Source organism: Chiloscyllium punctatum, chromosome 14 (genome assembly GCF_047496795.1).
Source record: "Chiloscyllium punctatum isolate Juve2018m chromosome 14, sChiPun1.3, whole genome shotgun sequence".
Lineage (NCBI taxonomy): Eukaryota > Metazoa > Chordata > Chondrichthyes > Orectolobiformes > Hemiscylliidae > Chiloscyllium > Chiloscyllium punctatum.
The window spans coordinates 13,038,914-13,167,756 of NC_092752.1; the positions used below are offsets into that span (position 1 = coordinate 13,038,914).

General features: G+C 42.7%; 1 protein-coding gene across 1 annotated transcript; it reads left to right on the plus strand.

Annotated features, from left to right (window-relative positions):
• The first annotated feature begins 42,029 nt into the window (after positions 1 to 42,029).
• Positions 42,030 to 119,316, plus strand: sgms2a (sphingomyelin synthase 2a). The gene is made up of 8 exons (XM_072583907.1): positions 42,030 to 42,101; positions 42,632 to 42,758; positions 53,169 to 53,285; positions 85,774 to 86,493; positions 101,241 to 101,358; positions 102,786 to 102,939; positions 109,450 to 109,616; positions 116,391 to 119,316. Exons 4-8 carry the CDS (start codon positions 86,051 to 86,053, stop codon positions 116,568 to 116,570), a joined length of 1,062 nt encoding a protein of 353 aa, XP_072440008.1. The 5' UTR covers positions 42,030 to 42,101; positions 42,632 to 42,758; positions 53,169 to 53,285; positions 85,774 to 86,050; the 3' UTR covers positions 116,571 to 119,316.
• Positions 119,317 to 128,843: the final 9,527 nt, after the last annotated feature.

Genomic DNA, 128,843 nt, shown 5'->3' on the forward strand with positions numbered 1-128,843 from the left:
GCGCAGGATATGGGGCGGAGGGGGGTATGGAGGGCGCAGGATATGGGGCGGAGGGGGGTATGGAGGGCGCAGGATATGGGGCGGAGGGGGGTATGGAGGGCGCAGGATATGGGGCGGAGGGGGGTATGGAGGGCGCAGGATATGGGGCGGAGGGGGGTATGGAGGGCGCAGGATATGGGGCGGAGGGGGGTATGGAGGGCGCAGGATATGGGGCGGAGGGGGGTATGGAGGGCGCAGGATATGGGGCGGAGGGGGGTATGGAGGGCGCAGGATATGGGGCGGAGGGGGGTATGGAGGGCGCAGGATATGGGGCGGAGGGGGGTATGGAGGGCGCAGGATATGGGGCGGAGGGGGGTATGGAGGGCGCAGGATATGGGGCGGAGGGGGGTATGGAGGGCGCAGGATATGGGGCGGAGGGGGGTATGGAGGGCGCAGGATATGGGGCGGAGGGGGGTATGGAGGGCGCAGGATATGGGGCGGAGGGGGGTATGGAGGGCGCAGGATATGGGGCGGAGGGGGGTATGGAGGGCGCAGGATATGGGGCGGAGGGGGGTATGGAGGGCGCAGGATATGGGGCGGAGGGGGGTATGGAGGGCGCAGGATATGGGGCGGAGGGGGGTATGGAGGGCGCAGGATATGGGGCGGAGGGGGGTATGGAGGGCGCAGGATATGGGGCGGAGGGGGGTATGGAGGGCGCAGGATATGGGGCGGAGGGGGGTATGGAGGGCGCAGGATATGGGGCGGAGGGGGGTATGGAGGGCGCAGGATATGGGGCGGAGGGGGGTATGGAGGGCGCAGGATATGGGGCGGAGGGGGGTATGGAGGGCGCAGGATATGGGGCGGAGGGGGGTATGGAGGGCGCAGGATATGGGGCGGAGGGGGGTATGGAGGGCGCAGGATATGGGGCGGAGGGGGGTATGGAGGGCGCAGGATATGGGGCGGAGGGGGGTATGGAGGGCGCAGGATATGGGGCGGAGGGGGGTATGGAGGGCGCAGGATATGGGGCGGAGGGGGGTATGGAGGGCGCAGGATATGGGGCGGAGGGGGGTATGGAGGGCGCAGGATATGGGGCGGAGGGGGGTATGGAGGGCGCAGGATATGGGGCGGAGGGGGGTATGGAGGGCGCAGGATATGGGGCGGAGGGGGGTATGGAGGGCGCAGGATATGGGGCGGAGGGGGGTATGGAGGGCGCAGGATATGGGGCGGAGGGGGGTATGGAGGGCGCAGGATATGGGGCGGAGGGGGGTATGGAGGGCGCAGGATATGGGGCGGAGGGGGGTATGGAGGGCGCAGGATATGGGGCGGAGGGGGGTATGGAGGGCGCAGGATATGGGGCGGAGGGGGGTATGGAGGGCGCAGGATATGGGGCGGAGGGGGGTATGGAGGGCGCAGGATATGGGGCGGAGGGGGGTATGGAGGGCGCAGGATATGGGGCGGAGGGGGGTATGGAGGGCGCAGGATATGGGGCGGAGGGGGGTATGGAGGGCGCAGGATATGGGGCGGAGGGGGGTATGGAGGGCGCAGGATATGGGGCGGAGGGGGGTATGGAGGGCGCAGGATATGGGGCGGAGGGGGGTATGGAGGGCGCAGGATATGGGGCGGAGGGGGGTATGGAGGGCGCAGGATATGGGGCGGAGGGGGGTATGGAGGGCGCAGGATATGGGGCGGAGGGGGGTATGGAGGGCGCAGGATATGGGGCGGAGGGGGGTATGGAGGGCGCAGGATATGGGGCGGAGGGGGGTATGGAGGGCGCAGGATATGGGGCGGAGGGGGGTATGGAGGGCGCAGGATATGGGGCGGAGGGGGGTATGGAGGGCGCAGGATATGGGGCGGAGGGGGGTATGGAGGGCGCAGGATATGGGGCGGAGGGGGGTATGGAGGGCGCAGGATATGGGGCGGAGGGGGGTATGGAGGGCGCAGGATATGGGGCGGAGGGGGGTATGGAGGGCGCAGGATATGGGGAGGGGGAGGTATGGAGGGCGCAGGATATGTGGGGGGGGGGTATGGAGGGCGCAGGGGCGCAAGGAGGGAAGAACGGGTGAAATAACTACACGCAGGCCAGTATCCCATCACCAAGTCACTCTTTATTTACACACACATAGTATATTACACTGACACAGCTAGCTCCAAGAGTGAATAGAGCTCCTGCCGCTCTTTTTTGTTTTATTAAAAAATTACAAATGTTTACAAAAAAAGTTAACATTTACAGCTGTACACAAGAGACAGCAATTTACAGGGAAATGAGGACAAACCTCAAATCCCAGTTTCAAATAAGACAGCGACAATGACATTTGTACATGAGACAATCCTTGTTACAAAAATGTGCAGACAATACAGACTCAGCAAGCCCCCATCCATCCCACCTTCCGACCACTCTAAGGCAGCCTGCCCCTACGTGCCTTCCGGCTCTCGGTCCACCCCATGCCCCTTCTAATTCTTGTTCCAACCACGGTGGCAGTGGGCGGCACGGTGGCACAGTGGTTAGCACTGCTGCCTCACAGCGCCGGAGACCCGGGTTCAATTCCCGCCTCAGGCGACTGACTGTGTGGAGTTTGCACGTTCTCCCCCGTGTCTGCGTGGGTTTTCTCCGGGTGCTCCGGTTTCCTCCCACAATCCAAAGATGTGCCGGCCAGGTGAATTGGTCATGCTAAATTGCCCGTAGTGTTAGGTAAGGGGTAGATGTAGATGTAGATGTAGATTTAGGGGTATGGGTGGGTTACGCTTCGGCGGGGCGGTGTGGACTTGTTGGGCCGAAGGGCCTGTTTCCACACTGTAAGTAATCTAATCTAAACCTCTAGGACAGCCCGCCCTGGTACCTACCCGGGGTGGCAGCACCGAGGACAGCTACCCACCTTCTGGCTCTCTGTCTGCCTCTGCGTACCGTTGGGCTCTCACCCACCCTGACACATCTTCCAGCCACCTCTAGGACAGCCTGTCCCCTTCCCTGGGACAACAGCATGCAAGGTAGCCCACAAGCCTTCCAGATCTCAGCCTGCCTCCACGCACCTTCTGGCTCTTGGCTGCTCTGACACACCAGACCACCTCTAGGACAGTCCGTCCCGATTACCCCCCTCTTGGGACGACAGCGCTCAGAACAGCCTACCCATCCTCCGGCTTTCAGGACAGCCTACCAGCCTTCAGGTTCACAGGATGGCCTACCCACCCTCGGGCTCTTGGGGTGACAGCTTTCAGGACGACCCATGAGCCTCCCAGCTCACAGTAAGGCCTGCCAGGCCCAGGGACACAGGGACAGTGCAGGTGATAGACCCAACAAACTGAAAAACAGAGACCTTTCTGGTACACAGTTCAAATATAGAGTCTTCAAAATATAGAGTCCATTCCCAGGAACGGAGTCCACTCCAGTTTACAAGGTACATTGTCCAAAACAGAGTCCACTCCAAACTGCAGAGTCCACCAGTAAAAAAACAGGGTCCACAACCAAGGACAGAGTCCACTCCTGAAGGCAACAAATGCACACCCCATAGGTGTGCAGTCTCCATGGAGTCCTGGCCCAGCCTTGGAAAACCAGGCCCAATCACAGAAACACAGTACATTTTAAAGGTGCAGTTAACTCACAGGGGTTTGATCCACTCTTGAAGGCAAGGTCTTCTCCAAAACTCCAGGATACAGCAAGTGCTCACCTCCCAGCACACACACACAGGTGTTCAATCTTCAGAGGCCCAGTCCCTGGGCTAGGCCTCCTCTGGTAAAACATGTGTCTTCCACAAGGGCTCAGTCCAAACACCAAAAACAGTGAAGACACATACAAAAAACAAAGAAAACTTAAATCAAAGGGCTAAGCCCTACCACAAAATTAACATTTGTCTTTTCTCAAAAAGACAAAGAAAAGTGTAACACACAGACTGTAACCAGCCAGTGAAACAACAATCCCCTAACAAGAATTGAGTTACACCTGAAACACATTCTGTGCATCAGGAGTTTAGAAATCAGTCCTCACTAAAGGAATGCCAATTAACAAACTGGCTAAATAATTCAGCCAGTTCAGGAGTCAGGTTTTTCCCCCTCCAAAAAAAGGGGAATAAGACACTGACTGTAGCACCAGCCAGCACAGAGTCAGTCCCCTAAACCAAGAAGGCTCTGAATCTCCTGTTTTTATCTATTAGCCAGGGCTTTCCTGATTGTCCCAGGTTATCAGTAACACACTGATTAACAGCCTCAGTCAGGGAACTTACATTCTACAAGATCCACTTGGCTGACTTCATTCCAATCACTACCAATGGGGACAGGTATTGAGGCAGGATAGAGAGAGATCAGTGGGGAAAAAAATAAGCACTACCGCACTTAGGCGGTAGTGTGGGGGTTATAAAAAAAAAGAAGAAAAAAAAAGAAAAAAAATATAACCAGGAGAATCAGTGGGTCTTTGAGGGGGTCATTATGGCTGATTGTTTGTCTACCCTTCTTCTGTGGCTGTGGCCTCTGCCTCCCTCCAATTCTATTTTGATTTAAAAAAATAGAGAGAGATCAGGAAATAGAGAATATTGAAAAGGGAGAGAAATGAGGAGGAGAGGAATGTGGAAGGAGGGGCTTGGAGGGGGTGAGGAATGAAGGCAGCATAATGGAGGATGTGGGGAATGAGGAGGGTATAAAGGAGAATGAGGAATAAGGATTGTGGGGAGGAAGAGAAACGAGTGGAAGGAGAATGGGGGAAGAAGGGTACAATGTGGGCAGGGTTTGGGGGAATGAGAGGGGTAGTGATGGGGAGGCATATGGGGGAAATGAGGAGATGGGTATGGAGGAAAGAAGGAAGGGTTATGAGAATGAAGGGTATAGGGTAAATGAACAGGGAGGAGTATGGAGAGAGAATCAGGACAAATTCAAGAATGCCGAATTTTAAAGAATCATAATTTATCAAAGTGGAAATAGAGCAATGTAGTACTGGTTAGTTCTGATTGGCTGGTATGTTGCTATTGGGAATGCAACCAAATAGCACCCTTATTTTGCTTAATTGTCCTTTGGTGTGCAAGCCTTGGGAAGATGTTTAAGCTGCTCTCACAAGGTAGGAAGCATTGACTTAAAACAGTGGCTGCCTTTCATTCAGCAGCTATTGAGTTCACCTTTTCAAACCTATTCACTGTTTCAATATGACCATTCCTGGCTGATAAAAGTTAACATTTCTTGTGCCAAATGGTTCATTTTGTTTTAATTTTATTTTCCTCAGGTACAGTCTCTGACCACATCTGTAGTTGGAAATGCTGGCGGCTGTCATTAAAGAAGAAATAGTGAGACATCTGGGTGGAAAGGGTTCCATCAGACAAACCCAGCATGGATGTAGGAATGGAAGGTCATGTTTGACAAACTTACTTGAATTCTTTGAGGATGTAACAAACATGGTGGATAGAGGGGAACAGGTGGATGTTGTATACTTGGATTTCCAGAAGGCGTTTGATAAGGTGTTGCATAAAAGACTCATCCATAAGATAAGAATGCATGGAGTTGTAGAGAATGTACTAGCATGGGATAGAGGACTGGTTAACCAATAGAAAGCAGAGAGTTGGAATAAATGAGTGTTTCTCTGGTTGGAGATCAGTGGTGAGTGGGATGCCATAGGGATCAGTGTTGGGCTTGCAAGGATGCTGCCTAGCCTGCTGTGTTTTTCCAGCACCACATTTTTTAACCATAGAGTGTAACAAATCCAAGTTTGCTGATGACACTAAATTGAGTGGAAAGACAAACTGTGCAAAGGATGTGGAGGGCCTGCAGAGAGACTTAGATAGGTTAAATGAGTGGGCAAGGATTTGGCAGATAGAGTATGCATATTATTTAAATGGTGAGAGATTGCATCATACTGTTGTGCAGTGTGGTCATACATGAATCGCTAAAAGTTGATTTGCAGGTGTAACAGGTAATGAGGAAGGCAAATGAAATATTGAATTGCTGGAGAGATTGCATTTAAGAGCAGGGAGGTTCTGCTGCAATTGTACAAGGTGTTGGTGTGGCTGCACCTGGAATATTGTGCACTGTTCTGGTCTCCTTACTTGAAGGATATACTGGCTTTGGGGCAGTGCAGAGGAAGTTCACCAGGTTGATTCTGGAGATGAGGAGGTTATCCTGTGAGGAGAAGTTGATCTGCCTGGGACTGTACTCGCTAGAATTTAGAAGGAGGAGAGGGGAATCTTATAGAAACATAAAATTATGAAAGAGGTAGATAAGATACAGGCAGGCAAGTGGTTTTTGCTGATGGGTGAGACTAGGACTAGGGGACACGTCCTCAAGGTTAGAGGGAGTAGATTTAGGACAGAGATGAGGCTTTTCCCAGAGAGTAGTGAATCTATGGAATTCTCTGGCCAAGGAAGCAGTAGAGGCAGCTTTGTTAAATATATTCAAGACACAGTGGGATGGGTTTTTGCATGGTAGGGAGATTAAGGGTTATGGGGATAATGCAGCTAGGAGGATTTGAGACGATGGATAGATCAGCCAGGATCTTAATGAATGGCAGAGGAGGCTGGATAGGCCCAATAGCCTACTCCTGCTTTTATTACGATGAAGCTATGAAATCACACATGATAATGGGGTGACTTTTCCAGTAAATATATTACTTTATTGAAAATAATTATATATAGTGTCCTATATGCTTAAAATCTTTCATGAAAAACTCAAGGCTCAGTAAAATGTCAACAGAATTTCCTATCTTGTTTTTTTTTATCATCTCCTCCCAGTGGCCACAACAGTTACATACCCACGCCCCTCTCCCACAAAAAAACTACCTCACTTTTTGATATAATATCCCTCTTGCTCAGCTCAGAAGCATTGCTCCATCTTGCTCTGTCCCCTCATACACAACCTGTTGAAAATGTAGACGAATAGTCCAATGAACAAATGGGCATTGGTTAGCTTGGTTGGCTGAATGGTTGGTTTGCAATACAGACCGCTAGCAGGAGCATGCGTTCAATTTCCACATCAGCTGAGGTTACCATGAAGGATTCTTCTCCATCTCCTTTCTTTTGAGGTGTGGTGACCGTCGGGTTAAGCCACCACAAGTTGTCTCTCTCTCTAATGGGAAAGCAGCCCTATGGTCTGATAAGACAATGGTAACTTTACATTTCTTTAGCTTTGACAAAGGGTCAGTTAGACTTGAAATGTCAGCTCTTTTCTCTTCTTACAGATGCTGCCAGACGTGCTGAGATTTTCCAGATTTTCTCTTTTGGTTTCAGATTCCAGCATCCGCAGTAATTTGCTTTTATTGTGTAACTTTACATTTACTGTTGCAGTGCTAATAGTTTGCTGAAGGCCGTGTTTCTTGGATGAGATATTAAACCAGGACACTATCAGCACTCTCAGATAGGCACAATAGAACAGGGGAATTATCCTTGGTAGAAGCAAATTATTGAAGATACTGGAATCTGAACTGAAAACAACAAGAGAGTAATCTGAACTATCAACATCCTTTTTCTCCCAGCACTCTAACCTCCCCCCACCCCAGACTATAGCACAAATGCTGTCCCCTTCACACTTCACTTCTGATGAAGAGTCATCCAGACTTGAAATGTTAGCTTGCTTTCTCTCCATGGATGCTGGCTGACCTGCTATGATCTCCAACATTTATTGTTTTATCATTCTTGTTTGGCCAATATTTCTCTTAATCAGCAGCATAAAAACAGCCTAACCGTCACTCTCGCAATGCCGTTTGTGGGAGTTTATCTGGCTTTTGTGTTTCCTTTTTGACCGTACTTCAAAAAGTAGTTCGTTGGCTGTAAAAGATTTTGAAATGTCCAGTGGTTATGAAAAGCACAATTTAAATGCAAGTCATTTCTCCCCTTCCCTAGGTGTGAAGCAATTGTGGTTTCATGAAAGTCTGATAGCTTCATGGCTACTTTTGCTGACATCAGATTCTTCACTAATTTTCAAATGTTTTATAACTGATTTGTCCAGTAACACAACCCAAGTTCACTGCCATACCCAGTTACAGGAGAAATGAAAGAATATCAAACTGCACAAAAGAATCCTGGCTAGATGTAGTGAGATAGTCCAGCCAGCAGAGTGCAGCAGGACAGCACTTTACCAGGAGAGAGAGAGAGAGTCAGCACTGACGGTTCTGCTTTCCTAATTACTGGCTTTGCTACTGGATCTGTGACTTCTTGCTCATTTGACTAGCCTAGCATTTGGTCTCATTGAATTTACACCCAGCAATTATTCCTACACACAATGACATTCTGCCTCAGGTTTCAGTTAGCTTAAGGTGAAGGGGTTTTGACACAAAGTTCCAAATCATGGTAGTAAGAATTTTGAATCAGTAACATGGAACAGAAGGACTTGTATTTGCATAACACTGGTCATGACCTCAGGACCTCAAAGTACTGAAGGGCCGAAATGTCGATTTCGAAGCTACTTGGAGTGCAGTCTCAATCAATGGGTGGGAATCAGATAGTTTCCCTGTAAGATCTGGAGTCAGGCAGGGATGCCCCCTCTCACCCGCCTTGTTTGTGTGTTGCATAGAGCCATTTGCCGAATCCATCAGGAAGGATGCGAGCCTGAGAGGGGTGACTATTCCTGGCAGCGGGGGCCTGCAGGTTAAGGCCTCCCTGTACATGTATGACGTCGCTGTTTTCTGCTCGGATCCGCTGTCCGTGCACAGACTCGTGTGCATCTTCGACCAGTTCGAACGGGCCTCGGGGGCCAAGGTAAACCGAGGCAAGAGCGAGGCCATGCTCTTCGGGAACTAGGCCGACCAATCCTCTATCCCCTTCACCGTCAGGACTGACCACCTGAAGGTGCTGGGTATTTGGTTCGGGGGGGCTGGGGCGTGCGCCAAGACCTGGGAGGAGCGGATCAGGAAGATGAGACAGAAACTAGGCAGATGGGGGCAACGGTCGCTCTCCATCGCGGGAAAAAACCTGGTCATCAGGTGTGAGGTCCTCTCAGTATTGCTATATGTGGCACAGGTCTGGCCTATCCCCAGGACCTGTGCCGCCGCAGTCACCCGGGCCATCTTCCAATTCATTTGGAGATCAAAGATGGACCGGGTCCGAAGAGACTCTATGTACAAAGACCGGTGCAATGGGGGAAAAAACACGCCCAATGCCACCCTCACCCTGATGGCCACCTTTGTGTGTGGCTGCATCAAGCTGTGCGTGGATCCCCGGTACGCAAACACCAAGTGTCACTACGTACTGAGGTTCTACCTGTCCCCGGTGTTGCGAAGGATGGGCCTGGCCTCGCTGCCGCGGAACGCTCCGAGTAGTTGGACCGTTCCGTATCACCTGTCCTTCGTGGAGAAATTTATGAGGAAAAACACCTTAGACCACAATTCCATCAGGAAGTGGTCAGCACGTAGCGTCCTTGAGACCCTTCGGGAAAAGGAGAGGGCGGATCCTGTCGAGCGGTTCCCTGAGCAGACTGTCAAAGCCATTTGGCAGAATGCCTCATCGCCAGAACTTTCCAACAAGCACCAAGACATGGCTTGGCTGGTGGTGAGAAGGGCTCTGCCTGTGAGATCCTTTATGCACGCCTGGACTCTCTGCCGCACCGCACGCTGCCCTCGAAGTGGCTGCGGGGGGGACGAGACTGTCACACACCTCCTTCTGGAATGTGCCTATGCAGAGGAAGTCTGGAGAGGAATGCAGTGGTGCTTGTCGAGGTTCGTCCCGAGCAGCGCCGTGACGCGGGACTCCGTGCTCTACGGCCTGTTCCCCGGGACTCACACCGAGACGAACATTAACTGCGCCTGGAGGATCATCAACTCGGTGAAGGACGCTCTCTGGGCGGTCCGAAACCTGTTGATCTTCCAGCTGAAGGAGTTGACTCCGACCGAGTGTTGCAGACTGGCACATTCCAAGGTCCAAGACTACGTGTTGAGGGACGCGCTGAAGCTTGGGGCAGCTGCCGCCAAGGCGCGGTGGGGAAAGACCACCGTGTAACATCAGCCTGCCTAAAGAAGAACAGGGGGCCCATGCGGACGTTTTTTTGGGCTCTGCTGATGCCTCAGCCAAATATATGTCCAAGATTGAAAAATGCACACGCCTGTATATGACAAGGATAAATTCGAATCTGTGTTTGTAAATGTGGACATATGTATGGCATGATCAAATGTACAGAACCATCAAATCATTTTATGAATAAAGTATATTTTTGAAATAAAAAAAAATACTTGGATGCTGCCTGAACTGCTGTGCTCTTCCAGCACCACTAATCCAGAATCTGGTTTACAGCATCTGCAGTCATTGTTTTTACCTGTGCTCACAGTAACCTACCCTTTGACAGGGTATGTCACACGTATATGAGAGATGTTCTCTCCAAAATGGGCTTTGGAGAGGGAATCTGCAATTGGATCAGACTGCTCTATACCAACATTGTCAGTGCGGTCTCAATCAACGGGTGGGAATCAGAAAGCTTCCCAGTCAGATCTGGAGTCAGGCAGGGCTGCCCTCTCTTTCCTTCCTTGTTTGTGTGCAGCATAGAGCCATTTGCTGAGTCCATCAGGAGGGATGCGAGCCTGAGAGGGGTGACTATTCCTGGCAGCGGAGGCCTACAGGTTAAGACCTCCCTGTACATGGATGATGTCGCCGTTTTCTGCTTGGATCCGCGGTCCGTGTATAGACTCCTGTGCATGTGACCAGTTCGAATGGGCCTCGGGGGCCAAGTTAAACTGAGGCAAGAGCGAGGCCATGCTCTTCGGGCTGACCAATCCTCGATCCCCTTCACTGTTAGGACCGACCACCTGAAGGTGTTGGGTATTTGGTTCGGGGGGACTGGGGCGTGCACCAAGTCTTGGGAGGAGCATATCAGCAAAGTAAGGCAGAAACTGGGCAGATCGAAGCTACAGTCTCTCTCCATCGCGGGGACAAAACCTGGTAATCAGGTGTGAGGCACCGTCATTGCTGTTATACGTGGCACAGGTCTGGCTTATTTCCAGAACTTGTGCCGCTGCAGTCACCCGGGCCATCTTCCAATTTATATGGAGATCAAAGATGGACCAGGTCCAAAGGGACTTGATGTATAAAGATCTGGGCAACGGGGGAAAAAAATACACCCAATGCCACCATCACGCTGATGGCCACCTTTCTGTGTGGCTGCATCAAGCTGTGCGTGGATCCCCAGTACGCAAACACCCAAGTGTCACTACGTACTGAGGTTCTACCTGTCCCCGGTGTTACGAAGGATGGGCCTGGCCTCGCTGCCGCGGAACGCTCGGAGTAGTTGGACTGTTCCATATCACCCGTCCTTCGTGGAGAAGTTTATGAAGAAAAACACCTTTGACCACAAGTCCATCAGGAAGTGGTCAGCACGTAGTGTCCTTGAGACCCTTCGGGAAAAGGAGAGGGCGGATCCTGTCGAGCGGTTCCCTGAGCAGACTGTCAAAGTAATTTGGCAGAATGCCTCATCGCCAGAACTTTCCAACAAGCACCAAGACGTGGCTTGGCTGGTGGTGAGAAGGGCCCTGCCTGTGAGATCCTTTATGCACGCCCAGACTCTCTGCCGCACTGCACGCTGCCGGGGGGGAACGAAACTGTCACACACCTCCTTCTGGAATGTGCCTATGCAGAAGAAGTCTGGAGAGGAATGTAGTGGTGTTTGTCGAGGTTCGTCCCGAGCAGCGCCGTGACGCGGGACTCCGTACTCTACGGTCTGTTCCCCAGGACGTACACCGAGATGAACATCAACTGTGCCTGGAGGATCATCAGCTCAGTGAAGGACGCTCTTTGGTCTGTCCAAAACCTGTTGATCTTCCAGCTGAAGGAGTTGATCCCGACTGAGTGTTGCAGACTGGCACATTTCAAGGTCCAGGACTACGTGTTGAGGGACGTGCTGAAGCTTGGGGCAGCTGCCGCCAAGGCGAGGTGGGGAAAAACCACCGTGTAACATCTGCCTACCTAAGAAGAACAGGGGGCTCACCAGTCATTTGGGCTCTGCTGACGCCTCAGCAGAAGAGCTGGTTAGTAAATGTATAGACTTGTATATAGGAAAAATAAATTTCGATGTCTGTATGTAAAGCACAAAAATGGCATAACCAATTGTATAGAGATCCAAATAATTTTATGAATGAAGTATATTTTTGAAATAATAAAAAAGTGTGTAGAGAGGTGTGCGCCAAGTCTTGGGGGGAGCGTATCAAGAAGGTGAGGCAGAAACTGGGCAGATCGAAGCTACAGTCTCTCGCCATCGCGGGTAAAAACCTGGTCATTAGGTGTGAGGCACTGTCATTGCTGTTATACATGGCACAGGTCTAGCTTATTCCCAGAACCTGTGCCACTGCAGTCACCTGGGCCATCTTCCAATTTATATGGAGATCAAAGATGGACCAGGTCCAAAGGGACTCAATGTACAAAGCTCTGGGCAACGGGGGAAAAAAGACACACCCAATGCCACCCTCACCCTGATGGCCACCTTTGTGTATGGCTGCATCAAGCTGTCTGTGGATCCCTGGTACGCAAACACCCAAGTGTCACTACGTACTGAGGTTCTACCTGTCCCCGGTGTTGCGAAGGATGGGCCTGGCCTCGCTGCCGGGGAACGCTCCGAGTAGTTGGACCGTTTGTATCACCTGTCCTTCTTGGAGAAATTTATGAAGAAAAACACCTTTGACCACAAGTCCATCAGGAAGTGGTCAGCACGTAGTGTCCTTGAAACCCTTCGGAAAAAGGAGAAGGCGGATCCTGTCAAGCAGTTCCCTGAGCAGACTGTCAAAGCCATTTGGCAGAATACCTCATCGCCAGAACTTTCCAACAAGCACCAAGACATGGCTTGGCTGGTGGTGAGAAGGGCTCTGCCTGTGAGATCCTTTATGCACGCCCAGACTCTCAGCTGCACCGCACGCTGCCCTCGAAGCAGCTGCGGGGGGACGAGACTGTCACACACCTCCTTCTAGAATGTGCCTACGCAAAGGGAGTCTGGAGAGGAATGCAGTGGTGTTTGTTAAGGTTTTTCCCGAGCAGCTCTGTGACGCTGTGCTCTACGGTTTGTTCCCCGGGTCATACACCGAGATGAACATCAACGGTGCCTGGAGGATCAGCAACTTGGTGAAGGATGCTCTTTGGTCTGTCCAAAACCTGTTGATCTTCCAGCTGAAGGAGTTGACCCCGACTGAATGTTGCAGACTGGCACATTCCAAGGTCCAGAACTACGTGTTGAGGGACGTGCTGAAGCTTGGGGCAGCTGCCGCCAAGGTGCGGTGGGGAAAGACTACCGTGTAAGGTCTGCCTGCCTAAGTAGAACAGGGGGCCCACTCAGAAATTGGGTCCCGCTGACATCTCAGCAAATTATCTGGATGGTCAATGTACAGACTTGTACATACGAATGATTAATTTTGATCTCTGTATGTAAAGAAATGCAATGTGTGCATAAGAATGGCATGACCAATTGTATAGGTATCAAAATAATTTTATGAATAAAGTATATTTTTGAAATATAAAAAAAACCTATATTGGATCTTTGGACCTCCCGACACCTCAATTTTCATCGTTGTTTTTATGTCCTTGCACTCATCCATTTCCAATCTTTGTAACTTTCTCCAGCTTTGTAGTCCTGAAATATCTGGTCGGCTGCAAATCTGACTTCTTCTGGATCTCCAGCTTCCATTGTTGCACTGTTGTTATCTGTGCATCTACCTGTCTATCACAGAATGGTTACAGAACAGAAGGAGGCCATTTTGTTCATCATGTTCATGGTGGCTGTCTGCAAGAGCAATCCAGGTAGTCCTATTCCCTTGCCTCTTCCCCCATAACGTTGCATACTTATTTCACTTTTGAAGGTTTTGATTGAATCTGCCTCCATCATATACAGCCAGCACACTTCAGATCACAAGCACTGGTTTCATTAAAACAATAGTCATGTTGCCATTCCATCCTTTGCCAAGCAACTTAAATCTGTGCCCGCTGGTTCTCAATACTTCTGCCAGCATAAACAATTTCTTCTTATCTAATCAGAACCAATAAACTTCTATCAAATCTCTTCTTCATAACCTCTTCTCCAAGGAGAACAACTCCAGCTTCTACAATCAAATTTCTCTTTCACGAAACCATTCTCACAAACTCTTTTTCCTACACCCTCTCTGATGTTCAATCATCCTTCCTAATTGAAGCTAAACTATTGTTTTATCCACACTGAAAACTGGAATTTCCTCCCTAAACGTCCCCGTCCCCACCCCTTACCTCTACCTCCTCCTCAAAATCTCTCATTATAATATTTTTATCTTTAACTTTGTGTCAATTCCTTTGACTGGTTAAGATCAGAAGCTTCTTGGGTTTTCTTTTTATAAGAAACAGTGCTGCCCAGTAGGACCTCATTCTGAACCTCAAATGTATTTACCCACTTTTGCCTTGACATCATTTCCCACCTTTAGATGAGGTGAAATTGTGCCACTAAATTGATTTTAAATCAACTTAACCCTGCAAGTCATCTCCCATCCCAAGGGGCTGCCTAAGAAGAAGAACAAAAATCAGATAAGCTAATCACTAAAATGTGTGATATACTACGTGTCAGTCCACGTTTGGAGTATTGTGTGCAGTTTTGGATCCCACAGCTCACTGACCCTGGAGCGGGTTCAAAGGAGATTCACAAGAATGGTCTCAGGAATGAGAAGCTTAACATATGAGGAACGTTTGAGGACTCTGGATTTTTACTCGATGGAGTTTAAAAGGATGAGGGGAGATCGAATTGAAACTTACAAAAAACTTAATGGCCTGGACAGAGTGGATGTTGGGAAGATGCTTCCATTGGTAGGAGAGACTAGAACCCGAGGCACAACCTTAGAGTAAAGGGAAGGCCTTTTACATCAGCGATAAAGAGAAACTTCTTCAGCTAGGGAATGGGGAATCTGTGGAATTCGATGCCATAGAATGCTGTTGTGGTCAGGTCATTGAATACATTTAAAATTGAGATAGATAGGTTCTTGATCATCAAGGGTTACAGGGAGAAAGCAGGAAAAGAGGGGGGGGGGGGATGAGAAACTTATCCTCCATGATCGAATGGTGGAGCAGACCTGATAGGCAGCGTAACCTAATTTCTGCTCCTGTGTGGGATGGATCTGAAATGCAAACAGAGTGGTGGAGAAACGTAGCGGCTCTCACATCCTCTGGCAAGAGAAACAGAGGTAATGTTTCTAGTCCAATAGGGCTCTTCCAAAGAATTAAATGAGTCATTTCCCACAGATGACAAACCAGCTGAGGTTTTCCAGCATTTTCCACTTTTGTTTTAAACTGTCAATGACGAATGTTAGAAATTGACCATAAACCTGCCAAGTTGCGAGTTGGACAATCAGAGTGTGAGCTTGGATAAGACACTGATGCTTAATTGGAAATACATGCAGAATCCAACAAAAATGGGATCTTTTGGAACTATGAAGGCTCGGGACTTAAATTGAAATGTCGGAGAGCACAAAACACATTTTTAAGGACCCGACTGCTTCTCATAAATATAAGCAACAATAGACAGATAAAGTGTCTGATAGTTCTACTTTATAAATATTATCTCTGCATGCTGCTTGGTTGGATTGAAGAGTCTGTTTCCATGCTCTATGACTCAAATGTTTCTAATTCCAGTTCAAGGGGTATCATAGCTAGTTTAAATATTCATATAAAACAGCAAGTGAGAATTATTCAAAGTTTGGTAGAAGATTTGTAGCTCGGGTGCTCGTTGTTGTGGTTCTGTTCGCCGAGCTGGGAATTTGTCTTGCAAACGTTTCGTCCCCTGGCACTCAACCACAGACTCTATCAACAAACACATCGACCTGGACCCAATATACCGGCCACTACAGCGGACAGCTCGAATTGACAACCGGAAGCGGCAGAGACAGGCCACTATAAATGCCGGAGGAAACAGCACAGAAGCGCTTCACAGGAGGCTCCCAAGCACTGACGATGTCACCTAGACAGGGGACGAAACGTTTGCAAGACAAATTCCCAGCTCGGCGAACAGAACCACAACAGTGAGAATTATTATTAATACTCTACATCATATTTACAACAATATGCAGAAAATAATATAAACTCAGTGTGCTTCAATATTGCCATTCCTGACGGTAATAAGCTGAAGTGGTATTACTGTTTCCTGTCATCAATCAATCAATTTAATTAGTGGTTCTGGTAGATGCAGCACGATAACACTTACCGAGTGTAATTTCCAAATAATTACTAACAGGGTTTTCCCAGGCACAGTTTTTGTATACCACCTGAACTCATCAGAGGGACAAGAGCAGCTATTTACTCCACCTGTACTCCCATCTGCTCAATTCCACCTATTTGAACGGCTACTAAAGTAGCAATTAGCTCAACCACTCAATGTGATTCCATGTTCCATCATAGCATATTTGAAATTTTGAAATCCATTTGAAGAATCTGGAGATTAAAAGCTGGAATCAGCAAAGGTGACCATGGAGATGCTCCAATGTCTTATAACCAAAGTGATTCACCAGCACCTTTAAAAGAAAAAAAGCTTGCTGTCCATACCTGATTTGGTCTATGTACAGCTTCAACCTTATGTGCAATACCAATGTTGCTGACTTTCATTTACACTCTGAAATGGTTGATCAAGTCATTCACCTGCATCAAACAGATTTGCCATTGCTGGATCAAAATCCTGAACTCCAGTCCTAATAACACTTCACCTCACAGTTCAGGAGAAGAGCACTGAGCACCTTTTCAAGGGAATAATCCATGGACAGTAAATGCCAGCTTGATTCACAAAATCCACATCCCAAATCTGAAGGAAAAAACCTCTACAAAGGGTGAACTGATAACATTTAAAACACACATATGTGAACTAACATTGATAGTTTACAATAATTCAGTAATTCTAACTGGTAGATGTGCTGGGACATAAGCAGAACTGGGCTATGGATATCTGTAGAAGACTAACATTTGTGACTGTAGGTATGGGTCAAGACATCATCCGAAGGTCAAGAGGTTAATAGTAAAACAGGGAGAAGAGATAAGCACTTAGTCATTACACATACAAGTATGAAAAAAAACAAAAATGCAACAACTAGAATAACATTCAGGCACTAATCTCTTGTCAACTTGCTCAACAAACATGACAAAATTCATTGTTGAGTCAATTGCACAAGTCAAAAAGGATTCTTCCCTTAATAAAGATTATTGTTCAAATTTACACTGCCAGCTTGTCAAATTCTGATCTTTGCAACAATATAGATACATTTTAAAAATTTAGAGACAAGATTTAAAGAGGGGAGTTCTGCTCGCCACCATTTATTCTTCACTGAATTGTTCATTTACTTGATTTTTGTTTGTGGCACATTACTGTTGCAATTTGCCTGTCGGATTAATATATCATCTTAGCACAAAAAGATGGCCTAGGAAACAGTGATCATAACATGGTAGAATTTAGCATTCAGTTGGAGAGTGAGAATCATAGGCCAGAAACAACTGAGCTAAATTTAAATAAGGGTATTTACAACGGATTGAGGACAAAGTTGCATGGAATGGACTTGGAAAGGGGTTTAGCAGAAAATTCGATTGATGAACAATGGCAGATGTTTAAGAAAATAATTCATGACTCACAACAAAGATATATATGAGGTTGTTGACTGCTTGCTGAGCTGGTAAGTTTGTTGGCAGATATTTCATCACCATTCTAGGTAACATCATCAATGTGCCTCCAGTGAAACATTGTCTTTTGTCTGCTTGCTATTTAAGTGTCCCGGTTTGCTGAGGTGGGTGGTATCATTTTCAGTTTTGTTTCTTAGTGGTTGTTATATGGGTCTAACTCTACATGCTTGTTAATGAGGTTCAGAATTGAGTGCCAGGCCTCCAGAAATTTATTAATTTCCATATCCACCATTTGCTGTGGCATGATTTGAACGCACATTCCCAGAACATCATCTGGATCTCTGCATTAATAGGCCAGCAGTAATATCATTAGGCCATTGCCTCCCCCCTCTCTTTGAATTTCCTGAAAAGCTAAAAATGTATCCTGGGGTGTGGATCACTTTGTACACTGGAATGGAGTAAGCCTCATATCGATGTGGAAGAGATTTCATAAATGAAGCATTTGTATCACTTGGTCTGTATGGGACTCAGTTGGTTTTGAATATTCTTTGGAGCATACAGGTTAAAATCTGATCTTAGCAGATGTTTCCCCAGATAAGAGTATTAACAGATATGTAAGTAAAAGATGATATAATTAAATAGCAGAAGAAGAGGGAGAGACAGTGTGATGAAAATGCACTCAACTTTTGTTAGAGACCAGACCAAACCCCCTCAAGATATTCAGAAGATAGGATTAGGATCTAGACTTTCTTATTTTAAAGATAAATGTAAGTTGTCGCATTCCAGATGTGATTCAAGTGGTCAAACTACTGGATTTTAAGCAAAACACGCTTTATTCATCCACAAAGTTAAAATACAACGAAAGAAAGAAGGAATAACTTAACTCTGTTGGAAAACTTAACAGAATAATAGATATTACTATTACTAACTAATTGTTTCAATATAGTAACATACCATAAAGATACCCTTGGCAAAAGGCAAATTCAGGAAACAGATTGTCTCACATGAAACCACCATAGCAGGCAGGGAACCCCCAGCTTTTGGCTTTAACCAAGAAAGGGGCAAAAATAATGGCTTCCACTTCTTCACAACTCCACTGGCAACTGCTGAAAGGGAACTAAAACTCCTGGTTCTTTGAGAGCTTAACCACATCCAGTCAGGCTGCTTTTATTGTTCCAACTTTTTAAAAAAAAGCACCCAAGGTTTCACAAGTTGTTAATCTTCTCATAGACTGCTCGCTACATCGGCCTTAAAATGTCTCCAAATAAAAGGTAAAATAACTTCAAAGCCACAGCTTCATTACACTTTATTGCTGCAATGGTTTATCCTGAGTTCCAAATATAGTCTCCAGAGCCCATTTTCCATGCAATGAACCAGTGAAAAGTCGCAAATAGATTACAACAAACTTAAAGATGTCTCACCAGTTTGTAAGACAGACTAGCTTAGTCGTTTCAATTTGCAACTGTAGAAAATTAACTTAAGGCTATGCCAATTTAATCAAAAGCGACACAAAAATCATTCAGACCTATGATATCATATAAATGTCAGAAGCAAATTGCAGCATATGACTCAAGTCACAATACTCCATAACTTTATTTCCATTACCATTACATGTCCTTAATATTTACATCTGTAGCCAAAATTGTGGTTAAGGATCAAGAGTCTTTCAAACTTAATCATTTAATAAAAGAGACATAAGAAAGCTTGTTATTATCTTCTTTCCTTAGGGTTTCAATGACCTTCTATTGAAATTACACTGAAATGTTGGGAGAATATCAAGGAAAACTAAGCTCCTTCTGTCTCAGTCCACGGAAGTTTGTATAAAGTAGCATTGTAATGATGTTATTATACCAATAATCCAGCAGGTTTGAATTTATGATCTGTGAAAGTGGGTCAAAACTCACCAAGGAAGCAGCAAAATGTAAAAAAAACATAATTAAGTGAACCCTGATTTATTTTAAAGTAGCATCAGTAGTCATCATGAACCTATTGGATTGTTTTAGCATACCCTTTGTCAAAACAAACCTGCTATTTTTTACCTGTCTGGCGGATAATGAGATTTCAGACCCACGCCAATAAGGTTAACTCTTAATTGCCCCCTCCCCCCCAAAAGAAATGGCCCGGCAAGTCACTTGGATGTATTGAAGAAAGCAAACACCAGCACCTTCAAAGGATGATTAAGAACGGGCAAATTTTCCATTGACATCCACATTCTCTGAGAAAGCAAGAGGGCTGTTGGCTTCTGTGGATATCGTCGTGGCACAAATGAGCAGGAGACGGAGAGAAAAAATAAAGTTGCTCCAACATAATGTTAGTTAAGTCAATCTTGCCACCACCCAGTTCGACTTTTCCAAAGACAGTTCACTTTTTTGGCAGACTGCCATCTGCCTAAGAAGTTATCTTTTTGGGAAATGTAATAATTGGTTTTTGGAATAGCCCTGATGCAATGATATAAAAACTACTTTTCCAAATTCAATTTGGTGGAGTTAAATAAGGCACTCAGATGATAATTATTTCTAAACTGTGGCTCAGAATAATTTTTTAGTCAGCGACTAGACACCGCTGTTTTCGGAAGGATAGTTTGGCCCTGGGAGGAGTTCAACTCACGTTTATAAGGATGATACCTGGGCTTCAAAGGGTATGTTTTGAGGACAGACTAGACAAATTAGGCCTTTATTCTTACGAATTTAGAAGTTTAAGCAATGATTTAATTGAGGCCTTCATGATTAACAAGGAAAGACAGGGTAGATAAAGATAAACAATTAACGCTGGTTGAAGATTCCAAAATCCAGGTGCATAGTCTAAGAATTAGATCCAGACAAGGTATAGTATCAAATGGTATGGACCCAAGGTAGGAAAATGGAGTGAAGCCACAGATCAGCCATGTCAGCCATGATCTTATTGAATGATGGAGCTGGCTGGAGAGTAGGACCACAGAATGAGTCAATAGAGTAAACTGAAGTCAGTATGGTGGGATGAAATATATTAGATTCTACCTTTATACAAGGCTGATAAGTGAATGGCTCAATTTATTTTGGAAAATAACCGATGTAACACAGATATTTTATATTTGTTATGTTATATTTTCAATCCTGCATTGTTGTATTTCTATTATGCAGCAGTTTCAAAACTTTGCTTTATGACTTTCTTTGCTGGCCACCAGATCTTTTACAGTGTGGGGTTTGTTTTGCATTGCTCAAGCAAAGAACTGGCACCACCCAATGCAGCGCACCGTCCTGGGACTGAAGCATCAATATTGGGTAACTTCCTGTCGGTCTGTGATCAGAATGCTTAGCTTACTTGGATCCAAACCAAAAACAAACAAATTGTTTTCCAGTTCTTGCTGCCTCTGAAGTAACTTACTGAAAACCTATTCCTGAAATGGGTCTTGGTTACTTAGGAGGCAATAATATCTTGTGCTGTGTACCTTACTGAATTGTTACTGATGTGTTATTAATGGCTACATATAAAGGACAGAACCTACAGACCCTGCTGCTGCTCCTACCCTGAGCACAGTGGACCACCTAGAGACCAGAAGCTCTGATTATTGGGCCCCTGATGTATCCCTCATCCTGTGCCCTGACTGCAGGGGCCACTGGTTAATTGAGCCACCTGGTCAGTTAACATGTGATTCAGAATAAGGCTAAAAGTGCAAGGTGTGACTCCAATTCTGGTAGGGTATTTTTGGGGCCTATTTCCTCACCCTGGCACGGTGGCACAGTGGTTAGCACTGCTGCCTCGCAGCACCAGAGACCCAGGTTCGATTCCCGCTTCAGGCAACTGTCTATGTGGAGTTTGCACATTCTCCCCATGTCTGCGTGGGTTTCCTCCAGTTTCCTCCCACATTCTAAAAATGTGCAGGTTAGGTGAATTGGCCATGCTCAATTGTGTGTTAGGTTAGTGTTAGGTGAAGGGGTAAATGTAGGGCAATGGGGCTGGGTGGGTTGCTCTTCAGAGGGTCGATGTGGACTTGTTGGGCCGAAGGGCCTGTTTCCACACTGTAAGTAATCTAATCTAAAAGTGCAAAGTGTGACTCCAATTCTGGTATTTTTGGGGCCTGCTTCCTCACCCCGGCCCTTATCGAAATCATTCCCTCGGCTATAGTTCAGCTGCCCTTGAATAATTCAGGACGCTACTGGAGAACAGAAAATGTAACTTCACCACAAACCCTGCTCCCCAACACTGACCTCTTCAGTGTTCTGGCCCACTTGTTTCTGGTATGCTCTTTACTGTTAAAGTCATCACCCCTCCAAACCCCACCTCTACCATCCTGAAGCAAGCATATACAAACAGCATCATTTCCCAATAACCTTCCATGTTGCACACCATTCGGACATTTCCTTTTGAGAATGTCAGTTCACCCTTCAAAGGTTAGTGTGCACTTCTGAAAGGCTGGTAGCAGGAGTATCAAAAGTAACTTTCCAAAGGCAGTTACATAAATAGTTGAAAAGGAGAAATCTGGAGTGTGTGGGTAAAGAGCAGTGGAGAGGAAAATAGGGCTAATTAAATAACTTTTTTTGCAATGGGCCATATGTCTTCGTCAATAGATGTGAAGCTGGGCAAGCACAGCAGTTCAAACAGCATCTGAGAAGCAGAAAAGTCAATGTTTCAGACTGAAACCCTTCATCAAACCAGATGTCTTCCTTCTGTTAGACGGTATTTAGTTTCCTGATGAAGGGCTTTTGCCCGAAATGTCGATTTCGAAGCTCCTCGGATGCTGCCTGAACTGCTGTACTTTTCCAGCACCACTAATCCAGAATCTGGTTTCCAGCATCTGCAGTCATTGTTTTTACCTCGGTATTTAGTTTCTGTTGGTACAGTTAACTAGCTAATCTTTCAGAGTTTGAGTGGGCAATATTCAAGCAAACCTTTTGGCTACAGGAATGGATGCACAAACACAACAAAATTGCCAAATGCAAACACTTGCCATGGAGAAGTTTTAATCAAACAATCTTGGGATAGTGCATGTTTGTGCTATAAACACCATGGTGTACTTGAATGGACTGCAGCATGCCATGTGACCCAACTTGTAGCCAAGCCAATAAAACATTTAGACAGTAATAATGTGGGTTACAGTTCACCCCAATCTAGTGAGGAGAGAAAGTATTCTGTCAAAGTGGGGTAAGAAAGGCCTTTTTTACACTGAGTTGTAAAGCTGTGGATTTCACTAGCTTCAGGGTGAATGACTTTGGAGAAAACTATGTCAGCAATCAAGATTAGATTGGAACGGGGTGGATGAAGGAAAAGAGGTTGAAGGGATATGGAAACAGGGTGGAGAAATGTGATTAGAAATGTGAAGGATAAACATGGGCCAGCTGGTCCAAATGACAAGTTTCCTCACTTAAAGGTTACTCATGCTGTATTTACCTTCCAAGACTGTTTGTCAAAGCCAAAGCTATTAATGCAAGTCAGCTACTCCTTAACTCCATGGAGTTTAACACGACTTCATAGAATGCTTACCTCAGTGCTCAGGGCTGTAGAGTGCATGAGCAGTGCTGGAGACCATGTAAGCAGTATTCCGAGAGATTGCTGCCTGGTTCAGATTTCAACAATCAGCCGTAGAGTCTCATGTTTCAAATGGCATGTCCTCATGCTGCACAGCTCAAATCTTCAAAGCCAACAAATCCAACTGCTTTTCTAACTTCCACCCCTAAAAAGACTCAGTCACACTGGTTGTTGAAAACAAATGGTGCTATACCTCAATATAACCTGGTGTAGCATCTTGCAGTACACACTTGCCAGTGTATCTTTACGTGTTTCTCATTATTTCCACTATTAGTGACAAGCAAACCATGACGAGTTCTTAATGTCTTGAACACTAGGCTGTCTGACTCCTGAATTGACCATTTTTTTTTAAAAAAATCATTCATGGGATGTGAGTGTCACAGGCTAGGCCAAAATTTATTGCCCCGCCCCTAATCGCCCAGAGAGCAGTTAAGAGTCAATCCCCTTACTGTAAGGAAGGATGGCAGTTTTCTTCCCTAAAGGGCGTTAGTGAACCAGATGGGCTTTTCTGACAATTGGCAATAAATTTATTGTCATCATTAGGCTCTTAATTCCAGATTTTTTTCTATTGAATTCAAATTCCACCACCGCCCCACCCCCAACCCCTGTCGGGAAGCTCCCACTATACAGATGGTTCACATCTACTGCATAGTTGAGGAGAAAACAGTGAGACTTGGCATGGTAAGTGATTCAAGGCATTATCTAGAAGCGTAGCAAATTCAAACATCCAAGACTTCATGCCTACTAATGGTTGTATTGCTGAGGGATAGTCTGGTACTGCTGAAGATTCCATTCTTCCAGTAAGCATGGGGCAAATCCTCCTGATGACGGTGGAGCCTTTGGGCATTACACAATTATGAGAAGAATTGTCAGAGGGTTTTACAGCTTTGAAACTCTCTTCCATGATGGTAGTGGAAGTGGAACCATTCAATATCTTTAAGGTGGAGGTGGTAAAAAAACTTGTCAGGCCAGAGAATCAAGGTTATTGGGAATGGAGAGGAATGTAGAATTCAAAATGTAAATAAAATTGGCCAAGATCTTATAAATGGCTGGAGAGGGTGAATGGTCTAGTTCTGTTTCTATTTGGATGCTTGCCTGAGTTCCCAGAGCCCAATGTCTAACCGCTGACAGCTCACCCACACATTTGCTGATCTATTTGCTGCCAACTCATTACTTTTAATGTATTTTTTGAGCTCAGACATTTTTCATTGGAAAAAAGAAGAGAGGGGACCTAATTGAGGTGTACAAGATAATGAGAGGCATAGATAGAGTTGATAGCCAGAGACCTTTTCCCAGGGCAGAAATTGTTAACATAAGGGGCCATAGTTTTAAGCTGTTTGGCGGAAAGTATAGAGGGGATGTCAGAGGTGGGTTCTTTACGCAGAGAGTTGTGAGAGCGTGGAATGCGTTGCCAGCAGCAGTTGTGGAAGTGAGGTCATTGGGGATATTTAAGATGGAGAAAGTGAGGACTGCAAATGCTGGAGATCAGAGCTGAAAAATGTGTTGCTGGAAAAGCGCAGCAGGTCAGGCAGCATCCAAGGAGCAGGAGAATCAACATTTCGGGCATGAGCCCTTCTTCAGGAATGAGGAAGGTGTGCCCAGCAGGAGCAATTCCACTCCAGAATATCCGAGATGACCTCCTATGTCAAGGACCACAATTACTCCTCCCATGTCGTCGATGCCCTCCAGCACATCTCCTCCACTTTCCACATCTTTGCCTTTGAACCCCACCCCTCCAACCACAACAAGGATAGAACTCCTTGGTCCTCACGTTCCACCCCACTAATCTCCAGATGCAGCACATTATCATCCGCCATTTCTGCCACCTACAATCAGATCCCACCACCAGAGATATATTTCCTCCCCACCCCCATCAACATTCCACAGAGACCATTCCCTCTGCGTCTCACCCGTTAAGTCCACACACCCCACCAACTCACCTTCCACTCCAGGCACCTTCCCTTGCCAAAACAAGAGTTTTAAAACCTGCGCCCACACCTCTCCACTCACCTCCATCTAAGGCCCTGAAGAATCCTTCACATTCAGAGATTTTCCTGCGCATCCAAACACCTCAACTACTGTGTCCGTTACTCTTGATGTGGTCTCCTCTACATTGGGGAGACGGGATACCAATGCGGAGTGTTTCAGGGAACATCTCTGGGACACACGCACTAAACAACCCCACTGCCCTATGGCCAACTACTTCAACTCCCCCTCCCATTCCGCCAAGGACATGCAAGTCCTGGGCCTCCTCCACCGCCAAATCCAATCCATCCAACACCTGGAGGAAGAATGCCTCAGCTTCTGCCTTGGGACCCTCCAACCTCATGGCATCAACAATTTGACCAGTTTCCTCATCTCTCCTCCCCACACCTCATCCCAGATCCAACCCTCCAAATTGGCATTGCCCTCTTGACCTGTCCATCTTCTCCACACTCTCCTCCGACCGGTCATCATCATCCCCACCCACACACCCCCCCCCCCCCCCGACCTGCATCTACCCATTGCCTTCACAGCTTCCTTTACCCCACCCCACCCTATTATTTATTTCTTAGCTCCCTTCCCCCCACCACATTCCTCATAAAGGGCTTATGCCAAAAAAGTTGATTCTCCTGCTCCTCAGATGCTACTTGACCTGCAGTGCTTTTCCAGTGCCACACTCTAACTGATCTCCAGCATCTGCAGTCCTCACTTTCTCCTGGGCCTGAATTCACTTGAGTTTACAAGGATGAAGGAATATCTAATTGAAACAAATAATTCTAACAGAGCTGGGCAGGCTAGAAGCAGAGAGAGTGTTCTCCCTGGTCAGTGAGTCCAGAACCAGAGGGTTCACAGTCTCAGGATTGGCCTTTGAGAATGGAGATGAGGAAAGATTTCTTTACTCAAAGGGTAGCGAACCCATGAAGTTCTCAATCACTGAAGGCCGAGTCACTGAATATATTCAAGAAAGAGATAGATGTATTTTTAGATTTTAAGGGCATCAAGGGGCACAGGGAGAAAGCGGGAATAGGGGATGAGATACAGCATCAACATATTGAATGGTGGAACAGACTCAAAGGGCCAAATGGCCTGCTCATGCTCCTAGTTTCTAAGTATCTTCAAGGCTGCTATGTGGCCATACACTTTGAAGGGACATTGATCCTAAACCATAGCTATAACTCCATTTAAATGTACTGGAATGAAATATTTTCATGCAACCTTTGTGTTCACTTAAGATAGGCCCAGAGTTAACAACTCAATAGATAGATGGTCTCTCTGAAAATGTAGTGCTCCTTGAATATTGCATTGGAATGTCAGCCTAAAATTACCTATCAGGGACTTAAACCCACAGACCTCTGACTCTGAGGGAAGAGCTCTATTACTGAGCTAACACTGACAGACCAAGCCAGGGCCTTGATTCATTAGCTAAGTAGCTGTGTTGCAATGACGGAGCTAGTCTGTGAAGGTTGTCAGTACCTGAAAAGTGATCTCAAAGCCATTGCATCACAATGGCTGCATTGACAGTATCCTCAGCCTATGACCTGTCATCATTACTTTTAGCTTTTATTTGCACCCTTCTTCATCCAGGTGAAGAGATGTGCTGCATGTCATATTGGTGACTGAAACAAAAAAATACAAAAATCAAGCTTGATGTAAGAAGAGCATGGAGCTTCAGGTCTTCCGTACCTTCTCAGGAATCAATGCAGTAGAAGCCAGGAAGGCATTCATTAAGGACGATTCATTTGAATAATCCCATCATCCTTCAGACCATGGCCGGCATCCTGGTTAGAAAGTACATTGGTTGAAGAGCTAGGAACAGTTTTTACATTGACGATTTGTAAAGATCCTCAGTTTATTGCTGCACTTGCTTTCCAGGGAAGGTACCATGCAAGGGGAGAAACACCATTGTCCAATACCAGATCCTTTTCCCTTTCTACTGTGACAGCTGCAGCCTGAATAACAGCCGATGGATGATGCTGGCCTTAACCTTTCAGTTTTACTTGGAAGAAGAAACAGAACTCATTTTGGGCAAAGTCACGTACAGAACTGAAAGCTGTGGGGATGAACATGTCAACAGAAAGTGTGTGTTTGAAGTACCTAAATGGCAGCAGGTGTAAACGTCCCACATGAAGTAATTCCAAGGCCAGAGGATCCCTGCACTGTTTTGATTTATTGAGCTCTCTGATAAAATCCCAAGGCAGCACTTTGAGCACCACAGTTGGCTTTGCAGGATTCCAAGGTTATGGGAAAAACATTCCACCCAAGTTCCCCTCAGTCCACCTCTCTCCATTATAAATGAGCTGACTCCTACTCAGAGGTTTCAGCCCCTCGAGGAAGATAGTTTCGGAATGGAAGGAACCAGCTGGACTTTGGTTATTCAGCTTGGCACATGTAGAATGCCCACTTGGGTAAGACAGTGGAGGGTTCCCCTTTGCTGTGAAACCCTACTTCCATATGAGTCAGTGCTAGCTGAAGAGCAGGGTTACAACTGAGGAAGGTAAAGGCAGATCAGAATAGTCAAATATGCCTGCGTCCATGAATGCCCATTTGGTTCCTTGGTGCTGGGAAGAAATGTCATGTGACTTACTTAGAGACTTCACTAGGCAAAGACACACAAAATTCTACAATTCCGGTACATGGACGATGGGGCACAACTTCCGACCGATCTAGCACAGAAAACTCTACTGCAGACAGGCTACTTTGTACTTGGGATGGTCTGGAGGTATCTGTAAAAGTGAATGAATGGGCACCACCATGGAAGAAAACTGAGTGGTGCCAACATTGGGAAAAAGCCTGACATGTTAGTTCATCCTTCTCAGTTCACAGTGAAGCCAGAGCTGCTCCTGATCAAGGTAGTCCCATTGCAATTGCTCACCAATAGCCTCCTCAGAGGAACTCAGGAACAACCATTGACACCACCTTCCCCACTCACTCTGCATTCAATCATTAATCATTTTCCTCTTCCTTCACCACCATGTCTGCAGCATCCCTCCTCCCATCCATCCGCAGGGTCCACTGAACCACCTCATCTGTGCTCTTGTATTCAGCTTCCCAAGTCCCATGTTTGGGAGTTCTCTTTCGAAATGCCTCTGCCTTCCTTTCTTCCATTCAGACCTTCCTGAAAACCACCAGGAGCCTATGAGAGTCAGGGAATGGGCTGGTAAGGTTTAGTACGAGTTAAGATGTCACAGGAGGAAGAGTTCCAGATAATTTGAAATGCACAGAGAATAGAATGTTAGAGTTCATTCAGGTTTTACTGGACACAGAGTGTGGCAACAAAGATGTGAGTGAGGGTTTCAGCAGCAGCTGAAGTCTTCATCATTTGGATCTTTGGGGGAAACAAGGCATGGGGTGTTCTGGCAAGTTGATTTACAAATGCACTGAAGGGTCTTTGGACACTTGATACAGAGTGAATGTGGGTGAGGTACATGGGTCAAGGATTAGGGTTTGAGGTAAGTGTGAAAGAGAGGATGGAAGTTTCTGAGGAGCCAGGGGAGTTCGATGCCAAGTAGGTAGGGTGCAAGATGAGCAGAGTTGGTCATGGGTAGGGTGCCAGGTGGGTATATGAGTCAGGTAGGAGTTGGGTAGTGGGCAGGTGAATGGGTATGTGGCTCAGGCTGGGACAAGTCAGGTGGCAAGGGTGGGGAGTTGGGCAGTCGATCAGATGTCTGAGGGGGAAATTGGCAGCAGGGTAGTCAGTTGTATAATTACTCAAGAGTTAGATATGGGGTTAATCTGTCCAGCACTTCTTGGGTAACTATCCAAGTAAGTATGTCAGATCTGTCTGTATTTAAGGACTTTGTCTTCAAGTATGGAGATGTTTCTGGAGGTTCCAAAGCAGAGAGGAGTTGCTGATCATACTTCACTGGCAGGTGTGTTAGGCCCTACCTGTGGTTCAATCATAAGTACAGCCTCCAATCATCCAGAAATAGGAGGTTCAGGGTCAGGAAGTCTCAGTGATGGCACGGATATGTAGTTGAAAGCTTACCTTGGGGTTACATGTAACAAACCAAATTAATTAAGTGATGGGTTTAATCTGAGTCAGGGAATGGGAATGGAGTTTGGAGCTAGAATGGAAAACATTGGCTGCCTAAAATGAAGTGGGAGAAGATTTCTGCTCATCCAGTACCAAATGTGGCAAAGACAGCGGGATCATTCAGTCCCTGGAGGGACTGAGGGAGCTGCTGTCGAGGTTAAACTGGGTGATGTAAAAGGATAGCAAATAGAGGAGGGAATAAAATGAGCCAAGGAAACATCAGAGATCATCAGTGTGAGAACAGGAAGAGAAGCCATAAAATGATCCTTATCACAACTAGGGAATTATCTCGCAATATTCTGCTTTATATAGATTTATCTATTCCAAAAGAACGTAGCCTCACTGTTGAGAAATTGCAGGGAAGTAAAGTATCCATCCATATTGTGATTAAACAACAACGAAAGGACAACATTAAGTAATGATATTTACAATCCCCGTTCATGAATATGCTGAAACCTAAAAGGAAAATAAATAGATATGATTACTGAAGTGTTTGTATATAAGTTGAGCTTGAGCTTAAATGAACGTTTAATTAATTTTACCATCAAAAAAGGAACACTTGTGGATCAAAGTGCAAAGGAATCTCCAAATCCCAGAACTATGCATGAGAAACAAACAGTCATGTTCCCTGTATTGTTCCTTTTTTTTAAAAAAATGAATCATGCAGTTCATTTTATGGTCCCATACAGCACATTACTTACTGTAATGTTTAATACAATCAGTATTGATCAGTTGGACTTTGAATAAGTGTTCCCTTTATTGCTTTGATCTGTTGTAGTTGCGACATTTTCCTTCATGCTCGGAGCCTTTTTCAATTTGATCTGCCTGAAAACACGAAAGTCCATTTATTAAGACTTTTCATCCTGTAGACATGCTTCCAAGCATAGCTAGTAGAACCCATATTTCCTCTAAATCAGAGCTGTTTTACATTTTAACCAGAAGATCAGAGAGGAAGAAAAACACCAGATGCTCAAACCAACCTGTCCCCACATCACAAATGGTTAGACTCTTGTGAACTTCCGACTTGCACCCATTCCCTATTGCCCACTTTGACCTGCCACAATTCTGTTGAATGGAGGAACAGGCCCAATGGGCTGAATGGCCCACTTCTGCTCTTATGCCTTACAGTCTTACTCAGCACTGTCCTGCTTGCCAACGTTTTGCTTAGCTTCCACAAGGGCCACTCAACCTTGATCCAAACATGGAAAAAAAAATTGAGATCCAGATATGAGTGTCTGCCCTTGACATCAGGGCATCATTTAACCAAGGGAGAAAATGAGGACTGCAGATGTTGGAGATCAGAGTCGGGAGCATGGTGCTGGAAGAGCACAGCAGGTCAGGCAGCTTCAGAGGAGCAGGTGAATTGATTTTTTACGGCATAACTCCTGATGAAGGGCTTATGCCCGAAATGTTGATTATTCTGCTTCTCAGATGCTGCCTGACCTGCTGTACTCTTTCAGCATCACACTGTCATCATTTAACCAAGTATGAAAACAAGGAACCCTGACAAAATAGAAATCAATGGGAATCAGGAAAATTATCCATTATTTATAGACATACTTAGCAGAAAGTTGGATGCAATGTTTGTGAAGGTTTGTAGCTCAGGTTGAGGTTTAGGGTGTAGGTTTGCTCGCTGAGCTGTAGGTTTGATATCCAGACGTTTCATTACCTGGCTAGGTAACATCATCAGTGGTGACCTCCAAGTGAAGCGAAGCTGTTGTCTCCTGCTTTCTATTTATATCTTTCTCCTGGATGGGGTTCCTGGGGTTTGTGGTGATGTCATTTCCTGTTCGTTTTCTGAGGGGTTGATAGATGGTATCTAGATCTATGTGTTTGTTTATGGCGTTGTGATTGGAGTGCCAGGCCTCTACGAATTCTCTGGCATGTCTTTGCTTAGCCTGTCCCAGGATAGATGTGTTGTCCCAGTCGAAATGGTGGTTTTTTTCATCCGTGTGTAGAGCTACGAGAGAGAGAGGGTTGTGTCTTTTTGTGGCTAGCTGGTGTTTGTGTATCCTGGTGACTAACTTTCTTCCTGTTTGTCCTATGTAGTGTTTGTGTCAGTCTTTGCATGGAATTTTGTAGATGACGTTGGTTTTGTCCATGGGTTGTACTTAGAAAGCAGGAGACAACAGCTTCGCTTCACTTGGAGGTCACCACTGATGATGTTACCTAGTCAGGTAATGAAACGTCTGGATATCAAACCTACAGCTCAGCGAGCAAACCTACACCCTAGAAGGTTGGATGGTTTTGGTCAGTGGAGGTCAGTCATTTCAGTCACAGGACAGCTCTGCAGGAGTTCCTCAGGGGAGTGTGCTATGCCCAAACGTTTTCAGCTGTTTTATCAATGACCTTTTCCCTATCATAGAATGAGAAATGAGAATGTTCACTGATGATTGCACAACATTCAGTAGCTTTCCAGATCCATATGCCACCTTGTCACCCCATCCACCTGAAACATCCAACTTCACAGAGCACCGCCTCCCTACACCAATTAGAAAGCAAACAGACTTTTCTTTACCTGATTGACAGTCAGAGCCTTTTCTTCACTGACAGCCAACTTTTCTCCTGAATAGCCCACTACAATATTGTGGAGATTGGGACTCTGGGACAATGGCAGGCTTACACCCTGTTATCAGACTAAGTCCACATTGTCATTCTGAGGAAGGGTTATCTCTGATCTCTCGCCACAGATGCTGCCAGACCTGCTGAGCTTATCCAGCAATTTGTTTTGGTTGCTATCAGGCCTGCTTCTCTTCCATGCTCACATTCAAGCCAAGCACATTTCTATCAGGAAGTCACCGGATCCTTAAAAGATTTCATTTTTCCATTCTCTATTCCAAGAACGCTGATGTAAACTGTGATTCTTCTTGTTTAGAAACAGTTCACTTGTCAGAAACGATCAGGGATAGAAGGTGGCTCCTTCTCTAATAAGAATGTGTATAACAGTTAATCATCCCGTTGCGTTTCCATGGCAGCGTGACTAAACTAAATTTAGATCATCAGGAGGTAACAGGAAGGGGACCAAAGATTTTCTGAAAGAGTAAGATTAGAGGGGAGAGCTACAGAAAGGAAAAGACTTTGAAGGCTTGGGAATTTCTGCTTGTAGAAACTAGACAACTGAAAGCGTAACCACTAAAGGCTGGACAAAGGCCCATAAAATGCCAGAATTAGAGAAGCACAGAGATATCAAAGTGCTGCAAGGATGGAGGAGGTTACAGAGATAAAGAGGGCACTTAATTTCACACACCCTAATAAGCCTGAACTATGAAAAGAGCTCAGCTCGCCTGTTTTAAACTATTGCTTTATTTCCTGTAGACTGAAAAGTTGCTGCATATTTCAGCAATTGCTTGTTTCCATCGCCCAAAGCATTTTTTTCCTGTAAATTACTCAGTCCTCAATGAATCAGCTGACTTCCTCATTTGACACTCCTCCAGCCCAACTCTTTGAACAAGGTTTTAGGCACCTTTGCAGTATCTCCTCATGGAGAATTTAGTCCAAATAATGAGGGGGCAGTTGTTCCTTAATTTATCTTATCCTGTTCTCCCCTCTTTCTGTCACTGAGTGAAAGATAATAACTACCATTGACAATGTTATCATTAAAAAAAAGCTTAAAATAGTCAGATCATAGGAACATAGGTGACCATAGATAAATCCATTGAATGCCTTAAGCCTGTCCTGCTATCCAAATATATCACTGCTGATATTTAACTTAGCTTCACCGAAATGTTCTGTATTTTTTAATACCACTATAGAACAATAATCTGTCATCCCTGTTTTTGGAAAAATGCCTCAACAACATTTTATTGAGGTGGATGTTATATCTGCTAATTTTCATAGGAGTACCTTGTTGTTTAAGTAATGGTTTTAAAAAGTTAATTGTTAAGCTAAGTTGAGCTCCACCCAGTCCAACAATGCCACGCAATCGGTGAGTGAAGAATCTATTGCACTTTGACACAGTTTCCTAATGGATCAGTCTTTGTCTTCTCTACCTCTCGTTTGTAAATAGTTAATATTTCTATGAGGTTGAGATGTAATAAATTACATTGAAGGCAAAAGTCTCTTCTAACCTGAAACTGAGCTGTGGTCCATCCTCCCACACATACTACAGACTGAACAGCCCCTTAGACTAGCTAAGGGAGAAGGCTTGGTGGCAAATCTGTACTCCATCAGTCACCAGTGATTGGTACTAAGGTGTCACATTATTTTATTACAAAAATGACCTTTTGATATCACCCCAGGGAAAGACCTTGTCTTTTAACCCTATCCATGCCCCTCTTGAATTTATAAACCTATATAAGGTCATCCCTCAGCCTCCGACCCTGAAGGGAAAACAGCTCCAGCATATTCAGCCTCTCCCTGTAGCTCAAATCCTCCAAGCCTGGCAACATCCTTGTAAATCCTTTCTGATCCCTTTCAATATTCACAACATCCTTCCTATACCAGGGAGACCAGAATTGCACGCAATATTCCAAAAGTGGCCTAACCAATGTCCTGTATAGCCACAACTTGTCCTCCCAACTCCTACACTCAATGCTCTGACCAATAAAGGAAAGTATACCTTCTTCACTATGCCTTTTGGGATAGTATGCCTTCTTCACTATCCTTTCAAGAAACTATGAACCTGCACGCCAAGGTTTCTTTGTTCAGCAACTCTCCCTAGGACCTTACCATTGAATGTATAATTCCTGCCCTGATTTGTTTTTCCAAAATGCAGCATCTCACATTTATCTAAATTAAATTCCATCTGGCACTCCTCAGCCCATTGGCACATCTTATCAAGATCCAGCTGTACTCTGAGGTAACCTTCTTCGCTGTCCACTACAGCGAAGTGGACATCTGCAAACTTACTAACTATACCTTCTATGTTCACATCCAAGTCATTTATATATGTGACAAAAAGCAGTGGACCCAATACCGATCCCTGTGGCACTCCACTGGTCACAGGCCTCCAGTATGAAAAACAACCCTCCACTACCACCCTCTGTCTTCTACCTTTGAGCCAGTTCTGTATTCAAATGGCTAGTTCTCCCTGTATTCCATGAGATCTAACCTTGCTAATCAGTCTCCCATGGAGAATCTTGTTGAATGCCTTACTGAAATCCATATAGATCACACCCACCACATTTCCCTCAATCCTCTGTTACTTCTTCAAAAAGCTCAATCAAATTAGTGAGACATGATTTCCCATGCACAAAGCCATGTTGACTATCCTGAATTAGTCCTTGCCTTTCCAAATACATCTAAATCCTGTCTCTCAGGATTCCCTCTAACAACTTGCCCACCACTGACATCAGGCTCACTGGTCTATAGTTCCCTGGCTTGTCCTTACCACCCTTCTTAAACAGTGGCATCACGTTTGCCAACCTCCAGTCTTCCGCACCTCACCTGTGACTATCGATGATACAAATATCTCAGCAAGGGGCCCAGCAATCACTTCTCTAGCTTCCCACAGAGTTCGAGGGTACACCTGATCAGGTCCTGGGGGGCTTATCCAACTTTATGCATTTTAAGACATCCAGCACCACCTCCTCTGTAATATGGACATTGTTTAAGATGTCACCATCTACTTCCCCACATTCTATATCTTCCAGGTCCTTCTCCACTGTAAATGCTGATGCAAAATACACATTTAGTATCTCACCCATCTCCTGCAGTTCCACACATCGGGTGCTTTGCTGATCTTTGACGGGTCCTATTTTCACCCTGGTTACCTTTGGATTCTCCTTAACCCTATAAAGCTATCTCATGTCACCTTTTTACCCTCCTGATTTCCCTCTCAAGTGTACAACTACTGCCTTTGCACTCTAAGGATACACTCGATCTCTGCTCTCTATACCGGTGTAACCCCTCTGCTAATTTAAACCTGACACACACAAAAGATCCACCCTGTGCTTTAAACTGTGAAAATTCAAGAGGCAAAAGAACTATCCCAAAAGTCATTATTCAAAGTAAAAATTAACAACTTTAATTTTTTTTAAGTCTAACAGAGAATAATTAATTAACAACTATTTACAACTCCTTTCTCCAACCTATCTTCTACCTCCCCCTCTACAATACTAGCTGATTTAAACCCCCAACTAAGATTTACTGAAGAATACAAACTTCAAAACCAGCCAGCTGTTGAGTCTTCTCTTTGTATCTTCCTCTGTAGATTTGCTCTCCAGGTTATTTCCGCTGTGCAAACTCCTTCACTGGATAGGTACCTCTCAGAGAGTTCTTACTAGCAGTCTACATCTGTTGGTAGTTCTCCTCCAACTGTTCAATTTTGTTTCGGTTTTATACCCCAAAGCATTGGATCGTTTCATTGGTGTAAATATTAGATTAGATTACTTACAATGTGGAAACAGGCCCTTCGGCCCAACAAGTCCACACCGCCCCATACCCCTACATCTACCCCTTACCTAACACAATGGGCAATTTAGCATGGCCAATTCACCTGACCTGCACATCTTTGGAGTGTGGGAGGAAACCGGAGCACCCGGAGGAAACCCACGCAGACACGGGGAGAATGTGCAAACTCCACACAGAGAGTCGCCTGAGGCGGGAATTGAACCCGGGTCTCTGGCGCTGTGAGGCAGCAGTGCTAACCACTGTGCCACCGTGCTGCCCATTGTCGAAATACTAAATTCAAAATTGATTGGAGTTTGGTATTTTGGGCCATAATTTCAACTGATTGACCAAATTTGAAATTTTTTGTCTCCAAGCAACCCAGCTCCTCTAGTTGTTCAACCAAATGTTACATTGTTACCTTGTTCAGAACACTTGGTGCTGTGTCTGGTGGTTCTGCTGGCTTTTAACTCTCTTAAAGGTACAGTACCCCTTATACCTTCATAACATCTGATATACGCTTCCTTCTTTTCCTTGATCAAAACCTCAATTCCTCCAGTCATCCAGCATTCCCCACACCTACCAGCTTTGCCCTTTGCCCTTTGCCCTTTACCCTTACAGGAACATACTGTCTCTGGACTCTTGTTATCTCATTTTCGAAGGCTTCTTGAACACATAATCCAGTCTGAAACTCTTGTCACCTTGAGAGTGTACTGGAGTTTTGGAGGTCATGTCAAACATTGGCTCTATTTGTCATCTCAGAGTGATTTAAGTATCACATGTCACTACTTGTTAAACAGTAAACAACATCATCAAATAAATTGAGTACTGGGCACCTGACAATGATTGGTTAAGGCTTTCTTATCCCACAGAATTAGAGCTGTGGGAACTTAGTTACAGTTAACTTTTTCCTGACCTTGATGAAGAAGGATGTCCGATAAGAATAAGCCTAATAATAATTCTAGTGTAAGGCATCCATTGTAAATGTAAGAGATGTCAGGAGAGGCCAGCCGAGAGGATTGTGTGGAGTGCTGGAAGCTGCCAGTTGATCTCCAGATGACCGCTTGTGCAAGAAGTTAGTGAAAGTCTTTTTCCTAAGATGATGACATCAGTTTGTACGAGGGCGCGTAACTACAAATTGAGGGGTGATAGATTTAAGACAGATGTCAGAGGCAGGTTCTTTACTCAGAGAGTGGTAAGGGTGTGGAATGCCCTACCTGTCAATGTAGTTAACTCAGCCACATTAGGGAGATTTAAACAATCTTGGATAAGGAGAAATTGAGGACTGCAGATGCTGGGGATCAGAGCTGAAAATGTGTTGCTGGAAAAGTGCAGCAGGTCAGGCAGCATCCAAGGAGCAGGAGAATCGACGTCGATTCTCCTGCTCCTTGGATGCTGCGCTTTTCCAGCAACACATTTTCAGCTCAATCCTTGGATAAGCACATGGATGATGATGGGATAGTGTAGGAGGACAAGGGAGCATCGAGGGCCAAAGGGCCTGTTCTGCGTTGTATTGTTCTATGTTTAAAAGGCTCCCAGCTACAGAAGCTGAAGCTCCGGGTCTCAGAGCTTGACCAATGGTTGGGGACACTGTGGCACATCGAGAGGCTGAGAGTGACATGGATAGCACGTAACGGAAGTGGTCACACCACAGCTCCAGAGTTGAGAGGAAAGAGGGTAATGGGTGACCATCAGACAGTCCAGAAAGATCAGGCAAATAGTGCAGAATAGTGTGGATTGACACTTGGAAACAGGATATTGTTGCCTTTAGAGAAACATAGTTGAGTGAAGGGCAGGACTGCAATTCAACATTCTGGGTTATTGAATCTTTAGGCGAGACAGAGGAAAGTGTACAATGGGTGGTTGTGTTGCACTATTAATTAAGGAGTCAATTACTGCAGGAAGGAGAGATGATATAGAATCCCAACAATGCGGAAGCAGGCCATTCAGTCAATTGAGCACACACCAACCTTCTGAAGACCATCCCACTCAGACCCACGCCCCTATCCTTTCCGTGTCGCCCTGCGTTTTCATTCATACCCAAGGAAATGAAAGCCTAGTTTATGCAATCTCTCTTCATAATTTAACTCTTTCAGGCCTTGACTCATCCTGACCAATCTTCACTGTTCCCTGTTCAAGATCAGTGTACCCTTCCTGAGGTGCAGTGCCCAACACGAAATAAGATTAGAAGAATTAGGAGCTATTTAGACCCTCAAGGATGCTCCATCATTTGAGAAAGTCATGGCTGAACTGGTAATGGCTTTTGTTCAACTTAATTTCATAGACCCTTAGAATTCCCCTTTATTTATATACACCCTGTAGCAGAACTTCTTGTCCCTCATAACTCTTGACTCTTTAGTCAATGAAAAATTTGTCAACTCTGTCCTGAATATATTCAATGACCCAGGACCCACTTCTCCCTAGGGAAGAGAATTCCGAAGACTAAGCACTTTCTCAGGTGCTAAATAGGAGACTTGTTATTTTACAATTCTGCTCCCTAGCTCTAGATTCTTCTTAAGAAGAAATGTTCGCTCAGTTTATCTCTGTCCAACCCCTCAAAATCTTATATGTTTCCGTAAGATCCCTTCCCACACTTCTTTTTCCAGTTTGTATAAGACCAACTTGCTCAAACTTTCATCAAAAGATATTCCTTCATCCCAGGGACAAGTAAACCTTCTCTGAACTGCTTCCAATGGCAGTCTATCACTCCTTAACCAAGGAGACTAAAACTGTGTGTAGTACTCTCAGTGTGATCTTAGCAATGCTTTGTACATCTACTCAATTTAACCACTCCATTCCATTAAACATCAACTTTCCTTCCTAATTACTTGTTTTGTCTGCAAGATAATATTTTGCCATTTCTATACAAAGACACCCAGATCTCCTTGTACTATATAAGAATCCCTACAGTGTGGAAACAGGCACTTTGGCTCAACAAGTCCACACCGACTCTCCAAAGAGTAACCCACCCAGACATTTGTCCCAGACTAATACACCTCACCTACACATCCCTGAACACTATGGGTGATTTAGCATAGCCAATTCACCTGACCTGCATACCTCTGGATCGTGGGAGGGAACCCACACAGACACAAGGAAAATGTGCAAACTCCACACAGACAGTCTCCCAAGGCAGGAATCAAACACGGGTCCCTGGTGCTATGAGGCCACCGTACCACCCCAACCATACTACAGCCTACTGTAGCCTCACTCCAGTTGAATAATAGTGTGTTTTTCTAGTCTTCCTGGAAAAGTAGTCAAGCTCATATTTTCAGCTATGAGTGCACGTTCCTTGAATTCACAAGAGCAGAGGAAACCTCTAATAATTTCACTGCCTGCTCACTTCTGTTATGTATCTTACCACATCACTTCAGCAGTTTAATCAGGCTGAACATGGTTGAGAAATTGCTACTTCACAAAGTTGCAATTTACAAAACTCTGTGTATTTGTTGTGCAAAGACCTTCTTACATGCTACCTTTACAGTTCCTGGCTAAGGACAATGGTGTAAACACAGATTGCTGTGATAGCCACACGACTATACTAAAACCAATTCTCTATATATTTTCCCTCTTTCAATTTTAGTGAAATCTAGATGAAAACATGTATAATCAATTGTGCACCGAATCTCATTCGGGCTTTCAAGAAAGATTTAAGTGCATCCTGATGAAGAGTTGTTACTGAAGCTTTTCTTATTTCATGCATCAGGACGAGCACAAGAATGCCAAACTTCCAAAGGAGCATACCAATTTATATTGCAGGAGGAAAGGGTGCTGATTTGAGGGTAATTTCATTCTGAGTGATTTGGAGTTGCCATGGAGAAATCATGAGGAACTGTGGACTCCCAAGCTCAGCTGGTTGGTTGAATGTACTCTATTTTTGTGTCATTTTTGCAAGGTCCAAGCCCTATTTACAAGATTTCTGATAAGGCCAGTATTATTGTTCCTAGAGTTCTATGAACCCTGGTGAGTATATTTACAAGTGAAAGTAGCTTGTAGACAGGAAGGAAGAACTCTCAACTAATGCTTCAAGGAAAGAAAATGCAAGCGATTGCTCCATTTTTAGCAAGCATTTGTAGACAGAATGACCTTTCATGACTTTTGGATATACCAAAGCATTTTGTAATCAATCAAGCGCTTTGAGTGTGGTCAATGTGGGTAATGCAATTTGCTTACAGCAAATTCTCAAAGTCAGCCAAGTGATAGTGACCAATTCATTCCTTTGACAGTGTCAATTCCAGGCTATTGGGAGAAATCAGAGAGAAATCTATCAGAGGCATAGATAGAGTCGATAGCCAGAGACTATTTCCCAGGGCAGAAATGACTAACACGAGGGGTCATCGTTTTAAGCTGTTGGAGGAAAGTATAGAGGGGATGTCAGAGGCGGGTTCTTTACACAGAGAGTTGTGAGAGCATGGAATGCGTTGCCAGCAGCAGTTGTGGAAGCAAGATCACTGGGGACATTTAAGAGACTACTGGACATGCATATGGTCACAGAAATTTGAGGGTGCATACATGAGGATCAGTGGTCGGCACAACATCGTGGGCTGAAGGGCCTGTTCTATGTTCTATGTTCTATGAAGTCACTCAGTTATTCTTTGACTAATGCTGTGGGATGTTTTATAATACCAGAGAAACCAGATTGGTTCTCCATTTTGTGTGATAGAAGGCACTCTCCAACAATGCAATCCCTCAATACTGCACTGCATGGTCAACTTCAGTTATGAGCTCAAATCTCTGAATCCTTGAACCTCTGATTTAGAGGCAAGTCTGAACTGTGACCAGTACCCATTCAGTACTGTACACCAAGTGTTTTCATAAAATCATTGACCACTTACAGAAGGCCATTCAATCCATTGTGTCAGTAGTAGCCCCATATTACTGCCTTTTCCCCATTGACCTGCAAAACCTTCCCTTCAGATAATTTCCCAGTTGTGTTTAGAAGGCCCTGATTGAATCTTCTTCTACAGCACTGTGAAGCATGCAACATGTAAAAAAGAGTTTCTGCCAATCACTTTATAGAATCATAGATTCCCCACTGTGTGGAAGACATTGGGTCTATATACTCCAAAGAGCATCCCACCCAGACCCATCCCATCCCCACAACCCTGTATTTCCCATATTTAATCCTCTAACCTGCAAATCCCTGGGCACTATGGGTAATTTAGCATGGTCAACCTATGCAACTTGAATACCTTTGGACTGCAGGAGGAAACCAGAGCACCTGGAGGAAATCCATGCGGAACATGGCCCATACCTTCTGGTTCTGTACTTTTCTGCTAATGGAAACAGTTTCTCCCCATCTATTCTGAACAGATTCCTCACAGTTATGAACACCGTCAAGCCTCCTGTTAATCTTCTCTTCTCCAAGGTGCACAGTCCCAGCAATTCCAACCAATGCTCAATCTTATCCACACCCTTCCTCATGCCTTTAAATTCATCCTGAAGTGAACTGGCCAGAACTGGATATAGCACCAGTTGAGGCTGAACCTATGTTTTACAGATATTTTATCAACTTTGGTTGTTAAATGCACTGTTGAACTGAATCTTTCAGACAAACACCCCTTCCTGATAAAAGTTCCTACTTTGCGATGAACAATTGGAATTTATCTGCATTTGGTAGTTGTTGATCTGGCATAACTATGGGCCGAGGAGGGTTGAAAGCTGATGTCCAGTAACCTGTGAGTATCTATGGGGAACAGGACACCATGAGGCTGTGATGCTCCCTATTGTCAACACCTGCTGACACTCATTGGCCAGCCTCCCAGTATAAGGTGTCAGCAGTTGGCTGCATCAGCTGGGCAGCTAAGGCAAAGAGAGGCAGAAAGTACTTGCAAGTAAATGCTTGCTTTTAGGAACATACTTACATTGGAGCCAAATCTGAGAGGTTTTCCTTTTGTGTTTGTGGTAACTGGTGAAACTTTGTCGCCTCAAGATGCGTTAAGGTAAATACAGAATATCAATTTTAAATTTGATTTGCATGGGTTGGAAAAGAAGACAGATTTAGACAGACCAAATCCTACTAGGAAATGGGGAACGGATGCAGAAATAGGACAGTTGCACAAATTGACTCAGCTACAAAAGCACTCCCTGACTGAGGAGAGTTTCTGGATTTTCATGAATCATGGAAGATGGGATATAAATGCATGCCAAATGGAGGCAAACTCCCCTGGAACATTGCATGCTGAAATGGGGAGTAGAGTCTGGAGTACAGTATTCTGAGGGACTAAATAGTCTTTTTAATCTTTGTCTTTTGTGGTAAAACTGATCGCCCCCAATCCACTTAAAGGCACTCTCACAGTGTCCAGAGAGTAACATAGCTTCAGATCTAAATTTTATACTTTTATAAGAAATGTCAACAGCTCCTCACAATACAACAATCGATTTATAGTGATTTGGGTTACACATCTGACCTCACAACCGGAATTGTATACCAACCGCAGAAGTCAGATAATTTGTTGTGAATCGAAACTCACTTTAAATTCTGGGGAGGTAAACCAGTTTTCTTTATCATTTCTGCATTATGTGTACAAGATTAAAATGTTTTAGTTTAAAACACACACACAAGAGGAGCAGAGAGTTCGTGAGGTGGAAAGGAAAATAAAACCAGTTCTGAAGTGTGTATTTTAATCGTGAAGAGTGTTTGTGGGAGGGGTTCCTATGTAGACTGGGCTGAAGGTGGAGCCTCTACACCGGGTTTAATCCGGAGCTGCGCTGTTCACCATAAACAGACCTATCCCAGCACAGCACATAGAGGAGGGGGACTCAGTCCCGGGGCATGAGTGGTCCTAGCTGTGGTAAGGGGCTTTTCAGCATTTCCTCACACCACCTTCCGAAGTTTTGTGGGAATTATAACGACTCTGTTCCAGCGGGGAATGGGACACTGTCTGGATAATAATGGCACAGCTTTTGTGTCTTAACACCGGACATAAGTGAGAAGCAGCTCTAAAGATCTGGTCTACCTGGGAGTATGATTCAGAGGGACTCTGACCGAGCTGTTTTGGATAAAGTTGGTATGGAAGGGGATTGTTTATAGGAGAGAGGAGCCGTTGAAAGGCGACTCGCTGCAAAGTTGTGTGTTGAGTTCAGACACTGGGAGACCCTGACAGTGGGCGTGGGGTGCAGAAATGCAGATTATCAAAGTTAGAATTAAGTTTTCTGTTGGATGTACAGTTGGTTCTTACTCTCAGCGGCTGCTTCCCTGATCAAAGCTGGCAGTGCGTTTATTTCCATGCTGGAGTTTATTTTTAGTGACAGAATGTAATTACTCTATTTTCCTCAATACTGGTGTGTTTATTCCTGTGTTTGTTCCCCTCTGGCTCCATAGGCATTCCCCTGTGACTCCTGAATGATACCGGTTGTGATACCCTTTTCGTACAAACCCAGTTAGTCACTGGCAGGAGCAACTGATGTTGGTGTTAACGGTGAACAGGTCATCGGGTTTGAGGTACTAGGTAAGAACACAACCTTTCTTGTGCCTACGTGCTGAGTTCCAACTAACCTTTGCCCCCACCCCCCTCATTATTGATCAGGTTTACTGCTGAGTCCAACGTGGATTTGGGAGTGGCGATTGGTTCAATTTCCGAATAGGGGGCTGTACACATTCTGGATTAGATTAAATCTGAGCCAGGAACTGGGAACCGACAGGGCAAGCAGTTGAAAGAGTTGATAAAGCTAATTGAATGTTTTTTGTTAAAAATTAAGGTTCTAATTCTTGGCAAGATAAGAATAAGGCCAACGATGTTTTACTCTTGATAATTAGCAGCAGCAGCACAATGTGTATTTTATTTATCTGGATTAGGTGGTTCATTCGATAGACTGGAGCGTGTGGTATGGGCTGACACACTGAAGGAGTGTAGCACTGCCTGAAGTGTTACCTCTTCCACAAGATGTTTATTCAAAATTCTCAAGGCCCTATTGCTCTTTTTTTTAAAAAAAAAATTCACTCATAGATTATGGGCATCTCTGGCTAGGTCAGCATTTATTGCCCATCCCTAGTTGTCCAGAGGATAGTTAAGAGTCAACCACATTGCTATGGGTCTGGAGTCACATGTGGGCCAGACCAGGTAAGGATGGCAGATCACCTTCCCTAAAAGAGGTTTGTGAACTGGCTGGATTTTCCCTGAAAATTGACAATGGTTTCATGGTCATCATTAGGTCCTTTTTAAATCCAGATTTTTAAATTTAATTTAAATTCCACTATCTGCCACAGTGGTCTCCAAAACATTAGTTGAGTTTCTGGATTAATTGCCTAATCATGATGTCACTAGGCTTTCGCCTATGGTTGTCTTTTATAGACACATGTCCCAGGTCTCTATGAGAGAAGGGATAATGTCCAGGTACGTACATAATTGCTCATGAAATTTCACTGAGTGTGCTTGCTGTGGGACTGTGTGCAAAATTCCCTTCAGCACCTTCCAAACCAATAAGCACTTCCATCGAGAAGAGCAGGAGCAGCAGATACATTGGAACACCACCACCCATAAGTTCCCCTCCAAGCCACTCACTATTCTGACTCTGAAATATATTGCTATTCCTTCAGTGTCAGAGTCAGAATCCTAGAACATCCTCTGTAAGGGCATTATGGTACTACCTACATCAGAGAGATTTCAGTGGAAGGAAGAAGGAAGCTCACGCTACATCTCAAGGACAACTAGGGACAGGCAATAAATGCTGGCTCAGCCAGTGATGCCCATGATCCACAAGAGAATAATTAAAATTTTGACCAGTTGGGATTGTCTCCATTGCAACAGTAACCACATTTCAAAACTTGTTCACTGACTGTGAATTGTTTAGGGTTGTGGAGGTCATGCAAGATGCTGAATTATTGCTCGTTCTTCACTCTTCTACACCACATTGGGAATTGTAGGTTTAATGGAGTTAAATGGAAGGAGCAGGGAGTAACTTGCCACTGGGAGATTTTTGATCAAATACATGAACTGGGCTAGAAATTACTTTATTGTTGAAGTCAAGCAAGTAATCTTTGAAACAGAAGTGTGTTAGATATTGGCCATTTTAGTACTAGTGTGGGTTTGAAGTTTTTGGAAACGGATGAATCACTTAATAGCTGTCCAGAAGAGATCCTTTAAAAAAAGTGAGTGCACTCGGGAAGATATTGTAAGTAACACTGTGGCCTAAATTTCACAAGACTGGAATAACAACAAATCTGGTCTGTCCAGTTGCTTACCTGTTAGGCTTCTCCATGATTCAATTCCAGATTATTGTACCACCGACCCCTCTTCCACCCCCCGCCCCCCGTGTTCAGAAATACCTGGTCAGAAGCTGTCCCTCACTAGTTTTCAGGTGAGCTTACTGCTCATTGTGCTGGTGCAGTTGCAAGATATCTTTAGGGTTTTCTACAGCTGTGGCTGAGGTGCAACCCACAAATATTCATTGCAACATGCATGGCTGGAACTGCTCCAAATTGGCTAGTGAGCCAGGTGGCTCATGAAACTGATCTCTGTCAGTTAGCCATTTTGTCCATTGTTTCTTTATGCCTCATTTATTAAAGTTCTTAATGTATTGTGACTCATTTTTGTGTGACTGGCCGCCCAGGTTAGCAAATGTGATGGTGCAAGTTTAAACAAATCACTTCCTCACCAGTTTAATTTGCAGATATTTTTCAAATGCTACGTTGTGACCAAACAAACTAAACAGGAGTACAATTTAAAAACATTGTGCACTTTGGAAATCTCACTTGACTTGAGAGCTGACTGACAATATGATTCAGCATTGACTCTCAACTGCAATGTCTGAAAGTGGAGTGCAACTTTTGGTTTCTGCCATAACTATGAGCCATAATTATAAGTAAAGGGTTAATACTCAAATAGCGATGTAAGGGATCACATAATAAACTCTGCAAAGAACTGTGTTGAGCCTTGTGTTAAGCCTAAGAGTTTAAATAGTAGAATTTTAAAGAAAAGATAATTTTTACCAAATTCTTAGAATCTAACAGTCTGTGCTAAGAATACCAGAAATCTGACCTCCAATCAGCCACCCTCCATTACAAAATAATCAAGTTCCTTAAAGTGAGTGAGAAAACGATGAATTATACTCCATCACTGGTGACTGTGCCTTTAGCTCCTTGGGTCCATGGAGATCTGGCATTCCTTTCTTAAACTTCTCTTTCTTTCTAGTCCTGCCAGATGATCTTTAAAACCGACCTATTTTTCCAAGGTTTATCCTTCAAAAATCATCTTATATGGCTCAGAGTCAAATTCTGATGTTACACTTTTATGAAGTAGCTTATGATATATTCCCTTGAAGGAACAAGGTAAATGTACATTTGTACATGGAGTTGGCTGATGGAGGAATATTGGCCGAGATACTGAAAGAATTAATCTCCTTCTCTTTTTAAAGTGAAGGGAGAAGAGTGGGTCTAGGATTGGTACTTTAAACATAAATAAGGGCCATGTTGTGGACATGTAAACTGAGCTAGCTGAAGTGAATGGGAATATAAGGCTAGGAGAAAGATCAGGAAAGTATTGGTAGGGGATATTTCAGAATAATCATGACAGGTGCATAAGGAAAACTTCCAAGGCAATGGTTACCATCCATGGTTAACTAAAGAAGTTAAGGAAAACGTCAAATTTAAGAAAAATGCATATAATTAGAGCCACAGAGACGTACAACATGGAAACAGACCCTTCAGTCCAACTCATCTGTGCTGACCAGATATCCCAACCCAATCTGTCCCATCTGCCAGCACCCAGCCCATATTCCCTCCAAACCCTTCCTATTCATATACCTATCCAGGTGCCTTTTAAATGTTGCAATCGTACTAACCTCCAGTACTTCCTCTGGCAGCTCATTCCATGCACGTACCACCCTCTGTGTGAAAAAGTTGCCCCGTAGGCCTCTTTTATATCTTTCCCCTCACCCTAAACCTTTGCCCTCTAGTTCTGGACTCCCTGACCCCAGGGAAAAGACTTTGTCTATTTATCCTATCCATGCCCCTCATAATTTTGTAAACCTCTATAAGGTCACCCCTCAGCCTCCGACGCTCGAGGGAAAACAGCCCCATTCTGTTCACCCTCTCCCATTTAGCTCAAATTCTCCAACCATGGCAACATCCTTGTAAATCTTTTTTGAACCTTTTTCAAGTTTCACAACATCTTTCCGATAGGACGGAGACCAGAATTGCATGCAACATTCCAAAAGTGGCCTAACAATGTCCTGTACTGCTGCAACATAACCTCCCAACCCCTGTACTCAATGCTCTGACCGATAAAGCAAAGCATACCAAACGCTGCCTTCACTATCCTATCTACCTGTGACTCTACTTTCAAGGAGCTATGAATCTGCACTCAAGGTCTCTTTGTTGAGCAACACTCCCTAGGACCTTACCAATAAGTGTATAAGTCCTGCTAAGATTTGCTTTCCCAAAATGCAGCCCCTCACATTTATCTGAATTAAACTCTATTTGCCACTTCTCAGCCCATTGGCCCATCTGATCAAGATCCTGTTGTAATCGGAGGTAACCTTCTTTGCTGTTCACTATATCTCCAATTTTGGTGTCATCTGCAAACTTGCTAAAAGATGAGTGACAAATCAGATGACTAGTCAGAATATAAAAGAATGACAGAGTATGACTCAAATGAATTAGAATATGAAAGGAAGCTACCTAAAAATGTAAAAACTGATAGCAAGAGTTACTATTTGATTTTCTGATAGCTATAGTAAGTAAAGTGAGTGTTGGTGAGAATGGGGAGTTAAGAATATATAATAATAAAGAAATGGCTAATCTAATGAATACTTTGCTTCTTTCATCTTGTACCGGGAAGATTGAAACCTCTCAGTAAATCAGGGGGTTGAACGAAGGAGAGGAATTTGTTGAAATTATAATCACTAGGGAAGCATTCCTGAACGATTTAGTGGAGTTGTGGGGTGACAAATCTCTAGGTGCAAAGGTGTTGGTGGTAGGCTCATTGTGTTTTTTAAATCGGAAGTAGATAACCTTCAATCACCTTGCCTGATGAGAATCTCCGGGTGGATGGGACTGTCAATCCGAAGACAAGTAAATCAGCCGTAATCTTATTGAATGGTGCAGCAGACAGGAGGGGCCGAATTGCCTGCTTCTGCTCTGACGTTATATGTATGAATAATGTGTGTAATGATCCTTTCAGTCTACTTTAATGGGCAGAACGGACTCTAGTTTAACATTGCCAGATACACCACCTCTGAAATGCTATTGTCACTAGTGCCTTGCTCAAGAATGTAACATCAGAACTATTGCAAATGAAATCTATCTTTGCCAGTAATTCCATAAGTATGAAATACTAAAAATATCCCTGACAGATTTCCGTAGGTGTAGGAACATTTGGAACAAACCACCTTTTGATTATTACTGCTTGAACAAAGAACTTTTGACCCAATTTGGAATTGTACCAGTTAGCTGTAGAGCACAATGATATTAGAACATAGAAAATTACAGTGCAGTACAGGCCCCTCGGCCCTCTGTTGCACTGACCTGTGGAATCAATCTGAAGCCCATCTAACATAGACTATTCCATTCTCGTTCATATGCCTATACAATGACCATTTAAATCCCCTTAATGTTGGCGAGTCTAGCACTGTTGAAGGCAGTGCATTCCATGGCCTCACTACTATGAGTAAAGAAACTACCTCTGACATCTGTCCTATATCTATCATGCCTCAATTTAAAGCTATGTCCCCTCGTGCTAGCCATCGCCATCCAAGGGGGAAAAGGCTGTCACCATCCACCCTATCTAACCCTCTGATTATCTTATGTCTCAATTAAGTCACCTCTCAACCACCTTCTCTAATGAAAACAGCCTCCAGTCCCTCAGCCTTTCCTCATAACACCTTCCCTCCATACCAGGCAACATCCTAGTAAATCTCCTTTGCACCCTTTCCAAAGCTTCCATATCCTTCCTATAATGCGGTGACCAGATCTGTACACAATACTCCAAATGCGGCCGTACCAGAGTTTTGTACAGCTGCAGCATAACCTCCTGGTTCCAAAACTCCATCCCCGTACCAATAAAAGCTAACACATTGTATGCCGCCTTCACAACCCTATCAACCTGGGTGGCAACTTTCAAGGATCTGTGTACCTGGACAATGAGATCTCTCTGCTCATCTGCACTACCAAGAATCTTACCATTAGCCCAGTACTCTACATTCCTGTTACTCCTTCTAAAGTGAATCCCCTCACGCTTTTCCGCATTAAACTCTATTTGTCACCTCATAGCCCAGCTTTGCAGCTTATCTATGTCTCTCTAACCTACAACATCCTTCGTCACTATCCACAATTCTACTGACTCTAGTGTCATCAGCAAGTTTACTAACCCATCCTTCTGCCCTCGTCTAGGTCATTTATAAAAATAACGAAAAACAGTGGACCCAAAACAGGTCCTTGCGGTGCACCAGTAGTAACTGAACTCCAGGATGAATATTTCCCATCAGCCGCCACCCTCTTTCGGCTAGCCAATTTCTGATCCAAACCACTAAATCGTCCTCAAACAATGCATCCGTATTTTGTAATATTGTGATACTTTCCTCTTGTCTCCCAACTTCCCCCACTGCTCTGTATTTGATTAGATAATAATTCTAGATCGTATGTTGACTCCGGATGATGGATGACTTGTAACTGACTTAGAATAAATAAATGATGGTTGTGGCAGCTATACTTTGAGAATCTCCTTTTAATTGCTTCTCCCCTCCCTGCCTTCTTCCTGGACTTGGACAGGAGATTTATTAAAATGAAATATTAACTGGGATAGAGGGTATTCTGCTCAAACATTTTAAGGTGTCAAACATTCGGTTGCAAAAACTCTTGCCTTCAATTGAGTCTCAGTCCAGGCTCGTGTATAATCTAAATTGATACTTCATTGACATACTGGGGGAGAGATGATCTGTTAGAAATGTGGTTGTTTGGATTAAATGTTTCACTATTTGACCTTTTGGGGATTCTAACTATCACATGGTGCTATTAGAACAGGGGAGTTCTCCCTGTGCACTGACCAACAGTTAACCTTAAATCAGCATCTACAAAGATTATTATCACATTGTGGTTTGAGTTTATTGTATGCAAATTGCTAAATTTCCTGTGTAGAAGGAATAATTTATAGTCCTAAAGTACTTGGCTGTTAAATGTTTACATTTAACCCTGAGGTTATTAATAGACCATAAAAAAAGGAACAGGAGTAGGCCATTCAGCCCCTTGTGCCATTCATTAGGATCATGACTGATCTGGCATTCCGCACGTCCACTTGCTTGCCATTTTCCTGGAAGTCTTGATTTCCCCCACTGTCCAAGAAACTACCTGTCTCAGCCTTAAAAATACACAAGGGTTCTACCCTCGCCGCTCTCTGTGGCAAGGAGCTCCGACAATTCTCTTCTCCCTGAGAGAAGAAATTCTTCCTCCTCCCAAACTTCATTTGGTGCTCCTTCACTCTGAAACTGTACCCTCTGATGTTCTATAATGCCATGAATTGTATAAATGATGCAAGGACTGTGCATGCACAAAGGTAAAATGACAAAAGCACATACCCCATTTGGGTAATTTGGGACCAGTGGTTTCTTGTTCACAGCTCGAAGCAGACATTACCATCTCTACTAGTCAACAACTGATCAAGACTCCTCACTCCCTGAGGGACAATGTCAGCATTGCTGTAACAGCAGCACCACACACTAGCCACACCATCTGTGTTCCAGCCGTAAGCCACTACACTCTAGGAATGGTTCAAATTCTGTTCCCTGGTGAATGCTGGATAAGAGTCCTGCCATTAATGATCAATGCAACACCAGGCAGTGGTGTGTATGTGGAATTGGTCGGTGTTATTTAAAAGTGAATTGGAGGTGGGACAGTCTACGTGTGTGTGCTGATGTCACAGTGTGCAGAACTGAATGATGTTGGCTCCATGATCATTCTGGACCAGTTTGGGCTGAAGGATGTGCAGGCAAGGTGGATTAACCATGGTAAATGTAGGGTTACAGGAATAGGGTAGGGTGCGGAGTCTAGATGGGATGCTCTTCAGAGAGTCAGGGCAGACCTGACGGTCTAAATGGCATCTTTCCACACTGTAGGCATTTTGTGATTGATCATCCAGAATCTGATTTAAACCAAATAGAATGGGAGTAATGGGTGAACGGGAGTAGAACAGTAAAATTCTGAACGTGTCCAAGATACTGTGGGGGAAATTGAGGACTGCAGATGCTGGAGATCAAAGTCAAAAAGTGTGTTGCTGGAAAAGCACAGCCGGTCAGGCAGCATCCAAGGAGCAGGAAAATTGACGTTTCCTGATGAAGAGCTTGTGCTCGAAACTTCGATTCTACTGCTCCCTGGATACTGCCTGACTGGCTGTGCTTTTCCAGTGCCACGTGTTTTGACTCCAGATACTGTTTTGGGGGCGGGGGGATGGGGGAAGCTGAGCTGGAGACTGTTCAAGTCCAGCAGCAGCAAGAACCTGGATGGGCTTTTCGTCAGCAGCTGAGCTGAAGCAGGAGCAGAGCTGGACAATGTTGTAGAGATGGAAATCTGTGATCCCAGTGGATATGTGACCAGGGTATTATCTCAGGATCAGCTGTTTCTTAAAAACAATTGGCTTGTGTAGGAGATGGATATTGCTGACAAGGCCAGAATCCTTAAATTGAGTGGCTCTCTTGGCCGTTTCAGAGGGAAGTTAAAGGTCAGCTGTGTTTCATTGGCTCTGGAGTTACATGTAGGCCTGACCAGGAAAAGGTGGCAAATTTTCTTCCCCACGAGTTGGGAAGTCATGTTGTGGCTGTACAGGACATTGGTTAGGCCACTGGAATATTGTGTGCAATTCCGGTTTCTCACCTATTGGAAGGATGTTGTGAAACTTGAAAGGGTTAAGAAAAGATTTCCAAGGATGTTGCCAGGATTGGTGGGTTTGACCTATAGGGGGATGCCGAATAGGCTGGGGTTGTTTTCCCTGCAGCGTTGGTGGCTGCGGGGTGACCTTATAGAGGTTTATAAAATCATGTGTGGATAGGTTTAATAAACAAAGTCTTTTTCCTGGGCTGGGGTTTAGAGTGAGGGGAAAAATTTAAAAGGGACCTAAGGGGAAACTTTTTCATGCAGAGGGTGGTGCGTGTATGGAATGAGCTGCCAGAGGAAGCGGTGGAGTATGGTACAATTACAGCATTTCAAAGGCATCTGGATGGGTATATGAATAGAAAGGGTTTAGAGGGATATGGGCTAAGTGCTGGCAAATGGGACTAGATTAGGTTAGGATATCTGGTCGGCATGGATGTGTTGGACCGAAGGGCCTGTTTCTGTTCTGTACTTCTCTGACTAAGACAACCCCATCAAGCACATGCCTGATAATGACTGAAAGAAGCAGTTTGGACACCTCGCTCTACCTGATCATTGGAATTTGATGGCCTTTTAACAAAGTGAGTGGGTGTTTATGGGGCAGTGGTAATTTCCCTACCTCTGGGCCATGTGGCCTGGGTTCAAATCCCACCTGCTCCTCAGAGGTGTGTAATAACCTTTTTGAACAGGTTGTTTAAAAATACCTAAAACAAACCGTGCAGGAAACAGCTGTACTGCAGTGAACCTGGAGTTATGTTGTTGTCTTAGAGGCAGTTTACAGTAAAGCTTGTAATATATCACTACTGCATCAGCGTGTGACCTGAGGGTATAAAGGTCTCAGTTTCTGTCTTAAGTTGTGCCGTTTGAGTATGTTGGAAAAATAGTTAGTTACTAACCCAGACACTTTAAAAAGTCCGCAATTGTAATATGTGTATAGACCAGGAGATGTAATAAATATTTAGTTAATCTTTCAGCACTATGGTGCCCATATCTGGTTCCTGCATTGCATGAACGAAGATAAATATTATCGGATCAGGTGCAGGTACCATGCTGGAGGTAGGAGTGGGAGATCGCCTTCCAAAGCATCTGTACTTTGGAAAGATGGACAGGATTGTAATGCATTTCTGGTGTTGGCACTACGCACACAAGATTCCCACAATTAGGGCAAATATGCTGCCAGAGTTAGTGTATTGCAGAGCACTGACAACCTTGCCAGAGCCCCTGTTCAATGAGATTATACTGTATTGGTGTGATCAGCAATGGGCTGATCCCCGCAGCTGGGTGCAGTAGTAAGACGGGAGGATTTGATTTTAACAATCCATGTTCCTTGCCGGTTTCTCTTCTATTTGAAGAAAAGAACAGTTTTGACAGTGAACTTTGCAACCACAGTCTTGCAGTAATAAAATCTAACACTTCAAATGCATTTGAGGCCTGCTTCCCCACACCATCTGAAAAAGAGCATATCCAGTCGTGCATGCAGCTTTACACCTGAACTGGCCAGTTGAATGCAGCATGAAGCTGGAGTTAGTTGTGGAGGCATTAGAGAGAGTACAGAGGAGGTTTATGACTGTGGTTCCAGGGATGAAGAACTTCAAGTCACGAAGATACAGTGGACTGTTCTCCCATGAGAGGAAATCTGATCTTGTACAGTCAAATCAGAGGGGGTGGACATAGCAAGTAAGGAGAAAGTGTTCCCACTTGCGATTGAGAATAAGAGGGCATAGATTAAAGGAATTGGTGAAAGAAGTTCAAGGAGAAGCTGCTTCACACAGCACGCGGTTGAGTGTCCGGACAGTAGCATGAGAGCGTGATGGAGGCAGCTGTTATTTCAGAAAGGAATTAGTTGGTGATTTGAAAAGGAATGACCGTCTGAGATAGGGTCAGAAGGCAGGAGAATGGCACTAGGTAAAATGCTTGTTCAGCAACTCTCCGACATGATGGGCCGATCGAACACATTCTGTGATTCTGTTAGTTTGTCTACTTTGTTCTTGGCTGCTGTTTCATGTAACACTCATCCCAACCTGTCTGTCTCTCTACACTTCACGTTTGTTTTCTTTTCAAGGTTTTAATTATTGAATGTTGTCTAACGTTGGTTGTTTGGAGTGCTGAAGTATACCTGACGGGAATGGAAGAAAGGTCCATGTACGCTGAGATCTTGTAAGTTCATCACGGAGTAAAGGTGAGCAACACAGTGGAGATACATTAGTTATATTGCGGACACAATGCCACTTGTGTGAAACAGCCAATATTTGGTAAACATTGGAGTTATATCTGGGAGGTCTTCCACCATTCTGCATCAGGCAAGCACGGTGGCTCAGTGGTTAGCAATACTGCCTCACCGGGCCAGAGGCCCGGGTTCGATTCCGGCCTCTGGCGATTGTGCAAACTTCACACAGACGTTCTCCGTGTCTGCGTGGATTTCCCCTGGGTGCTCTGGTTTTCTCCCACAATCCAAAGGTGTGCAGGTTAGGTGAATTGGCCATGCTAAATAGCCAGTGTTCAGGGATGTGTAGATTAGGTGCATTAGTCAGGGGGAATGGGTCTGGGTGGAATACTCTTCAGAGGTTTGGTGTGGACATGTTGGGCAAAATGGCCTGTTTCCACACTGTAAGGATTCTATAAGTCAATGATAAGTCATTGCTGGAGATTTGAGGAATCCTCAAGCCCAAATTTCACCCCTATTTCCTCGTAGCACATGCCAGCAAAATATCAGTGGTAGTGACATCATGGCAATGTCACTGAACAGGCAATCTTAAGGCTCAGGTTCTGGGGGTCATGGGTTCAAATCCCACTTTGGCACTTGGCAGAATTTAACTTAATGATTCTAGATTTATGGATTTAAGATCACGTCAGTCATGGTGATCATCTCAACTGTCATTGTTGTAAAAAATATCTGGTTCACTCATACCCTTTAGGGGCAGAAACTGCTGCCCTTACCTGGTCTGGCCTCCATGTGACTCCAGACCCACAGCAATGTGATTAATGTCTAAGCACCCTCTGAAATGGGAAAAAAAAAGCCACTCACTTTGAGGACATTTAGGGACGAGTGGCAAATGTTGGCCTTGACATCCCATGGAAGAACTAAAAGCATTTGAAATTTGCCTTCATTTCGCTTTTAACAAACCTGTTCATAGATGTGATGACACACTAGTGCAGGTTGGACTTAAACCCAAACCTCCTGACTCAGGTAGGATCACTACCATTACATCACAAGAACCAGTGAAAGCTGCATTGATAAAATGGAGGTTAATAAACATCAGGTGATCAAAACACAGTAAGTGCTGGAGATTTTTGAAGAAACAGTGAACCTTTTCAGTTGGACTGGTGCCAAAAGCAACTTGTTGACTGTCAAAGTTAAACAAAATTTCGTTGAAGCAGAAATACCGTCCTGGAATAGATTGGTTGGTTATAGTTTGTCTGTTTTTTCCCTCCTCTGATAAAGATGTCAAGTGCTGCTGTTCTGTCGGTACCGCAGCCACCTGACCATTGTTCAAACAAAGAAGTGATGTAGAAAATAGGAGCAGGAGTAGACCATTTGGCCCTTCGAGCCTGCATCACCAGTCAATATGATCACAGCTGATCATGCTATCTCAGTATCCCACTCCCACTTTCTCTCCATATCCCTTGATTCCTTTAACAGCAAGGACCACCTGCTATTGAGTATTCAAATATGACAGGCATTAGGCCAGAGACTACTGCTCCCATTGCAACTCTTTTGAAGAGACTACTGCTGTCTTCCAGCTCTGAATCTCTATTTATCCTAGTAGATTGGAGATACTTGAATGATATCAAACGCAGAATCAGTCTGGATCTCTTCTCGCCACACACCACCAAATGTTCAGCTTTTTAAACAACAGGCATTGGACAGTAAATTGTAGGCCTTTTTTTTTGTTTGTACATAGATACAACTACATTCAGCTGGAGTTGCCATTCCTAACATAGCCAGCAGCTTGAGGCCATGTCATTGGGCATTGTGCAGATTTGAGTGGTCAGCCGAGATTCCTGGGATGATTGGAATGTCCAAGGAGAGAGGATTGTTCCTCTGTTCTCCAGAGATTAGAATGAGCAGTAAACTCAAGATTCTTAGAGGGTTCAACAGGGAGATTAGTAATTTGATTTTGCTGTTGGGTAGGTCGTCGTGTGAGGGGTTAGCATTTGCTTGGTTGTGAATCTGTAGATGTTTTTACTCTTAAAAGCTGTGGAAACCTAGACGATTAGTATTTCCGATAGTTTAATCAGGCACTAACAGAATCCAGAATATAGTGATGGAGCTGTGTAACTTAATGGTCAGATTGTATCTTAATGTAAGATTATGGCAAGGTATGGGTTGGAGGGTTAATCAGCTATTGGAGCTGTTCCAGCATTCAGTTAGATCATGGCTGATATCATAACTCCATTTTAACATTCTTCACTGATATCCTTCCACTTCCTTGTCACCAGTCTTATTTTTTTTACATCTGTGCCCTTGAGCTGAAATCTCACATCAGTTTTTTTTTTGAATTTGAAACACCGATTAGCCCATCCCTTTTACCCTCTAACATCCAAGTTAAAAGAACCTGCTGCAGTTTAAGGCCTTCAGTCCAAGGTAGTTTTCACATCTATTGTGAGACCCTTGTAAACAGTTGAAAGTCCATCACAGAAAGGCACCAACGTTAGAACTGAATGGGGACACAGAACACAGCTCAAACTCTGTCCTTGTGATATGGGAATGTATTAATCAGCTGCTTAGCAAAATACTGCTCACTCCATTAATCTCTTTTAGATTGTGGTTTGATCTTGCCTGGATGACAGCGATACGATTTGTAGATTTTTTTTCTGGCAGAGGGTAAACTGGGTGGAGCAGATTGTGGTTAGATCGTTTTAATAATTTGTTTAGTGAGTGACAGATCAATTCCTTCCTGTCTCTTGACAACTCATCCCTTATGTTCTTTTTGCACCCTTCGTTTGCCCTCTAATGTTCATTTTACTGTGCACATCCTGCTAAATAGTTCATTGTTCAGAGCTGAAACTCTTGAGTGCACTTTTGGGACCATAATAGGGTGGGGAGGATGTGACTAGAATCTCCTGTCAGATATCGGTGTCAACTCTGTATTTAAACCCGTGAGCTCTCTTCTGTTCCATTGATGAGGAAATCATGTCATTGAAAGCAAATTACAGCAGGTCTGGAATAATGAAACAAAGTACTGGAGAAACCTATCAGGTTATTTGTAAACTTGTTATTGCCCAAAGGGCAGATAAGTCAACCACATTGCTGTGGATGTGGAGTCACATGTATACCAGACTGGGTAAAGATGGCAGATTTCCTTCCCGAAAGGACATTTGTGAACCAGATAGGTTTTCCAACAATTGGCAGTGGTTGCCATTAGGCTAGCTTTCTTCATTTACAGGTTATTTAACAAAAAGCTTAAATTGAACTTTCACTGTCTTCCATGGTGGGATTTGAACTCCCATCCCATGGACACCTGGGGTTCTGGATTACTGGTCTAGTGATATGACCACTATGCCATCACCTGCCGTTGTATCTGTGGAGAGAGAAACGGTGAATGTTTTGAGTGTGAGGACACTTCTTCAGAACTGAGAGTTCTCCACTGGTTATCAACCATGTTAGGCCCAGAGGTCTGGGCTCCTTCTAGGATCCTAGAACAGTACAACACAGAAGAAGATCATTGAATCCATTGAGTCTATACAAGCTTTTTCAAAAACAAATTCAGTTCACCCTTGGTTTCCCATATCCCTGAAAGCTTTTTTTGTTAGATATGCATCTGGTTCCGCTAGCGTTATCATACTTTTCAACTGTGCGTTCCAGGCATTAAAAAAGTTTTGTCTAAACTACTGTCTAGTTACTCTATAGGTATTAGAGTATATCAGCTCGGTACCTGATCTGTATTGCATTCACTCATCATCCAGACCTTGAACCTCTGTCACAAAATCAGCAATTGCTGGAGAAACTCAGCAGGTCATGCAGGATCTGTGGAGAGAAAATGCCGTTAACTTTTTGAATGCAGTGAACTTGTTAATATTCTGAGTCACCAGACTCCAAACTTTAAATCTGATTTCTACTCTCTGATGCTGTCAGACCTGCTGAGTTTCCCCAGCAATTTCTGATTTTTGTTAACTTTTCCACTGCTAAATCTGATATTGGGTAGTTGTTCTAACTGCAGGAGAGTCCTCCAGATATTCATTTATGCAAACAGAGCAAACTTGAATTAGATTGCCATATACCATCCATCATTATAATTCACCCGACCAGAATAAGCCTATCATTTTATCATTCCTGCGCTCGGTTACATTTTAAATTCGAGTTTTTGCCTCCATTTCTCCCTCTGGGAGTCTTTTTCCAAGTATTGTTTGCCCTCTCCGGGTGAGAGATCTGAGGTCAGTCTTGAATTTGCCTTTGTAGAGCAGGTAGGTGATTCTTTTTGTTCTGTTCTCTCAACTTAATCAAAAACCATTTGTTTAATTGTAAATTCCTACCATATCATGTTAAACTTCTCTAAATTTATTGAGTACAGAAAGTAACTGTCTAATCAGGTATAACAATCATAATCCAACCTTTTTTAAGAGTTGTAATGTCTGGTACGTGTTGGAACTTGTTGGTTTACTTGTGAAGGCCTTCACATTTGTCATGATAATTGAACCAGTGTTGACAACTATAGTTTCTAGGGTGTTCAAGTGTGATTGTTGAACTGTACTTCAATAAGAAAATAATTGCACAGAAATCTGGAGCTTCCTCAGTGTATCAATCAGTGGAGGCTAAGTTTAACCATTGTTTTCATGGTTATAAATTTCTCTCTCCTGCTCTTTGCTACTGTTCCTTTTCCTTTTTAACCTGACCCAAACCCACCAGACTGGGCCATATTCCAACCATAAAAAAAGTAATGATGCATCTTAAAAATCATTTTTTCCAAAGAATGCTCTGAAGAATGTAGAACACCCTCCTGAAGAAATAGCAAAATAGAGAGGAGTCCAAAATAACTTGGAGGTGAATCAGATTCTATTTTAGTAGAAACCAGAAATAGAAATTGGTAAGCAATAATGTTTTGAGGAAACAGAAGGGTATATTTGATTAGATATATTTTAAAAATCATAAAAGGATAAAAAGCTTGCATTTGTATAGCACCTTTCATGACCTTGTAACAGTCAGTGCTCCAGATGACCAGTGTTGGAAACTGAACACATCAAGTATTCTCAAGCAAAATTGAAGTAAATGATCAGATAATAGTCACAGAGTTGGACAGCATGGAAACAGAACCTTCAGTCCAACTCATCCATGCTGACCAGGTATCCTAAATAAACCTAGTCCCATTTGCCAGCGTTTGGCCCATATCCCTCTAAACCCTTCCTATTCATGTACCATCCAGATGCCTTTTCAAATGTTGTAATTGTATCAGCCTCCTCCACTTCCTCTAGCAGCTCATTCCATACACACAACACCCTCTGCATGCAAAAGTTACCCTTGAGATGCCTTTTAAATCTTTCCCCTCTCACCTTAAACCTATGCCCTCTAGTTTTGGCTCCCCCATCTTGCCGATTTACCCTATCCATACCCCTCATGATTTTACAAACCTATGTAAAGTCACCCCTCAGCCTCCGATGTTCCAGGGAAAACAGCCCCAGCCTCTTCAGCCTCTCCTTGTAGCTCAAGCCCTCCAATCCTAGCAACATCTTTATAAATCTTTTCTGCACCCTTTCAAGTTAACAACAACTTTCCTATGGCAGGGAGCCCAGACATGAACACAGTATTCTAAAAACAAACTAATCCATATCCTGTACAGCCTTAACACAATGTCCCAACTTCTATATTAAGTCCACTGACAGTAAAGGCAAGTGTGCCAACTGCCTCCTTCACTACCTGGTTTGTCTGTGATTCCACCTCTAAGTAATCTTGATTGTTGTGGGAAAGATATTAAGCAGGAGACTGGGGTAACACACTTCCTCTTTAAATAATGTTATCGGATTTTTTTTTGTGTCTAACTTGTTCACCGGGTGTGGACATCACTGGCTAGAATAACACTTATTGTCCATCCCCAGTTGCCCTTCAGAAGGTGCTGGAAAACTGCTGGGTTCCATGGAAAATGGATATGCGCGTGGAGCTGTTCAGCAATGAGTTCCAGGATTTTGACCCAGTGACAGAACAGTGATATATTTCTAAGTCAGTTTGGTGACAGGAGTTTAAGGTGCATCTTCGAAATCCTTTCTCTTTCATAGTATGTTTCATGGTAATGTGTATCATGTGGGCCTTGTATCTAGGTAAAAATGGCAGTGAGATGAGCCATCAGCCCTATTCAGTGTTCAAATGAAATTGACAGTTTAAACTTGTCTTTTACACTTGCTGCAAATTTTGGAGACTAACAGCCTAATTGCTGTAAGGACAAATGCTGCTGCATTGGTTCCAAATATGAACACCTTGCACTTTCTTCCCAACAAAACTTTCAGAACTTTCCTTTAATCTTTGACAGCCATGTCATCCTGACTTGTTGTTTGGAGGACTTCAGGACAGGTTACATGACCCCCTTCATTTTACCCCAAACTTAGAGCATCCCAAAACATCCTAATCCAATCTCATTTGAAAAGCCTTGAACCTCCATTTGTTTTGCTGTAGATTTGAAGTACTGGTAGTAAACCTAAAGATTCATGTCTTTTTTCATAGCTAGATATTCGCCTTGCATCCATAATTCAGGATGCTGTACACATGCTTGGCTTTAGCCCAACCTTTATGTAGATAAATACCCTGTTATACTTTAAACAAACTCTGCCAGGCATAAAACCTTTCTCTCATTGCATATAATCTGCTGTAATCCATTTTTTTATTTATTTCTATCATCTGTTCAAATCGTTACTGTCTGCAAGTTTGTAGATAATGTACAACTCCAGTCCTTGGCAGACTCCATCCAGAAAAGTGTTCCCCAGGCAGAATTGCTACCATTAACAGCAAACTTCTGTGAACAGGAATGCTACAAATTCCTTCTGCAACTCAAAATCTGCATTTCCTGGGTAGGGGAAGTCCCAAACTAGAGTGCATAGGCTTAAGGTGAGATGGGAAGGATTTAAAATGGACCTGTCATGTGGGAATCTCTTACTGCTGTGTAATTGCTCAGTAAGTATTTCTGGATACCAAGTTTCTTGAAACACACTTTGAAGAAGTTGATAGTTGCCTTAATGAGGAATGACTCAGTCACTTAGAATCTCTATTAACCTTGGGAGTAAAACTCCGTGTCCTCAACAATGCATTAGTCAGCCTATGCAGTGTGAAATAGCTCTTTTGGTTCCCAATAATAGAAAAATTAGCTGCTGGTTACCTCCCCAACTACCCACTATTCTTATCCATAGCCCTTCTAGTTGGTCTGGTAGTTTTAGTAGTTGTTTGCTGAGTTGTCTGCCTGACTTTGTACACATGAAGACAGCTTTATAAACTTAAAGAAAGTAATCTTTGCTTGATATAGATTTGTCGCTGGACATGACCCAGTAGTCAGTTAGGCTTTGTTTTAGTATCTGCCTGTCATTCATTTGTAGATAATAATGTGAATTCCTTTTGTAATTTCATGTTATTTTGAAGGTAATGATTTTATTTTCCGTGTTGGGTGTGCTGTGCCACTAGTCACCCGGTTTCATATCCTTTATCATTTCTACAATTGTAGCCGCCTTTGGTATCTGGTACTCTTCTAAAAAGTTCAATAACAATCAAACCAATGTTGCCTTAGTAATTCTCCCTCATAGATGTCCAAAACTACATCAAGGTTTCTACTTTTAAAAATTAATAATATTGATTATATCAATTTACATGGGTGACATGTTTGGTTTAATTAAGTACTAAGAGTCCTGATAGGGATCTGTATTGCACCATGAGAGTATCCCTGCCACTGTGCCAGGAGGCCTGAGTTTAAGACTCGCTTGCTCCAGAGGTGTACAATAACATTTCTAAACCCATTGACTAGAAAATATCTAATAGACCATCAATACACCTTTTAAGGGACTTCCACCTTTGTTGCACTATCTTGATGAATCAGTTTTAATAATGACCGCTTCAGACCTTCCGTGACTAGTGGGCACCACAAGGAATGGAGCACATTTAAATCCCCTCTGTCAGTTAAAACACAACGTACAACCGAGACCACCTGACTTCATTAGTTTTTAACTGTTGCTGTCTCCATATCTTCAATTTTACATTACTGTTGTACTTTTGAGCCATTCAACAATGTGTGACAGTTTAGAATGTCAGGGAGTGAGAATAACTTGTTTGGAATCGCACATAATGCACAAAGCATTTATAGACCTTGTGCGTCACTATACACCAGGGTCATAGCAATAGGCTACTTTTAACCTTAGAAGCATTGCTCTCAAAATTTGATGTTTTACTTGAAGTACAGATTGTATGCATTGTTAATATAGAGACCTCCAACGAGGTAGATTTAATTGTAAATGAATGGTGCTCATTCATTATTTTTCTACTGACACTCTGAGGGGCTGTGTTCTTAAAGTGATGAATGATGATGAGTGATGGCACACTCTACAGAGGATTTGTGATGGTTAGGCTAAGCAACTGTATACCAATATTCTTCGCTTAGCAGTGTGAAAGATTGTTACTGGGTGTCTGACCCAGGAATTATCAGTTTGAAAACTTCATTCAAAGCCAAATCTCAAAGGGAAAGAAGGATAACATTGAGAGAGACTAACTGACGACAAGAATGAAGAAATACATCCCATTTTTCAGCTTTGTAAATGTACCACAATTATTAAACATTTGAATGAGACCCAAACTTAAAAGAACTAATTTTTTGTCAAGGAGTGAAATACTATATAAAAGCTGAAAGAACTGTGGGTGCTGTGTATCGGGAACAAAATAACAAAAATTGCTTGAAACACTCAGCAGGTTTGGCAGCATCTGTGGTGGGAAAACAATTTATGTTTCTGGTCCAGTGATCCTCCCTCCGATGTCTTGATGCTGCTCTTGTTTCACTTTTAGCCAAATCCTATTGACAACGCTGAGAGTTGAGCACAATTCCAAAAGTAGAACTGCTCAACAAGCAGGTTATTTCCAGATAGAATGTTTTGGAAGGTTACGATGCGGTTTACACTTTTTGCACCCATGGCTTGACTCTGGTATGTATGAGACTCTGGGTGGGTAAATGTGTGTACCTTTTTCATAGAACGTTCCTGAAGAGTGCTTCAGTTTGACTTTTGTCTGACTGTCCATACCTCTGTTGTTGTATCTCTGTTCTTGACAGAATTACTCTGCCGTGGGTGTGTTAGCAAAGCCAGGCTGAAGCTGTATGAGCTAGTATGATTCAGAACTCTGTAATTTGCTACACTCCTTTTACAATCGTCACCTTGCTTGATAAAATCTCTCCAGTGGAAATCCAGATAAAGTGGCTGCTTTACTTGCTCCCTCAGGTTCACGATTGCCAGAATGATCAGCAATGAGCAGGAAGGTTAAAGCTAGAGCTGAAACTTTTATTGATGTTTTCCCCATTGCAATTACAAGTATTGGCAGGAAATGTGATGAGTCTGACATGGCTTGGCATGTTGCCAGCTACAGGTGAGAAAAGAAATGAAGTAATGTTCACACCATCATTCCTGTGTTTTTTTTTTTTACTGTGCTATATTTGCAGCCCGTTAAGCAATGTCACAACTGTTCCAATGTTAATACCTGGCCTGATCCTAACTTTGAAAGTGAGAAATCAGCTGGTGAGTTTTGAGAAGATTTGTAGCTCAGGTTGAGGTTTTGGATGTAGGTTTGCTCGCTGAGCTGCAAGGTGACATCACCAACCCAAACACATAAATAGAAAGCGGGAATTTTCAGTATTGCTTCGCCTGAGGCCCACTGAAGATGTTACCCAGTAGAGTAATGAAACGTCTGGAAATGAACCTTGCAGCTCAGCGAACAAACCTACATCCAAAACTGCTGGTATTTATTTGGTGTCATTCACATATTTGGGACATTCCAAAGCACTTCAATTAAGTGCATGTAAAGTGAAGTCACTGTGAAGTGGGAAACACTCAGTCACTTATACAAGGCAGGATCCCATGGAGGAGGAGGATAAGTTAACTAACTGGTCAGTCTGTTTTAAACAATGGTGGAGGGATAAATGTTGTCCACAGCATTCGAAAAACAGTTCGTGAACCAGTGTCTTTGGATCGTTTGTCTATTTAATTCCACTCATTACTGTCAGTGAGTACAGGAAAGAATTCTAATCTTTTGTTTCAATATGTATTGAAGCATAGCTCAGAGGTACCTTGCAGAAATAGAAGGATTGTGGTTTAAAGCCTGAATTTCCTAGGCTGAAGAAGTGCAGCACTCTCAGAAGTACCTCTGGTATGGTGTATTCAATAATTGCCAGATGCATGTCAATTTTTGTTTCTCAGTGGAATGTTGAATCAAAGGAATATCAAATGATAGATATTTAACAGCCCTTCTAGATGGGAAAGGCAAATGTTACTGTGCATTTACTAAATAATCCACCGTTCTCAAAATCATTCCTACATTTGTAACCCTTACAAATATCAATGCACGCTGCAGACCTCTGGAAAATACTGTCATACTCCAGCTCCAAGTATCATTAGGCCCCCACTTTCAAAGAACCAAGTCAGTTTGGCTAATTTAGCAGGATTTTGTTTTTTGAAATTGGCATGCATCAACAATAGTAACATGTTTGTGTGTTTCAACAGGTGTAAGATGCCAAAATGTGCTTCTGTCGCTTTATCACAAGGATGTCATTTTGATTGCATGTCTTCTGTTAATTCAGCGAGGTGATCACTTTTTTAAATATCAGGGACTGAACATTTGTAGTATTTGATCATTTTTTAAAATGTTGCCATACATCATTGCTGATTGTACATTGAGTGTTTAATTGAATTGAGAACAGAAAAGTAGAGTTGAGGCCAAAATGAATTTAGAATTAGAATTAAGCTTCACTAGCTCAATACTCAACTAAAGGGATACTGGAGTTCAGTGAAAAGTTTAAATTGTGCCATCTTGAGATTAGCCAAGATTGTATCAAATGGCAGAACAGGCTTGAGGGACTGAATTTGCTTACTATTGCTCCTAGTTTTGATCTTATTTTCTTATGATCCCACAGGCAGTTGCCATTCATGCATCAAGTAAAGATTCACATGTGCTTCATGTTCCGGTTGTGAGGTTTATAAAGTTGTTTTTAACTTTCTGACACTGAAAAAGCTCTGAAATCTGACTGGCGGTAAGCTTGGGCTAGTTCGTTGAAAATGGGCTGGGTATGAGATGGAAAGGAGGAAATAATTATTTTCTTTAACTTTATAGTAAACATTTTGATAATTGAACTTTTCCTTTTAAGAGTTCAACATTTCATGCTGCAGCATTGTGACGCTGTTGCTTGTACCTGTAAATATGATTATAAGTGCTTATGCACCTTAGAATTTAGGAAGGCTTAGATTATGTTCTTCCTGGGAAGATGATGCAGGGTTTTTATATTTGGAGACAATGGCTGCTGTCTGAGTTTATAATGGGTATACTCTGAGTCTCTCAAAGTCTCCAATGTTGAAGACAGCGGGTTGTAAATAATTATGCTGCAGGCCCTCTATTTTTCTTAAATAAGAGGAAAGGGATTTGGGATCGAGAATAGCTCAGTTCATATCTGGTTAATGTGTTGCACATTGTTATGGGAATGAAAACCGACAGTCATAATGAGATCAGATTACAGACTTCCCTCCAAACACTGACTATCATAGACGGCAGTTCTGTGCGGTCAACAAAGAAACTGAATTCCTTAGATTTGTGACCATTTCAAAATGATGGTTCTCTTCCGAGCCACTCACCATCTTGACTTGGAAATATGTTGCCATTCCTTTACTTCTGCTGGGTCAAAATCCTGGAATTTCCTCCTCAGTGGCATTGTGGGTCAACCCACAGCTGGTGGACTGCAGCTGTTCAAGAAGGCAGCTCACCACTGCCTACTCAAGGGCAACTCAAGGGGTGGGCAATAAATACTGGCCCAGCCAGCGATGCTTGTATCCCCCAAATGAATTTTAAAAAGATGAACCTGCAGCCATCTAAAAGCTGAGAGATTGCTGTCGCATAACATAGAGAAGAGAAACAAGCTTTCCTGCTGGTAGTGGATTTAAGGAGCTCTCAGTCATACAATGTTACTCCTCAGTGAAATTAAGATTAAAGGAGTCCACTTAAAGCTAAGAGTAACTGTTTATTGTAAAGATGATAATTCTGTGGAAAGTGTAATGTCTGATAAATATAAAAGGGAATGATCCTTTCTGTGGTTTAAAGCATAAAGTGCTTAAGACAAAACAGTAATTCATCAAGTTTTTTTATCTTTTGTTCCAGTAATAGTTTTAAAATGTCAATGTGTTGGGTCATTCTTTCATCCATCAATTCAAAATTCAAATCTCTTGAACAATGTTTGTTGCCATGGAGTTTGTAATACAGTGTAAGAACAGAATGAAAGTAAGTTGGTTTTGATTTGGAATCACGTGCTTGTGTGTCATTCTGAAGGAAAACTTCCTGGCGTGTAAAAATGTGGTTTCAGTGCTTCCTGTCATTGCCTGACTATTAAAATAGTTCAGTGATGATCAGCAATTGTACAAAATAAGGCAATAATTAAAGCTAGAACAGCTATTGCTGCACATTTCTCTAACTGCAATATTAGGAGCAATAATGTTGTTTCAGTAGAAATTTGTTTTCTTGCCTTTTTTTCTAGTTATGTTCTAGCAACAAAAGTTGGATATTGCTTTGAACAAGAAAACTGAATTTGTGCTCTCCTTAACCTTGACTGTGTTTTGAACCTGTGATAGAGTTGAGTTGTTGCAAAACATACTGAGGCTGGGGTAATAGCCTAGGAACAGAGATAAAAATCACACAACACCAGGTTATAGTCCAACAGGCTTATTTGGAAGCACTAGCTTTCACAGCGCTGCTCCTTCATCAGGTGGTTGTGCAGTATAAGATCATAGGACACAGAATTCATAGCAAAAGCTTACAGTGGGATGTAACTGAAATTATATATTGAAAAAGATCTGGATTGTTTAAGTCTCAACTTTTAGAATGACCATGTTGGTTTGAGTTCTTTCACATGTAAGTGAAATTTTTTTAAAAGTTACATTCTCAAATGAACTTAACAATTGGTGTCATGTTGGCCCAGATAATGTATTGAAGGTGTGAGATGCCCTGTGTGAGGCTGTCTGTGCCACATTGTTCAGGCTGATTCTAATCTAAAAAACTGATTTACAGAAGCTTACATGGATTCGTGCTGTTTTTGAGCAAAATAACAACATATAATTCTGCAAGTAAAAACTCCCCCCACAAACTCGTGTGTGTTTTGGGGGGGGGGGTGTTATGAGTGTCTGTGAGAAAGTGAGTGCAAAGGGGTATAACAGAGAGGGTGCGTATGTGCTTTAGTGTGGGAGTGTATGAGACAGTGTAGTGGGGTCACCTGTAGTGTAACGTGAACCCAGGGTCCTGGTTGAGGCCATCCCCATGGGTACCGAACTTGGCTATCAGCCACTTTGCATTGTTGGCTGTCCCAAAGTCTGCCTTGGAGGATGGTCACCTGAAGGTCCAAGGTCAAATGTCCCAGACCGCTGAAGTGCCCTCTGACTGGAAGGTAACACTGCTGTCTGTTGATTGTCCTGAGGTGTACATTCATCCATTGCCGTAGCCTCTGCTTGGTCTTGCCAATGTATTGTGCCTTAGTCCAACACTGGCATCTCCAAATCATAGAAACAGAGATGGTTGGTTAGAGAGAGACCAACTTGAGGGAGCAACATTCTGCATCAAACATGGGGCAAGGCAAAGAGACAGGCCTCTATGATCTACCACTACAACTGAAATGGAAGTGAAGTTTGACATTGGTGCCATTATGCAACATGTTCTAGCCATCGAGCTGCCTCAGCCAGCTGACTCATGTTTGAATGAAAGTCTCTTAAAATGATAAAGGGAGTTGGTTGAGTTGATGCAGAGAAACCAGATGGGAAAATCTAAAACAGGGATCACTGAACTTAAAGTTCAAGCCAAGCCATCTAAGGAGGAAAACCAAGAGATTAACCCAAAGTAATGAGGCGCTCTCTCAATGTGGAGGAGGAAGGTCAATTAGAAGGTGAGGCTGAACATTGCTTCAGATCTTCACTTGACGAAGTTTAAATTGAGATATAGATTTGTTGAGATTTAGACCTATTGAGCAGTGAGTAAACTGGTGATCAATGCCCTGCAGAATTTGGTGAGACACATTTGAGATTGCATCCGGTGAGGTAGAAAATTTAAAATGGACTGGACATGAGATGAGAGGAAAATTAATTATTTTCTTTAAAATATATGGTAAGTGTTTTGATAACGATTGAACATTTTCCTCTTAAGAGTTCAACACTTCATATTGCTGCATGGTGGAGACCCTTCTCATCGCTACAAATCTCATTCTTGGTGCCTGTGTACCTGAGAATCTAGGTACAATGCAATAGACAGCACCAGAACCGATACCCCTCCTCTATATCCATGTATTCAGAGGAAGCAGGTGCTTTGACCTTCTAAGTACAGCTAGTTTTGTGGTGGTGGTGACTTATTAGAACAAAAGGTTTAAAAAGCTACAGATTCTTGGGAGGGGTCTTTTGTAGGAGAAAGTGAGGACTGAAGACGCTGGAGATCAGAGTCAAAAAGTGTGCTGCTGGAAAAGCACAATAAGTCAGGCAGCATCTGAAGAGCAGGAGAGTCAATGTTTTGGGCATAAGCCCTTCATTGGTCTTTTGTAGAATTGTAAAAATGATGGTTACAGCACAACAAAAAGGCCATTTGATCCATCATGTCAGGTGTCAGCTCTCCATAAGAACAATAGCTCAACAATACAGTTCCAGTAAGGCAGTGTCCTAATATTGAGCCCAGGTGAACCCTATGTCCCTTACATGAGTCAGAAAAACAATCATTCATCACCAAGCATTCTGAAGAAGCGTCTCCAGAGGCACTGCATGACCTGTTAAGTGCACATTCTCTCTATATTTCAGATTTCCAGCATTTCACAGTATTTTGTGTTTATTGTATAACCATTCATTACTACTCTTTCCTGTCACTCGACCAACTGCATGATCCTGCTGCCGTTGTCCATTTTATTCCTTCAGCTTCACCTTTGCTGATTGGCTTGTCCTCTGTCAACACCCTATATCTAAGGAGAATTTGAAGATTATGGCCTGTGCTTTCTTAAAGTCTCAGTCCATTTTGCTCCTTACCCTTGGCGTGAGTGAGTGGTGAGTCATAAAGTTTCTAAATACTTAAAGAGGTGTGGTCAGTAGCTAGCATTTAACTGGTTTTTACTGGACTAAGAACTAAGGTAACATAAGTATGTTTCTCCTGGCCTAGACAGGGTAAACAGGCTCCACTGGCAAGTAGTTTGAGATATTTACTTAAACTAGTTCAGTCTAGCTTTTGTTGTACAGCTTCAAAGAATATAAAAAAGCCGAGACCAGATTTCGAGCAGAGTAGGTTTGGTGAACGAGGAGTTAGGTGAAGTCAGGAGGAGGTGTTCCTTTCTCTCTCTCTATCATCTTAATTTACTTTCTCTTCACCAACCATTATTCGGCTCCTAGTTTGGCACAGCCAAACTAACTGTTGGTGAGTAACTGGTGAGCTATAACAGACAGTAGTTAGAGTATGAGAGGCAGCTCAGGTGAATGGAATGTGGTGTGTCATGGAAACACTGTCCCAGACCAATGCATCTGCAGGAGATGTTATTGTCTGCATAAGCTTGAGCTCTGAACTTTGGATCTTGAGCAGTGGCTGGAGATGGTTCTGTGTTTACACTGCATACTAGGGGTGTTCAAGCAGGTATGGAATAGATGGTACTGGAATCCCTGAGACACTCTTATGTGCAAATCAATATTCCACTTTGGATACAGGCGAAGGTGATGGACCCTCCAGAGAGTACAGTCAGAGCCACATTGTCTCAGTTGTATGGGAGAGGGGGATGGAGAGTGGAAGGGCAGTGCTGATTGGGGATGATTTAGTTCAGAGAATAGACCAGTATTTCTGGAGCTGGAAACCTGACTTCAGGATGTTGTGTTGCCTTTCTGATGCCAGCATCCAGGGTGGTCACAGAATAGTTGCATGATATTTTTCTGGGGAAAGGTGAACAGTGAGAGGTCATGGTCCACATTGGCATCAAGAAGTGCAAAGCAGTAAACTGAGGATAATCCCCCTTAGTCCATTGTGTGTGTTTGTGAACATAGAAACAGGAGAATTGAATGATTAGAAATATGTCTGGGAAACTATACTAGGAGAGAGAGCTTCAGATTTCTAAGGCTTTGGGACCACTTCCAAGGAAGGTGAGATCTGTACAAAATAGACCGGTTGCATCTTGATATGATTGGAACGAACATCTTGGCAAGAAGGTTTGCCACTCTTGTTTGGGAGGGTTTAAACTAGATTGGCAGGGACTGAGTACAGAGCTCAGATTCAACGAGTGTGAAAATAGTAGAAGGAATAGAAGTAGTAAGTAAAAATAAAGACAAAGTAACACAGTGCATCAAATGGGGTTAAAATGGAGAACATTGTTAAAAAGACTGGATTCAAAGCATTCTACCTGAATGTGCACAACATTTGCATTCAAAATTAAACCTTTTTGCAAAAGTTAATGTAAACTTATGTTTTAACTGCCATTAGAGACAAGGTTAGAGTGACAGATTGGGAAATGACTATTCAAGGATATTCTACAGTTAGAGATGTACAAAAAGGAGGGGAAAAAAAGAGGTTAAGTAGCATTCCTGACGAGAGATGATATATCCGGTCTTATTAAATACTCATATGTCTGAAGGATCAAGCTGTGGAATCCGTTTGTGCGGAGCCAAGGATCAAGAGAAAGTAAACATTTTTTTTTAGAATAAAAGTGTAGTACTAATGTTGTGCATGCTATAAATCAGGAAATTAGAGATGTAGTGAGAATAGTAGGGTCATGAGTGATTTCCATGTCTCATAATCAGGGTTGACTATGTCATCAATAGTGCTTTGGAGGAATGTGCATGTGTTTGATTTATGGAACAATATACAGAGGGATATTGATTATCCAGCATTCGATTATCCAATGACCTTCTCCCCACCCGTGTCCTTCAGAAATCGCGGTTCCTCTTTATTGAGGATGACCAGGAATTGGCTATTTTGAATTTGTTGTTATGTAGTGAGAAAGGGCTAATTCATAACTTTGCTGTAAAAGTACCTTTTGAGAAACAGTGACCATAATACGATAGAATTTAACAAAATTTGAATTGACATATTTCATTGTGAAACTCTGATCTTAAATCTGAGCAAAAAAAATTTGAGAGTATGAGGGGTAAGTTAGCTGAGGTGGATTGGGTGGGGGGGGGAGGGGGAAACACTGAAAGATTTGATGGTAGACAGACAATGGCTTGTATTTTAAAGTCTACAAAAAATATACATTCCTCAAGGCACAAACCTCTAAGGAACAGGAAAGATGTGTTGGCCTTGGAGGAGGTCCAGAGGAGGTTTATGGGAATGCTTGTAATATGAGGAGCAGTTGAGGTCTCTGGCTCTGTACTCCAATGGCGTTTAGGAGGATGAGGGAGGGATCTCGTTGAAATAGAATACCGAGAAACCTGGATGCAGTGGATGTGGAGAAAGTGTTTTTTATTAGTAGGAGAGACTAGGACCTGAGGGAACAGCATCAGAATGAAGACACAACCCTTTAGTACTGAGAATGAGGAGGAATTTCTTCAGCCAGGGAATGGTGAATCCATGCAAACTCATTGCCACAGAAGGTTGTGGAGGCCAAGTCACCGAGTGCACAGAGCTAGATCGGTTCTTGATTAAATGGATAAAAGGTTAGGGGGTGAAGGTGGGAGAATAGGGTTGAGAAATGTAGCAGCCTTGATCTTATGGCGGAGTCAGTCAATGGGCCAAATTATGCTCTTTTATAGCTTTAAGATCTTAAGGACTCTATCATAGCCAACAAGAGTTATAGATTGCAATAGATAAAATGAAATGGCTTATAAGAATGCAAATAATAATGGTAAGCTTGAGGACTGGGAGCAATTTTCCAACCATGTAAAGGAGTGCCAAACAACTGACATGGAAAGGAGAAAGAGATTATGAAGGCAAGCTAGCAAGGAATGTAAAAGCTGCTGTCAATACATGAGGAAAAAGATTAGCAAGGACATATGTGGGCTCATTACAGAAAAGATTTATTGTAGAGAAACTAAACAGTTACTTTATGCCTGACTTCAAAGAAGTAAAACAAAAGTTGAAAGAAATGAATATTAGTAAAGTGGTGGTGCTTTGAAAAATTAGCTGGATTGAAGATTGATAAACCTCATGGACAAGGTGAGTGTGATGCCAGAGCATTGAAAGAAGTAACAAATAAGTTAGTGGATGAATTACAGATTCTTTCAGGATTCTACAGATTCTGGAAAGGTTCTTTTGACTGGAAGGTAGCAAACGTAACTGCAGTGTTTAAGAGGGAGGAAGTGGAAGAGTAGATGTGTTAGCTTCATGGATTCTGGATTAGTGGTGCTGGAAGAGCACAGCAGTTCAGGCAGCATCTGAGGAGCAGTAAAGTTGACATTTCGGGCAAAAGCCCTTCATTGTTTGTTTGTTTACCGTGTTAGTTTCATGCCTGTATTGGGAAAAATGTTGGCATCTGTTACAAAGGAATGTGATAACATAGTGAAGAAGAAATTGGCCAAACTGGGCAGAATCAACATTAGAATAATGAAAGGGAATTCAAGTTTGTCAAACTTGTTACACTTCATTTTTAGGATGTTACTTGTAGCATAGAGGAAGGAGAACCAGTGGATGAATATAATGTGAGTTTTCAGGAGGCTTTTGAAACAATCCCACACAGAAGATTAGGAAATGAAATTAGTGGGTTTGAGATTGGGAGGAATATACTAGAATGAGCCGAAATTAGTTAATAGACAGAAAGCAAGGGGTAAAAATAATCAGGATAGCAGGCTCTAACTAGTAATCCACAACGCTCCGGGGTTGGTCCATAACTATTTTGTGGAATTTGTTTCTGAACAGGGCTGTTAACGCTGGAGTGTTAAGTATATTCAAGGCTGAGACTGATTTTTTTTTTAATCCATAAGGGAATCTAGGGTTATGGGGAAAAGGCAGGAAAGTGGAGTTGAGAATTGTCAGATCAACCAGGATCTGTTTGAATGGACTCAATGGGCTGAATGGCCTACTTCTCTCCTGCATGTTATAATCTTATTCACTGTCTATAATAATGGTTTGGATGTGGTGACTAATGGTAATCTTTCCAAAGGTGGATGGAAATGTAGGTTATGAGGAGGATGCACAGGGCTTCAGACAAGCTCAGTAAATGGGCTAGAACATGGCAGGTGGCATATAATAAGGAAAAGAGAAAGACAGAATATATATTTTTAAATGGTGCAAAGTTGGGAAATATGGATCTCCAAAAGAGTTGGTTTCTTTGTCAATGAAAGCTAGCATGCATGTGCAGCAAATATTTAGAAAGGGTCAAAGTATATTGTCAATCATTTCAAGGAGATTTGAATACAGGAGTAAAGATGTTTTCTGCATTTGAATAGAGCCTTGTTGGGACACTTACCCTGGAGTATGAACATGGGGCTGTTGGAAACACTGGTCTCCTCTGTCTGCAAAATTTAAGTTAGAGACTGCAGGCTGATTTGACTAACGTTCCTGAATTGATATCCAGGAAACGTTAGACCAAATTTAGGGTGGCACAGTGGCTCATTGGTTAGCACTACTGCCTCATGGCGCAAGGGACCCAGGTTAGATTCCAGCCTCTGGTGACTGTCTGTGTGAAGTTTTCACGTTCTCCCTATGTCTGTGTTTCCTCTAGGTGCTCTGGTTTCCTCCCACAGTCCAAAGAGGTGTAAATGTAGAGTAAAAAGAGGCATGGGTCTGCATAGGTTACTCTTTAGAGGCTTGATGTGGACTTGTTGGGCCAAATGGCCTGTTTTCGCACTGTAGGGATTCTATGAAAATTCCTATTGTGCGCAACTTTGGTCTCCTTATTTAAGGACGCGTATACTTACCATAGAGTACATTCAACTGAGGTTCACCAGATTAATCTCTGGGATACTGGAATTGCCTCATGGGGAGAGATTAAGGAAACTGGAACAAACAGAAAAACAAATTGCTGCAGAAACTCAGCAAGTCTGACAGAATCTAGGGGGGGGGGAAGAAATGGAGTGAACGTTTCTGGTCTGGTGAGCCCTCTTCAGTTCTGTTTTCTCAAATCGTTGCTTCCTTTCTTTCCTCTTTTTTTTTTTCTTTCCCTGACTTTCCTGCATACAAGGTGTACATCAATCAGTCATACCTAGTCTTGTCCTTATGAATGCAGGTTTCCATTATTCTTATAAAATTGTATTCTGTGTGTGTCTATCCCATTAACCTATGGGCCACACTCCACCTGTGCATGTAGCTTCAGCCTAATGTATCTATTCTTGCATCTCCTCTTGTCCTGGTCCCTTTAATGCCTTGCTATCTTTTACTTCAGTGCTATCAGTCCTCCCCACTCTTTTGGGTACCTGGTTTTTTCCTCCTGTTATGTCCTGGTTCTCACATCCCACTCCTGTACATTAGTATAAACCTTCCCCAAAACTATTGGCAAGTCACAGCAATCTTTGTTTGTGGCTCTCCAGTCCACCTGGTCTGTCTAAACAGCCTAAAACTGGTCCCAATAATCCAGGAATGCAACGCCACCCACCCCATGCCCACTCCCGTGCCATCTCTTCAATGAAACTCCCAGAACAGCCACATTTAAGCCAGAATTTACCTTTCTTAGAAAAAAAGACAGTTGTGCTATTTGATCAGGCTGTCTTTGCAGTAAGCCTATAGGCATCAAGAGAAAACTCCAGACCATCCATATATTCTTTTCTCCATTCCACTAGCCTTTTGCTAAATTGCTGTTAGTCACGTATCATGTCCCTTCCAATCTGTGACTCCCTGTTCTGACACAACTATGATTCTCATCTGTTTGAACTGGGTTCCAGCAGAGCTGTATTTGTTCAATGTTAAAGACTGACGTTAGGAAGACAGAAGATGTGGGTTCAAGTCCTACCTGCTCTGAAGGTGTGTTATAGCATGCCAAGAAAGTCTATTGAAACAGCTCTAGTTCACCTTTATATCACCAGGCACTCTGCATTCGCTGTGGGAGCATTAATTAGGGGCAATTATCATATTGCCTCACAATCAGAAAGACTTAGTTGTAAGAATTTGGAACAACATAATTGCACCTAATGTTCAAATTCTTATTTTACAGCTTATCCTGCTGTGACTTTCAAAGAGCTAGAAAAGGATAATACACATCAACTTCTCTCTCCTTTATTTAGAAGATAAAATTAAAGACTCACATTAGTGGTGCAGTTGTAATGTCCCTACCTCTGAGCTGGGAAGAGTCCAGGGTTCAGATCGCACCTGCCCCAGAGGTATGTAATATCTCTGAACAACTTGTGTTTGTTTTTAAAGGTTGCATTAGGGTCTCTTACTGTGCAGTGGTAGTGCCCCTACCTTTGAGCCAGGGTGCCTGCATCAATTCCGGCCTGCTCCAGATGTATGTCAACCTCTGACCAGCTTGGTCAGGAAACATGTTTCAGACTCGGATCTTCTGGGGAACAGAAAATCAACAGACACTAAAAGATGTGTTGCTGCTAGTTACTAAGATTTCCAACCTCCTATGCACATTGGTCACAGTTTTTTTTTGTGTGTCCACACTGTCGTTTGATGCCTATCCACACACTTCCCAGATTTTTCTTTTGGTTTAACTGAACAAGCGTTTTTTGTGGTTCAGTTTCCAACTGCGTGGAAAGATTTTGTGATCCAGCAACGCAAACGGATCTATCCAGCCCAGAAGTGTGACTAAGCTTGCAGTCGAGCCAAGTTGCTAAGGCAATTTGACAACACATTGTGTGGAACAGTCTACATCATAGTGCGGCCCTTCAGATTCGGGAGTGAGATAACGGTGTGGGTTTGTACATTCTGATCCGAACGTAGCTCCTGTTTCCTTACACTCTGTCCCCCTTTCAAAGCACCTCTGTCAATATCCGTCTCGGGGTATCTCCTGCATGCGGTGCAATGACCAGGAAAAGGTTTTAAAACGGGGGGGGGGGGGGGGGGGGGGGGGGGGGGAAATTGGGAGTATTGGCAGCCCTGGGCGGGGACATTTAAGTGAATGTTTGTTTGGGTCTCAACGCGTTTGGCCAGAAACCAGATCCTTCAATTTCTCGGTGAGTGCCCGGGAGAAGGATTATCCCGATCACCAATTAGTGATCCCTGGTAGAACATGTGCGCGCCTGAATACCCGGTGAGCAATGGGATTTCAACTTTGCTAGTCCTAACCACCCCCTACCCCCCCCCCCCCCCCCCCCATTTAGTAGACACTCTTCCTTCCTCTCAGTAATACAATTGGAACTAAATCACACTCTCAAATCGACTTTTTTTCTCTCTCTATACAGTGAAAACTTGTAACCTGTACTCCTTTTTTATGTTTATGTTGCAACTCTGGGGATTAAATTGCAAGCATAGGAAGTTATAGTGTCATCGAGATGTACAGCATGGAAACAGACCCTTCAGTCCAACCTGTCCATGCTGACCAGATATCCCAACCCAATCTAGTCCCACCTGCCAGCACCTATTCATATACCCATCCAAATGCCTCTTAAATGTTGCAATTGTACCAGCCTCCACTTCCTCTGGCAACTCATTCCATACTCGAACCCACCCTTTTTATATCTTTCTCTTTCCCCCCCCCCCCCCCAAACCTATGCCCTCTAGTTCTGTGCTCGCTGACCCTTTGCCTATTTACCCTACCCATGCCCCTCATAATTTTATAAACCTCTATAAGGTCACCCCTCAGCCTCTGACACTCCAGGGAAAACAGCCCCAACCTGTTCAGCCTCTCCCTGTTGCTCAAATCCTCCAACCCTGGCAACATCCTTGGAATCCGTAGAGTGTGGAAACAGGCCATTCCACCCAACAAGTCCACACCTACCCATTTCCCAACTCGGGTAGACTAATATTAGTTTTGTGGCTACGAGATGATTCTTTTTGCCTCCTTTCCAAGCTCACATTTCCTTTTAAATTATTGATGTGATAAGCGAAGGTAAACTTGGCAGGTCTTTCATGATGAAAGATTTGACTAAGGTATGGTCACCATAGTCTTATCTGACCATGGGGCTGCACCCTCATTGGAGGGAGATAGCTGGTGTTGAGTTTAATTAGAGGGTTACCATGCCTCTGGCAAAGAGAGAGTTTCAGAAGGAGAGTCCTTCATGATCACCTCAGCCAGGGCAGGAATTGAACCCACACTGTTGTGTTACTCTTGGCTAGATGTCTGGGGATTAACAGTACACTGAGCAAAGTTTGGACTAACAGTACTGTGATTGATGTAGTTCAGAACAATGTCAATTGCCATAGATTTGGAAGAGTGGTGTATCTTCAAGTGGAAGCATGTATAAAAGTTTTATTGACTTCTGAGGAAACAAAAGTTAAAACTTAGTTTTCAGAATGGTGTTTGAAGCCATGGGTGGCATTTGGTGTCTTATTTCACCTGGTTTACTGTACAGTATTTTCTTTGTGACTGCAATTTCATAACTTCTGCAACAAAACAAGACAACCTTTTGATCATGGCTTGATTTGGAAGAGCAACACACATTGTCCCTGAAGCAATTACCAAAATAGTATGGGAATTTCAACATTCAATGCATTTAGATGGTGTTGTGCTGCAGTGGCAGTGTCCATACCTCTGGACTAGAGCTCCCTGGTTTAAGTCAAACCTACCCTGGAGTTGTGACTGAGTAGGTTGATTGAAAATAACTTTTAATGCAGTTGGCGCATTTAAGCGTATAAAGGGTTTGTCTGTGTGTGCTGACAATCTCCTCCCTGCCCCCTCCCCCACCTCCCAATTCCAGGCACGTGGCCATGGAAGACCCAAGCATTCCAAGAGCTGGCATGAGACACATTTGTGAACTCCCGAGTTTAGTTTTGTCCTGTTGTTGCCTTTTGGTTTCCACGGATGCTAACAAACAGCTGTCTCCTCACGTGAGAGGGCAGGAGGGGGAATCCCGTGTGTCAAGCTGCTCAGCCAATCGCAGCCATGGATCTGGCAGTTCATTGCCACCGCTGATTTTGGAGAATGAGTGGGATCCGTCAGGAGGGGAACATGATCCCCATGCTGGATTCTGTACTTCAGAGTTCACAATGAAGCATTGAAATAACTACATATTGTCAGGATTTTTTTAAAAAATTGCTTTTGAACTGAGGAATGTCACCAAGTTGATGTTGTTCCAAGTTAAGTCAAAAGTTGAAAAATTGGCTCAAGTGAGATTTCCGTCCAAGTGACTAATTCAAGTCAATAACTCTACATATTAGGAATGATTAAGTTGTTGAGTTAACAAAGATTCCCAGCAGATGTGGTCTGTATGAGTCACTGCCTTTCTGGGTAGGAATTAGAGTAGTTTCCGAGGAAGTGCAATTTTGAGAGCTGTGTTTTTAACTTAGAACATTCTAGTGGTGAAAGCCAACTCTTACTGGTTTGTTTTTTTTTTAATGTAATTAAGGAACCTGGATGCAGCAAGGACTGATGGAGATCTATAAAAGGAATGGGCAATAAATGGAAGTCCTTGTAGTGTTTATACACTTCTTTTTACTGACAGTGAAGGAGTTCCCGAATTTAAATTCAGCAAGAGTGAAGGGTTTCCGATTCAGAATGGTGTGAGACTTGAGTGTCAGCAGTGTGTTGATGGTCGTCCAGGAAACCTTGCTGCCCTGGTCTCTCCTGGCTATAGCTTTGAAAGCAATTGTTGAAGATTAATTTGTAATTGTTAACAATATACGCACCATTGGAAGAATTCATAGGCTGTAATCACTTCTCCCCCAATTTAGAATTCAACAGACGTAGAATCAGCTCAATGTTGATTACTATCTACTGAGCACCACCAATAGAAAGCTGCCCTTTGTAGGTGTCTGTAAGAGTTGCCAAGGTATTCGAAGGTTATTGTTTGTCTGTGGCCATGACTGACTGAAGCACTTAACATATTGTCAGCATGTGCAGAACAAATGAGAAAAGAAGGCCCATCTGTTGTCAACTTTCACCTAGAAATGGTGACACATTTTTGAAATCTAATAACACTTTTTTTTAATGTGCACACAGAATAAATAACGTGGTGTGCAATTTTTTTTTTAAAAGGGACTGTATCACAAAATTTGATTTACCTCCACAATCAGCGAGTTTAACCTGTAAGAGAGCAGAGATGAATGGAATTGCGAATTGATGTTAAGGTTGCAGTGACCTTTAGCTAACTTGGCAATCGAGCTAACTTGGCAGCTGGAGTTAATAAAATTAAAATACATTGGAGTTTAAATAAATTTCAGTTTGCACATCTTGCTAGAGGGTGTGGCTGCTGAAATGACTTAACAAGCTAAGTATGAAAGAGCAGGGACAGTGTGTCCTCAGTAGAGTGGGAGGCTGAGCTGTGAGAGGAACCAGGTACATTTTTCAGGTACTAGTGTCTTGACATTGCTGCTAAGGCCATAGCAAACAGCAGTAAAACCAAATCCTAATGCAGAGTGTTGCAAATTTCCAGAGTTATAAGATGCTAAAATAAACATTTGTTGATGAAAGGTTATAATTTGTTGAAAAAGTTATTTTCTATGTATAGCCTACAGCATTCTACCCTTGGTTAAAGTATGCTCAAGTCCTCTGAACTGATATTTGTGCTTGGAGTTTAAAGCAATGAATTTGCCATTTTAGGGAGCAATCTTTAATAATAAGACTGTCTGTCTGAATAATGATCAAAAGTGAGGGTTTCTTTACTGAGGGATTTCTGTTATGATACCTGCTTAGCTTTTAAGTCCTACATAAGCCAGTATTTTTTTTTCAAAAGCAAATCAGTGCTTGGCAACCGACACAATCTTGATTAATTGCAATTTAACTTTTTTTTTTCTTGACTAGACCAAACACAGAACAATTTGGATTACTGAGATGTTTACTTTCTTCAACGTTCAAAATTCATCAATTTCCTACCAAAGGTTACTTGATTTTTGAATTCAACTTGCTTCCATGGAAAGGAATTCCTAAATATCTCCATATAGCACTGACTAGACACAGCAGGTCACAGCCTAAAATTTTAAATGAATTTTTATTGCTGTTCTTCCATGTATAAATTATTTGGGCTGAGTCTGTAATAGTTATTTAATCAACCTTTCTGGGTGGGTCAGGCTTCAAGTTGTCCCTAGTTATCTCTGTTCTTGATTCTCTGTTATGCTAGTATCCCTTTTGAACCATATTAAAGTAAGTGTTCGAGAATCTCTATAGGTCTGGCAGAATCTGAACCTCCAAACAAAACTCCTATTCAATTCACTGTTACTCTGTTTCTCTCTCCACAGACGCTGTCAGATCTGCTGGGTTTTTCCAGCATTCTGTCTTTTAGTAGATGCTGAAATATTTAACTTTCCTGTTAACAGTTAAATTACAGAATGTTAACTCATCCAAATGTTTTTGGACTAATGTCTGAAGTAGACAACATTCCGAAAGCCAATATTTCTATTCGTAGATTTGTATTGCAGAGGGAAGGGGGAAAAAACTTGCCTTTTTTGTTGCTTTTTTAAACAACCTCCTGATGTGTGCCAAAGCCAAAATTTAGCAGTGTTGTAATAAAGGCAGTGAGTAACAACCAACTTGTGAGTAGCATGCTCTCAGAAACAGAATTGCCTCTGATTCAGAAGGCGAGGTTAAAAGCTTCATTCGATGAGTTGAACCTACAATCTGTGTTGACACTAGTCAAATACTTAATGAGTGCTGGGTTATTTAATGTGCTTTTTGCTGCTGAGATTCTGGACTGCAATCCTGTCTTAGGTGGAGCTACAAGGTCCTTTAACACATTTTGAAGAAGAACAGGGAAATTTACTCCTATCGCTTATACAAAATTTATCAACCAGCACATGAACTAGCTTGTTCTTTTGATCGCTAGGCATTCTAAAGGAAACAAAGACAGAAGTTGCAGGAAAAGCTCAGCAAGTCTGGCAGCATTTGTGAAGAGAACCCAGAGTTAATGCTTCTGGTCCGATGACCTTCCTCTGAGTTCAGACAGAGGCAGAGAGAGAGAGAGTCAGACAGAGGGATAGAATCAAATGGGGTGGGGGAGGGGAGAGAGAGTTTGGCAATATCTGTAGAGAAATCGGTTAACATTTCTGATCTGGTGACCCTTCCTCTGAGTTCAGAGGAACTCTGACTTGCTGAGCTTTCCCAGTATTTTTTGGTTTTTGTTTGATTTACAGCATCCGCGGTTCAATCAGTTTTTGTTCTTATGAAAACATTAGTTTGTCCAACCCAAGTAATTGTCTGAAAATTCAGGAAGGATAAAAAAAAACTTTGAGCTTATGTAGAATTTCTTACAACCTCAGAATATCCAAAGGTCCAAAGAATTACTTTTGAAATGCAGTCACTATAGCCACAAAGGAAATGGTGGCATTACTTCGTGTGCTGCGGGGTTCCACAAACAGGGATGTAATAAGTAGCACGTTCTCCAATGTTTAAAAATGGAGAGAGAAATGTTAGCAAAACATAGAGGAACTCACGGTTTTTTGACTAAAGCCATGGGATCATTAAAGTTCACACAAGAGGTTATAATATGATCCTCACTTGATGGTGGCACCACCAACCCTACAGCATTCTCTTTGTACTTGAAATCATCAATGGTTTACATGTTCAACTCCCTGACGTGAGAGTTGGCTGAGGGTGAAAGATGACGACAAATTGGAATGTAATCCAGCTAAAACATTGCATTGTTTTTGGACCTTTGGAGATTTAAAAAAAAAGTCAAACGGGGGAAGGACAGACAAAAGGCAGCACATGGTTAGTGAGAGAGAGAAAGAAACCTACACTGCTAACTGATACAGTAGTGAATCTGCACAGTTACTGCCTTTGCTATTTGAATTAATGTATCTGGACATTGGAGTGTGTCAAGGAAAACTTAACAAATAGTGCAATTCACAACTGATCTTGGAGGAACCTGTATGAGAGAGCTGACAGCACAGGAACAGAAGAGTACACCGTTTTTAAGTGTAGCCTTTTCTGTAAATCTACAATAGTGAGTAGAGTGGGTTCTTTCTTGATTGTATGTTTGAGATATCTCTCGATTTAAATTTTATAAGCTATATGTATTGTTAGCCTGGAGTGTTTTTTTTAGAGCAATAAGACTGTGCTATTTCTGGGCTTGTAGATTATGCAGGAGCAAGGATTGTCTTTAGTGTGATATACTCTTGTTGAATGTGGGAGTTGAGGGAGAGTTTACGTGGAACTGAGGATTATATTTGCAGGGAATGTCTTTGATTGCGAATCCTGTTGGTTTGAACGGATCGGTTGGAGCAACAGTTAGAGGCAATAAGGAAATTACAAGAGCTGGGGGTATGATGGATGGCAGTTATAGGAAGGGAGAAAAGCTGCAGACACTGCCAAATAGATGGGTTAGCTCCAGGAAAGGTAAGAGAGGTAGGCAGGTAGAGCAAGAGTCTTATGTGATATCCCCATTTCAGACAAGCATGCTGGAAAATATAGGGGGTGATAGACTCTCAGGGGAATGTAGCACGAACAGCCAAGTTTCTGGTACCAAGACAGGCTCTAATGCAATGAGGGATACGTCTGGTTCCAAAAGATGGATTATGTTAGGGGACTCTCTAGTCAGAGGCATAAACAGACGTTTCTATAGCTAGCAGCAAAAAATCAGAATGGTGTGTTGCCTGGTGACAGGATCAAGAATGCCTTGGAGAAGGTGCAGAATGTTCTCAAAGGGGAGAGGGACCAGCACGAGGTCACTGTACACATTTGAAACCAACGCTATAGGAAGGGAAAAGGATGAGATTTTCAAGGGACATTATAGAAAGTTAGGCAGGAACTTACAAAGGAGGTCCTTAAGGGTAGTAATATTTGGATTACTTACGGTGCTTCGAGCTAGTGAGGATGGGAATAGGACGATAGAGCAGATAAATGTGTGGCTGAGGAGCTGGTACATGGAGAAGGGTTCGCATTTCTGGCTCATTGGAATCTCTCCTGGGGTAGAAGTGACCTGTACAAGCAGGATGGATTGCACCTGCATTGGAGGGGGACGCATATACCAGCAGGGAGATTTGCTAGAGCTGCTCGGGATGATTTAAACTAGTAAGGTGGGGGTTGGGACTCTGGGAGATAGTGAGGAAAGAGATCAATCTGAAACTGGTACAGTTGGAAACAGTCGGAGCAGGCAGGAAAAAGGCAGAGAACAAGGTTGGAATGATCAACTGCATTTATTTCAATGCAAGAGGGCTACCAGGGAAGGCATTTGAACTCTGGGCATAGTTTGGAACATGGGACTGGGATATCATAGCAAATTACAGAAACATGGTGGACAGGACTAGCAGCTTAATGACTAATGCTACAGGAAGGATGAGGAGGGGGAAGTGGTGTTTTTGATAAGGGATAGCATTACAGCTGTACTGAGGGAGGATATTCCTGGGCATACATCCAGGGAAGTTATTTGGGTGGAACTGAGGTAAGAAAGGGATGATCACCTTATTAAGATTGTATTATAGACCTCCTGATAGTCCAGTGAGAAATTGAGAAACAAATTTAAGGAGATTTCAATTATCTGTAATAATAATAGGGTGGTCATGGTAGGGGATTTTAACTTCCTAAGTATAGACTGGGACTGCCATGGTGTTATGGGTTTAAATGGAGAGGAATTTAAGTGTGTACAAGAAACCTTTTTAATTCAGTATGTGGATGTACCTACTACAGAAGGTGCAAAACTTGACCTACTCTTGGGCAATAAGGTATGGCAGGTGACAGAGGTGTCAATGGGGGAGCACATTGGGGCCAGCGACCATAATTCTATTCAGTTTTAAAATAGTGATGGAAAAGGATAGACCGGATCTAAAAGTTGGCATTCTAAATTGGAGGAAGGCTAATTTTGACAATATTAGGCAAGAAAGCTGACTGGGGGCAGATGTTTGCAGGTAAAGGGATAACAGGAAAATGGGAAGCCTTCAGAAATGGGACAATGAGAGTCCAGAGACAGTACATTCCTATTAGGGTGAAAAGGGATGCTGGATGACTGGAGAAATTGAGGTTTTGGTCAAGAAAAAGAAGGAAGCATATGTAAGGTATAGACGGGATAGATCGAGTGAATCCTTATAAGAGTATAAAGGCAGTAGGAATATACTTGAGGGAAATCAGGAGGGCAAAAAGGGGGCATGAGATAGCTTGGGCAAATAGAATTAAGGAGAATCCAAAGGGTTTTTACAAATACATTAATGACAAAAGGGTAACCAGGGAGAGAATAGGACCCCTCAAAGATCAGCAAGGCAGCCTGTATGTCGAGCTGTAGGGGATGGGGGAGATAATAACTAATATTTTACATCAGCATTTACTGCCGAGAAGGACGTGGAAGTTATAGAATATGGGAAAATAGATGGTGTCATCTTGAAAAATGTCTATATTACAGAAGAGGAAGTGCTGGATGTCTTGAAATGCGTAAAAGTGGATAAATCCCCAGGACCTGATCAGGTGTACCCTGGAACTCTGGGAAGCTAGGGAAGTGATTGCTGGTTCCTTTGCTGAGATATTTGTATCATTGATAGTCACAGGTGAGGTGCTGGAAGACTGGAGGTTGGCTCACATGGTGCCACTGTTTAAGAAGGGTGATAAGGAAAAGACAGTGAACTATAGACCAGTGAGCCTGACGTCAGTGGTGGGCAAGTTGTTGGGGGAAATCCTATACATGTATTTGGAAAGGTAAGGACTGATTAGGGATAGTCAACATGGGTTTGTGTGTGGAAATCATGTCTCGCTAACTTGATTTGAGATTTTTTGAAGTAACAAAGAGGATTGAAGAGGGCAGAGTGGTGGATGTGATCTATGTGGAATTCAGTAAGGCATTTGACTAGGTTCTCCATGGGAGACTGCTTATCAAGATTAGATTTCATGGACTACAAGGAGAACTAGCCATTTGGATATGGAACTGGCTCGAGGCCTGTGACCTGTGAAGTGCCACAAGGATCGGTGCTGGATCTGCTACTTCTTTGTCATTTATATAAATGATTTTGGATGTGAAAATAGGAGGTATAGTTAGTAAGTTTGCAGACGACACCAAAATTGGAGGTGTAGTGGAGTGAAGAAGATTACCTGAGTACAACAGGATCTTGATCAGAAGGGCCAGTGGCTGAGGAGTGGGAAGTGGAGTTTAATTTAGATAAATGTAGATGCTGCATTTTGGAAAAGCAAATCTTAGCAAGACTTGCATACATAATGGTAAGGTCTTGGGGAGTGTTTCTCAACAAAGAGACCTTGGAGTGCCGGTTCATAGCTCCTTGAATGTAGAGTCTCAGCTAGATAGGATAGTGAAGAAGACATTTGGTATGCTTTCCTTTATTGGTCAGAGTATTGAGTACAGGAGTTGGGAAGTCATGTTGAGGCTGTACAGGACATTGGTCAGGCCGCTCTTGGAATATTGCATGCAATCCTGGTCTCCTTCCTGTCAGAAGGATGTTGTGAAACTTGAACGGGTTCTGAAAAGATTTACAAGGATGTTGCCAGGGTTGGAGAATTTGAGTTATAGGGAGAGGCTGAACAGGCTGGGGCTGTTTTCCCTGGAGAGTCGGAGGCTGAGGGGGTGACCTTTTTATAGAGGCTTATAAAATCATGAAGGGCATGGATAGGATAAATAAAGTCTGTTTCACTGGATTGGGGGAGTCCAGAACTCGGGTATAGTTTTTGGCTGAGAGGAGAAAGATATAAAAGACCTAAGGGGCAACTCTTTCACGTAGAGGGCGGTGCGTATGTGGAATGAACTGCCAGAGGAAGTGGTGGAGGCTGGTACAACTGCAGCATTTTAAAAGGCATCTGGATGGGTATATGAATAGGAAGGGTTTGGAGGGATAAAGGCCTAATGCTGGCAAATGGGGCTAGATTGGGTTAGGATACCTGGTTGGCATGGACAAGTTGGACTGAAGGGTCTGTTTCTGTGCTGTACGTCTCTATCACTCTAACTTTATAACTCACCTGACAATCAATAGCTGACCTGTGTTTGTACATTATAGGAAGTTACATTTCCATCAAAATTGAAATGCACTCTTTGCAATCGCATCTCCTGTTACTGTTGCCAAATCCTAGTCTGAGATTACTTGACTATTAGTCATATATTTTGTGATGAATTTTCTAGCTTACTATTTTTATGACCAATATCTAGGATGTGACTCCAAAGAACTGTGAAGTTCACCTGCGATGAATAATTTTTGAAAGTGGGACTGAGTTAAACCAATCTAGAAAATTGAATTCCTGCACCATGCTGAGCTTGTTTATCTCCAGGGTAATGAAGGTGACCAAGGTCAGGTCACTAGCTGTGGGTGTGGGAAGGGAAAGTTTGGCCATGATGTTCTTCTTTTATTATCCAATGTCCTCAGTGGAAGTGTTGGATCAGGATAGGATTGTTGTTAGCTGTAATACCCACATTTACAGGACAACAATTTGTCTTTAGAGATTGCTTAGACTCTCCCAAGCATCATGTACATTTGAACAATAAATTCTGTGGCTGATCATCATGGATCACATGGCACCCCATTAGTCAGTGTCCAGCACAATTGGTGAAACTCTCATTGGATAGAACCTGTTTGAATGTGTGAAACTTTCCAGCATAATGCAAAACCTGACTGCTTTCTTTTGGCTGTCTTTTCACAGATGCCACTTTAATGAGAGTGGGATGAAGTAATAGTTGCACTACTTTGGATACTTTTGCTGCAACCTCCCTCTGGGACTCTATCGTTGAACTTTTTGGGATTACACCATACCCTACGATGACCACTTTCATTCGATGGACCACCATACTATAAATAATCGTGCACGCACTACAATATTCTGTTGACCATCATTTAAAAAGAGGAGGACAAGAGCTTGCAACGATTGTGATAACTGTGACTTTCTTTCCCTTTTATTTGTGTGGGCATTTCAGACCTTGATGGATGTGATCGAGACATTACAGTTTGAAGAACATCCACACAGTCAGCAGACCATGCCTTGCAGTGGTCATGCCAGGTCCACCCTACTCCCTGTTGACACTGAGGGAAGCAAGTCTACCAGTTTACCAAATGGCATCCGGAAAGGTCAGAAATGTCCACAGGAGTATGTACAAATCTCCTTACCAGATGCACGCAGTAAATTTCCACTGGAGTGGTGGAAGACTGGTGTCGCCTTTGTTTACGCACTATTCAACTTGATTATGACGAGTGTAATGATCACTGTTGTACATGAGAGAGTCCCACCCAAAGAGAAGAATCCTCCACTACCTGATACATTCTTTGACTATGTGGACCGTGTTGAGTGGGCTTTCAAGATCTCAGAAGTCAATGGTTTGATCCTAGTCGGCCTCTGGACGATCCAATGGTTACTTCTTCGATACCGGTGAGTGATGCATTGAAATGCAATTCTTCATCTGATTGGTGTTCTCTTCATAGCATCCAACTGCTTGCAGCTCAACAGTGGTGAGACCTGTCAATTACAGGATTCAAGCGGATTATTCTGCAGAGTTCCTTTTGATCCCCTTGTCTAAGGAAAGATATGGTGGCATTGGATGGGGTCCAGAGAAGGTTGATCCATGCAATGGGGGGGATTTTCTTATAAGGAGAGGTTGGGTCTGTACTCCTTAAGATAAAGGTAAAAGGTTATGTTACCATAGTCATACCAAATCTTGGGCTACTCTCTGTCATTAGAGACAGATGACTGGTGGTGATTTAACCAGGGGGTCACCACACCTCGAGTGAGGGGAGAGGTTGAAAAGGCTGGTACCCTCATGGTGTGAAAATAGAGTCCATGCTTTTGGCAGTACTTGCATTGCAAACCAGTTCATCAAACTGTGACCTTAATGAAACCTGCAAGAGTATTGGGGGGTTTGACAGGGTAGATATCAAGTGGTGGATTTCCCTTGAGGGAGAATCTAGGACTAGGGGACATGATCTCAGAATAACGGTTTGACTGGTAAGGACATAAATGAGGACAATTTTGTTGAGGGTAATGATTGTTTTGGAATTCTTGGCCACTGTCAAAGCTAGGCCATTAGATAGTTTCGGGGCTGAGATTTTTAAACCATAGGGAAATGGCAAGAACGCAGTGAACCTGTGCAGTTACTGCCTTTGCTGTTTGAATCCATGTATCTCTGGACATCTGAGTGCATCTGGGTAATGTTAAACAATGAAATTCACCACTGCTCTTGCAGGAACCTGTGTGATGGAGCTCACAGCACAGGAACAGGTAAGTGCATAGTTTTTAAGTGTAGCCTTGCTGTAAATCTACAATAGTGAGCAGAGTGGATTCTTTCTTGATTTATATGTTTTATTGAGATCTGTCTCTTGATTACATTTTTTAAAATATAAGCCATAATTATTAGGTTAGCCTGGAGCAATGGTTTTTATTTAGAGCTTAGGGAAGAGGCTGAATGGGCTAGGGCAGTTTCCCTGGAGCATTGGAGGCTAAATGTTGATCTTATAGAGGTTTATAAAATCAGGAGGGGCATAGGTAGGGTAAATGAACAAGGTCTTTTCCCTGGTGTCTAGAGCTAAATGGCATAGATTTATGGTGAGAGTGGAAAGACATGAAAAGGACTTAAGGGGCAACTTCTTCACACAGAGGGTAGTCAGTGTATGGAATGAGCTGCCAGAGAAGGCTGGTACAATTGCAACATTTAAAAGGCATTTGGATGGATATATGAATATGGAGGGTTTAGAGGGATACGGGACTAGATTAGGTTAGGATATCTGGTCGGCATGGATCGAAGGGTCTGTTTCCATGTTGAACATGTCTGTGACTCTAAAATGGATTTGTGGGTTATGGGATCGGCAGGTGATGGGCTAGTCAGCCTACATCTGGTTATGATTGTGAGCCACTGAGAACTATTTCATACTCCCGTCTGGAAAGGCATTTCTTATGATAGTGTGATTATTTGATTGGAAATGGATAGAAATACAGGGTGTTGGGTGCATTAGTCCTTTCATCTCTCGTATCATCTTGGAATTTAGGACAGACTACTGGATGAATGTCCTTTTTTGATTTTGTCCAAAATAAGTATTTCACACAATATGCTTCTAATATCTGCATTTTTTTTTGACAGCCATTGGAGCTTAAGAGAAAGATGATAGTCACTCTCCCTCTGATTTAGTGATGTCTGGTGTGTAAACTTTAGGAAGGGACAGTGGTCTAATGAGCACATCTGTATTCAATAAACTTCTTGAAAGCCTCACTTTGCATCAAGTTAATGCATTGCCAGGGTTTGAGGCACAAGGATGACCACATTTCCCAGTATTCTGTTCTTCCAGTTGGATGAGCAGAAAATTTGCTGTAAATGGCTTTCCGATGATGCTGGGGACTCTAAAATATCTTCCCGCATTATATTTTAAGGCATGGACACAAAATACACAACTAGTATTCCCTCTATCATGTTCATCACTGTTGTTGAGACTAGTTTTCAATTCCAAATTTCTTTATTAAGTAAATTTGAATTCCACCAGCTGCCGTGGTACAAATTGAATCAGTGTCCACAAAATCGAAGCCCCGTGCACTGTAACATAATATTCTGCAGATTAACTTCACAGAAAAACTGAGGAATGTATTGTACTGGCTTTGCGTTAGAATTAAATTGTTAAAGCACCAGAAAACGCTCAGAGTACATCGTAACCTGCTGGTTAGCTGCAAGCCTATATTGGCAGCTTGATGGCTTTTGTAGTAAGGTGGTAGTGTCCAATCCTCTGAGCCGGGAGTCCTGGGTTCAAGTCCATGTGCGGGAACAGTGAGAATGCGGACAAGGGGCTGCCAGGAAGGTAAACTTCCCTCTTGAAGAGTTACCTCATGAATAGGTGGAGCAAAGGCTCAACAGGAGTGGACACAGACATGGCAATTGCTGGGCATGTGAACTGGGATATTTGAGCTGTGGCTGGAACATCCAAACATCATTCCTGCCCATGATATCCAAGTCTCCATAATGGCCACATCATAATCCCAAGATCTGATCCATTCAAATTATTTGGGAGGCTGAGGGGGTGATAGAGACGAGTTTTATAGGGAGGTGGTCACACCTAAGTTACAGGATAAAGGTAGCTGGGTGACCATCAGGAGAGGGGAAGGGAATAGGCAGACAGTGCAGGGACCCCTCCCAGTGGCCGTTCCCGTCAATAATAAGCATACCATTTTGGATACTGTTAGGGGGCTAATCTACCAGGGGAAAGCCACTGTGGCCAGGTTTCTGGCACAGAGCCCGGCTCTATGATTCTGTATCACTGTTGCTCTCCTATTCTTTCCCCCCCCCCCCCCCCCCCTTCTCTTCTGAGCCCATCATTAGAGGAACATTCAGGAGATTCTTTGGTCACAAGCGAGACTCCCATACAGTATGTTGCCTCCTGGGTGCCAGGGTCAGGGATGCCTTGGATAGAGCCTACAGGATTCTTAAGGGACAATGTGAGCAGCCAGAAGTTGTGGTATAGATTGGTACCAATGACATTGGTTAGGGAAAGGTAGAAGCTCCTGAAAAGAGAATATCGGGAATTAGGTTGGAAGCTAGAAGGCTAGATGAGCAGTGTCGTAATCTCGATTGCTACTGGTGCCATAGGCTAGTGAGGCTAGGCATAGAGAGCGAGTGCAGATGCAAGTGTGGCTGCGGAGCTGGTGTAGGAGGGAGGGCTTCAGATACATAGATCATTTGGATACCTTCTGGGGAAGATGTGACCTGTACAAGAAGGACGAATTGCACCTGAACTGGAGGCACATCAATATCCTGGGCAGGAGATTTGCTCGAACTCTTTGGGAAGGTTTACACTAGATTGGCAGGGGATGGAAACCAGAGTACAGATCAGACGATGGAGTAGGTAGTGAATAGCCAGACAGTGTGTGAGGAGAGATAGACACTTGATGGGGCAAAGGTACATTCAGTGTGATGGGCTGAGGTGTGTCTATTTTAATGCAAGAAGTATCAGGAATAAGGGTAATGAACTCAGAATGGATCAGATCTTGGGACTATGATGATGTGGCCATTATGGAGACTTGGATATCATGGACAGGAATGATGTTTGGATGTTCCAGGGTTTGATGTTTCTAAAGGAATATGGGGGAGGTAAGAGGTGGCGGAATGGCATTGCTCGTTGGGGATAGTGTCATAGCTGCAGAAAGGGACGTTGTTGAGGTTGGTTTGTCTACAAAGTCAGTATGGGTGGCAGTCAGAAACAGGAAAAGAGCAGTTACATTACTGGGAGTTTTCTACATACACTCCAAGAGCAAACAGAAAAAAAGAAGCAGGTTGGGAGGCAGATTTTGGAAAGATGCAGAAGTAACAGGGTTATTGTCAGGGTGACATTAACTTACCTCTTATTGTTTGGAGCCTTCTTTGTTCAAATATTTTGGATGGAGCAGTTTTGTCAAGTATGTGAAGGAAGGGGTCCTGACTCAATATGTAGATAGACAGACTGACTAGAGGGGAGGCCATATTGGATTTGGTGCTTGACAACGAGCCATGCCAGGAGTCTGACCTGTTGGTGGGAGAACATTTCAGTAATAGTGATTACAACTCACTGACCTTTATTACACTCATGGAGAGGAATAGGAGCAGACGACATGAGAAAGTATTTAATTGGGCGAGGGGGAATTACAATGCTATTGGCACAAACTGGGATGCCTAAATTGGTAACACGTTCTCGGGGAATTGCATGACAGAAATATGGAGGTTGTTTAGGGAGCATGTGATGGGCAGGTTTGCTCCACTGGGGCAAGGAAGGGTTGGTAGGTTGAAAGAACTTTGGGTGACAAGGGATGTGGAACATTTCCTCAAGAGAAAGAAGGAAGCTTACTTAAAAGATGAGGCATGGATCAGACAGGGCTCTAGAGGGATACAGGGTAGCCAGGAAGGAACTGAAGAATGGACTTAGGACAGCGGTGGGGGGGGGGGGGGGAGGTGAACCTGAAAAGGTTTTAGCGGGTAGGTTTAAGGTAAATACAAAGGCATTCTACACTTGCGTGAGAAACAAGAGGAAAGCCAGAGTGAGGGTAGGCTGATCAGGGATAGTGGAGGGAACTTCTCTTCAGTATTCACTGCAGAGAGTAACCTTGACGTTTCTGAGGGCAGTGTGAAACAGACTGATATGCTAGAACAGGTTGATGTTAAGAAGGAGCGTCGGAGGCTGAGGGGTGACCTTTATAGAGGTTTACAAAATTGAGGGGCATAGACAGGATAAATAGATAAAGTCTTTTCCCTGGGGTCGGGGAGTCCAGAACTAGAGGGCATAGGTGTAGGGTGAGAGGGGAAAAATATAAAAGGGAACTAAGGGGCAACGTTTTCACGCAGAGGGTGGTACATATATGGAATGAGTTGCCAGAGGATGTGGTGGAGGCTAGTAAAATTGCAACATTTAAGAGGCATTTGGATGGGTATATGAATAGGAAGGGTTTGGAGGGATATGGGCCAGGTGCTGGCAGGTAGGACTAGATTGGGTTGGGATATCTGGTCAGCATGAATGGGTTGGACCAAAGGGTCTGTTTCCATGCTGTACATCTCTGACTCTAAGGATAATGTGCTGAAAAATTTTGCAAAATAAAGGATAGATAAATTCCCTGGGTCAGATGGGATCTACCTTAAATTACTACAGGAAGGAAGGAAAGAGATTGCTGTGCCTTTGGCAATCATCTTTGCATCCTTACTGTCCACTGGCATAGTGCCATATGACTGGAAGGTAGCAAATGTTCCCTTGTTCAAGAAAGACACTAGGGATAATCCTGGGAATTGCAGACCAGTCAGTCTTACGTCTGTAGTGGGAAAAGCATTGGAGAGGAGTCTGAGACACTGGATTTATGATTACTTGGAAAAACATAGTTTGAGTAGAGGTAGTCAGCATGGCTTTGTGAGGGGCAGGTCATGCCTAACAAACCTTATTGAATTCTTTGAGGATGTGACAAAACACATGGACAAAGGTTGAGCAGTGGATGTCATGTATATGGATTTTAACAAGGTATTTGATAAGCTTCCCCATGGTAAGTTCATTCAGAAAGTAAGGAGGCATGGGATACAGGGAATTATGGCTGTCTGAATATAGAATTAGCTGGCCCATAGAAGACAGAGGATAGTGGTAGATAGAAGGTATTCAGCCTGGAGTTCAGTGACCAGTGGTGTTCTGCTGGAATCTGTTCTGGAACCTCTGATTTTTTTTAAATAAGTGACTTGGATGAGGAAGTCGAAGGGTGAGTTAGTATGTTTACCAATGACATGAAGGCTGGTGGAGTTATGGATAATGTGGAGGACTGTTGTAGGTTGCAATGGGACATTGGCAGGATGCAGAACTGGGCTGATAAGTGGCAGATAGAGTTCAACCTGGAAAACTGAAGGTCGATTATGAATGCAGAATATAGGGTTAAAGGCAGAATTCTTGGCAGTGTTGAGGAACAGCAGGATCTTGGGGTCACTGTCTATAGATCCCTCAAAGTTGCCTCCCAAGTTGATTGGATTGTTAAATAAGCGTACAGTGTGTTGGCTTTCATTAGCAGGGGGATTGAGTTTAACAGCCAGAAGGTTGTGCTGTGGCTTTGTAGAGCCCAGATTAGATCACACATGGAATATTGTGTTCAGTTCTGATTGCTGCATTTTAGGAAAGATGTGGAAGCTTTATAAAGGGTGCATAGGTAATTTACCAGGATGCTGCCTGGACTGGAAGGCATGTCTTAAAGGTTGAGGGAACTAGGGCTTTTCTCATTGCAGAAGGATGAGCGGTGATTTGATAGAGGTGGACCAGATGATGAGAGGCATAGTGGCTAGCCAGAGAGATTTTCCCAGGGCAGAAATGTATATTGGTGGTGGAGGGGGGGGGGGTGGGCATTTTAAGGTGAGTTGGAGGAAGGTTTAGGGGAGATGTCAGAAGTAGATTCTTTAAACAGAGTGGTGGGTGTGTGGATGCACTGCCAGCAGTGGTGGTAGAGTCAGATACATTAGGGACATTTAAGCGACTCTTGGTTAGGCACATGAAAGATTAGTACAATGAAGGGTATATAGGTTAGTCTGATTTCAGAGTAGGATAAAAGGCCGGTACAACATTGAGGGTTGAAGGGTCTGTGCTGTGCTATACTGTTACACTGGAGTATGTGGACTTAGTACGTATATCATACCACAGGTTGATTTAAAAATCATCCATAGGGGCCACTTCCATGTTTGTCTTTCGGTTCCCCCCCCGCCCCTTTCCAAAGAATGAGTTTGGCATGCATAACCTTCAGTGACAAAATTTCACCATTTGGCTTGCATTATGTTGTTAATTAGTTGAGTTTCTCCAGCAATTTCTGGTTTTGTTTTAGCCTTTCAGCTTGTGGGGGTTATTCCTGAGTTTGGCTCATGGGATGTAGATTTATCTTCATTGTGAGAACTCCACAGCTGTACGTCTACATACTAGTTGATTTGGCAATCCATCAGATAACGCATTGTGATCTTTCTGGAGCAGTAAATATTTGTACTGTTTGAGCAGGGCTAAGTTCATGTCTGCAGCTCTTTTAACACTATTAAAGATGGCCAATGAAAGCCATCTCGATAACACATTTGGCACAATGTAGCCATGTTGGATTGAACTCTGGACAACGTGGGGCAATTGTTGACAAAGCAAATAGAAATAGGAGTCTGACTGCAGATGTGTAAAGTCTACCGGTCCCCTTCAAACCTTGTGGTCTGATCTGACACATGCAAAGTATCACTCTTGTCAATGTAATGAAAAGCTTTTCTTATTGAATATTAATTATCTGAATCTTGTTGTGGAGTGGGTAGATAAGTGGCAGTTGAATTTCAATGCAGAGAAGTGAGGCAATGCACTTTGGTATGAAGAAAATGGATCGACAGTACTAAATGAGTGGTGTACAATTCTAAAGGGGTACACGAGCAGAGGGACCTGGGTGTTGTATGTGTACAGCAATGTTCCCTTAAACCTGCACCTTATAGCCACTCTGTTTGGTGGACACTAATTGGTGCCAACATTGAGTTCCAGTTTCAGAAGTGAGTAACACAAATGGACCTTGAAGATCTACACCACACAAAAAAAAAGTTCAGTGGACAGGGGGATGTCATTAGTAGCAGTTCAAGTGGAGAGAGTAGTTAATGAAGCATATGGTAACCTGGGTGTTTTAATAGGGGCCTAGAATACAAAAGGAAGAAGGTAAGGTTGAACTTGTATTAGAGACTTTTTAGACCCCAGCTGGAGTATTAGGCACAGTTTTTGGTGCCACATTATATGAAATGTGAATGCATCAGGGAGCAAGCTGAAGAGATTTCCAATAGATTGGAACAGACCGATGAGAATAGATTGGGACTCCTTTTTTTTTCTCCTTGAGGAAAACCTCTAGGCATTTTTGATATCATGAGCAGGCTGGATGGAAAGACTGGGAGAAACTGTTCCCCATTGTTTTAAAAAAAACTAGAACGAGAGGACCGCTTTAAAAGGATTTCTGAAAGAAAGAAAATTTGATAAGTGTTTTTCACACAACAAATAGTTAGGATATGGAATGTATTGCCTGGAAGTTCAAATTCAATCGTGGCATTCAAGAGGGTATTGGATAACTGTGTTTCTGTTTGAATTATGTACAAGGAAATGCAGGAGAATGGCACGAATGCTCATGTAAAGAGCTGGGTGCAGTCACGATGGGCCAAATGGCTGCTGTCTGTGCCTTAACTCTTCAGTGATTCTGTGAGCAGTGTCCTTGTGATGCTTGTTGAGGGTAAGCGCTTCAAAAATTATTCTGCTGTTTGAGTAGTGTGACATAGTCTCAGTTCAACATCTCATAGGTTTTTGATTGGTAAGGAGAGCAAGGTTTACAGGAGAAGGCAGAAAAATGGGATTGAGAAAGATGTCAGCCACAATCCAGTGGCAGAGCAATCTCTATGGGCTGAATGGCCTAATTCTGCTCCTATATCTTTTGGTCATTTGAAAGAGAGCATTTCTGACTGTGCTGCCTGCCCTCGGCACTGTCCCGAAGTGTGGGCCTAGATAGGCTAGCTGAGCACACTGAACAGGACTTGAACCTTTTCACTGCAAGGCAAGTGCTATCACTGAGCCAATGTTGAGATAGAGAAAATAACCAAAATTCCTCTGTGAATGTAGGAGCAGAGATCAAAGTGAAAAGCAAATGTACGAGTGAGGGGGAAAATAAACATACTTTTTTATTTGGAGTACCGCAGGGGGTAAGAGAAACAAAGTCTTTGTTTAAAATGTATTTCAATGTCAGGATGAAAGATTCATTTGAAGTCTGAGTTTTTCTATGATCAGCACAAGGCTATCATGCGGTGGAGCAGTTACGCATCTAATGGACTGAACACACATCTGCCGATGACTTTCCTCTTTGTTCGCAGGTGTCAATCAGTCAAAACACCAAGTGATGTTGTCTTGTGATTTTTTTTTTTCGCAGTTGAGCCTGGTAACCCTCTGTTTCTTCTCATAATTGCTAAACTTCCTCTCTCCAAAAGCTGAAGTTTGTATTCCACTCCATTCACAAATCCCTGTGAATCTGGTCTGCGGAGTGTTAACAATCTGATCAGGAGGACAAAGATGGAGAAATGAGGGTATCTTTTGTTAAATTCCCTTGTGAGAAGTAGAGACTGCAGGGTTATAAGATAATTACCAATTAGTAAAGGCTGATAACGCAGACCCATCACATCTGACTTAAAGATGATACTGAGAGAACATAGTGACACAAAGCAAAGAAATTCTGTCCAGCAGTCTTATTTGGATGGCATAAGATTGTAGCAAAATAAATTTTCTAGCAGAGAAATTATTATTGGCTTCCTTGCCACCGTAGTTTAAACCTGGCATTCTCTTTGTGTTCGTTCTTCCTGAATCACACTGTGAATGTGTAATTCTGTCCACCACCAAATCCATACACTCCCTCTGCCAGCAGCTCCAAGACAGCAACACTATAAAAGATTGTATGATTGGGAATTGCCAATTCAGCAATTCCTGACTATGGGAATATTGGATCGTTCAATGTGGGGTGGGGCAGCAGAGCAGAATTGGCTACACCACATTGTATCAGAGAACACAGACAAGTAGCCATTCCTTTCAGAACTTCTGCCTGACTGTGCAAAATATATACCAGGGACTATATTGACTCAATGTCTTTAGAAAGACTCAGCCAAATATCTAGAAAAGGAAGGTAGCACTCTTGTTTGCCAAAACAAAGAACAAGCATTTTTTTTTATTATTTATATAGTGCCTTTCACAATTTCAGGACATAGAAAACATTTAATTAGTTGAAAAGCATTTTGTAAGTGTTGGGGTTAGTCAAATTGCAAGCAGTAAGCTCCCCAACTGGATAAGTGATCTGCTTTGAGAAATGAAAATTAAAAAATACTGGTAATGCTCAATAGACCAGGCAACTCTATTGGAAAACAAGTAGAGATAATGTTTAAGGTTGATCACCATTCATCGGAGCTCTAATTTTAGGAGTTGGTAGAGGAATAGATATTGACCAGGACACACTGGCCCTGCCTTTCTCACCAGAAAGTGTAATGTGACCTTTTTCATGCCCATCTGAGGGAATGATCTCTGCTTAAGATCCCACCCAAAAGAGAGCACGTGCTGTAATTCAGGACTACCTTATTTGTGCAGTGAATGCCTGAACAGTCTGTATTAGTGCTTGAGTGGAGCTTGAACTCATGATCCCTGTTTCTGAGGCAGGAATTCTCCCACTGAGTGATATTGGGAGCTGTCCTGTTGGGTTATTCCTTTAGGATAAGTCAAACTACTTTGCCATTTTAGAAATTTTTCAACAAGAGTAAATTTATAAAGGGTAGCAAATTAAAAATGTTGACAGATGAGACACGTGACTGGAGGCTCTTGCAAGTGAAGAATTCGCATCTGGTGTGAAGATTATTGTGATGTCTCCAGTATTACCCCATCCTTGCAAATCCCAGTCGAGCCCTAGTTTTGTAGAAATGTTGACAGCCATTCATAATAGTGATAAATGACCATTGCAAACATCTCTCCTTTTAAAGGGTATCAATAAGTGTATTAGTCATTTCATGCATTCATTCTGCATTCTTTAACTCACTCATATGATGTAGGCATCTCTAGCTAGGCCAACCTTTTTGCCCATCCCAAATTGCCCAGAGGCCAGTGGAAAGTGAACCATTTCGCTATGGGTCTGAAGTTAAATGAAGGCTATACTGGGTAAAGGTGGCAGATTTCCTTCCTTCCTTCCTTCCTTCAAGGACATTTAGATTTTTTTTTAATGTTAATCGACAATGGTTATGTGGTCATTATTAAGCTAGATTGTAATTCCAAATTTTGGTTAAAAACAAATTTTGCCATATGCCATGGTGGGATTCAAAACAGTGTCCCCAGAATATCTGTCTGGGATTCTGGGTGGTTGGTCTAGTGACAACCATACTGCCACCGTCTCCTCTCAATTAAAGGTGTGAACAATTATTCTAACCTGCCCCGATAAGAATCCTACTTCTCATCGGGCTTCACTGCCAGGTTCTCAGCTTTTATGCCTGGTATAGAACTGGAAACTAGACCACACAAGGGTGGAATTGTTTCACTGAAGTAGCTGCATCAGAGCTGCTGTAGCTTATCAATCTCTCACAGCCAACAATAAGGTGATTCACCCTAAAAGTTGGAAATTATCTATGGGCATTTACAACATCAAACGATGAAGGTCAGGCCATATAACTGGATGAAAACATCTTGCTTGGCATTCACTCAAAGTCTTGAGTAGTTTTGATCTCCAGTCTTTAATCAGCAAGGCAGCCTGGAGTATGATTTTTTTTCATTCATTCACAGGATGTGTGTGTTACTGGCCAGCATTTATAGCACATCCCTCATTGATAGTTAAGAGTCAGCCATGTTGCTGGAGTCACATGTAGGCCAGACCAGGCAAAGATGGCAGATTTCCTTCCCCATAGGACAACAGTGAACGAGATGGGCTCTCCACAGCAATCAACAATGGTTACCTGGGCATCACTAAACTCTTTAATTCCAGATTTATTTCAGTTGAATTCAAATTCAAATCCAGGTGCCCAAACTTTCCCATGGTCACTGGATTAATAGTCTAGCAATTTTATACTATGAGACTATCAACCCCACTCACCCACCCCTTTTTATTTTTCTTTCCTCCTTCCCACTTCTCCTCCACCTCCACCCCCCACTCCCCAGTTTGAACTATACATACTGATTTCCAAACAACAAGAATATCAGTAAGCCAAAGTTCACCCCTGCCACAGGGAACCACTGAAGCCCTAAATAACTTCATCTCCTTTCTTTTTTTTCCCCTGCAATTGGTGTTCCGACTGCCCACTGAGAAACTGAACCTGTAGTCTTTGCCAGAAACCCCTCACTTGTACCTACCGAGGGTGGACCACTTGATTTGGTTTATTTTTAGGTGCAAAGTAGACCTTTTGCAAATTTTGTTCTAAGCTCCACTTTGTGAGAAACATTAGCTTTTTAATTACACAGGTTAGCCAAAGCACACGTCATTTGTCTTTGTTTTTAAAAACCGTTTAGTTTCAGGAGCTGAATGTTGCTGAACCAATAGAAAATGCAGCACATTTCATTGCGAGTTTAGATTGGGTAGCCACTTTTATGGTATATCCTATTGCCATAGTGCCTGGGATGAGGTTTAATCCTATATGTGATAGACACACCCAGATCAACTATCAGGGGCTTACTAAGCAAAGGCAGAAATTCTCCTACTGCATGGAGGATAGAATAATCCAAACACCCATCATGTCCTTAACTAGCTGTACAGCTTTGAAAAGAGCTCCAAAGGATGCTGAAACAAACAGGGAGGGAAATGGGAAGAATTGGTTGCTGTTATGTAAGGTAATGCTTGCTGATAATACTTCATGCAAGGTTAATGTATTTCCAACATTAAGTCCCACCCAGTCTGGTGATGGGTTAGTGGGAAAACAGCAGAACAGCTTAAGATCTTGCAGGATGAGGGCCTGTATTGTAGATCACCTCAGTGCTTGTAATATTGTCCAACTTACCAAGTTACTTGCACCTTATTTCAGTCATGCAATTAACCAAAGCTTGCTTAAGACAAAAGGCTCTTCTCATGAAGGTTAACACATTGATTTCTCCTATCGCTGTAAACTAAAGTAGGCCCTTCGACCCAGTCAAGGAAAGAAGATGGTGGCAACCAGCTTCCCCAGCCCCACACGAGTAGTGTTTGGCATCATAGCATTATATAACCATTTCTATATATTTTTTAAAGTTGTAAATCATTTCTTGGGGAAGCGCTAATATGTGATCTGGAACCACGTATTTCCATTTCACTGAGCTGAGAGTTCTGCAGTCGGCTTTCAGCTAGTCTGGTTTATTTTCATCCAACCTAAATTCTTTCCAGAGTGAGGCGCTCATTGTTGGGTTGCCAGACTTTGTGGGGGTTGGGAAGGGGCGGATTTGTGAATAGAGGTCCAGAAATTGAAGATTAATCCCTCAAGGACACTGTTATAGGCAACATTAAGAGATAATAACATCAATACAAAACAAAATAGCACAAAGGCTGGAAATCTGAAGTGAAAGCTGAAAGACACAATACTGTAAAAGCTGTCATCGGGAAATTGCTTGGATTTTATTATAATGGAGGTTATAACAGGACAGTAAGAAAATCTCAATGCCATCGCACTGATCGTGGTTTTGTAATTTTTTTTTTTTTTTTTGCAGTTTTAATGGAAGTAACAAGCAACTTCAGTGAGTGGGAACCAGTGGGTAAATTGAACTTCGATTCACAGAAGGCAGTTGACTAGGTGCTACATTTGAATTGTACATCTAACTGAAATTTCTAATCTTCATAGGTGAGGAAATATTGGAGATGTTCAGACTGTTTTCTCCTTGGGGAGGAGATGGCTGAGAGGAGGTTTAATTTAAATCTTTGAAATCAATAGAGGACTGGAGAGAGCAGATGGGGAGAAACTGCTCCCACTCAAAATGAAGAATGAAAGAGTGCAAATTTAGTGTTTTGCAAAAGAAGAGAATGCAATGTGGGAGAGGAAAAAAAACCTTTGATTCAGTGAGTGGTTAGGGTCTAGAATGCATTGCCTGGAAATGTGGCAGAGGCAAATTCAATTGAGGCATTGTTTCCAATCAAATAACCAACGTGCAGGTTTCAGAGAAAAGGTACCAAGACACAATCCTGAGCTGGTGAATCTGTCTAGATAGGATGGGTTGAATAGTTTCTGTTAGACACTTTTATCACTGTCATGGCGGTAAGAGCTCATGGTTTAGGGATTAACATATAGGTTTGGATTCATTGGCAATAGGAATCACAGGAGGGGCATAAATGGGTCACTTGATATTTTAATGTAAACCAATTCATTTGTTTGGGGGAGTTTCCTGTGTGCAAATTGGCTGCCTCGTTACTGATATTATATTTACTCACATGGGATGTGGTTGTCACTGGATGGACCAACATTTATTGCCCGTCCCTAGTAACCATTTGAAAAGGTGCTGGTGAGCTGCTGCCTTGAACTGCTGCAGTCCATGTGCGATAGGGAGACCCAGAATGCCCTTAGAGGGGGGACTTCCAGGATTTTGATCCGGCGACCCTGAATGAACAGTTATACATTCACTCACCATCTTGACTCAGAAATATAACGGTAACTATATTTCAATAGCGCTTCATTGTTACTAAGTATTTTGGGACTTCCTGAGGTCACTTCAAGCACTGTATGATGTGGATGCTACATATGTACACTGCCACCAAATTGCATCATTTGAGTTAAAAGCTTGACATTTAGGCAAGTTTACCCTCCAGCAGGAATTCCACCAGGAGCTATCGTTCCTCTTTGCTATCCTGCAGTGACTGCCGAAATTTCCCCATCCCCACCAAACAAATGTCAGATAGTCATTTGGCACTTTAGACAAATAATCTCTCAGGAATAATGGTCACTTGGGGAATTATACCATAACGGGTCAGTGGAGCCTGGTTGTGGACATCAGGGTGAATGTATACTAATGAATAACTTATCCCTTTTTTTTGCCATAAACCAGTGCATATTCAGAAGCCTCTGGAATTGCAACCGAGATTTGGACACTTGTTGCATGTGTTATTATTACAATGCTATTTCTTTGTGGTACAATAGTGAGATCTCTACAGCTGAATAGTTTAGTTTAGCTCTGAGTTGACTCTGCAGATTTTTCTTCCCATTGCAGGTCGATTGTGGGGCGTAGGTTTTTCTTCATAATGGGAACTCTGTACCTGTACAGGTGTATCACCATGTACATCACCACTTTACCTGTGCCTGGCATGCATTTCCAGTGTGCACCAAAGGTAAGGTCCTCACTTTTTAAAAATTAAATCGGTCTGCATTTACTAATTTTATTTTTGATTGCCTAATGCGATTTCACTATTGCTAAGGATCCGTCTATTGTGAGGTACAAAAACCATCTAGGGACAGTTCCTAGCTTAGCAGCAATTTGACTAATCCCAGTTGTAGAGATTGAGTGAGTGGGAGGGTGTTGTAGGACAGCTACAATTGACTCAGTAAGAGGAAGATCAGCATTCTCATCCATAATACTATCTAGCAGCCATGTTACTTGTTAAATATAAATTCAACATTACTCATAGCAAGGGAATGTTTTGCTTCTGGGTATTGATGTTCCAAAAGGAGGTGGGAGGGGTCCAGCAATGATTTGCGAAGGTCATTGGGATTTGAATGATGTACCTCAAGGGTTTCTTGAAGGAAGAAATTTGAAAATGATTTCCTTTGCTTCTGATAAAACAAATTGAAACTTTCACATCAATTGACTAACACTGAATCATTCCTAAAATAGGGGTAATATCTTAGCATGAAACTCTGGTCATAGAACTTGCACATTAGAAACGTGTAGCTACAGCATTGTAGCCCATCTTCAACTTGTGTTCCTCCAAAGAAATTGTTAGAGAAACTCACCAGGACCGGCAGCATCTGGGGTGAGAGAAACGAGTTAGTGCTTCAAATCCGACTTAATATTTTTCAGAACTTTCAGTTGGGGGGCTGGAAAATGTGAGGTTTTTAATGATATTAAAAGTGAGTGGAACAGATGGGGAGGGCGCCCAGAACAAAGGCAAAAAGCATGTCAGTGGTAGCCAAGGACAAATTAAGATATAAAATAGGTGTAAATAATAGATGTGAAAAGGGCAAAATGGGTTCCAGTAAAAGACAGCTGAGGCAGGTTTGCTTCCCCACATTTGAAAAAAATGGAACAGGATATAACTGGCTTACAGTTCAAGTGGCTGGGCAAACCACTGGGTTTTTCTGAAATCCCACAGACAAACTTATCTTGGGCATCTTCATAATCAAAGCCTTAAATCCATTAAACTATTTATCCAAACATTGCATTGCATTAATTTCACATCTATTTATTTAGGAAAGAAGATAACTGCAAATATTTCTACGGTTCATATTGAGGCTTTATTGGAAGAATGCATATTAACTACACACATGATTGTTTTTCAGTTGGTTCCTTTGAATGAGATTGTCTGTCTGCCTGATGGTACTTTAAAAACCAAAGTTGTCACTTTTTTTTTCTTACACTCAAAGGCGCAGAGAGGATAACTGGTATCAATTACACTCTTGCATCTTCCAAACTCACACTCAACCCCAAGCTGGGAGCCACAGTGGGTGTATAGTGTCTGGACTGGATGTGCCTTGAGTAGCAGGGATCATAATTGTCAGCCTGCTATTTCTTATCCATGGTTGTTTTGCTCTCTCCCAGCTGTATGGAGACTCTCAGGCCAAGCTGCAAAGAATTTTAAAGTTGATCTCTGGCGGAGGTCTTTCGATTACTGGCTCGCATATCATGTGTGGAGATTTTCTATACAGCGGTCACACTGTCATGCTGACGATCACCTACTTGTTTATCAAAGAATGTAAGTGGTTACTGTTTGCTGGTGTGGGAGTATTAATGACTTTTTTGCTGGAGGTCCGGCATATTGTTCCAGACCTGACCCTGTTACAATTCCGTTTTAGTTACTGCTGTGATATCATGAAATTCCAATTTACTTAACGATTCTGGGTGACAATTTTGTTTTTTATACACTTTGCATCAATAGGCAGAGGGTTTTAGTTTGCATTTCCTGTTTTATCACTTGCAGCTTTCTTCTTTAATCTGTTGTGTTCTTTTGATACCCTCTCTTTTTTTTTTGCCTCTGACTCAGTTATACCTTTTAACAGTATACACTTTTCTTGTTTACTCCCTGCCTCAAACATTTTATGTCCTTCATGGCTCTTGTTAATCTCTGAAAGGATATTGGTCCTAGCCTATGTTCAAAATGACACCATCTGTTATTCACAAGTTGCAGTTCCTCCAGGAATCTGAACTCTTTTATCCAATTCCCCATACAGCTTGGATTGTTTTCCCAGATTTTGCCTGTGTTGAAAAATGTGGTGCTGGAAAAACACAGCAGGCCAGGCAGAATCCGAGGAGCAGGAGAATCGATGTTTCGGGCATAAGCCCTTCTTCCTGGATGCTGCCTGGCCTGCTGTGTTTTTCCAGCACCTCAATTTTTCAACTCTGGTACTCCAGCATCTGCAGTCCTCGCTTTCTCCCAGATTTTGCCTATGCTTGGAAGAATAGAACAGAGCAGAACTGTAAAGTTGAGGTGTGCCTGTGAACAGTGGTCACTGCAAATCATTAGAAACCAATGATTGGCCACTTCACGACAAGCAAGTTTCATCCTGATTTTTTTTTTTGTCTGCTTGCTCCAGGCCCAATTCCATACAAGTGGTTTGATGATGTGTTCTCCTTTTAATTCATAGTTGTGTATATCAAAGTTTTGCGGCCAGTTATATAACCATCCAAGACTTCATTCAATTCTTCAATAGGGCACTGCCAAGATTTTCTATATGACTTGCATCAGGCTCTGTTTCCAGAGACTCTGATGTTTTCCACATTAATTTGCACCACACCCAGACATAAACAGACAGTTGCATTGTGATGAAACTTAATGAACAAGGGCTTTATCAAGTTATTTTGTGTTTAAAAACAGATTTTATTCTTTCCTGGGATGTAGGGATTGCTGCCTGGGCTAGCTTTTGTTGCTTAACCTGAATTGTCCAGAGGACAGTTAGGAATCAGTCACATTGGTGGGTCTGGAGTAACATTTTAGGCCAGACTAATCAAGAACAGGATTTCCCTTCCCAAAAAGAACATTCATTCATGTTGTGTGAACATTGCATTTTATCCCAAACTAATTTCATTTGGTTTTGTTCCTACGATAGATTTAACTCCTGGAGTTTTCTGCTATTTAATCTCTGGGCGCAATTAAAACAAAATTAATTGGTATGGCTGTTTTGATTAGATCAAACTTAATTTTAGTATTTTTGAGTTCAGTATCCAGTTTCCCAGCCCCATCCAAGCCAAGCACCCATATTTCTTCCCCTCTCATGCAACACACACACCCAACAGCTGCCCGCACATACACAATGCATGCAACAGACACACATGCACACTTTTACCACTTCCTATTCTTTCTTTTGGAGATAAAGTTGGTGAGAGTACACGGTGACCAGATATCATTTTTTGAATACAATGCCCAGTTGGCAATTCATATCTAAAGCAATACATGGTGAGCAAACCAGCAAACTGACCCTGTCCCTGCCAAACTCGATCTGGCTTTTAACTGGTATCCTGTCACTTGTAACAACCTACAGTTTGAAGCATACACCTTGAACTTCTGGTACCTCACATGCCTTGGGGAACCTCCAACTCAGTGCAGATTGAGAGTCAGATCTGAACTTCTGGGATTTATGAGACTTTGTTTTGAGTCACAAAGGAGAAAGTGAGGACTGCAGATGCTGGCGATCAGAGTCAAGAGTGATGCTGGAAAAGCACAGTAGGTCAGGCAGCATCCAAGGAGCAGGAGAATCAGTGTTTCGGACATAAGCTCTTTATCAGGAATGAGGCTTGTGAGTCAGGGGGCTGAGATAAATGGGTGGGGGGGCGGGGTGGGTTGGGGCGGGAAGGTAGCTTGAGACTGCGATGGGTAGATGAAAGTAGGGAGGAGGTGTTATAGGTCAGAGGAGGTGGAGCGGATAGATGGGAAAGGTAATGGACAGGTCAAGAGGGTGGTGCCAAGGTGGAGGCTTTGGACTGGGATAGTGTAGTGGGAGGCAAAATGGGGAAATTGGTGAGACATTGCAAGGTGAAATAATTATTTAGCTGAAGTGGTCAGAGCAAGACCGGGTACAGGAAAGATTTACAAGGATGATCTCAGAAATGCCAATGACATTGTCAGGAAAGGATGGACAGTATGGGTCTCCAGCACAGTTTTAATGTCTCTTGCAATAGAAGCAAATACAAGATGAGAAATAAACTTTTTCACACAGCAATTCGAGTTGGGAATGCACTACCTGGGAAGTGCAACAGAGGCATTCAAAAGGACATGGATGCTTATTTAAATGGAAACAAATGTGCAGGGTTAATGTAAAAAGGCAAGAAATTGGCATTGACTGCCAGTAAAAACAACAGCATGAGCTGAATAACCTCTTGCTGTGCAGTAGCAATTCTGTGATACTCTTTTGGGGAAAAGAAGATTTGGGGGTTGGGGGAAGGGGGTTTAAATCGAGGTCGTTAAAATTATGGAAGGTTTTGATAGCGTGCTTCGAGGTGAGAATATTCCCGAAGAACATGGCTCGAGGTTTCAGATAGTCATCAGGAAATCCAATAGGGAATTTAGGAGAGAGTTGTATGCAAAGCATGATGAGAATGTGGAACTGTCTACCAAAGGGAGTGGTTGAAACAAATGAAATCAATGCATTTAATAGGATGCCACACATGCACAAGAGGAGGAAGGGAACAGAGGCTTACAATAATGGACTAAAAGGATAAATGGAAAAAAGCTCTTGCAGAGCATAAACATTGGTTGGGCTGAATGGTCTCTTTCTGCAATATATAAGCTATGAAATCCTGTTACAAAGGGCTGACACAACGTCTGTAGATGTTATTCAGTCCACTTAATACAAAATTGACCATTCTGGCCTTAAGTTTGCATCCATTATAAATTGTTCCAAATTATAATGCAAACTGTGTAGAGTTCATGCTGTAATTACAATAGTGGCACTGATGACAGGAAGAGTATGCTGTATGATTTTTTTAAAACTCCAATCTATATAGCCATTACTCATTTCAACCATGCTTACAGAAGATATGATGGGAAAATATTGACACATGTGGATTTGACTTTAGCTCAACTTTATTTTTTTTGAGATATACAGCACAGAAACAGACCCTTCATGCTAACCAGATCCTAAATTTAGTCCCATTTGACAGCACTTAGACCATAAGATATAGGAGCAGAAGTTATGCCATTCAGATCATCAAATCTGCTCTGCCATTTAATCATGGCTGATACATTTCTCATCCCCATTTTCCCACCTTCTCCCCATGACCCTTGATCTCCTTAACAATCAAGAACCTATCTATCTCAGTCTTAAATACAGTCTGACCTGGCCTCCTGGGGCAGTGAATTCCATAGATTCACCACTCTCTGGCTGAGGAAGGTGGTTCTTATCTCCGTTTTACAAGGTTACTCTAAGGCTGTGCATTTGGGTCCCAGTCTCTTCTCCCAACGAAACATCTTCCCAACATCGACTCTGTCAGGCCATTCTGTATTCTGTAAGTTTCAATTAGATTCCTCCCTCCTCCTTCTGAACTCTGTCAAGTATAGACCCAGAGTCCTTAAATATTCCTCATATGTGAAGCTTTTAATTCCTGGAACCATTCTCGTGAACCTCTTCCATTCACACTCGAGGGCCAGTACATCCATCCTGAGAGATGGGGCCCAAACTCTGTGCAGTATTCATGTGGCCTGACCAGAGCCTTTTAGAGCCTCAGAAATACATCCCTGCTTTTATATTCAAGTCCTCTCAAAAATAAATGCCATCATTGCATTTGCCTTCCTTCCTACTGACTCAACCTGCAAGTTTACTTGGCCCCTATCCCTCTCAACCCTTTCTATTCCTATTCATATACCCATCCAGATGCCTTTTTAAATGTTGCAATTGTACCAGCCTCCACCACTTCCTCTGGCAGCTCATTCCATACCCGCACCATGCTCTGCATGAAAAAGTTGCCCCTTATGTCCCTTTTAAATCTTTACCCTCCCCTTAAACCAATGCCCTCCAGGGGTCTGGACTCCCACCCCAGGGAAAGAACCTTTTTTCTAATTATCCTATCCAGGCTCCTCATAATTTTGTAAACCTCTAAGGTCACCCCTCAGCTTCCGACGCTCCAGGGAAAACAGCCCCAGCCCATTCAACCTCTCCCTATAGCTCAAACTCGCCAACCCTGGCGACATCCTTGTAAATCTTTTCTGAACCCTTTCAGGTTTCACAACATCCTTCCTATAGCAGGGAGACAAGAATTGCACACACTATTCCAAATGTACCCTAATCAATGTCCTGTACAATCGTGACATGACTTTCCAACTTGTACGCTCAATACTCTAACCAATAAAAGAAAGCATACAAACACCTTCATTGTCCAATCAACCTGTGACTCCATTTTCAAGGATTGTTGAACCTGCACTCCAAGATCTTTGTTCAGCAACACTCCCCAAAACATTATCTTTAAGTGTACAAGTCCTGCCCTGATTTGTCTTCCCAAAATGCAACTCCTTACATTTATCTAAATCAAACTCCATCCACCACTCCTCAGCCCACTGGCCCATCTGATCAAGATGGGAAGCTAGGGAAGTGATTGCTAAGCCCATTGCTCAGATGTTTGGATCACTGATAGTCATGGGTAAGGTGCTGGAGACCTCTAGGTTGGCTAATGTGATGCCACTATTTAAGGAAAGGGGTAGGGAAAACCCAGGGGACTACAGACTAGTGAGCCTGACATCGGTGGTGGGCACGTTGTTGGAGGGAATCCGGAGGGACTGGATTTACATAAATATGAATAGGCAAGTACTGATTAGGGATAGTCAACATGGCTTTTTGTGTGGGAAATGTGTCTCACTAACTCAATTCATGTTTTTGAAGAAGTATTAGAGGATTGAGGGCAGAGTAGTAGACATGATCTATACAGATTTCAGTGAGGCATTGTTGGGGAAGAGTAAATCTTTTGCTGGATCATTTAAAACAAAATAGTCAGGAGTCGAGAACTTGAGCAATGAACTAGCTTTTAATCATGGATTAGTGGTGCTGGAAGAGCACAGCAGTTCAGGCAGCCTATGGCCATGGGGAACTACATCTTCATTCAGAGAAGTTTGACACAATTCTAATGAGATACAGTGTGATATATGGTTTATCACAAGCACAACTGCCCATTAACTACCCAACCTAGGGACAGTCTACATACATTGTCCAGCCCTACATTTCTTAATGTCTATAAAACTGAACGTTATCTTATACTGCAGGTTTAGCTAGGCAGAAACAGAAACCGATAAGGAGACAAAATGAACAATACATCATCTATGAAGCAGAACTGTGTCTAGAGGACCAGAGGAACTGAGACACTTTGCAGCTGCAAGGTCATGTTATCAAAATAAATTCCTCCGCTTTGGCTCTAACAGCACTTTGTTAGCAGTCTACATTTTACTGACAAGAAGGCTTCCAAACACATTTGCGTCAATTCTGGTCAAATTTCTTCAACAAGGTTCCTCGTGGTAGACTAGTTAGCAAGGTTAGAACACATAGAATACAGGGAGAGCTACCCATTTAGTTACAGAACTGGCTTGAAGCTGGAAGACGGAGGGTAATGGTGGAGAGTTTCCTTTCCGATTGGTGGTTCATGATCAGTGGTGTGCCACAAGGATCGGTGCTGGGTCCACAACTTTTCATCATTTAATATAAATGATTTGGATGTGAACATAGGCGGTGTAGTTAGTAAGTTTGCGGATAACATCAAAATTGGAGGTGTAGCGGACAGTAAAGAAGATTACCTCAGAGTACAATGGGCCAAAATGGACAGAATAAAGTTGAAGACTGGTTTTACATCCACACTAATATATTTTCTACCAATTAACCGTGGAGTAAAATCAGACCACTGTAAAACCGGCTTTTTCATGATCTCCTTGGTTTCCTGAAAGGCAGATTAGCTTATAATTGTCTTCCATGACCTGAAGCCACTGCTGCAGATGAGAAGTTTGTACAGTATTACATTTTATTGTAATGAACACCGCATGCATTTGATTGCTAAATACCTGTGTGAGACATTTCATAAGGATACCATAGGGTATGTTTTGATCTTTGCTGGTCGGTAATTGGGCAGAGTGATGGTACCTGCTTTGCATCAACTACTCAGTGACGATGGAATGGAAATCAGGTTGGTAAATTTACAGATGCAAAATCCAGCAGGACAGGTAACTAACCACTTAAGGTTGAAACTGTTGAACTTTCCACCAGAATTTAATATCCTTTGGGTTTATTCTCCACAGATTCGCCACGTCAGTTCTGGTGGTACCCTTGGGTCTGTTGGCTCCTCAGTGCAGGTGGCATTCTGTGTATCCTGATAGCCCATGAGCATTACAGCGTGGATGTTTTAGTGGCCTATTACGTTACAACACGGCTTTTCTGGTGGTACCATACGATGGCCAATATTCCGGTGAGTTTTTCATTGTGCATGGAAAGAGAAATCCATCTTGAAGCCCAGCTATTTTAACACCTGTTTTTGGCAGAACGAGAAACAGAATTCCCCCCCCCCCCCCCCCCCCCCCAAAATCACTTCCAAATGTAACTATCAACCAAGTAACCACTTTTCATATGAGACCATGCAATCTCATAAGAAGCAGGAGCTGGAGTAGGCTATTCAGCCTTCTCTTGTCATTCAATTAAAATTGCACCTGATTTTCTACTTCAAGTCCACCGTCCTGAACTATTTTCACATGGACTGGTTCTCTTAATGTCTAAAATAATGCAGACACAACTGCCCAGCATAGAGAATTTAAAAGATTCACAAACGTCAATGACGTTCAATTTAAGCTCTCAAAATTCCCATCTGTTGCTGAATTTGCCCCTCCCTATCTTGATGATCTGTTCCAGCTTTATATAGCCCATCTACATGGTGTTATGGGTACTGCCAAATGGTTGAGTTTGGTGATGCACTCCTCCCTACGTTTTCTGTCAGTGATGGAGACCAGGCTCGGCATGCTTACACCTGGTAACAGTGTTATCACCTCTCCTTCTAACACAAAACCTGCCTGTTTAACTTCTTAACTGTACCATTTTAATTGAGAGTATCAGATAGTTATTGCATGGCCTTGGTTTTCTGCCAGAGCTATTTCAAGATGTGACAATGGAAGTAAAACTTTTTGATCTAATGGGACACTGGTGATTGACAATTTAAATGGAAATGTATTGCTTTACTCTTTATCTCACCTTTTTGTTAAGTGGTCCTATGAGCACCAAGAGAGCAATGCCAAGTAAGGCCTCAAGCAAGAGGCAGCAAAGACTGGGCAAGAAGGGGCAAACTGGGAGAACAAAGGGAAGGGGAAGGCAGCAAGGGGCAGGTGAGTCTGGGAGAGAATGAGGGCTTGGTGGGAGAAGCAAGGGGGGGGGGGGGGGTGGGGAAGTGAGGTAGCTAACACTCAGGCAGTGGAGGACAGGATGGTGCAGGCATAAATTGGACCAATAACATCAAAGATGGGGAACATGTGCCTGCATCAGTGGGTGCCTAACTGCTCATGCTTGGCACAAGGAGTTATAATCCTTAAATAAAAGCCACCATTCAATTTGCCTTCCCTTTTACCTGCTGAACTTGGGGACTACTTGTTCATGAATCAAAAAACAAGCATCCCTTTGTGCTGCAGCTTTCTGCAGTCTTTGTTTTTTATTTATTCATTTTGTGAGATGTGGGTGTCGCTGGCTAGATCAGCATTTTATTGCCTGTTCCTAACTGTCCTTGAGAAGGTGGTGGTGAGCTGCCACCTTGAACTGCTGCAGTCCACCTGCTCTGGGTTGTCCCACAATACCATTAGGGAGGGAATTCCAGCGACCGTGAAGGCACGGTGATATATGTCCAAGTCAGGATGGTGAGTAACTTGGAAAATGAAGGTGGTGGTGTTCCCATATATCTGCTGCCCTTATCCTTGAAGATGGAAGTGATTGTGGATTTGGAAGATACTGTCTGAGGATCTATGGTGAAATTCTGCAGTGCATCTTGTAGATATTATGCACTGTTGTTACTGAGCATTGGTGGTGGAGAGAGTGGATGCTTCTGGATGTTGTGCCAATCAAGCAGGCTGCTTTGTCCTGGATGGTGTCCGTTTCTCGTTGGGGCTGCATTCATCTACAAGGCACACGTCACTTGCCTAGATGATGGACAGGCTTAGAGAAGTAAGGAGATGAGTTACTTGCTGCAGTATTCCTAGCTTCTGACCTGCTCTTGTAGCCACTGTTTGAGTCCAATTTGAGTTTCTGATCAATGATAACCCCCAGGATGTTGATATTGGGGATTCAGTCATAGTAACACCAAGGAGCAGTAGTCAGGTTGTCTCTTATTAGTGACGACCGACTTGACACTGACATTTTTTACAAACCCACTGACTCCCATAGCTACCTGGATTACACCTCTTCCCACCCTATCTCTTGCAAAAATGTCATCCCGTATTCCCAATTTCTCTGCCTCCGCCGTATCTGCTCCCAGGAGGACCAGTTCCACCATAGGACAGACCAGATGGCCTCCTTCTTTAGAGACCGCAATTTCCCTTCCCACGTGGTTAAAGATGCCCTCCAACGCATCTCATTCACATCCCACACCTCCGCCCTCAGACCCCACCCCTCCAACCATAACAAGGACAGAACGCCCCTGGTGCTCACCTTCCACCCTACCAACCTTCGCATCAACCAAATCATCCGCCAACATTTCCGCCACCTCCAATAAGACCCCACCACCAGGGATATATTTCCCTCCCCACCCCTTTCCGCCTTCCGCAAAGACCGTTCCCTCCGTGACTACCTGGTCAGGTCCACACCCCCCTACGACCCACCCTCCCACCCTGGCACTTTCCCCTGCCACCGCAGGAACTGTAAAACCTGTGCCCACACCTCCTCCCTCACCTCTATTCAAGGCCCTAAAGGAGCCTTCCACATCCATCAAAGTTTCACCTGCACATCCACCAATATCATTTATTGTATCCGTTGCTCCTGATGTGGTCTCCTCTACATTGGGGAGACTGGGCGCCTCCTAGCAGAGCGCTTTAGGGAACATCTCCGAGACACCCGCACCAATCAACCAAACCGCCCCGTGGCCCAACATTTCAACTCCCCCTCCCACTCTGCCGAGGACATGGAGGTCCTGGGCCTCCTTCACCGCCGTTCCCTCACCACCAGACGCCTGGAGGAAGAACGCCTCATCTTCTGCCTCGGAACACTTCAACCCCAGGGCATCAATGTGGACTTCAACAGCTTCCTCATTTCCCCTTGCCCCACCTCATCCTAGTTTCAAACTTCCAGCTCAGTTACTGTCTCCTTGACTTGTCCTACCTGCCTATCTTCTTTTCCACCTATCCATTCCACCCTCTCCTCCTTGACCTATCACCTTCATCCCCTCCCCCACTCACCCATTGTACTCTATGCTACTCTCTCCCCACCCCCACCCTCCTCTAGCTTATCTCTCCACGCTTCAGGCTCACTGCCTTTATTCCTGATGAAGGGCTTTTGCCCGAAACGTTGATTTCGCTGCTCGTTGGATGCTGCCTGAACTGCTGTGCTCTTCCAGCACCACTAATCCAGTATTTGGTTTTCAGCATTTGCAGTCATTGTTTTTATCTTATTCATGATGGTCATAGCCTGGCATTTGTGTGGTGCAAATGTTACTTATCAATTGTCAGCCCAAGACTGATATTGTCCAAATCTTGTTTCATTTGAACATTGATTGTTTCAATATCTGAGGAGCTGCGTGTGGTGCTGAACATTGTGCAATTATTGGCGAACATCCTCGCTTCTGACCTTTTATGATGGAGGGAAGGTCATTGATAAGGCAGCTGAAGATAGTTGGGCTGAGGACGCTACCCTGAGGAACTCCTGCAGCGGTGTCCTGGAACTGAGATGGTTGACCTCCAACAACCACTATTATCTTCCTGTGTGTCAGGTATGATTCTAACCAGTCACATGATACCCATTGATTTCAGTTTGACGAGGGTTCTTGATGCACATTCTCTAATGCAGCCTTGATGTCGAGGGCTGTCACACTCTCCTCGCCTCTGGAATTCAGCTCTTTTGTCCATGTTTGAACCAAGGCTATAATGTGGTCAGGAGCTGAGTGGCCCTGCGGAATCAAAACTGGGTGTCGTTGAGCAGGTGCTGCTTGATAGCACTGTTGATGACACCTTCCATCGTTTTACTGATGATCGAGAGTAGACTGGGGTAGTAATTGGCTGGGTTGGATTTGTCCTGCATTTTATCTGCAGGATGTACTGGGGGGAAATTTTCCACGTTGTCAGGTAAATACCAGTGTTCTAACTTTACTGGAACAGCTTGGTTAGAGGGGTGGCAAGTTCTGGAGCACAAATCTTCAGTACTATTGCCAGAATGTTGGCAGGGCCCATAATCTTTGCGGCATCCAGTATCTGCAACTGTTCCTTGATATCTTGTGGGCTAAATTGAATTGACTGAAGACTGGTATCTGTAATGCTGGTGACCACTGGAAGAGGCCTGGATGGATCATTCACTCAGCATTTCTGGCTGAAGATTGCTGTGAAAGCTTCAGGCTTATGTTTTGTATTGATGTGCTGGACTCTTGCATCATTGAAGATGGGAATATTTGTGGAGCCTCTTGCTCCAGTGATTTGTTGAATCATCCACCATTCATGACTGGATGTGGCAGGACTGCAGAGCTTAGATTTGATCTGTTGGTTGTGGGATTGTTTAGCTCTATCACTTGCTGCTTATGCTGGTTGGTGTGCAAGTAGTCCTGTTTGGTGGCTTCACCAGGTTGACACATCTGCAGGTATTCCTGGTGCTATTCTTGGCATGCCCTCCTGCACTCTCCATGGAACCAGGGTTGATCCCTGGCTTGATGGTAATGGTTGAGTGGGGGATATGCCAGGCCATGAGATTGCAGATTGTGCTGGATATGATCCTGCTGCTGTTGAAGGCCCACAGTGCTTCATGGATGCCTAGTCGAGTTGCTAGATCTGCTCGATGTCTGTTCCATTTAGCACAGTGATATTCTTGATGTGAAGTCAGTTCTTTGTCTCCACAAGGACTGTGCAGTGGTCACTTTAATCAGTACTGTCATGGACAGATGCGTCTGCAGCTGGCAGATTGGTGAGGATGAGGTCAAGTGTGCTTTTTCCTTTTGGTTCCCTCACCAACTGCCACAGACCCAGTCTAGTAGCCTTTCCTTTAGGACCTGATCAGCTTGAACAGAAGTACTGCTGCTGAGCCACTCTTGGTGGTGGATATTGAAATCCTGCACCCAGTGTATATTTTGTGCCCTGCCCATCCTCTGTGCTCCCTCTTGGTGTTCAACATGGAGGATTACCAATTCATCTGCCGAGGGAGAGAAATATGTGATAATCACAGGTTTCCTTTCCTGTGTTCATCCTGAAGCCTCAAGACTTCATGGAATCAATGTTGATGACTCCCAGAGCAACTTTATACCACTGTACTGCCACCTCTGCCCTGCTGGTGGGACAGGACATGTTCAGGAATGATGATGGTGGTGTCTTGGACATTAAGTTATAATTCTGTGAGTATGACTGTCAGGCTGTTGCTTAATAGGTCTGTGAGACAGCTCTCCCAATTTTAGCACTAACCCCCAGATGTTGGTGACGAGGACCTTGCAGGGTTGATGGGGCTGTTTCTGCCATTGTTTTTTCCAGTGCCTAGGTCAATTCCAGATGATCAGTCTGGTTTCACTTCTTTGAGACTTTATAGTGATAAACTGAATGGCTTTCAGAGAGTAACTGAGAGTCAACTATATTTGCTGTGGGTCTAGAGTCACAGGTAGACCCGAACAGGTGGTGTTGGCAGATTTCCTTCCTTGAAGGATATTAGTGCACCATATGGGTTTTTCTGACAATGATTTTGTGATGTTCAGTAGATCCTTAATTCCAGATTTTCTTTTAATTGAATTCAAATTCCACCATCTACTGTGCCAGGATTCAAACCCGGATCCCGAGAACATTACCGAGTTTTTGGATTAATAGCCTACTGGTATCATCGCTACACTATCACCTACCTAGTCTTTCTCCATTTAAATAATATTTGGGTCCTCTATTCATCCTGCTAAAGTGCAAAACCTCAAATTTTCCCATATTATTTTCTGTCTGCCAAGTTTTTGACAACTTACTTAACTTGTCTATATCCTTCTGTAAGCTATGTGTCATCATCACTACTTGCTTTCCCACTTTCTTTATCGTCCACAAACTTGGCAATAGCACAATCACTTCCTTCATTCAAGTCCATAAATATGTAAATAATTGTGGCCCCAGCACTGAGCCCTGTGACACTCCACTAGTTACAGGCTACCCCCTTATCCTTACTCTCTGGAGGTCTCCTATGAGTAGGCCAATTCTCTATCCATACTAATATACTACCCCTAACACCATGGGTTCTTTATTATTTAACCAAATGTACTGGACCTTTATTGAACATCTTATGGACATTCATATATATTACATCTACTTGTTTATCTTTAATTATCCTATTTGTTACCTCCCCAAGGAATTCTAATAAATTTTCCAGGCATGACTTCTCCTTCCTGAAGATTGACAACATTAGAAAATCCCCTTGGAATGTTTTATTAGATGAATTTTAACTATATCTCCAAATAAAAGTTTTTAATGTTTGGATCAACTTATAAATTATAAATAGACCATAAGATAGGCCAGTAGCGCTTAAACCAGGAATAATTTATTCCACATCTTTATAACTACACAGACAAATTTAGACTGATCCAAAACTCCCAACTCTGGGTCAGCTGGCTCATTCTATTAAAGGGACAGCACGCACCTGAACTGCCTACATAATAGTAATAGTAATTGCTTTTCATCCTGTTTCTAAATGTCTGACCTTAATTCTAGACTTTCCAGCCAGGGAGAACACATTCTCCATATCCATCCAGTCAAAACCTTTAAGAATTTTATACATTTCCATGTGATCAACTGTTTACCTATATTCTTAAAATGTCAGCAGGTATTTATTTGTGAGCAACAATGATGTATGATCAACCATGTGTTATGTTGGGGACATTGTGTCTTTAGATTTAGCTGTACAGAGTACTGATGTTTGGCAACGTAACCGGAATATTTGGGTAGTTTTCCATTAGGTTTCCAAGTCTCTGCATCATTGTATTTTTTTTCCTGTTTGAGTGAGTAAATGTACGGTTTTTTTTGTAAGATTTTTTGATTATAAATTCTTGTTTTCTCAACAGACGTTGAAAACCCCCTCACAGACCAATCAATTTTCTCAGGCCTGGTGGTTCCAGGTTTTCCTTTTCTTTGAGAAGAATGTGCATACTTCAGTTCCCTGCTCCTATGTGTGGCCACTTTCTTGGCTTCCAAATTGTCTGAAGTCATCTTGTTGGAGGTATTCTCGGGCTCAAAAGATGTGAGAAGATGGCATGAGTCCCAGTGATCCTCAGTCTTTTCATGCACAGCACCCGATCAAAAGGAAAATATATATATCTATATCTATCTTTTGAGGTTTACATTCACTTCCATCTAATAAGCAAACAATTGAGCACTTTCCAGATGCCATCTTGAACGTAAGCCTAAAGAATCTAGAACAGTGGGGAACCAATGATTTGCAGGCCCAGGTAATTGTTTTTATGAAGTACAACCTACATTTTAAATGCAAGTCTGGCTATAGTGCAATTCTGTGACATTCCTGAAGTGTCAGTTAAATCATGAGTGAAGGCTGCAGATTAAGTCTCACTTGTGATCTAGATAAATAAGGATATACAGTCAAATTCTCTGGAAGAGTAGTTCTGCCACGTTTGAACGTTTCAACTGAAGGAAGGAGTGGAAGTATTGAAATACCAGAGAACTAACAACATGGCTGAGTATATTCTAAGAAGTCTATGCAATATATTATTTTTGCACATTCTTTCATGTATAACTACAACTGTGAATTTGGAATTTCTAAAACCAGGATTCTGGGATGGGAGCATGTAGCACAAGCCAAAAGAAATTAACCAAAAAGGTGTTCATGGGGTCCCATTCTGGCACACTATTGTATATTTGTTTCATGATGAAAATCATTTGTCTAGAATTAAATAGCTTTACTATGTGGAAATGTGAAAATCCTGCATCCCTTCTGCACACTCCCCTTCCCCCAACCCCCTGAAGGTTGTGTGCAAATACACAGATGATGTGAAGCTGAGATCTCTTTTTTAGACTGTGGTTGTGTTCAATGATCTCAACAATTGAGAGACCCCACACTTGGCAGCAATGCTGCTGAGCTACGAGGAGGTCAGCATTCCTACCCCTGACAACTATGTAGAGATTCCTGTTTTTGACTGTGTGCTGATGAATAATACTGGGTAAAACCAACACCAAGACGGTTTTCCACCACTCACCCACTGTGCATTCATGTGGAAAGTAGGCATGTAACTAGAAAGTTATCACGAGAATGAACTTCCAAACTAGTGCTCAGCAATAAAACCCGAGATTGTTGGTGGAAAATAGATGAAAGGGGAAAGGGTGGGAGGATTCAAAGTGCAATATGTAATAGTTTAAAATTCACTTAAATCATTGCCAAAGAAAAAATTAAAGCTGTATTCTTATGGATCAATGTTTTGATGGCAAGGTCCAACAATATTCAACCCAAGAGGTAAATTCTGACAGCAGTTGTGGAATTTATTATTTAATGTCCATAAAGACTCCTGTCAACTTAGACTTTAAATGTTTATATCTGCAATAGTTTTGTTTTCCTGTCACCAGTCATAAAAGTTTAGTTTTGTTTACTAAAATGTAAGTTGCTAGAATTTGTTTTTACCCAAAACACTGGACAGTGTGAAGTGTATTTATGTATAATTATGTATGTCATCTCCAATAACACTGAACCCATACAGATGAAACATTCTAAAGATGAATATTAGGCATGCACTGCATCAGTGTAGCACCTATTTTATTTTGAAGCAGCTTGCTACAATGTTATGGTGTAGTCATTCGTGAAGGAACAATTTATATATCCTAGGCCTTACCATACAAAATCTTAGTCATAATTACATAGAAAACCTATATACAGCATAGAACAACAAGTTTACGGTTGACTTCATGAAAAGTAATGGCATTATATCTTTTTGCATGAGGTGGTGTTGAATGGGTTTGGTGCCTGGTACTGGAGTGAGAAACTGTGGTTTTAGGGGAATGCATTTGGGTCTACCTAACCTTTTGGATACTGCAAACAGCCTGTTTGCCTCTTTGCATAAAGAATAGGATAATATTAAAACTGCACATAAAAGTGAAACTAGAATTGCACATACACACTGTTACAGCATAGAAGTGGATGAGCCCCCCTCCATGTCTATCTCTTGCTCTCCCTTGAAAGCTGCACAGACACACACCAGTATCCTGTTGTGAGGATCTAGCCTTGGAGTTATTTGAAAAATGGTTGGTGACCTTTTCCAATCCTGCCTACCAGTTTTTCTAGTGACTGCCTGCATGGAAATTGTACACTAAGGGCCTTCTCAAAGCTTGGCATCTGTGGGGCTATGTTGTCTGAGAGTTGCTTAGTATTAGAAAAAGGAGATAGCTGTAAGCTCAGGTCTACTACATCTTTGGTCAACTTTTTTGAGTTGAACCTCTGGTCAGCAGTAGTTTGAAAATTGGCATTTTACATAGGATATTGTTTTATGTAATTTGGCTGTAATGGAGTCAGAGTCCACTGGCTGTTTCTCTACTCCTGTAATGTAAAACAAATGCTCTATAGATGCTGCTAGGCTATGATTAACCCTGTGCCCCATTCCTACTCAGCACAGGGTTAAAAGACAGAGACACAGCAGTATAAGCCCAATCCCTTTTAGAACATTTAACTTGATGAAGCTATTGAGTCAAATAGATTTTCCATTCCAAGGAATGCAGGTAATTATAATTTGAATTTTAAGGCTTGATTTGAGTCCCTTGAAGGTTGCACCTTGCCATCATCCCTACCAACAAACAGAAAATGTTTCCAAATCAAATCTTGAAGAAAATTTCAAGACTTTACTACGGGATACAATAACTTGTATTTTTACTATTCAAAAATGCTGATTTCATATTTTAGACAATTTTAATAATCTTGTACCTTGTATTTATCTCTAATTTGTGAATGTTATACACTTGTTTCTATAATCATGGTTTGTCATACAAAATGTAATTGTGTACAATTAAAATAAAATACTTGATTGTTAAAAACTTGTTGGATTGTATGGACTGCATTTAATGAAACAGAATTCTGACAAATTTTAAGCTTTTAGTGGCTTCAGTCTTCTCCATACCTCACTCAAATTCTTTTCTTTTACTGGAATTTGGTTGCTGGTCAATCTCTAATGTGAATTGACAGAGTGGTTTAACTTGTTTACTTTCTCCCACCATCCCCACTCTGCCTCATTTATCACTTCAGACAATGACAGTTGTGCCAAGACCACCCCCCCCCCCCCCCCCCCCCCCCCCCCCCCCATCTCCACTTTTCGCCTTTAAACAACCACAAAACCTCAAACAGATCATTTGTTCATCGCAAACTACCTGGCTTTCAGGACAGTATCATACAACCTTTGTCGTGGTAGATGCTGCAAGACGTGTCAAAATGTCAACATGGATAACATCATTACGCATGGGGACACCTCCCACCATGTATGTTGCAGGTACTCGTGCGTCTCAGCCAACGTTGTCTATCTCATACTGTGCAGGCAAGGATGCCCTGAGGCATGGTGCATTGGCGAGACCAAACAGCTACTACAGCAACAGATGGAATGGACACTGCACAACAATCAGCTGCCAGGAGTGTTCCTTCTCAGTCGGAGAACACTTTAGTGGTCCAGAACATTTTGACCTTCGGGGTCCTTCAGGGAAGGCAACAACGAAAAGTGGCTGAGCAGAGGCTGATAGCCAAGTTCGGTAACCCTGGGGATGGCCTCAACTGGGATTTTGGGTTCATGTCAGACTACAAGTGACCCCATTGCACTACACATGGGCGCATACACATGCGTGCATACACAGACTCGTGCAGACCCTCTCTCCTGTGCTCACACCCCTTTTACACTCAGTCACTCTCTTAGCCACTCAACCACCATTTCCCCCCCCACCCCCATACACACCCACACACGTTTGTGGGGTGAATTTGTATTTGCACTGTTACCTTTTACTTTGCTCAAAAACTGCATGAATCCTTATAAGAATCTGTAAGTCAGTTTTTTTTAAAGATTAGAATCAGTCTGACCATTGTGGCACAGACAGCCATACACAGGGCAGCTCACACCTTCAATATGTTATCTGGGCTGTCATAGTGCCAATTGTTAAAGTTACATTCTCAAGTGAACTTTTAAAAAAACGTTTTGCAATTAACATTTCAAAAAACTGAAACCAACCTGGTCGTTCTAAAGATTGAGGGACTTAACAAATAATCCGGGTCTTTTTCAATATATAAGTTCAGTTGCATCACGCTGTGGACTTTTGCTTTAGATTCTGTGTCTTGTGATCTTATGTTCCATGGCCACCTGATGAAGGAGCAACATTCCAAAAGCTAGTGCTTCCAAATAAACCTGTTGGACTATAACGTGGTGTTGTGATTTTTAACTTTGTCCACCCCAGTCCAACACTGGCATCTCCAAATCATATTTTCGTTGAAGCTAAATCACAGCCAAGATCAGATACCCACATTCCTCTTTCCAGTGTGTGGATCAAACGCTGAAAGGATCTCTTCTATGGTTTAACAGTGGAGTAGAGAGTTAATTTCTGATGGAATATTCATCAGTGTTTGTGGGCTATTTATTTTGATCATGTGTGAAGACTGAGCATTATCTTTGAGCTTCTAATCAAGCTACACAAGTAAAATTTGTTTGACTGAAAGTATGTTTTCACCTTTATAAGGTACATCTTATTTAATTAAATCCACACATTTTAAGCATTAGTTGAGAACAGCAAGGTAGAAAGTACCCCACCCTGGCCCCTGCTGCCTCCCAGTATCTGAGAAAGTGCTGCTCCACTACTATAGTTAGGTGGAAAGAAAGAAGAAAAAAAAGGAAAGGGGGAAAAAAAGAGAAGGTGCTGCTCTAGTTTAATGAGCTGACCAGCACAAAATATCCATTGGCTTTCTTCTCCTAGGACCATCTGACCTAATGGGGCTTTAGCTTGTCTGTTTTCACAGGACTTAGTAGGTCAAAAAGTCCTGAGTGGGCAGAATATCTCTCCAGATTCTATGAAGTAACACTTAGCCAGCAGAGTGGCTGAAGTTCTGTGAACCTTAAGGGCTCTGGAGAAAAAAGAATTTGAAGGTTTAACCCAGGCTTGATTTTCCATTAAAAACAAAATATTGGAGGTGCTGGAAATTTGAAATTAGAATAGAAAATTCCAGTGTAACTCAGCAGGAATAGTCATATGGGATTTGACCTGAACTCTGCTTCTCTTTGGACAGATGCTGCTAGACCTGCTGAGTTGCTGTTCTGATTTTCCATTGTTTGATCTTGGAGTGACAGTAGCATTGCTTACTGACTTACCCTTTCTAGTCACAAGAGGAAAGTCAACACAAGTTAGTCAGTACTTTGTGTGGTGTGGGCCAAGATAGGAGAAGGCCTTTCAGCCTCTAAGTTTGTTGTTCCATTAAGTTAGAGGGCTGATATATACCTTAACTCCATCTGTTCATCTTGGATCCCTAATCTTTAGCACCCTTATGGAACAAAATCCTACATTCAGTTCAGATATTTGCATTTTCACCAGTTTTCAGGATGCAAATGTAATCCAGAAAACAACATGTAGTACATGGCACCTTTCAGTTCACAGACTGTTGCAAGATATTCCAGTATCAGTTAATTAGTCCTGCAGTTAATGTTGTTTTATACTCCACTGCAGCAGTGGATTGGCAAACTGTAAGAGCGGTGGGAGGTTGGGTTATTAAATATATTCAAAGTTGAGTTAGATTCTTGTGATTTATTTACTCCATGGGAAATGGGCATCACTGGGTGGCCAGCATTTATTGCCTGTCCATAGTTGCCATTGAGAAGGTGGTGGTGAGCTGCCTTATTGAGTCATGTGCTGTAGGTGGATCCACAAAACCTTCAGGAGTGGTATTCCAGAATTTTAATCCATTGACACTGAAATAATGGCAATTATATTTCCAAATCAAGATGGTGAGTGGCTTGGATAGTAACTTGCAAGGTTTGGTGTTTCCATCTATCTGCTGCCCTTGACCTTCCAGATGGAAGTGGTCATGGATTTGGAAGTTGCCACCTAAAGATCTTTGAGTTTCTGACTGTATCTTGTAGAAGGTACCTACTGGTGGACTAAGTGGATATTTGTGGATGTGCGAATCAGGTGGGCTGCTTTATCCTGAATAGTGTCAAACTTCTGGACTGTTGTTAGAGCTGCACCCATCCAGGTAAGCAGGTAAGATGCCATCACCCTCCTAATTTGTGCCTTGTAGATGGTGAACAGTATTAGGGAGTCGAAGTGAGTTACTCACTTCAGTATTCCTGGCCTCTGACCTGCTGTTGTAGCCACATGTAGGAAAAACCCATCTAGTTCATTTATGCTCTTTAGGGAAGGGAATTGCCATCCTTGCCCGCTCTGGCCTACATGTGACTTCAGACCCACAGCAATGTGGTTGATTCTTAACCATGTTCTGTGCAATTAGGGATGGGCAATAAATGCCTGGCCAGTGATGTCCTCGCGCTATGAATGGATTTAAAAGAAAAGACTATTTATATGGCAAGTCCAGTTGAGCTCCTGGTCAATGGTAACCTCCAAGATGATGATAGTGGGGGATTCAGTGACGGTAATGCCACTGAATATCACTTCACAAAAGTAAGAATGATTAAAACAAGTGGCGGAGGGTTAAAGGGGTATTGATTCCATGCAAGTTGGGAAGTCAGCTCCAACTGGCATTTTCCAACTGGGTTTTGAAGTTAAGAGTTTGTGACTCCAAGGCAATAATCTATCACTTGAGCCAAGATTGGACCTTTAAATCTATCTCTAGTCTTGTGCCTTAAATATCAGAGGGCCTATTCAGCAGGAAAGCAAATGCTCAAAGACAACACATTATTGCAGCAGTTGTGTTTAAACTGGAGCACTGCAAACGCAGTAACAAAGGGACCTTGGTACAAAGGTAAAGGTCTGGTTATTAAACGTATAACATTTGATAATCAGTTACCTTATACTTCTTAGGTATCCATATTCAGAATGAAATTGAAGCCACTCACATCCTTGTAAGAGATGGAAGAGTTGATTTTCTGACATTCTATATATGAGCTGGAAATGCAAATTTGTAAGTGGCCACATAAGAAGAAACAATTATTTGGACAGTGGGTAGGACATGTAAGCATCCATAAATAAGATTTAGATAGATGACAAAAAGGATTAACACAATATACACTTTTCTCCCTTTTAGCTCCTGCACCTGGAATTGGGAAGCCTGCTGTACTACTCCCCACTGAGATCAGCTCATTTAGAAAGACAATGATCCCACATACTGGAATTCTTATGCTGTCCTGTGCTTAAATATTTAAACATTGGCTACTAACATAAAGTTAGGAAAAGTATTTATCCATTTCAATTCAGTTGTTGCTTCTGAATAAAGATATAATCAGCTCTTAAACTCTGCTTTTTTTTTGTTTGACTTATCAACAGAATGTCGTCAAACAGATGTGCAAATGAAGCATACTGTAAGTGGAAAAATATTCGCACAAAGAATACTTACAACATCCAAAGGTTACAAAGTATCTTTTGTGCAGAATTAATTTTGCTTTGGAACAACAGTGTACTGTGATAAATGTAAGCTTCTGGTAATTTGAACAAGTAGATTTTATTTTACTGTGAAAAGTTGCTGACTCACGGCAGTAATTTCACTTTACAATGTCTTTTTTTTTAAATTGTTATCAACGGCTGCTTCAGTGACTAAAGAAGGCAGATTTAGCACAAATGGAAACTTCCAGAAGCCGCCTCCATGGGCAGGAATTTCATTGTCCACCGAATGGACCTATTTGTCCAGCTTTTACAAAAAGATGTCAACATTTGGGGAAAGTGCCACTTATTAGCAAACAGTGGTTCTTTCCCACATTTGTCTGTTCAGAAGGCATTGACTTATGTTGGCACACAGATCCATATCCACTCCTAAAATTTCTTTCCAGAAAGGTGATTTGTGCTTTCACCCATTTATTTGAGGGGGAGCAAAACAAAAAAATGCCTTCCATATTGGAATACTGGACCTTTGTGTATTCATTTGATGAGCACAGTTCTAAGTCTGTAAAGTGTCCAACTGAAAATTGGGTCAGGCCACAGGCTCTGCTTGGGTTTTCTAATTGTGAATGTTGTCCTCAGTTGGAGGTGGTTCTCTAAGAGGGGATAGGCGTCTTGCCTACATCTTTTTGAGTACTGGCAGAAGTTGAGTTGCCATGCATGGAGTAAGGTACAGGCCACCTCTGCTAAGATTTTGTAGCTGCAGATGTTGCTTAATCAGAGACTATCACTGAAAAAATAAGTTTAATTTTGAAAATAAAAACTAATTTGGAGCTTGGAATTTGAAAATCCTGATAGCCAGTTGGTGAAGGATGAAATCAGACCCCAACTATGCTCACTAAAAGTGAAATTTTACAAGTACATAACTTCAAACTCAACACTCCCTCAGTGTCATTTACACTCTTCTGCAAATCAAATTAACTTTGAAAACGAGGTGAACTAATTAACTAAGTAACTAACCCTTAAAAGGGGAGAGTGTATGCAGTTTTTTTTTTAACCATCATTTATTTTATTCAACAAATCCCCAGTGCCTAGTGATAGCCTCCTTTCTTGCTGAGTTTATGGTGATTAGTTGTCACTTAGTCTGCAGAGGGTACAGACCTTGGTAATATGCAGCATTGCTTATGTCTCTTCATTAGTTCATAAAGAGTTTGTACTGGGGCCTTAGCAGAAGAGATTGGATGACAGAAACGTCTGAATTTCTGTATTATTCTGCACATGTTGACTCCAGAAATTGTTATGGATTTCATCAAATACTGACAATTTCACAATCTTTAATGATAAGTAGTACTAATAAGCTCAAAAACAATTATGATAGAATATATTTGTATCTATATTTTGAGGGCATGTCAGCCACGTAGTATACAGTATTAGTGACAGCATCTCATTTGGCCAATGAATTATTGCTCATAATTAAGAAATTAAATTTTGGACATTGTTGTTTCCTATGGCTTCTTCTGTTCTCCATACAAGCTGAGGCCTGTCTTTTAAACAATGTTTATTAATAATAGGTACATGAAGCTGATCAGCTGAGCTCCATGTTCTGATCTACATTAGTTCCAACCATCCAGCAGATCCTATCACATAACTACATAGGGCACCATTACATCACAACACATCTCCGAGGCTCAGTTACATCCTCATTAAATCCCATCTCTTTGACAGTTAATTATTCTGCTAGCATTACATTAACAAGATACAGCAGACTCTGCATAAAGTCTGGGTTGCTCGCTAATTATAACAGTTCCCCTTTGGTTTAAGATGGTAATTTAAAATGGAAGACAATGCATAAGAAATTGCCAATAGAACACACATCTGTTTAATAACCATGCCCATTCATTCATTACTTATATGTTTCAAAATGGATACAATCGGGCCCAAAATAAATCAGATTACCATTAAATTGTTTCTGCTACTGTCAATCATCACAAGCATCTGTCTCCTTCTTATCCTTCTTCTTTTAATTTGTCTAGAAAGTCAAGTATTAGCCAATAAAATTCAGACCTGGCCCCATAAATGGTATGATATGTTATATTTTGCAAATAGATGATCTATATTCTGGTGTGTCAACTAACTGAACGTGCTATTTATTAGAAAGACAGTAATTGTACATGGACATTTTGTACCCAATTGTGAATCGTGAACATTTTGATGTGATAACTCAACAAACACACTTAGTAGGGGTGCCAATATGCATAGCTCATGCTCCCTGTGTCTTTATAAATAATTCTCACAGTCACCTAAACCAACCACTGATACTCTAGCAAATGCCAATATAGTCCTAGGTTGACATCTCTTCAGAAAATATCATGATAATGTTACACTCACTAGTATGAGCTAATAACAATATTGTGCAATATAATGGTATCAAATATTTCAATTACTTTGGGAATGCTAAAGATTTTTTAATTAATTCAGGCTTTTCTAAGTAGAAATAAGGATTTCGGGTGAGTAACCGAGAGACCTGTGAACAACCTGTACTCTTCCAATCCTGGCTGTTGAGCATCTCGGGCCTCCATTGGTGGCTATGCTCAGCATACAGGCACCCCAAGATTTGCCTGCATTCTCTAAATCTCTCAACCTTTCCTGTTTGAAAATAAACCTTTAACACACCTCTTTGATCAATCTTTTGCTCATCGCTTGAAAATCTACTCATTTGGCTTGGTGTCAAATTTGATTTGATACCGCTCCTATGAAGTGCCTTGGGATATTTTACAACATTATAAGGTGCAATACAAATTCAAGTTGCTGTAGCTAAGAATAGGGCAATAAGTCCAAACCTAAAGGGACCATGCTACACAATATCAGAAACAAAAGTTATATTTATAGTACTTTTAGTTTTGGATGTGTAGTGATACACATCTGGGGTAGGTGGGACTTGATCCGTACCTTCCAGGCCAGAGGTAGGAACACTACCACTCAACTCAAGAGTCCTAAATCACATTGTGATTATAATATTGAGGAATGACAGTACATTTTTGAAACTGTAAAAAATATTGCAGCTTGCCATATTACAATTCGAGATTCCTCCTACACTGGTGTTGTCATCCTTTAACACTGGGATATGATTTGACGAGTGATGGCCAGAATTCCAATTTGTTCCTTTGTGTGAGATCTTTTGTGGATAGGGTGGTAGAGTGGTATTAACATTAGCATTCAGCTACGATTTTACTGAATAAGAGAATAGACTTAATGGACCACAGACCTTAGACCCTCTTATCAATGCTTTCAGGAAGTCAACTGCAGTACTTATCTCCTTTAAGGAGGTGAGGGGTTGGGAGGAGTCATATGACCTGCTAATCCAATCAAGGATGGAGTGAAGAATCTGAAGGTGGTATGCAGACTTCCCCAGTAGTTGAATTGAAGAGGAAGGGATGTAAAGATCATGTAATGTGCTCAGTAAATAAGTGTTATTAGTTGTATTTAATCGTTGCACTTTATAAATTAACTAGCACAGCCAAACTTTGAACTACATACATCAGTATATTAAACACCCCTGAGGCACCATACTCACAGACTCCTCAAAATAATTCCCTGTATCTGTGAGTAATAATACATTTACCATACTCATGCTCGATCGAATTCCTTCAAAGATCATTGGAACAAATAGAACTATAGAAAAGCTACAACTAGAGGCCATTGGAAATAAATTATTCAGCCCATTGTGTCTGCACCAGCTCAACAAACTAGACACCCACTATAATCCCACTTAACAGCAGGTGGTCTATAGCCCTATAGGTTACAGGTGCAGAAACAGGTTCCTTTTAAATGAGTTTCCACTTCAACACCGTACTGGGCAGAGAATTCCAGCCACCCCACTACCCTCTGGGTGAAAAAAAACTTTCTCAAGGCCCCTCAAATCTTTCTACCAATCATCTTAAAACTTTGGAGTTCACAGGCTGTGGTCATCAAAATCTATATACAAATGAATAAGTACAAGAGACCAAGTGGCCTCATTCTACTTTTGTTCTGCAGTTCAGTAAGATCATGGCTGATCTCATTACTCAGCATTCCAGCCTTGCCCTGGTTATCTTTCACCCCCTTGCCTATCAAGAATCTATTTACCTCTGCCTTAACAAACCTGTTGGACTATAACCTGGTACAGTGTGATTTTTAACTTTGTCCAACCCAGTCCAACTCCAGCTCCTTCACATCATTAAAAATATTCAATATTTCTGCTGCCTTTTGAGGAAGAGAGTTCCAAAAAACTTCCAGCCCTCTGTGAGAAAGAATTCCTTCCTATCTCTGTCTTAAATGAGTGATATCCTATTTTTCAACAGTGATCTCTGGTTCTAGATTCTTTTATTTTTAGCTGCTATAGACTCTCCCAACCACTCTTCCTGGCAATTTGCTTAATTGCTGGGAGGATTTAGTCACTTCACTTAAATGTCTTTTTCTGAAGTTCTCTCATTTTCTGTTCATCACCCAGAAGGAAAGCAAAATAGTAAAACTGGCACATGAGACATAGTGGTTCAACTTGTCTTGTATATTTCAAAACATAGAACCAGTAAATTGATTTCCAAGTGTTAGTATTTTTGCTCTCCAGACAATTATATTCATAACGATACTAAAATTTTCAAATCTGCATCAATCTGCATAGCTCACAAACATCAATAGGCAACCTGATACACCTGGGTTATAATGCAACCCTTGACATTGTGGTGGCACAGCAACTCTTAGAGTTGACAGTCACGTTGTGATATGAATTTTCAGGAATATTTCGTACAACACATATTAACATACTGCTGAATAATAGTTGAGTACACATCATCATAGGAAGTGGCGTAAGTTAACATGTGGCATAGTAGTTGGAGCAAGATTCATATGCAAGTAATAGTTATACAGAATGAAGTGCTCTCCTAGAATCCTTCAATTACAAATCCTTTATTTAGATTACTGTCAGTCATTGGCAGAGTGTTTAGCAGTTATTTTTAATTGACCTGTTCAGACAAGTT

Excerpts from the sequence above, each read along its gene's own strand:
- sgms2a (XM_072583907.1), top strand. The coding sequence starts at position 86,051 with ATGGATGTGATCGAGACATTACAGTTTGAAGAACATCCACACAGTCAG. Across the intron at positions 86,494-101,240 it reads TGGTTACTTCTTCGATACCG|GTCGATTGTGGGGCGTAGGT; the intron begins GTGAGTGATGCA and ends TTCCCATTGCAG. Across the intron at positions 102,940-109,449 it reads CTACTTGTTTATCAAAGAAT|ATTCGCCACGTCAGTTCTGG; the intron begins GTAAGTGGTTAC and ends TATTCTCCACAG.